General features: G+C 48.0%; 1 long non-coding RNA gene across 1 annotated transcript; it reads left to right on the top strand.

Annotated features, from left to right (window-relative positions):
- Positions 1–40,656: 40,656 nt before the first annotated feature.
- Positions 40,657–97,155, top strand: LOC141171128 (uncharacterized). The gene is made up of 4 exons (XR_012252323.1): positions 40,657–40,800; positions 80,785–80,935; positions 84,586–84,804; positions 97,047–97,155. It is a non-coding gene; the product is annotated as an uncharacterized lncRNA (long non-coding RNA).
- Positions 97,156–144,179: the final 47,024 nt, after the last annotated feature.

A 144,179-nucleotide genomic window follows, 5' to 3' on the forward strand; every position in this document is an offset into this window, starting at 1 on the left:
GGGCTCTATGAGCCCTTTCTATAGTTATCTCATCCTGGTATTCTCCTCCCAAAATCTGAATAAAGAGGGTTTTAATCGCAGAAGGGATGGATTCAGGTAGGACGGTTTCAGGTAGGCCTCTAACACGGAGGTTGTTGCGGTGACCGCGGTTCTCTTGGTCCTCAAGAGCCTCAAAAGCTGAGTTTAGATTGTTGGCATTTCCTAAGGTTGTCTGATGTGTCTACAGAAAATCTACATAATGACTCTTGTGTTGTTTCCAGTGAATCGACTCTAGATCCAACTTGTGTAATTTCTTTTTTTAAGTCTTTTATTTCTTTAATAAGCGGGTCAAGTGCTGATTGAAGTGCTTTTTGGATGAATGAGCGAGACACCGGTCTAGTGTCCTGTAGAGTGTCTTCTGAATCACTGTTTTGCTCTTCATTTAAAGGGGTTTTTGAGGTTGTATTAGAGGCTCTTGAGGATGATGGAGTTTTATTTGAGGATATGGAAGGGGGGATATTATTCTTGCTGATAAATTTTTCCATTTCCCCTTTCAGGTTTTTTGGGTACGAGCTTGTATCTCTAGAGGGACCGCCTCCTATTTTGACCATTTTGCCTAAGTTCCTTAGGTATGAATTTAAATTTAGAGTTCAATGTTGAGTGATTTTTGGAGTTTACATACTTTTTGCTGAGATAATGATATTAAAATGAGTGGATGATTTAGTGCTTCAAGTCTTACACCTCTGGAGTCAGTCCACAGCAGAGAGGTTGTTATAGAAGTATTGTGGGATGTTGTTCCATTTTACAGTCACTAGGTGTCGCTGTTGCTTAACTGCTGGTTGGTATGAAGTGCTTTCCCCGATCCAAGGAGGAGTAGGTGAGTATATATCTTTACTGGTGTGCTGTGTAAACAAGATGGCGGTGGCTTCGGCGGGAAAACCTGCACAGTCAGGTCAGAGCCGACAGGCAGATCCGAGGGGCTCCCAGATCCAGCAGCAGAAGCAGGGGAGCTTTTTGTGCCAGACCGACGGAGTCTGTTAGCTCAGGCGACGGGGCAGGGGCTTCTTTAGCAGATGGATCCAGGGCAGTGTGCTCTGCAAACCCCCCCTTCCCGATCCGGAGACCTTGGTGGGTGCTGTGAACGGGAGGCTGCTGTACATTTTATCTGAAGCCGCAGTTCTCTCCGCGGTCCCTCTGTCTCACCAGACCCGGCGTTATAGCTTCCGCTGCAGTCCAGAGAGCGCCGCGGGCTTCCGCGTGGCACCCGTCGGGTCCTCTCTTCTGGTGCTGCTCTCCGCGTTATCGGCTTCGCATGGAGGTCGGGTCTCTCCACAGCCACGGTTCTCTGCTGGCCTGCGTCTGGGCACCAAGGGAAGAGCTGGACAGCGCGCGAGCCTGCCATTCCAGAGCAAGCTCCCAGGTCTGCCGATCACACGTGGGGAGGGTCGCGGCCCCGGCCCTCCAGCAGGCCCCGATCCTCTGAGCAGGAGCTGTCCGGGTCAGAGTCTCCGCTCCGGGTCAGACAGATCAGCAGGCACTTCAGGAGATTATAGGTGGGTTAGGGGGAGAGAAGAGACCCCCAAGGGTAAGGGGATTAAAGGGGGATTTATGATCTGGTGCAGGAGCTCCCTGAGATTCGACCGTCTGCTTCAGTAGTTGGACACCAGACCCTCTCCTTTCTAATGGGAACATGTCGTACCTTGTTACTGTGGCCCTGCTCCCTGTGTCTTAAATTCTTAATGGGGTTTTTCCTAAAATTGGTCAGCCGTTGGACTCACTGCATACCTTATAACTTTATAGCAGACCCTCTCCTTTCTAATGGGAACATGTAATACCTTGTTACTGTAGCCCTGCTCTATGTGTCTTTAAATTCTTAGTGGTGTTTTTCCTAAAATTGGTCAGCCGTTGGACTCACTGCATACCCTATTACTGTATAGCAGACCCTCTCCTTTCTAATGCGAACATATCGTACCTTGTTACTGTGGCCCTGCTCCATGTGTCTTTAAATTCTTAGTGGGGTTTTTCCTAAAATTGGTCAGCTGTTGGACTCACTGCATGCCCTATAACTGTATAGCAGACCCTCTCCTTTCTAATGGGAACATGTCGTACCTTGTTACTGGTCCTACTCTATGTGTATTTAAATTCTTAGTGGGGTGTTTCCCAAATTTTGGCAGCCCTTGCAGTCACAGCATGGGCATTAGCACTATAGGAGACACGCTCCTTTATAATGGGAACATTTTTTTTACTGAGACCCTCCTCTATATCTCTTCAAAGGGGTATTGGGTTGCGTCCAAATTTTTTGCAGCCCTTGCAGTCACTGGATACGCAATAACAGTATAGGAGACCCACTTGTTAATAATGGGAACAACAAAGTATAGCCGGCTGATGGCTCTCTAACAATAGCTAGGGCCGACTGCTGGCCTTTTAAGAATAGTAAGGGCCGTCTGATGTCCCTGTAAAAATAGGCTTTATGACTTTCAGAGTCCCTCCATCATAAATAAAAAAGGATGTGTCTGATGACACCACATTGCCAGATAAGGTTGTAAAATGTTAAAATGACATTTCCCGGTGAATTCATTTGTCTTAAAAAATAACGTAAAAAACCAAAACAATAGGATCTTTCTTTAGTATAAAAAAACAGCGTCACCAATTTAACCTCAATGTAATCACATTGTTCAGCTCATGCACCTCCTCATCCATCTCTGAAATGACTACATCAGTCACAAGCTGACAGCACTGCAGCACTGCCTTGGCCAAGCGGCAACAGGCTGTGCTGAAGATAACATGCTTAATTGACAAACTGCCCAGCGCTGCAGAGTTGTTGAAAGCTGTAACACAGCAGCCTGATCTGTGGCTCTCACCGCTGAACATACAGCCAGGCATGGTCGTGTGTGACAATGGGCGGAACCTGGTGACGGAGAAATGACAGCCGGGGTAGATACGGTTTCCCTCTATGCCAGTCTGTAACGGGTCTGGGAGGTGGAACCGCAGAGCAACTATACAAAGGGGCAGTCCTTGTAAGGAAGCGGGTGACACCCAGGGAAGGCGGGCAGGCAGTCACGACTAGTGACGGGGACAGTCTCTGGGTAAGAGGGCAGGAGGTCACGGCAAGTGACGGGGACAGTCTCTGGGTAAGAGGGCAGGAGGTCACGGCAAGTGACGGGGACAGTCTCTTGACAGGCGGGTGGTTACGGCAAGTGATGGCTAAGCCTCCAGGTAGGCTAGCAGGCAGGTAGCGGGTGGACACTCCCAGGTGAGCGGGCGAGAGTCTCTGGACAAGCGGGTGGTCACAGCAAGTGACGGCTGAGCCTCCAGGTAGGCAAGCAGGCAGGTAGCGGGTGGACGCTCCCAGGTGAGCGGGCGAGAGTCTCTTGACAAGCGGGTGGTCACAGCAAGTGACGGCAGAGCCTCCAGGTAGGCTAACAGGCAGGTAACCGGTGGACGCTCCCAGGTGAGCGGGCCAGAGTCTCTGGATGGGCAGGTGGTCACAGCACGTGATGGCAGAGTCTCCAGGTAAGCTAGCGAGCAGGTAGCAGGTGAGCGCTCCCAGGTGAGCGGGTAAGATTCTCTGGACGGGCAGGTGGTCACAGCACGTGACGGCAGAGCCTCCAGGTAGGCTAGCAGGCAGGTAGCAGGTGAGCGCTCCCAGGTGAGCGGGCAGACGGATCCATAGACAGACTGGCAGGGCTGGTAGGCAGACTGTCGGACCGCAGGAATAACAGCAGATAGACAGGAATCAGGCAGGTATCAGACAGGAAACTGGCAGGTAACAGGCAGGTAACAGGTAACGGGACCTGAGGGCTGAAGCAGAGTGATGAACTATGCTACAACATTGCTCGGCCACCTTCATTTTGGAGGAGGTGCCTTATATATGGAGAGATCCTCCGGCCATTGGCCGGGGACTCCTTAGGACGGCGCGCGCGGCCCCTTTAAGAGAGGGGGAGCCGGGCACGGAGCGGAGAGGTGAGGGGAACAGCGTCCCTGCCTAGCAGGAGGCAGGGACACCGACGCTACTCAGTCCTTTCACTGAGCTAAAGAATATGGTTGTGGTGAAATACAACTCCCACTGAGAAGCTGTTTCAGATTGAAAAACATTGTGCCCACCAGAGGATTTGATTCTGAGGGCTAACCTTTCTCACCCACTCAAGAGCCCCATAGCAGCTGCAAAGTTAGCGCTATCATGAACTCTCCTGAGGTAGAAGCCAAGGCACACCAGAGGATTCTCAGGTGGGACCGTTCAACCCTGCTGAGAAGCAGTCCTGGATAAGAAAAGTGTGTGGGAAGGTTCCCAGACACTCTATGGCTGCTTTTTTACTGAGGAGGAAACACACGCAAACAAGGGGAGAACATACAAAGTCCTTGCAGATGTTGGCCTTGCTGGGATTTGAACCCAGGATCCCAGCGCTGCAAGGCTTCAGTGCTAACCACTGATCCAATGTGCTGCCGTTCACTCTCTAATATCTAACAGGCTGGAGAAACTTGCACCTACTGCTACTCTATCTTTAGCTCCTTTGTGAGAAAATGTATTTGGGCAGCCACTCAATCTACCAAATAAAATTCCTGAGAAGGAAATTGGGGATGGCTTCACTACTGGTACTGGGGGCAGTGCTAATACCATGGCGTTGTACCATAGTTTGCTGGAAATATTCCAGGCTGGTAGGAGGCAAGAAAATTCCCACAGAAAAGTACCAGCAGTAATGTTCAGGCCACATTTCAAGTGCAAGCAGCTTTAAAGGACTTCCTGGGAGAAATGACACGCAGGGTAGATACGGTTTCCCTCTATGCCAGTCCTTTCACCGAGCTAAATACAACTCTTAGCAAAAAAAGTTGTGGACTGGCTCCGTACTGTCCCTGGCCACATTCACCTGTCCATGTGTTTGTGGTTAGGCGGTCCTTCCCAGTAAGTACACTGGGGAAGGCACAGGTAATGTTGTGGGACCCGTGCTTGTGGAAGGCGGAGGCGATACCGGGAAATATAGTGGCGGCTGGGGACTGAGTATGGACACCCGGCCGCCGCCGGCATGAGGTTGTGAAAAGCTTCCGCCTCCACGAGCCTAAAAGGTCACATTTCAGGTGCAAGCAGCTGTCAAAAATTTGGCAGTTTAGTATTGCAGCCTGTGGGTGGGTGGGTGGCTGCCTGCATACTTGCGCTTGCATTCCAAGAAATGGAGTAGGGACAACTGAACGCGCCAAGGATCACTTATGATGGGCACACTTTTAGGCAGTGACCTGGGAGTCAGAAATGCTTCCAGAGGTCTTCCCCATGCTGTTTCCATGTCTTTTCAGCACTATATGCATGTGTCTGATGACGTGTCACACACCACATGGCCAGATAAGGTTGTAAAATGTTAAAATGACATTTCCTGGTGAATGCATTTGTCTTGGTTGAAAGCAATTGAAAAGTGCAAAAACGCATCAAAAACGCTACGTGTGAACATAGCCCAAGTTGTGGAGGAGTATTTTTGTTTTTGGTTATTTATTTTGCCTTATATACAAGTCATTACCCTGGAAAGGATGTTCCTTAACATATTTCCCAGGAAAATCCATTTTGGTTTCGTTTTTGTATGTTTTATTGTGAGTCCGTAAAAGTGGCGTAATACTTTGACCACGTTGCTGACAGCAGTGATCTGGGAGTCAGAGATGCTTCCAGGGGTCTTCCCCATGCTGCTCATTTGAGCACTGTTCCCATCGATTTGGGCAATTTTTAGGCCCGCTGCAGACCGCCGGGGGGAGCCGCCTGAAAAATACTCGAGTTTCCCATAGACTTACATTGGGCTTGTTGCTCGGGTCGAGCACCCGAGTATTCCAATTTGCTCGACGAGTACCCGAGCATTTTTGTGCTCGCTCATCACAAGTGGCAAACTGACTGGAAGCATTATCTGCTATCCAACCAACAACCTTTTGACACTGCTCTAGGTTCAATAGTGGTGTTCTGCGGTCCCCTAATAATTTGTACAGGAAGGTCGAGCGACAAGATGTGGGTGTTTGTTGTGGCACAATTTCACCTTTTTACGGCCTCGGCCTCAACCTCTGCATGCCGAGGTCGCTGTGAAGAATAGTATTAGTAAACTACAGGTCCGCTTTTTAAAACTATGGTTCTCCATCAGACGTTTCACATATAACTGCATTCCAAAATCAATCATTTCTAGCTTCCATTTCCATTTTGTTGCAGTGTGACAGTGAAGCTATTCACAAGATATCGCAGTGAAGAATAGTATTAGTAAACTACAGGCCCGCTTTTTAAAACCGTGTTTCTACATCAGACGTATCACATATAACTGCATTCCAAAATCAACCATTTCTAGCTTCCATTTCCATTTTGTTGCAGTGTGTCTGTGAAGCTATTCACACAAGGTCGCTGTGAAGAATAGTATTAGTAAACTACAGGTCCGCTATTTAAAGCCATGGTTCTCCGTCAGACATATCACATATAACTGCGTTCCAAAATCAGCTATTTCTGGCTTCCATTTCCATTTTGTTGCAGTGTGTCGGTGAAGCTATTCACACGAGGTCGCTGTGAAGAAAAGTATTAGTAATCTACAGGCCCGCTTTTTAAAACCATGGTTTTCTGTCACATGTATCACATATCACTGTGGTTCAAATCCAGCCATTTGTAGTGAACGTGAAAAATATTGTCCTCCATTTAAAATGGGCAAGGCTTGTGGCAAGGGACGGGGAAGTGGACATGATGCTGATGGTGCATGCATAGGTCTAGGTCGAGGCCGTGGGCAAGCTGAAATTGTGCCACAACAAATACCCACATCTTGTCGTTCGACCTTCCTGTCCAAATTACTAGGGGACAGCAGAACAGCACTATTGAACACAGAGCAGTGTCAAGAGGTTGTTGGTTGGATAGCAGATAATGCTTCCAGTCACTTTGCCTCCATCACCACCACCACCCTGTCTTTCACACTGTCAAGTCTCAATAGCCGTGAGTCTGGACTGCATATTCCTCTCCCTGATCCTCCTTCCTCCCACCATGCTGAGTGCCCGGAGATAAATGATCCCACACTTGGACACTCTGAAGAGCTGTTCACTTTTCCATTTATAAATTCGGCCTCTCGCCCGGTCCACTTGAAGTGGGGGAAGATGAAGTAGCGATGCCCAAATATTTGAGCAGCCACGGTTACATGAAGGCAACGTTGGGAAAGTGAAATTACTGTCACAATAGGTGGATGATGATGAGACACAATTGCCAGAAAGTGAGGAGAAGGACCAGGGTGCAGAAGTGGAATACGAGACGGTGGATGATATAGTAACTGACCCAACCTGACAGGGGGACATGCAGAGCGAGGACAGTAGAACAAAGGGAGGGGGAGGCGTAGCACCACAACAGGCAGGAAGAAGCAGTGTGCTGGCCGCAGACACAAGACAGGAAAGGCCGTAACGCCAACACGACGGGAAGTTGCCAGTACAACTGTTAGGTTTTCCCGAGTCTGGTTGTTTTTTAAAGACTCTGCAGATAACCCCAAAAAGGCCATTTGCACCACCTGCCAGGCAAGCATCAGCAGGGGTAGCAAAACTAGCAGCCCGACCACAACCAGCATGATCAGGTACATGACAGCAAAGCACCCAACTAAGTAGGCCGAACCCCAGGGTCCAGAAACAGTGTCTGCAGGTGACATCACTGCTTCTTCCGCTGTTGTGCGTGCACGCCAATCCCCTGTCCATAGCGCATGTGAAGATGTCTCCCACCCTGCACCTGTTGCTTCAGACTCTCAACTAGCACCATCAGCAAGCAAGTCCATGTCCTTGTCCCAGCGCAGCGTTCAATTGTCTCTATCCCAGTCCTTGGAATGAGAACACAAATACGCAGCCAATGCCCCACAGGCCACACTACAAAATTCACACATTTCGCGAATGCTTTCCCTCGAATTGTTGCCTTTTAGGCTTGTGAAGACGGAAGCTTTCCGCAACCTGATGGCTGCGGCCGTCCCTCAGTACTCGGTCCCCAGCCGCCACTATTTCTCCCGCTTTGCCATCCCCACATTTCACGAGCACATGTCCCACAACATTAGCCGTGCTCTCAACAACGCAGTTACTGGAAAAGTCCACCTAACCACGGACATGTGGACAAGTGCTTGTGGGCAGGGACGGTACATCTCGCTGATGGCACACTGGATTAATGTAGTGGAAGCCGGGACCCAGACGGACCTTGGGACGAAACACGTCTTCCCGACTCCGAGGATTGCAGGCCCTGGGTCAGTCAGGTTTGCCCCCACATTCTACAGCTCCTGCACCTCCTCCTCCTCTTCAACCTCCATCTCCAAAATGACCAAATCAGTCACAAGCTGGAAGCACTGCAGCACTGCCTCGACAAAGCGGCAACAGGCTATTTTGAAGCTAATATGCTTAGGTGACAAACCGCACAATGCTGAAGAGTTGTGGATAGATCTGAAAGAGCAGGCAGATCTGTGGCTGACACCACTGACCCTACAGCCAGGCATGGTCATGTGTGACAATGTTCGGAATCTGGTGGCGGCTCTGAAGCGAGGTGAGCTCAGACAGATACCATGCCTGGCGCATGTGCTTAACCTCGTGGTTCAGCGGTTTCTCAAAACCTACCCAGATCTGCTGTATCTTCTTGTCAAAGTACGCCGCCTGTGTGCCCATTCTAGAAAGTCAGCTACAGCTTCCGCCGCCCTTGCCATGGTTCAGCAGCGTTTGCAGCTTCCAGCTCACGAACTAGTATGTGATGTCTCCACGCATTGGAACTCTACATTGCAGATGTTGGGAAGGATTTGTGAGCAGGAGAAGGCAGTTGTTGACTACCAGCATCAACAAGGCCATCGGTATTCAGGCCAGACTCCACACATAAGACCTCAGGAGTGGACATAGATGTCAGACATCTGTACTATCCTCCAAAACTTTGAGGACTCCACCAAGATGGTGAGCGGCAATGACGCCATAATTAGCGTTACCATCTTGCTTCTCTGTCTTCTGAAACGCTCTCTGCTCTCAATTAAAGAGGATTCATTGCAGGCGGAGCACGATGAGATGGAGCAAGGAACCATACAGGGTGATTCCACACAGCCCAACCTCATCTCATCCCAATGTGGATTGAGTGACAATGAGGAAGAGGAGGAGCAGGAGGAAGAAAAAGAGCTAGTTTCCTGCTCTATAGATGGTACTACCTGCACAACTGTCATACCGTCTGTTCAGCATGGATGGCCTGAGTACAGGGAGGAGGAGGAAGCAGATGAGGAGGAGAGCATGGTCAGTCATCCTCTTGGTGAGGACACGGAAGTCTTGCCTGTTAGCAGTCTGGCACACATGGCTGAGTTTATGTTATGCTGCCTTTCCCATCACCCTCGCGTTGTCCAAATTTTAGGTGACAGTCATTACTGGTTGGTGACTCTTCTAGACCCATGCTACAAGGAGAACTTTCTGTCTCTTATTCCCACGCCAGAAAGACCAAAAAAATGGGGCAGTACCAGAAGGCCCTTGTTGCGGAATTTAAAAAAAAAATCTCAGCTGTAAACGCTGGCGGCAGAGTTCACAGTTTGTTGGATAACCAAGGAGTACAGATGAGAGAAACACAAATCCAATCTAGCAGAGGCAGTTTTGGGACAGTTTTCTCAGATCTACTGATTGCACAGGCCCAGAGGCGCGGGGTACTCTAACAAAGAGGGAAACGTTTCGGAAGATACTGAGGGAGTACCTTGCCAATCATACCAACATCCTCTTTGATTCCTTTGTGCCTTTTAATTATTGGGTATCCAAGCTGGACACGTGTCATGAACTGGCTCTCTACACCTTAGAGGTCCTAACTTGCCCTGCCGCTAGCTGTAGCATCGGTGTCTCTGCCTCCTGCCGGGCAGAGACGCCGTTCCACTCACCGCCGCGGTCCCGGTCCGGCGTCTTCCTGCTCCCCTCCTGCTGCTGCTGTAGTGGCGCGCACCGCGCACAGCTTCCCAGACACTGTGCTTATGGCGCGCGCGTGCTCCCTCCCTCTTAAAGGGGCCACGCGCGCCGTCCTAAAGAGTCCCCGTCAAATGGCAGGAAGACTTCCCCTTTATAATGCACCTCCTCCAAAATGAAGATGCCTGTGCAAGGTTGTTATTTTGTGAGCTAACACTTCCTTCAGCCCTCAGGTCCCTCTGCCTGTCAGTCTTGCCTGCCAGTCTGTCTAACAATCCTGTCAGCCAGCCTGCTTACCTGGAGCACCTGCCAGTTACCTGCCGTGCCCGCCAGCCTGCTTACCTGGAGCACCAGCCAGTCACCAGCCGTGCCCGCCAGCCTGCCTACCCGGAGCACCTGCCAGTTACCTGCCATGCCTGCCAGCCTGCCCACCCGGAGCATCTGTCAATTACCTCCCATGCCCGCCAGCTTGCCTACCCGGAGCACCTGTCTGGCTATCCACTGTACCCGCCTGCTTGCCTACCCGGGGCACCTGTCTGGCTAACAGCCGTACCTGCCTGCTTATCTACCCGGATCACCCGCCAGCCTTCCTACCGTGATCATCCGCTGTACCGGTCAGCTCCTGTCATCTGACCCGTGGGAGTCACCTGCTCTCACACATGTTCACCTGCCCGGTCCCTCCCTGGTTCACGGAGTCGACTAAGCCGCTGTGTGACCTGGGTTGGTTTGAGTAGGCACTTAGTTGCACCCCTCTGGTCCCTCCTTGCACCGAAGCACAGAGGTTCCACCACCCGAACCTGTAACAGTTTGCACAGGCCATGGAACCCGGTGGCCCCCAGGCTCCTTCGCTCTCTGACCTGTACCAAGAGGTCTCTCGCCAGAGATCCCAACAGGATACTATCCTGTCCTATCTGTGGACAGTTAACTCCCGCCTGGATGCGCTGTCCACCCCGACTGTGTCCGTCTCTATCTGAGCAGCACCCCCTCCGGCGGCACCTCAACCCACCCGGCACCCGGCTTTGGACCCCAGCTCTCTGCGCCTCCACGTTTTGGTGGTGACCCCGTCCCATGTCGGGGCTTTATAAATCAGTGCACGCTGCACTTAGAACTGCTGGCACACCAGTTCACCTCCGACCGGGCCAAGGTGGCATTCATCATGTCTCACCTCACCGGAGAGCCGTTGGCATGGCTTAACCCTCTGTGGGAAAGAGGGGACCCCCTGGTGTCCAATCTTTTGGCTTTCCTCGCTGCCTTCCAAAAGGTCTTTGATGAGCTGGAACAAAAATCTTCAACTGCCTCCTCACTTCTCTGTCTCCGTCAAGAGAGTCTCACTGTGGACCACTATGCCGTACGTTTCCGAACCCTCGCATCTGAACTTGCCTGGAACAATGAGGCCCTGGTGTCCACCTTTTGGGAGGGCCTTTCCGGATGGATCAAGGGTGAGCTTGCCAGTCATGACATCCCTTCCACCCTGGACGTCCTGGTGTCATTAGCTACCCTGATAGACATCCGTTTTCTGGAACGTGCTAAGGAGACGAACCGGGAGAGATTTCCACGTCTCGCTCCACCATTCCAAAAGCCAGCCTTGCAACCAGCTACCCCCCTGGGCATGTTCGCCTGAGCCTATGCAAATTGACCAAACCAAGATGGTCAAGTGTCGCCTGGAGACACGCCGAGCCGTGGGGAGTTGCTTCTACTGTGGCAGTATCTAGCAATTGATCCATTCCTGTCTGGTGAGGCCGGGAAACTCCAGTGTCTAGGACTGCTCGGAGAGGTCGCCCTAGGCAATAGTATATTTTCTCCGTCGCTTCTATGAGACTGCCCACCTGGATTCCGGAGCCACTGGGAACCTCATTCAACGGGCCGTTGTGGAGCGTTATCAGATTCCTACCGTACGTCTGGCTGAACCATTGGTGGTTGACTCTGTGGATGGGAAGCTTCTCCTGGAAACCATCTTGCTTGTCACTGAGCCTGTAACCCTTCAGGTGGGAATGCTGCACTCGGAGAAGATCTCTTTTCATGTGCTGTCCGGTCTCTCTCACTCCCTCTTACTTGGTCTACCCTGGTTACAAAGACATGAGCCCGTCCTGAATTGGAGATCTGGTGAAGTGCTCCATTGGGGTCAGGAAAGCCATGAGTCCTGTCTGGTTCCGGTTCGTCCTGCTCTACCTCCACCTACTCCAGCTAATCTACCTGGTCTGCCGGCACCCTACTGGTCCTATGCGGATGTCTTTGACAAAAAGGAAGCGGAGAGACTACTACCTCATAGGCCGTATGATGGCCCCATCGACCTGGTATCCGGTTCTTCTCCTCCCCGCGGGTGAATCTACCCTTTGTCGCTGGCCGAGACCCGTGCCATGTCTGAGTATATAGAGAAGAATCTTGCTAGGGGATTTATTCGGAAATTTACCTCCCCAGTTGGAGCAGGATTCTTCTTTGTCAAGAAGAAAGACGGCTTTCTACGTCCCTGTATCGATTACAGGGGCCTAAACCAGATTACCATCAAAAATAAATACCCCCTGCCTCTCATCTCAGAGCTGTTTGACCACCTTAAAGGTGTGAAGATCTTCACCAAGCTCGATCTTCATGGGGCGTACAATTTGGTCCGGATCCTATAGGGCAGGGTTCCCCAACTCCAGTCCTCAAGGCCCACCAACAGGTCATGTTTTCAGGATTTCCTTAGTATTACACAGGTGATAATTGCATCACCTGCACAGGAAAAAATTCCATCACCTGTGCAATACTAAGGAAATCCTGAAAACATGACCTGTTGGTGGGCCTTGAGGACTGGAGTTGGGGAACCCTGCTCTAGGGAGACGAGTCGAAGATGGCATTCAACACCCGAATATCGCATGATGCCCTTTTGTCTCTGTAATGCTCCAGCTGTCTTCCAGGAGCTAGTAAACAACATCTTCCGAGACCTCCTGTATTCCTGCGTGGTGGTGTACCTGGACGATATCTTGGTTTTCTATCCGGATCAGCCCTCACACTGGAGGGATGTTCATCAGGTTCTACTGAGGCTCTGGAAGAATCGCCTGTATGCTAAATACGAGAAATGCCTCTTTGAGCAGACCTGTCTGCTGTTCCTGGGTTATATTATCTCCGAGATTGGTCTGCGGATGGATCCCGAGAAGGTGTCTGCCGTCTTAAAGTGGCCCTGACCGGAGGGGTTGAAGGCGATTCAACGATTCCTGGGTTTCGCAAACTATTATCGCCTCTTCATTCCTCATTTCTCCTCCCGGACTGCTTCCATCTCTGCGCTCACCTGTAAAGGAGCAAATACCAGGGAATGGACTTCCGAAGCGGAGAGGGCCTTTGTCTCCCTTAAACAAGCCTTCTCCTCCACTCCTGTGCAACACGGTCCAGATTACAACAAGCAGTTCTTCTTGGAGGTTGATGCCTCCTCCTCCGGGGTCGGAGCAGTTCTCACCCAGAAATCCTCATCCAGGCGAATGGTGACCTGTGGATTCTTCTCCAAGCTCTTCTCCTCGTCCGAACGCAACTACTCTATAGGAGATCGAGAACTGCTGGCCATCAAGTTAGCGCTGGAGGAGTGGCGCTATTTGCTTGAGGGGGCTCTGCACCCGGTGGTCATCGACACTGACCATAAGAACCTCTCTTATTTGCAGAACGGCCAAAGACTAAATCTGCGTCAGGCCAGGTGGTCTCTATTCTTTGCCCGATTCTGCTTCACTCTGCACTAGCGCCTGGTGGACAAGAATATTAAAGCTGACGCTCTATCACGCTCATTCCTGTCTTCCGACCAAGAGGAGGAGCCTCTACATGTCATTGACCCCTCCAAAGTGATGTCTGTTGCTCCGTTTGACCTATCTCATCTTCCACCCGGTAAGACCTTTGTAGAGATTCCGGATCGGAAGAAGGTTCTACTCTGGGGTCATTCATCCAAACTTGCCGGTCATGCTGGCCAGAAGAAGGCCTTTCTGCTCATTGCCCGACATTACTGGTGGCCTTCCCTGTGCAAGGATGTTTCAGACTTTGTCGCGGCGTGTTCCTCTTGTGCCCGTAACAAGGTTCCCAGGCACTTTCCAGCCGGCCATCTCCTTCCTTTTCCCGTGCCTTCGGCTCTGTGGCAACACTTTGCAATGGACTTCATTACGAATGTCCCTGTTTCTGCCGGTTGTACTGTCATTTGGGTGGTCGCCGACCTCTTTTCTAAGATGGCCCACTTCAGCCTTCTGCCTGGTCTTCCATCTGCATCTGTGCTGGCTAAGGATTTCATCCATCACGTCTTCCGTCTTCACGACCTACCCCTCCACATTGTCTCTGATCGCGGAGTTCAATTCACTTTGCGCTTCTGGAGAGCCACGTGCAAACTGCTGGATGTCTCCTTGGATTTTTATTCGGCCTATCATCGTCAGTCCAATGGCCAAGTGGAACGCATCAATCAACTCCTCACCAGTTTTCTTCGACACTTTGTGAACGCTCACCATAGCGATTGGGTTGAGCTCTTGCCCTGGGCCGAGTTTTCCTATAACAACCATGAGAGCAAGTCTTCTGCTAAAACTCCATTTTTTGTGGTCTACGGTCAACACCCCCGGATTCTGTTTCCCGCCTCCTCTTCTGTGGACAATCCTGACACAGAGTCTCTCGTCAGCGAATTTACTGCAATTTGGGAAGACACCAGATCTGCTCTTCTTCAGTCCTCTGAGCGGATGAAGAAGCATGCTGATAAGAGACGTCTGGATCCGTCTCCAATAGGGTAAGAGGAAAGACTTTCTTTCTTGTGGATTGGAAGGGGTTTGGCCCAGAGGAGAGGTCTTGGGAACTCAGAGAGAACATTCATGCCCCTCATCTTCTTAAAAAAATTCTCGCGGGCCTAAAGAAGAGGGGGCGTAAAGGGGGGGTACTGTAGCATCGGCATCTCTGCCTCCTGCCAGGCAAAGATGCTGTTCCCCTCACCGCCGCTGTCCCAGTCTGGCGTCTTCCTGCTCCGCTCCTGCTGTGGCGCACATTGCACGCAGATTCCCAGCACTGTGCTTAGGGCGCACGCACGCTCCCTCCCTCTTAAAGGGGCTGCACGCGCCGTCCTAAAGAGTCCCTGGCCAATGGCCGGAGGACTTCCCCTTTATAAGGCACCTCTTCCAAACTGGAGGTACCTGTGCAAGGTTGTTGTTTTGTGTGCTAACACTCCCTTCAGCCCTCAGGTCCCACTGACTGTCAGTCTTGCCCTCCAGTCTGTCTAACAGTCCTGTCCGCCAGCCAGCTTACTTGGAGCACCTGCCAGTTACCTGCCATGCCCGCCAGCCTGCTTACCTGGAGCACCTGCCAGTCACCAGCCGTGCCCGCCAGCCTGCCTACCCGGAGAACCTGCCAGTTGCTTGCCGTGCCCGCCAGCTTGCCTACCCGGAGCACCTGTCTGGCTATCAGCCGTACCTGCCTGCTTATCTACCCGGATCACCCACCAGCCTTCCTGCCGTTCTCATCCGCTGTACCGGTCAGCTCCTGTCATCTGACCCGTGGGAGTCACCTGCTCTCACACAAGTTCGGTCTCAGAGTGGCACCTGGTTCACCTGCCCGGTTCCTCCCTGGTTCACGAAGTCGACTAAACTGCCGTGTGACCTGGGTCGGTTCGAGTAGGCACTTAGTTACGCCCCTCTGGTCCCTCCTTGCACCGAAGCACAGAAGTTCCACCACCTGGACCCATAACACTAGCATTTTGTCAGAGCGGGTTTTTAGTGCCACTGGTGGAATTATAACCGATAGGCGCATCCACCTGTCAACTGAAAATGCTGACAGGCTGAATCTTATAAAATTGAAGAAGGGCTGAATTGGGCCAGACTTCTCAACACCACCGAATGATAGCAGCGTAACATAAAATCACCTACAGTGTCGTTTTTTTGGGAGGTCTAACTCCATTCCCATGCACCTCTATCTTCACATCCAGACATGGGTATACGCTTCCTGATTTTGTCTATTTGCTCTTGTCCTCCTCCTTCTCCTCATCCTCCACCACCATATCTACCATATCGCCATATTATTATTTTTTTTTATTATTATTTATTTATATAGCGCCATTGATTCCATGGTGCTGTACATAAGAAGGGGTTACATACAAAATACAGATATCACTTACAGTAAATGAACTAACAATGATAGATTGATACAGAGGGAAGAGGACCCTGCCCTTGCGGGCTTACATTCTACTGGACCATATCTACCATATCTATGTCTCTTACAATGGTCCATTGGAGTACCTCCAAATTTTTGGCAGCCATTGCATTTACTGCATAGGCAAACAGTATGGGAGACCCACTTCCTAATAATGGGAACATTTTTTTCAAGAGGCCCTCCTCTACGTCTCTTGCAAGGGGCATTGGAGCGCCTCCAAATTTTTGGCAGCTGTTGCAGTCACTACATACGCAAGAACAGTATGGGAGACCCACTCATTTCCAATGGGAACATGTCGTTACTATGGCCCACCTCTATGTGACTTTAAATTGTTATCAGGGTTTTTCCTAAATTTTTGCAGCCATTGTATTCACTGCATACCCTATAACTGGATAGCAGACCCGCTTCTTTCTAGGAACATGTAGTTACTGGGCCCACCTCTATGTGTCTTTAAAATGTTATTGGGGTTTTTCCTAAATTTTGGCAGCCATTGTAGTCACTGCATACCTTATAACTGGATAGCAGACCCGCTCCTTTCTAATGGGAACATGTCATTACTGTGGCCCACCTCTATGTGTCTTTAAATTGTTATTGGGGATTTTGCCAAATTTTGGCAGCCGTTGTACTCACTGCATACCCTATTTCTGGATAGCAGACCTGCTCCTTTCTAATTGGAACATGTCGTTACTGTGGCCCACATCTATGTGTCTTTAAATTGTTATTGGTTTTTTTTCTACATTTTGGCAGCCATTGTACTCACTGCATACCCTATAAATGGATAACAAACTCTCTCCTTTCTAATGGGAACATGTTGTATTCGTTACTGTGGCCCTCCTCTATGTGTCTTTAAATTGTTATTGGGGTTTTTCCCAAATTTTGGCAGCCGTTTTACTCACTGGATAACCTATTTCTGGATAGCAGACCCGCTCCTTTCTAATGGGAACATGTCGTTACTGTGGCCCACCTCTAGGTGTATTTAAATTGTTATTGGAGTTTTCCCAAATTTTGGGAGCCCTTGCAGTCACTGCATAGGCATTACCACTATATGAGACCCACTCCTTTATAATGGGAACATTTTTTTTACTGAGGCCCTCCTCTATGTCTTTTCAAATTATTGGGTATTGGGGTGCATCCGAATTTTTGGCAGCCCTTGCAGTCACTGCATACGCAATAACAGTATAGGAGACCCACTTGTTAATAATGGGAGCAACAAAGCATAGCCGGCTGATGGCTCTCTAACAATAGTGAGGGCCGACAGCTGACCCTTTAAGAATTGTAAGGGTCACCTGATGGCCCTATAAAAATAGTCTTTGTGACTTTCAAAGTCCCTCCTTCATAAATAAAACAGGATGTGTCTGATGATGTCTCACACACCACATGGCAAGATAAGGTAGTAAAATGTTAAAATGACATTTACGGGTGAATGTATTTTTCACCGTTGAAAGCAATGCGAAAGTGCAAAGTTGCATCAAAAACGCTACGTGTGAACATAGCCTAAGGTGTGGAGGAGCATTTTTGCTTTTGTATATTTATTTTACCTTATATACAAGTCATTACCCTGGAAAGGATGTTCCTTAACATTTTTCTCAGGAAAATCCATTTTGGTTTCGCTTTTGTATTGAGCACTCGACAGGGGCGTACATAGAAATCATGGGGCCCCATAGCAAAAGTCCAAATTGCCCCCCCACATAAAAAATAATAATAAATTCTGCAGTGTAAGTAGAATTGCAGTATATAGGCGCTTTCACAAAGGGCATAGCTCAACTTTTGAAAACATGGAAATGAACATGTCTTGTGGCGTGTACATAGTGAATGTTCCCATACTGAAGTCATTCAGTGTTCTCATCCCTTTTTATCGCCCTATTGATTTAAATACAACAAAACATGCATCCAACGCACAGTATTATACCCCCCTACAGTAAATTTCCCTACTGTAACCCCCACACACACAGTATGATGACTCCATAGTCCCCCTAGTAAGGTATGATGCCCTCACAAACACCCACACAGCATGATGGCCCCCGCATATACCCGCACTGTATGATGGCTCCCCTCCCTCACACAGTATTATGGTTCCCAATAAGTATGATGATCCCCACAGACCCACATTGTATGATGGCCCTCACAGCTGCCCACACAGTATAATGGCCCACAGGTCCTCCACTGTATCATGGTCTCCACAGGACCTCCATACAATATGATGAAAATACCCACAGTATAATGACCTGCACAGGTACCCCACACACAGTAATGTTGACCCTCACAGTAGTCCTCACCACAATATGATGGTCACCACAAGCCCTCCACACAGTATGATGACCCCACAGTAGGCGCCTCCACAGTATAAGGCTCCACAACCCCCTACAAGTCCTGACTGATAAAAAAATATATAAAAATTAATCACCTACCCGTTTCCCCAATGAGCTGCTCTATGCACCGTGTGAACAGAGGCGATGCACAGCAGACATGACATAGTGACATCATGCTTGGTGCGCTGAGACACAGACTCATGGCTGAATGGTACAGCAGGGAGCCTTTAAGCATCTGGTCTCCTAACGAGCTCAAAAGTGGCCATATGATCTGCCGCTATTAGTGGTATGCCACTGGTACTATAGTAAGAGCTATTTTACACAGTGACATTCTTATGTATATACATATATAGTGAAGTCCATATTACGTATAGAGCTTCACTTATAAAGACAACTGACGCGGCCCCTGGGCCTAGTGTGGACGTGTGTGGGATACCCGGAGCCGGGTCTCTGGGGGTTGTAGTCTCCGTGGCGGCGACCCGGTCCCGTTGCTCAGGGTGGTCAAACCAGTGGCAGTCTTTTATGGGTTTTAGGTTAACTGTCCGACTACGCCACCCGTGGATTGCGGTCAGGGTGTACCGCCGCTGCGAGGCAGACCGCTGAGGCTGGTGTGGTGTGCGCAGCAAAGGATGGGATAACTCCCCACGGGAGGAGTATAGCCTCAGGGCAGAGAATGTGGATGATGGGAGTGATGGTGCACGGGAGTCCCAGTACTAGTAGTGCTGTATGCGGTGAGAAAGCAGGAAAGACTCAGAGTCTTTGCAATGCAGTTCAGGGTCTTTACTGATGATATTAAGGCAGACCCTCCCGGGAGTACTGGCTAGCATAAGGGGCCTGGTCGGTCTGTGAGCAAGCAGGAACTCCCCTGGCCAGGTGGAGTTGTAGGCCTCCCCGTCTGTCTGCACTCTTCCTGGCTACCTTGCTGTAAGCGAGTGGAAGTAGCCCACATCCCTGAGTGTACCGTGTGGTGCTCACCCGTATGGCTGGTGACTTGGGGCCTCCTGATAGTGTCCGCTCCTCGATGGCGGTGCTGGTCCCTTACTCGTGACTGAGCCTCCGGGCTTCTATGGCCAGAGGACCTGGAGTCCCCTGCCGGCTGGTTTCTGCTGCTGGGTGAATATACGTCCCCAAAGCCTCGGACTCCGGTGTCCGGTTCTTAGCGACTTCTGCCTGGGCGAGCTCTGCTTAGCTCCAGCCCCTGGTCTTCAGCTCCCGCTCCTACAGAGCTCCTAGCTGTAACTCTCCCTGTGTCTGGAACTGTCTCCAGGCTCTGACTCTGTCTGACTAACCCCGCCCCAGACCCAGTTTATAAGGGCAGATTCCTCCCCTCCCAGGACTGGGCAGGAGGTTTTGCATGTTTTAGGGCTCCTGACCAGGAAACCTCCCACTTGCTCCCAGATGTAATATTTCTATTACTGTGGTAACCAGACGCCTGGGGTGCCACATTCCCCCCTAGTAAATTTTAGTACTCCGGGATTAAACACATTTTTAAGAAAACACAAATACAGGGTATAAACAATAATACAACAACATATATACAAGAAGCTTTAGTCTTTAGAGGTCACGGCGTGTCCGTGACCGGGTGTCCATGTCACCCAACAAGGTGAAGTTTTGGCACAGAGTAGGGGACCTGTCCAAAGCAAACGTTGGCCCTGGGCGTGGCTGCAAGGCTGAGGCTAGCTACTTTGGGCCACAAGGAGGCCATGCCAGACAGGTTTTCTCTTCCGCGGCCATCTTCGCAAGAGGCACCAAGGTGCAACTATCTACATTGTAGTTCCGGTTATTCAGCGTCCATAACCTGTCAGTCCAAATAAACCTGCAGGGTAACTAGAGAAACATAATCAATGAACAGGTAACAAAAACATAAATAATTTTCAGCATTGGCAATTTACAAGCAAATTCACATTACATTTTAGACTCTCCAGCGAGCGGGCATCTGCCCTCTAGTGCTCCTGGTGGACCTACGTAACCCACTATCTGGTTCTGCACTACAGGGTGTAGGAGGTGTTGCGGGTAGGCCTGGCAGCTTTCTGCGCACTCTTTGGCTTACTAGGGGCATGGCAGGCTCACTACTAGCAGAGGGTTGATTCTCCTGGGCTGCTGGTATGGGTTCTTCTGCCTCCTGGGCCGGCTGCTCTCCCGACACTTCCTGTTCTTCTGTAGGCCCTTGAGGGGCTGGCAGGAGAAAGGTGAGGACGGGTACCACGATAGCGTTGTTGATTTGTGTCCAGGACCGGGGAAAGTCTCCGAGTACTGTACTGATCATTTCTTCCCTTTCCTCTGCGGGTTGAGGGTTCTCTTGATCTTCGTCAGTGCTTTGCAGCTGCTCGGGACACTTTTTCAGGTGGTCTCTGGAGACAATGGCTGTGGTCTCTCCTCCATCCTTACTGATGACACACACTTTTGGGTTCTCATGGCTTGAGGGCAGTACGGTGTACGGGTCCTTCTCCCACTGGTCGTCCAACTTGTGGAGCCGTCTCTTTCTCTTCAAGACCTGCTCTCCAGGTACCAGGGGAACAGCGGGAGCATGCTGGTTATAAGCCTTCTCTTGCCTTTCTCTTGCTTGAGACAGACTTCGCTCGACGCTCTCCTGTACTTTCCGATACTGCTGCTGCCGTTCTGTATCCCAGTCTGCCTCTGGCGAGGTGTCCTCAGGCGTCAGGACTCCCATATCCAGGTCAATAGGCAGCTTACCAGGTCTTGCTCTCATTAGGTAAGCCGGGGTACAGTTGGTGGAACCTACGGGGATGTGATTATACAAGTCCACCAGATCAGGCAGTTTTTCAGGCCACAGACTGCGTTCTTCCAGGGGCAACGTTTTTAGCAAGTCTATCACCACCTGGTTCATTTTCTCACATAGTCCGTTGGTCTGAGGGTGATAGGGCGTTGTTCTTATTTTCCTGCAGCCATACAGGTTGCTGAACTCCTGGAAGACCTCCACTTCGAAGGCTGGTCCTTGGTCCGTCAACACTTGCTCCGGATACCCGTGTGGATGGCAGAAGTGCAGCTGGAAGGCTCTGGCTGCTGTTTGAGCCGTTAAGTCTTTGACAGGGACCACCACCAGGAACCGGGAGTAGTGATCTACTATGGTGAGGGCGTAGACGTACCCAGATTTGCTTGGAGCCAGTTTCACATGGTCCAGGGCTACCAGTTCCAGTGGCTGCCTGGTGATGATGGGCTGCAGGGGAGTCTTCTGGCTGGCACGGTCCTTTCTTCTTAGGTTGCACGGGCCACAGTCTCTGCACCATCTCTCGATGGCTCCTCTCATCATGCCTACCCAGTAGAACCGTTCACGCAACAAGAACTCCAGCTTCTTCCATCCGAAGTGTCCTGCTCCGTCGTGGTATGCCTCCAGAACCATAGCCGCATCTCGTCTTGGGACCACTACCTGCCAGGTCAGCTCATGTGTTCGGGAGTTGACCATTCTCCGGCACAGCTTCTCCTTGTAGAGAAACAGCTTACTTTTCTCCTTCCACAGTTGCTTGGTCTCCTCCGGAGCATCTGGGTCAAGACGGGCATCAGCCTGTGTCAGCATTTCCTTCACCAGACGGACTGCGGGATCACTGTCTTGTGTCTCCACCCAGCTGTAGTGGGGTAAGGGATTGAACGTAGCAGAACGCCTGTCCCTTACACGGTGGGAATACAGGGTAATCCCATGACGGTGGAAAGCAGGGAGTTCGACTTCTTCCAGTTCTTCTGGATCTTCCCCTACGTCCGGTAAGTTTGGCATTCTGGACAGGGCTTCCGCATTGGCATTTGAGCGTCCCACCCTGTATTTGATGGTGAATTCATAGTTGGACAGGCGGGCCATCCATCTCCGCTCCAGGGCACCAAGTTTTGCAGTGTCCAGGTGTGTCAACGGGTTGTTATCCGTGTACACGGTGAACTTGGAAGAGGCAAGGTAATGCTTGAAACGTTCGGTCACTGCCCACACCACTGCCAGGAACTCTAGCTTAAATAAGCTATAATTCTCAGGGTTTCTCTCTGTGGGCCGTAGTTTTCGGCTGGCGTAAGCAATTACCCGTTCTTTCCCCTGCTGGATCTGGGACAGTACAGCTCCTAGCCCGATGTTGCTCGCGTCCGTGTGGAGGATAAAGGGCTGACTGTAGTCAGGGTACGCCAGGATTTCATCCCCCGTGAGGGCCATCTTCAGCTGGCGGAAGGACTCCTCTTCCAGCTTTTCCCACCTGAAGGGTGGCTTCTGGTTTTTGGCCTTCCTGGATTGACCTGTCAGGAGGTCCAGCATAGGGGCTGCCATTTTGGTGAAACCGGGAATGAATCATCGGTAGTAGCCTACCAACCGAGGAACTGACGCACTTCCTTTATGCTGGAGGGTCTTGGCCAGTCTTTAATCACGGTGATCTTATCGGGGTCGGGAGCCACTCCGTCAGCACTCACCACGTGTCCCAGGTACTGCACCTTTGGTTTCAGGAGGTGACACTTGGAGGGTTTCACCTTTAGGCCGTAGCTTGCCAGGGCATCAAACACTTCTGCCAGGTGTTTCAGATGGTCCTCGTAGGTTTTGGAATAAACGATGATATCGTCCAGGTATAACAGGACCGTCTCGAAATTCCGGTGTCCCAGACAGCATTCCATCAACCGCTGGAAGTTTCCTGGTGCGTTGCAGAGCCAGAACGGCATACAGTTGAATTCGCTGAGACCCATCGGGGTGGTGAATGCAGTCTTCTCCTTGTCTGCCTCTGCTACAGGAACCTGCCAGTACCCGCTAGTAAGATCCAAAGTGGAAAAGAAGTTAGCAGATTTTAATGCAGCTAAAGATTCTTCTATCCTAGGTAACGGGTACGCATCTTTGTGTGTGATACGGTTGACCTTTCTGTAGTCTACACACATTCTCATTGTGTTGTCCTTCTTTTTCACTAGAACTAGTGGAGCTGCCCAGGGGCTACAGCTGTCCCTGATTACCCCAGCCTCCATCATGTCCCGCAACATCCCTTTTGCATGCTGATAGTGTGCAGGGGGTACAGATCGGTATCTTTCCTTTATGGGTGGATGGTCTCCTGTGGGGATGTGATGTTCTACCCCCTTTACTTGCCCGAAGTCTAGCGGGTGTTTACTAAAGACTCTTTCGTACTCCTGAACCACCCGGTAGACTCCCTGTTTTTGGTGTGAGGGAGTGGAGTCAGTACCCAAATGCAGTTGCTGACACCAGTCCTCCATTTGTTTCTTAGAGCCGTTACCTTCCTCTGGTTGAGATGGAGGCAAGGGTTCCACGGCCCTTACAGAATTTTGGTTTATGGTGAACAATTTGGCTAGCGTGGCATACCGGGGCAGGTATACTTCTCTCTCCCCGATATTTATGATGCGGACAAGCACCCTCCCAGGGCGTTCATCGACCACCCCCCGTGCTGTCAAAATGGTGGGCCTACTGTCTGAGCAGACGGGTTCTACCTTGCTTGGTAGTCTCTACCTCTTAGACCAATAGCTGCCCGGCACCAGATCATCATCTCACTTTTTCGGGGGCATGGCAATAGGGAACGGGTCACACATTCTCACGCTACCAATCTCACCACCAGATAGTTTCACTTGTTGCCGTTTCATCAGCGCCCGGATCTCTTTTTGGAGAACACGCTGCTGGCTGGAACTGGCGTTCTTGGCAACCTGCTGCAAAATGAGAATTACCTCTGCAAGACAATTTTCAATTACGTTAGTTCCCAAGGTTATTTTAGGGTGACTCTCATGACGGTCAATGTCCACAATAATCAGTCCTTGTGCCGCCAGTTCGACTTTACCGATCTTAATGGTCACCTCTTTGAACCCCACCTGCGGCACGGGCTGACCATTGCTGGCGATGATACTCAGGTCGTCATCTGGGTAGCGGGTTATGTCCGAGTCATTCCAGTACCGCTTAAAGAGCACGTACGGGATGGTAGTCACCTGTGACCCAGTGTCTAGTAGGGCACTCATAGGAATGCCATCCAGTACCACAGGCAAGACCGGACGTCCCCCTACGTATTTATCACGCCAGTTCGATGGGCCTGATGATCTTATACCTGGGGGTTGGCCCTGTACCCCAGGTTGTGCCCGTTTAAATGACAGTACCTTGCCATATGTCCGGGTTGATTGCAGCGGCGGCAGATGGGTTGTCCGTCCTCGTTGTATCTGTCGCTGGGTCTTCCTCTGGACGTTGGGATCCTCCTCTGTCCGTGCCATGGGACGTCCTCTGGTCCGGATGCCAGCTGGATCTTTCCTGGAGGAGAGACCTGTAAAGACTGCACAGTTCTGGTTAGCGCGGCTACGCTTTTGGTCAGTTCTTGGACCTGATAGTGCAAGTCTGTAGCCGGGTTGTTATCCAAAGCCTGCGCACCAGCTCCTACAGACTCTGTAGACAAGGGTGCTGCCTCCTGGTGATAGGTAATAGCAGGGCGCCGGTGGGTTACAGCGCTACCTGGTGCCGGTTCTCGGAGCACCCGGATGGCCCTGTCTTTGAACTTTGCAAAGTCTAGTCCAGGGTTCTGCAAGGCCATTGCCCGTAACTGGGTTCGGTGGGCGTTGGACAGCAGACGCTCAATGAATTGCTCAGTCAACAGTTCATCTGCATTCCGCACACTGTCAGGGTCTGCCTGTTTAATGGCTCCCAGGGCCTCTTGCAAATTCAAAGCATAGTCTCTTATACTGTCTTGGGCCCGCTGCTTGCACCCATAGAATTTCATTTTGATCTCTGCTGAGGTGCGGGTATCAAAGGTGTCCCTCAGACGGGCTAAGATCTCCTTCACGGTCTCCTTGTCCCTGACTGACCAGGACTTTACTTCACGTTGGGCTGCGCCGGTTAGCTGGCCTACCAATATGCTCACTTTTTATCCCTCCGTCAGGGGGTATACTTTAAACAGGCTGTACAGTCTCTCTTTAAAGTCGCTTAGGGTATGCGACTTCCCTGAGTATTGGGGCAGCCAGGCCGCTCCGGGGATGTAAGGCATGGTGAAAGGCATTACTGCGGCAGCAGCCACGCTGGTGGTAGAGGGTCCCTCCGTGTCCGTCATCTTCCTCCCCCCTAGTTAAGTGTGGCCTACCTTCTGTTGCTTCTTCTCCTTAGGCCGCGGCTCCGCAGACTATCGTCAGGATGGAGAACCTTGCGTCGTGCTTTGGTGACGTCAGCGTCGCTCTCTCTCCTTCCAGGACCTTGCGCAGCGTCGGTGCGTAGGGCGGAGCTTCAGGTCTTCTTCCCGCGCGGCGTCCTGAAGATGGCGCCCGATGGCGGGAAAATGAATGCGGATGGCGGGAAAACAGCTGCGGATGGCGGGAACCGACTGAAGATGGTGGGAAACGGCTCCGGATGGCGGGAACCGACTGAAGATGGCGGGAAACGGCTCCGGATGGCGGGAACCTTCACCACGGCAGGTATGACAGTCTTTTGAAGGCGTGCAGTACCCGGTGGTTGCGGGCATGAAATCCTGCCGACTACGCCAAAGTTGATGCGCCCCCTGGGCCTAGTGTGGACGTGTGTGGGATACCCGGAGCCGGGTCTCTGGTGGTTGTAGTCTCCGTGGCGGCGACCCGGTCCCGTGGCTCAGGGTAGTTAAACCAGTGGCAGTCTTTTATGGGTTTTAGGTTAACTGTCCGACTACGCCACCCGTGGATTGCGGTCAGGGTGTACTGCCGCTGCGAGGCAGACCGCTGAGGCTGGTGTGGTGTGCGCAACAAAGGATGGGATAACTCCCCACGGGAGGAGTATAGCCTCAGGGCAGAGAATGTGGATGATGGGAGTGATGGTGCACGGGAGTCCCAGTACTAGTAGTGCTGTATGCGGTGAGAAAGCAGGAACGACTCAGAGTCTTTGCAGTGCAGTTCAGGAATGGGCAGGAGGTGTTGCATGTTTTAGGGCTCCTGACCAGGAAACCTCCCACTTGCTCCCAGACGTAATATTTCTATTACTGTGGTAACCAGACCCCTGGGGTGCCACACAACCTTTGTCCATTTGCCGAAAAATCAACATCGTGGATGAAATCCCCTGATCAGAAACTGGGCTAAATTTAGGCTATGTTCACACGTTGCATTTTTGTAGCGTTTTTTATGATCATTTTCTGCTGCGTTTTACAGTACCAGCAAAGTCTGAGATTTCAGAAATCTCATGCACACACTTTGGTTTTTTTTCCTGACTGTTTTTGTCAAAGAGCTGCGTTTTTGCAAACAGCAGCATGTCACTTCTTTCAGCGTTTTTCACCCATAGAACGCAATGGGCAGTGCAAAATTGCAGCAGGTATCAAGTTGGGAGAAAAATATATGTGAAGTGAAAACTCAGAAGTTCCAGCGGGACTTTAACCCCTTTAAAGCCCATGACGTACTAATACGCGTCAGTGCCCTGGGCTTTAAGAGCCTGACCCGTATTAGTACGTCATCGCGATCGCGCGCGCACACAGGCTGTGCGGGCGCGATCGCCGCCGGGTGTCAGCTGATTGTCACAGCTGACACACAGTACTATGTGCAGGGTCCCGCACCGCTCCCGGCACATTAACCCCCGCAATGCTGCGATCGAAGTCGATCGCAGCATTGTGGAGGCAAGGGGAGGTGATCGCAATACTCACCTCCTTTTCCGGCCTCCAGCGCTGTCTGCCAGGGCTTCCCGGGTGTTGCCATGGCGACCCGATGTCGTCATGACAACATCCGGGTCACCAGACAGCAGGAAGATTTTTTGGACATGCGCAGTGCATCTCCAAACTATCTTCTCCCTGTCCAGCGCTGACTGCCTGCATGGCACAGGGATGGTGCTCAATCCCTATGCTATGCAGGCAATCAGAAAAAAAAAGTGAAAGTCCCATAGTGGGACAAAATAAAAAAGTTAAAAAACTCACAGAAAGTGAAAAAAAAATAAATTGTAAAAATATAAAAAAAAAAATAAAAAAAATAATCCACTAAAAATAAAAATATAATGCACCCATCAATAAATATTATTATGAAAAAAAGCAAAAAAACAATATAAGTACACATATTTGGTATCGTCGCGTCCGTAACGACCTGACCTATAAAACTTTTCCACTAGTTAACCCCTTCAGTGAACACGGTAAAAAAACTAAATAAAAAACGAAGCAAAAAACAATGCTTTATCACCATACCGCCAAACAAAAAATGGAATAACATGCGATCAAAAAGACGAATATAAATAAAAATGGTACCGCAGAAAACGTCATCTCGTCCCGCAAAAAACAAGCTGCCATACAGCTCCATCATCCGAAAAATCTAAAAGTTATAGCTCTCAGAAAAAAGCAATGCAAAAAAATAATTTTTTCTATAAAATAGCTTTTATCGTGTAAAAGCGCCAAAACATAAAAAAAACTATATAAATGTGGTACCGCTGTAAACATACTGACCCGAAGAATAAAGCTACCTTATCAATTTTACCACACGCGGAGTAGAATAAAAAAATTTAAAAAAACACAATTCCTGAATTGTTGGTTTTTGTTTATTCTGCCTCCCAAAAGCTGGAATAGAAAGCAATCAAAAAATGTCACATGCCTGAAAATGGCACCAATAAAAACGTCAACTCATCCCGCAAAAAACAAGCCATCACATGACTCTGTAGGCCAAAATATGGCGATGCAAAAACTAGATTTTACAAAATATGTGTCTTTTAGTGTGTGACAGCTGAGCTGTCAATCATAAAAACCCGATATGATTCTGGTATCGCTGTAATCGCACTGACCCGAAGAATAAAGTAATCTCATCACTTATACCGCACGAGGAACGGCGTAAAAAATAAACGCTAGGGCTGGGGTTGGGCTTGTGCTAATGTTAGGGTTGTTTTTTTTTTCAAAAGTTAAAAGAAAAAAAAAAAAAGATGACGATAATAGTGTTGAATGCAAGTGCTCGCTACTTGAGTTTGCATCGGGTGCTCGGGTATTTTTGAGCTGATTTTCCATTCAATTTGTTAGCGGACACCATGTTGCGTTTGGAGAGCCCCTGTGTGCCTAAACATTGGAGCTCCCCCACAAGTGACCCCATTTTGGAAACTAGACCCCCCAAGGCACCAATATAGATGCATAGTGAGCACTTGGAACCCTCAGGTGCTTCACAAATTGATTCGTAAAGATGAAAAAGTGGGAAAAAAAATACTTTTTCATTTTTACGAATCAATTTGTGAAGCACCTAGGGGTTCCAAGTTCTCACTATGCATCTAGATAGGTGCCTTGGGGCGTCTAGTTTCCAAAATAGGGTCACTTGTGGGGGGTTTCCACTGTTTAGGCACATCAGGGGCTCTCCAAACGCAACATGGCGTCCGCTAATTATTCAAGCAACTTTTACAATCAAAAAGTCAAATGGCGCTCCTTCCCTTCCGAGCCCTGCCATGCGCCCAAACAGTGGTTTTTCCCCACATATGGGGTATCTGCGTGCCCAGGAGCAATTGCACAACAAATTTTGAGGTCCATTTTTTCTTGTTACCCCTGCGAAAATAAAAAAAAATGGGTCTTAAGTAGTGTTGAGCGAGCACTAAAATGCTCGGGTGCTCGAAGCTCGGGCCGAGCTCGCCGTGATACTCAGGTGCTCGACCCGAGCAATGAGCCCAATGTTAGTCTATGGGAGACTCGAGCATTTTTGCGGTGGCACCCCCGGCAGTCGTTTAAAAGCCTAACAAGTGCCCAAAACGATAGTGACAGTGCTCAAATGACATGGGGACAGCATGGGGATCGCCCCAGGAAGCATTTCTGACCGCCAGGTCACTGCTGTCAACAACGTGGTCAGAGGTATTAAGCCACTTTTACAGGCTCACAATAAAACGATCAAAAACGAAAGTGAAACTTTTTTCCTGTGAAATATGTTAAGGAACATCCTTTCCAGGGTAAAGACTTGTGTATAAGTTAAAATAAATGACCAAAAACAAAAATACTCCTCCACACCTTCGGCTATGTTCACAAGTAGCATTTTTTATGCGTTTTTGCACTTTTGTATTGCTTTCAACTATGACAAATGCATTCACCGTGAAATGTCATTTTAACATTTTACAACCTTATCTGGCCATGTGCTGTGTGACACATGCATAAAGTGCTGAAAAGACAAGGGAACAGCATGGGGAAGACCCCTGGAAGCATCTCTGACTCCCAGGTCACTGTCTAAAAGTGTGCCCATCATAAGTGATCCTTACCGCATCAGAAGATGCAGACTTGCAACTATCCCCATGCAAGTTCTAGTCCCAGGGCAGTGTTCAATTGTACCTCCCTCATTCCTTGCAATACAAGCTCAAGTATGCAGCCTGCCACCCACCCACCCCCAGGCTGCAATACCATACTGCTTGCTTGCTTGAACTTGAAATTGGGCCTTTTAGGCATGTGGAGGTGGAATCTGGCCACCACGTCATGGCTGTGTTGGCAGCCTGGAATCCATACTCAGTCCCCAGCCGCCCGGCGGCCGGGTGTCCATACTCGGTCCCCAGCCGCCCCACGGCCGGGTGTCCACACACGGTCCCCAGCCGCCTGGGGGCAGCCGGGTGTCCATAAACGGTCCCCAGCCGCCCCTATTTCTCCTTGGAACATCCCCCCAGACACTTTTCTTAGCCCAGCCTGCTTTAGGCAGCATTGGACGAGCCCACCAGAGAACCAGACTCCTCCGGTGGGCCCTGACTTCTCCATCGGTGGAGTTGAGAGTGCCAAGGTGAGGAGCATGATGATGATGACAGAAGTTAGCATCTGCTATGTTTTCTATTAATGCAAGTGTAAGTGTGCAGCCTGCCACCCACCCACCCCCAGACTGCAATTCCATACTGCTAGTTTGCACTTGAAATGGGGCCTTTTAGTTTGGAGGAGGCCGAAGCTGGCCACTACCTCATGGCTGCTTCGGCAGCGAGGTATCCATACTCAGTCTCCAGCCGCCCATATTTGTCCTGGTGTGCCTTATAGATAAGATTAAGCGCGTATACCAAAACATTACCTGTGCCCTCCCCAGTGCATTTAGTGGGAAGGAGAGCCTATTCCGCTGTAGTGTGTGCATGCCAAACCCCTGTTCATGGTACATGTGAAGATGCCTCCCACCTTGCACCTGTCGTTGCAGACTTGCAACTATCCCCATTCAAGTCCTTGTCCCAGGGCAGTGTTCAATTGTACCTCTCCCATTCCTTGCAATGCAAGCGCAAGTATGCAGCCTGCCACCCACCCACCCCCAGGCTGCAATACCATACTGCTTGCTTGCTTGCACTTTAAATTGGGCCTTTTAGGCATGTGGAGGCGGAATCTGGCCACCACGCCATGGCTGTGTCGGCGGCCTGGTATCCATACTCAGTCCCCAGCCGCCTGGTGGCCGGGTGTCCCCGCTTGCTCCCCAGCCTCCAGGGGGTGGCCGGGTGTCCATACTCGGTCCCCAGCCACCCCTATTTGTCCCGGTAACCTTTCCCACACTTTTCTTAGCCTGGCCTGCTTTAGGGCAGCATTGGCCGAGCCCACCGGACTATCAGACTCCTCCGGTGGGCCCTGGCTTCTCCATCAGGGGAGTTGAGAGTGCCAAGGTGAGGAGCATGATGAGGATGATAGAAGTTAGCATCTGCTTTGTTTTGTTGTAATGCAAGCGCATGTATGTAGTAGCGGCTAGGCCTGAGGTGGTCAGCGTTTTGGCGCATATCCTACCTCCTCCGAGGATTGCTGTATGTTTTCCTGCTACTATCCAAGTTCTATGACTCCCGATAAAACAAAGCTTCAGGTGATAAATGATGGATGAGGTAGTGACAAAGGAGAAAGAGCAGGAGGAACAGGGACCATTCACATCAATATCAGGCCAGACAACCAGATATGTCTTGTAGGATATGTTTCTGTAACAAAAGGAGCGGTTCGGCTACACAGTTATAGGGCATACAGTGAGTGCAATGCCTACCAAAAATTTCGAGCCACTCCAATGCCCCTTGGAAATGACATGGAGGTCAGAGGGCGTTAACTAAACCTTTTTTTCCATTTATAGCAACTGGGTCTCCCATGCACTGTTGGCCTAAGCAGTGAATGGAAGGCTTTCCAAAGATTATGAGGAACTGCAATGCCCCTTACAAGAGCCATGTGTGGCACCCCAGGGGTCTGGTCACCACAGTAATAGAGATATTAAGTCGGAGAGCAAGTGGGAGGTTTCCTGGTCAGGATCCCTTAAACATGCAACATCCTCCTGCCCCAATCCTGGGAGGGGAGAATTCTGCCCTTATAAACTGGATCTGGGGCGGGGTTGAGTGAGTCAGAGAACAGTCAGAGTCAGAGTGAGAGCAAGAGAAAGTAACAGCAAGGACCTCTGTAGGAGCTAGGAGCTAAAGACCAGGGGCTGGAAGCTGAGCAGAGCTCGCCCTGGCAGAAGACAATAGGAACCGGACACAGGAGTCCGAAGCTGTGAGGACTTATATATCCAGCAGCAGAAACCAGCCGGCAGGGGATTTCAGGTCCTCTGGCCATAGAAGCCCGGAGGCTCAGTCACAAGCAAGGGACCAGCACCGCCGTCGTGGAGCGGAGGCTAACAGAAGGCCCCAAGTCACCAGCCATACGGGTGAGCACTACACGGTACACTCAGGGACGTGGGCTACTTCTACTCGCTTACAGCAAGGTAGCCAGGAAGAGTGCAGACAGACGGGGAGGCCTACAACTCCACCTGGCCAGGGGAACTCCTGCTTGCTCACAGACTGACCAGGCCTCTTATGCTAGCCAGTACTCCCGGGAGGGTCTACCTTATAATCATCAGTAAAGACCCTGAACTGCACTGCAAAAACTCTGAGTCATTCCTGCTGCGCTCGTGCACCATCACCCCCATCATCCACACTCACTGCCCTGAGGCTATACTCCTCCTGAGGGGAGTTATCCCATTCTATGCTGCGCACACAACACCAGCCTCAGCAGCCTGCCTCGCAGCAGTGGTACTCCCTGACCGCAATCCACGGGTCCCATAGTATTTGCTTATGCTTTCCCAGCAAAAGCTGCCAAAAATTAGGATGGAGCAACTTGCAATGCCCCTTACAAGAGCCATGCAGTACAGCATATTACAAACATAAGTCCCATTATTGGGGAGTGGGTGTCCCATAGTATTTGCTTATGCCTTGCAAGCAAAAGCTGCCAAAAATAAGGACGGAGGAACTTTCAACGCTGGCACCCTGGTGGTATAGTGGTGGTGGAGGCTGAGGATAAGGAGAAGAAGATTAAACAGCCGAAAGGAGGAAGCGTATACCCATGTGTGGGTGTGAAGCGGTGCATGTGAATACACCTCCCGAAATAACACAGTGGATTTGACTTTATGTTACTCTGCTGTCATTTGGTGGTGATGAGAAGTCTGGCCCAATCCAGCCCTTGTTCATTTTGATAAGGGTCAGCTTGTCAGCATTGTCAGTTGACAGGCGAGTGCGCTTATCAGTTATAATTCCCCCAGCGGCACTAAAAACACACTCCGATAACACGCTAGCGGCAGGGCAGGCCAGGACCTCCAAGGCGTACAGAGCGAGTTCATTCCAAGTGTCCAGCTTGGATACCCAATAATTAAAAGGCACAGAGGAATCACAGAGGACGCTGGTACGATCGGCAAGGTACTCCCTCACCATCTTTTGAAACTTTCCACTCCTTGTGAGAGTACCCCGCGCCTCAGGACCTGTAAGCTGGGCGGGTGTCAGAAAACTGTCCCAGAACATTAACAGTGTTCCCCTGCCTCTGCTGGATTGGAGTTGCATCTCTCTCGCCTGTACGCCTTGGTTGGGCAACGAACTGTGACCTCTGCCGCTAGCGTGTTCAGATGGGAATTTTTTTAAGAGTTCTGCAGCAAGGGCCTTCTGGTATTGCCCCATTTTTGTAGACCTCTCCACCTTAGGAATAAGAGAGTGAAAGTTCTCCTTGTAGCGGGGATCTACAAGTGTCACCAACCAGTAATGACTGTCACCCAACATTTTGACAACGCGAGGGTCACGGTTAAGGCAGCGTAACATAAAGTCAGCCATGCGTGCCAGACTGGTAACGGGCAAGATTTCCGTGTCCTCACCAAGATGACGACTGACCATGCTCTCCTCCTCTTCCTCCTCCCCCCTGTCCTCAGGCCACCCACGCTGAACCGACGGTATGACACTTGTACAGGTACTACCGTCTACAACGCATGATAGCAGCTCCTGTTCTTCCTCCTCCTCCTCTCCCTCATTGTTCCCCAATGCACATTGGGATGAGATGAGGCTGGGCTGTGTGTAATCGCCCGCTACGGCTTCTTGATCCATCTCATCATACTCTGGCTGCAATGCCTCCTCTTTAATTCTCTGCAGAGAGCGTTGCAAAAGACAGACAAGTGGGATGCTGACACTAATGATGGCGTCATCGCCACTCACCATCTTGGTGGCCTCCTCAAAGTTTGTCAGGATGGTACATATGTCAGACATCCAGGTCCACTCCTGAGGTCTTATGTGTGGAGTCTGACCTGAATATCGACGACCTTGTTGCAGCTGGTACTCCACAACTGCTCTCTTCAGCTCACAAATCCTTTGCAACATGTGGAGGGTAGAGTTCCAACGTGTGGGGACATCACACACCAGTCGGTGTGCCGGAAGCTGCAAACGCTGCTGCAACACAGCAAGGGCGGCGGAAGCTGTAGCCGATTTGCGAAAATGAGCTGACAGGCGGCGTACTTTCACGAGCAGATCTGGCAACTCGGGGTACGATTTAAGAAACCCCTGAATCACGAGGTTAAGCACATGAGCCAGGCATGGTACGTGTGTGATCTCACCTCGCCTCAGAGCCGCCACCAGGTTACGGCCATTGTCACACACAACCATGCCGGGATGTAGGTTCAGCGGTCTCAGCCACAGATCTGCCTGCTCTTTCACAGCTGTCCACAACTCACAAGCAGTGTGAGGTTTATCACCTAAGCTTATGAGTTTCAGCACAGCCTGTTGCCGCTTGGCGGAGGCAGTACTGCAATGCTTCCAGCTTGTAACTGATGTGGTGATATCTGAGATGGAGGCTGAACATGAGGAGAAGGAGGAGGAGGAGGATGCGCAGGAGCTGTACACTGTGGGGGCAACTCTGACTGACATAGGGCCCGCAATCCTCGGTGTGGGGAGGATGTGTTCCGTCCCAAGGTCCGACTGGGTCCCGGCTTCCACTATGTTTACCCAGTGTGCCGTCAGAGAGATGTACCGTCCCTGGCCACAAGCACTTATCCACGTGTCCGTTGTCAGTTGGACTCTCCCAGTAACTGTGTTGTTGAGGGCACGGCAGATGCTTTGGGACACGTGCTTGTGTAGTGCGGGGATGGCACACCGGGCAAAATAGTGTCGGCTGGGGACCGAGTACCGAGGGACGGCCACCGCCATAAGATTGCGGAAGGATTCCATTTCCATCAGCCTAAAAGGCAGCATTTCCAATGCAAGCAGTCGTGAAATGTGCGAATTTAGGACTGTGGCCTGTGGGGCGTTAGCTGCGAATTTCCGCTTTCGTTCAAAGGTCTGGTTATGGACAATTGAACGCTGCGGTGGGACGTGGACATGGACGTTGATGCTGTTTCTTGAGAAACTGCCATAACAAGTGAAGACTGAGAGGAGGGGGCATCTTTACATGCAGTATGGACAGGGGATTGCCTTGCACACACAACAGGGGGTTCTATTGCACACACAACAGTGGAAGAAGCAGTGGTGACACCCGCTGACACTGGTCGTGGACCCTGGGTTTTGCCCCACAAAGTCGGGTGCTTTGCTGCCATGTGCCTGATCATGCTGGTGGTGGTCAGGCTGGTAGTTTTGTCACCCCTGCTGATGCTGGCATGGCAGGTGGAACATATGGCCTTTTTGGGGTTATCAGCAGAGTCTTTAAAAAAATTCCAGACTCTGGAAGACCTACCGCTTGTAATGGCAACGTCCCTCGTGTTGGTGTTACGGGGAACGGTTGCCTGCCTTCTGTCTGCGGCCACCACACTGCTTCTTCCTGCCTGTTGGGGTACTCTGCCTCCCTCCCCCTGTGTGCTGCTGGCCTCACTCTGCATGTCCTCCTTCCACGTTGGGTCAGTTACTAGATCATCCACCACCTCCTCCTCTTCCACTTGCGCACCACGATCCTCCTCCTCACTTCCTGGCAATTGTGTCTCGTCATCGTCCACCTCTTGTGACAGATTGCCAACGTCGACTTCCTGTGGCCGTGGCTGTTCAAATATTTGGGCATCGCAACATGGGATCTCCTCTTCCACCACTTCAAGCGTATCAGGCGAGGGGCCCAAATATGGAAATGGACCAGTGAACAGCTCTTCAGAGTGTCCAAGTGTGGGATCACTTGCTGTCTGACGACACTCGGCATGGTGGGAGGAAGGAGCATCACGGTGAGGAGGAGTATGCGGTCGAGACTAACGGCTACTAAGAGTTGACCGTGTGGAAGAAAGACCGGAGGTGGTGGTGCCCAGGTAACTGGAAGTATTGTCTGCTATCCAATTAATAACCTGTTCACACTGATCAGTTCTCAATACTGGTGTTGTTCTGTGCTTCTCTAGTAATTCGGTCAAGAAGTGGGAGCGAGAAGATGTGGCTGTTGGTTGTGGCACATTTTCACCTTGGCCACGGCCCCGTCCTCTGCACGAACCATCACCAGAACGTCCACTTCCACGTCCCTTGCCACGCGCCTTGCCCATTGTAAATGAAGTAAAATAGCTTACACTTTCACTATCAATGGAAAAAGGGTAATAAAGAGTAGATTAGAACCGTGGAAGAGGAAAACCACAGTTATTGTTTACTGGGGTATACCACACTTTTTTAAATAGAGATATTTGCAGCTGAACAGTGAGCGACACACTCAAACTGCTTTTTTTTTAGATACCAAAGGCCCAAAACTGGATAGTACAGCGATTTGACCCGTGGAACTGCGAAACCACACTGGGATGTCAGGCCTACACAAGACTATTTTCAACAGATATATTTTTGTGTCACAACAGTCAGGAGACACTACTGTTTTTCTTTACGGAAAAAAATACCAAAACCTGAATAATAGAGATTTTTTACCGTGGGATGGCAAAACCACAGTTATTGTTTACTGGGGTATACCACACTTTTTTAAATAGAGATATTTGCGGCTGAACAGTGAGCGACACACTCAAACTGCTTTTTTTTTAGATACCAAAGGCCCAAAACTGGATAGTACAGCGATTTGACCCGTGGAACTGCGAAACCACACTGGGATGTCGGGCCTACACAAGACTATTTTCAACAGATATATTTTTGTGTCACAACAGTCAGGAGACACTACTGTTTTTCTTTACGGAAAAAACTACCAAAACCTGAATAATAGAGATTTTTTACCGTGGGATGGCAAAACCACAGTTATTGTTTACTGGGGTATACCACACTTTTTTAAATAGAGATATTTGCGGCTGAACAGTGAGAGACACACTCAAACTGTTTTTTTTTTTTAGATACAAATGGCCCAAAATGGATAATACAGAGGTTTGAACCGTGGAAGTGCAAAACAACACTTCTGTTTCTCTTGCCTACACCAGACTATTTTCAACAGTTATATTTGTGCCTGAAAAATCAGAGACACGCTTTTTTTTTGGGGGGGGGGAGGGGGGCCACACCAAAAGGTTAATAAGACGGGTATTTGTACAGTGTGAAGGAGGAAAAAAAAAGGAGGATTTAGGTGGAAAAAAAAGGATTTTTCCTGGCCCCCGACACCTGGTGCTAAGTCCAGCAATTTCAGCAACAGGAGCACACAGGACTGTAATGCAGCGTTTGCTGGTATAACCACTGTGTCTCCTATACAGCCTGCCTGCCTGGTATCTGGGATGGATATTAGTCCTGAAAAGGACTGTTTGTTTGTTCTGGCAGCCTTTACAGACCCTACACTAACTATTTCGCAGTTTATATCTCTCCCTAAATCAGCAGCGCTGTCCCTACACTGTCTAATCCAGAGCGACTGTGTCCAAGATGGCGGCGCCCCGTTTTAAATACTCGAGGTGACGCTGTGCGGCCAGCCAATCACTGTAATGCCCACAACCAACATGGCTGCAGCATTACAGTGACTGGCTGGCAATCCCTGCATGTTCATTGGCTCTGTAAAGAGCGCCAAACATGCAGGGCGGAGACCCGAGCTCCCGCCCGAGTAACCCTGAAATGTTCGGTGCTCGCCGAACATCCCGAGTAGCGTGATGCTCGGGCGAGTACCGAGCAGTGTCGAGCATGTTCGCTCAACACTAGTCTTAAGTAACATTTTTGTGAAAAAAGTTAAATGTTCATTTTTTTCTTCCACATTCCAAAAATTCTTGTGAAGCACCTGAAGGGTTAATAAAGTTCTTGAATGTGGTTTTGAGCACCTTGAGGGGTGCAGTTTTTAGAATGGTGTCACTTTTGGGTATTTTCTGTCATAAAGACCTCTCAAAGTGACTTCAAATGTGATGTGGTCCCTAAAAAAATGGTTTTGTAAATTTTGTTGGAAAAATGAGAAATCGCTGGTCAACTTTTAACCCTTATAGCTCCCTAACAAAAAAAAAATTTGGTTCCAAAATTGTGCTGATGTAAAGTAGACATGTGGTAAATGTTATTTATTAACTATTTTGTGTGACATATCTCTCTGATTTAAGGGCATAAAAATTCAAATTTTGAAAATTGCTAAATTTTCTAAATTTTCGCCAAATTTCCGTTTTTTTCACAAATAAACGCAAGTGATATCGAAGAAATTTTACCACAATCATGAAGTACAATATATCACGAAAAAACAGTCTCAGAATCAGTGGGATCCGTTGAAGCATTCCAGAGTAATTACCTCATAAAGAGACAGTGGTCAGAATTGTAAAAATTGGCCTGGCCATTAACGTGCAAACCACCCTTTGGGGGTAAAGGGGTTAACGATCAACAAACTAATACTATGTATAAATGGAATCAGAGACGGGCTCGTACAAGGACATACTTACGCCCCAGAACGACCTCATTCTCATCCTATGCATCCAGTGAGGGGGTCAGTGTCGGGCACCTCTAGGTGGCATACCAACAAAAATTTGGGACCGAGTAAGGATAAACAGTCTACAAAACGTAAAATACTGCCACCAACCAACCAAGAAAAATGGAAAAAGGTTGGATTAGAGGTGATTAATTTATCCTCCTACACTCTGACTACTACTCAGAAGGAAATACTATCCAAGGGTCTGTCATTTGCACCTACTAATAACTTTAATTTGTTTCTAGCAATAAAAGACCTTTACTTATTTGCGAGGCAACTCATCTTGAAAAAGCTGCATACTAGAGGGACAGAAGAACAACTTCCAAGTAGTTCCCTTGAAAGAGAAGCTCTACAAGCTCTTGAGGACCTGCTGATGGAACAGGCCCCTGAGTGCATAGGTATGTTCCCCAAGTCCAGTCTTGTGCGGTCGACAAGGTTCCCCCCTCTATCATTATGCCCTGCGGTCGAGATTTTTGTCAGACTCGTCATTGATGGGTTTCGCAGGATCCCAAACTATCGCACTTTTGATAATTTAACCTCCTGTCAGCGGAGGGCCTTATATACCCTCCAAAACATGGATGATGTGGTCATCAAACCCGCAGATAAAGGGTGGAACATTGTTCTATGGCCCAAGACTATGTATGAGAAGGAGGCGTTTAGGCATTTGAGAGATAAGACTACCTACCACAGGTTGGAACGAAGCCCAATGTCGACCTACTCTGTCGAACTAGAGGACATATTATTCCGTGCTCTTGATAGAGGCATTATCCCGAAGAAGGTCTATGATGGCCTTATCACAAAATCACCTAGAATCCCTACTATCTACTTCTTGCCCAAAATCCACAAGAACCCATCGGAACCACCTGGGCGTCCGATCGTGTCCGGTATTGTGGGGCTCTGTGAACCTATTTGTAAATTTATTGACATCTACCTTAAACCGTTGGTGGAAACATTGCCCTCCTATGCACGTGACACGACGGACGTCCTAGCCCGTATTGATGGGATGACCTTGGACAATAACATGATGATGGCCACAGCGGATATAGAGTCTCTCTATACCAGCATATGACATTGTGATGGCCTTGAGGCCTGTAAATTTTTCTTGCGTATTAGCAATTGGGATGATCAGATGTGTGACTTAATCCTAGAGCTATTGGCCTACATCTTGACACATAATTTCTTCGTGTTCAAAGACTTCTTTTACCTGCAGAGGTGGGCACTGCGATGGGGGCGGCCTGTGCCCCCTCTTACGCTAATCTCTTCCTGGGCTTTTGGGAGAGGGAGATTTTTGGCGGGGGGGTGTGTGCGGGCTGCCGACCATGCCCAATGCTGGATACGCTATATTGACGACGTATTCATCATCTGGCAGGGTACTGATAGCCAACTCCAGGATTTTATGTCACAACTTAATGTGAATAGATTCAATATCAGACTGACGTATTCTAGTAGTAGAACACAGGTTGACTTTTTAGATATTAGGATTTTTGTGGATTCTCTATCCCAACTTCAAATTGATGTACACCGCAAGTCCACTTCGGTGAACTCACTACTACATGCGAGCTCTGGGCACCCATATTCTACCATCAAGGGTATCCCCGTGGGGCAATTCATGAGAGTTAGGCGGATCTGTTCATCGGATGCGTGCTTTGAGACACAATCCGATGATATGCGGGAAAGGTTTAAAGTTCGTGGATATAGCAACAGGTGCATTAAGCGAGGTTACATTAAAGCAAAGAATAGGGGAAGGGATACCTTACTGCACCCCCACCCAAAGAATCGAGAGGCCCAAGATGCCGTTCGATTTATTTCAACCTATAATGGGGAATGGAATACCATGAGAGAGTGTTTGGCGAAACACTGGAACATCCTGAAAACTGAACCCACACTATCTCAATTTCTTTCAGATCGCCCACTCTCCTCTCTCCCCCCTGATGTAACCGTCGCCCACACAGTTGGAGGACAGTACTTTTCTAGGACCAGTGATTATAGGACTGCATAACTTAAAGGACTCAGCCCATTAAGTTCAATTTGGACTTTTCTTCATTCTCAACATCTATGTGTATGAACCAGACAGGACCTGGGGATCTATATGTTTATTACATTTATTGTGTGGAATTTTTTATACTCTGTACGTACTATGGACATCTATCCACCCAAATGTCTTCATTACACTTATTTATTGCATTTTGCACTTTATATTGTAATATATATTTTTTTATGTCATCTGTATATGGATTAGTCCATTTTGTGCACAGGTATTACATCTTGAATGGGACCCCCCCCCCGCCCCCATTATAGCATACAGCTATTGTTACAGCACATAGCTATCGTTATACAGATGCACCTGTTATGCATGGTGCGCATGTGCTCTGTCATGCGGTATACCTCTCTCTATCTCTATCCACTCATGCGCTCCATGGTTCCTGCCAGGTGCCGGCAAGACCACGTGACTGCCCCAGTAATTGACGGGGGAAGTGGCTGCCGAGGATGTGACCACAGTGAGTTCAAATGCGCCGCCCACTCTACCATCATTGGTCGAGTAGGAGCACATGGGGCAAGGTCCTTCCAGCTTAAAACCCAGGAAGGAATATGCTGATAACCACGCCCCCTGAGGAAGCTACACTGCGAAAGCGCGCGTTTGGGGCTGGGCTGAGGACCTGGCACGGATCCCACTAACATGGGTATGCATTACCCAGGGGAGGACACAGACTGTAGTGGGCCCCTGTGCAAGAAATTTTTGGGGGCCCCCCCACTGCGCTTCATAAGGCAACAAAGTTATGTAAACATAACCCCCCCATGTGCAGCTCTCATCCCCCCCATGTGCAGCTCACCCCCCGATGCATCTCTCATCCCCCCCGTGCAGCTCTCATCCCCCCCCATGTGCATCTCTCACCCCCCATGTGCATCTCTCACCCCCCCATGTGCATCTCTCACCCCCCCATGTGCATCTCTCACCCCCCCATGTGCATCTCTCACCCCCCCATGTGCATCTCTCATCCCCCCCATGTGCATCTCTCATCCCCCCCATGTGCATCTCTCATCCCCCCCATGTGCATCTCTCATCCCCCCCCATGTGCATCTCTCATCCCCCCCATGTGCATCTCTCATCCCCCCATGTGCATCTCTCATCCCCCCCACATGTGCACATCTCTCATCCCCCTCCCCCACATGTGCACCTCTCTCATCCCCCCATGTGCATCTCTTATCTCCCCCCCATGTGCATCTCTTATCCCCCTCCCACATGTGCATCTCTTATCTCCCCCCCATGTGCATCTCTTATCCCCCCCCCATGTGCATCTCTTATCCCCCCCCACATGTGCACCTCTCTCATCCCCCCCACCCCATGTGCATCTTTTATCATCTCCCCCCCCCACGTGCACCTCTCTCATCCCCCTCCCCCCACGTGCACCTCTCTCATCCCCCTCCCCCCACATGTGCACCTCTCTCATCCCCCCCACCCCATGTGCATCTTTTATCATCTCCCCCCCCCCCATGTGCATCTCTTATAACACACACACACACACACACACACACACACACCTCCCATTCCTCCCACTCCTAGTAAACTGTATTTTGAAAAAAACAAAACTTGTTATACTTACCCCCATGCGATCCCTGCAGAATCCTGGCGCTCGTCCAAATCGCTGACACCAGGTTCTCCTGACTTCCGACCATGTGACGGCGCCGTCACATGACCGGAAATCAGGGGAATCATGAAGGCGCTGCCGCAGGAGCGCAGCGCAGCGCTGAGATGTCCCGGACCCGGCGCTTAGCATGGGGCCGGGGGCCCCATGAGGAGAGAGACTCACAAGAGTGGGCCCCCAACGGGGCTCCAAGGAGGCCCCTACCGGCTGGGCCCCACACTGGAGTCAGGGCAGACATGCCCTGATGGCGGCCCTGCTGGAGGCTGGAGGGGCCCCCTCTCCCTCGGGGCCCCCGTTCAATGAACCGGCTGCACGGGCGGTAGTTCCGCCCTTGGCATTACCTCTGATTCTTTATTTGACCTCTTAGTCTGGATGGAGCTCTCTTCATATTCATGCCTTCTTGACATACTTCATTAATATACTTGCTGCTAGCGCTCCCTTATACAGGTCCTCTACTTTTTATGAGTGTTCAATACTGCAGGGACTGTAAAGATACAATCTACTGGGTAATCTGCTGCACGGAAGTTCATGCACAAGATATTGTATGTATTATCAATCTTATTATTCACTCTCTTCTATGTGCAAGACACCTGTGCTGCATGATTCATCAGGTAGATTATTGCATGGACCACTACATGTAACATTGTATGGACTACCAATGTATCTCTACCTCTCCCCGTGTAGTGTGCTTGCTATAAATTCTACCTGAGCCCTTTATCTATGTTCAATGAATGCAGTTGATTTTTGCAACCCATGTACGTGTTTTGAGCCTGGGCACTTCAGCACCTACTGGGTACCCATCTCTACATCTAAAACTGTATACTATAATATACATGCAATTTTTTAAGAAATTGAATTAATAAAAATTATGTTTTTTAACCGCTAAACTCAATGTTCTCCTCTTTGTTGCTATAATGAGTTGTTTGGCTTGAATTTAGGGCACTTGCCTGACACTAAACTAGTAATGTTTGCTGTGGAACGTAAATATATGTGTAGGTATCAAGTTTTGCTGTGTTTTTGGTGCAAAAACCTGAGGAAGTTGAATCAGGTTTCTTTTTATGCACTAAACTTTATCTGCATGTGTGGCACCCCAGGGGTCTGGTTACTAGTGTTGAGCCACCCCCGTAGTGTTCGAGTTCGGTTCGGTTCGTCGAACACCCGTGTGTTCGCCGAACTGTTCGTCGAACTGTTCGTCGAACACCTTCGAACACCGTTAAAACCAATGGCAGGCAAACAAAAACACATAGAAACACATAGAAAACACCTTCAAAGGTGTCCAAAAGCTGACAAACTGCTCAGAAGACACAACTAACACATGGAAAAGTGACAAGTACATATAGTCATGCGAAAAGAAAAGAGGTGGAGGAGTAAAAGGAGGGGGAGACACAGATATAGGCATGTCATGCCCTTCTAAAATCCAAAAAGTGAGAAGCTGACACGTTCAGTCCGCTCCTGCCCGTGCCACCTCCGTGTCGCCGGGTTTGTGCCAGAGCCGCGGTGAACCCTGACGGCCAGCCCCCCTCTCCCAATACTGGTGCCTGTCCGCTGGTGGGTCGAGCGAGCCCCCCTGTGGTGGAGGCAGCTCTAAGCTTTTTAATTTAAATTGTCTCTCTAATTTGAATGAATACACTTTAAATCCATTTACAAGGATCTATTGGAGGGCAAGTCTCATGCCAGCAGCCGCGTAATTCCAGCTCCAGTAGCGTCCACTAAAGCTGCTGCAGTTAAAAATCTTTTATAAGGATCGAGCTCGGCTGTCCACCGCAAGGCATCCTACTGCCAGTCCCAGGCCCTATGCCTTGGGGTGCCTCCTATGCTCTTCACTGAGTATCCCGTGGTCCCGAAGCATTTCCTTTGAAAAAATTAAGTGTCCAAACTACAGGTGGTGTAGCTTGCTTAACAGCCGGGATAATCCGCTGACTAGCAGACACTGCTACTAGGCACAAAGTATTTCCTGGGCTAGATGCAGTTAAAAATTTGTAATTAGATACTCTCGTTGGATGCTGAGAAAGCATTCCATAGAGTCTCCTGGCACGCCATATATGATTCTCTTAAAAAGCTTGGGGTAGGGGTCTAGGGGACCATTTTATAGCCAAAATCACGACCCTGTATCACAATACGTCACCTAGGCTGAAGATAAATGGAACTGTAGCACCCTGAGGGCTCGGTTGCTACAGAGGTATTGCACCTAACCCAGAGGTGTGATATCTCACTCTCAGGTAAGGATGGAGTGTGGATCAGGACCCGACACCTGCATGCATTACACCACATTGCCGTGGGGCAGGGCGACCAATATGCCTCTGAGATGGGCACGACAGTCCCTGTCCCTGGCTGGAGTGGGGGGAGGGAACACTGAGGAAGGGGAACCCTGTAGTGCAGGAGCAGGGAGGAAGCAGTTCCTGGGTGCATTGAGAAGGGAGTATAAAAGGTGGGCACCATCTTAGTTCAGTGCAGAGAAGTCTGAGCAGAAGTGGCAGGGAGCAGGGGCTCTGCATGAGCTCTGCTCTGGAGGCGGGCCTAGTAACAGAGGCCCAGGCCTGGAAGAGGGAGAAGGAAGGAAGAGGAGCGGAGAAGGCTCCAGGACCGAGGAATGAAGGGATCCCAGGGGTGCGGACCGGCGAGTCGCCACCGCACGCCCGAATCCACCTGCGTGGAGGGGTCAGGCCAAAGGGGGAGACCGATCCCCGAAACTAGTGGAGGCAGGAAACGACCCTCAGCTAGAAACCGGAGGCTGTGACATTTTATGTGGCGCAGCCCCTCGCTACACCCGCTAGGAAGGCACCACATAGGGTCAGGGAAACTGGCGCCAAGTTTACCAAGAGGAGGCCCGAGGCAGCCGGACAGAAGGGTTGGTAAGAAAGGCCAGACAAAGGACACACAAAGGGGGTCCTGTGAAGCGCTCCAAAGTTATCTGGGAGTTGTCTGAGCCCCTCACCTGGTGAGCACAGTACGACGTGGGCAGCCGTTACCTGCAGACGTGGTCTGGATAATAAGAACTGTGAGTAAAGGCCCTGGACTGCATCACTGACTCCGTGTCGTTACTGCTGCTGCCCTGCACCATCACCCCCATCCTCCGCATACACTGCCCTGAGGCTATACTCCTCCCGTGGGGAGTTATGCTACGCTCTGCTGCACCCACAACACCAGCCTCAGCGGTCTTCCCTGCAGCGGCGGTTCACTCTGACCGCAATCCACGGGTGGTGTAGTCGGACATTTAAACATCAAAACCACATAAATAGTTCCGCCACTGGTTTGACCACCCTGAGCCACGGAACCGGGTCGCCGCCACGAAGACTACAACCACCAGCATCCACCAAAAAGGGCCCGGCTCCGGGTGTCCCAAGGCCCAGGGGGTGCATCAGAACATTTTCATCACCTTTCACAATCACCAATGGGACAAGGCAGGGATGTCCTCTGTCCCCTCTCTTATACATCCTAGTGACGGAGCACCTGCTCTCATCAATTCGCCATAACCCCAATATTAGGTGGATTGAGGTGGGAGGCACCGAGTACAAGTGCTCTCTATTTGCTGATGATGTCCTAGTATATATCACTCAATCACATATATCCATCCATGCTGTTATGGCTGAAATAGATCACTTTGTTACATGGTCAAATTTTAAAATCAATGCAGCGAAGTCTGAGGCCCTCGATGTCTCCCTCCCCAAATCCATATAGGATTCCATCCAGTCCAACTTTCCCTTTGCCTGGCCCTCACAGGGTATCAAATACTTAGGAATTCCTATTCATAGAGACCTCTCCCATCTATGTTATCTTAATTTTAGGCCCTTTATTGAACAACTCCATACAGACCACGGTTGGCAAGTTAGAACTGTAAGATTCACTACGTGAACCACTGGTGTTTTGTGGAAAAGCACATGTACACTGTGTTCCAAATTATTATGCAAAAAGTGTTTAGGAGTGATAAGGGAAGAATTTGTTTGTTTGTCAGTTAAACTCATTGATGGTGATGTGTGTCAGGGCTCTTTATATCACTGTAAGCAATTGCAGACACCTGTGCTAATTAGTTTGGCAGGTGTGTCCAATGAAAGGCAAGACTACTTAAGAAGGCTGTCTCACATTATTAAGCAGCCTACATTTTCTGCCAAAATGGGAAAGAAAAAGGATGTGTCGGCTGCTGAGAAGCAACAAATTGTGGAGTGTTTAGGTCAAGGCATGACTACAATCAACATTGTGCGATGATCAGGATGAAGTGTCTTGGCAATCAAGAAGTATGTAGCTGATTCACAGTACACACGTGTACGTGCTGATAAGGGCAAATTGAGGACTCTTTCCTACAGGCAATTACGTCAGGTTAAAAGAGCAGCGGCAAAAAAGCCTTGTCATAGCAGCAGACAAGTTTTTGAAGCTGCTGGTGCCTCCAACGTCCCCTGAACAACAAGATGCAGGGTCCTTCAGAGGTTTGCAGCTGTGCATACGCCATCCTGTCGACCTCCTCTATCCACTTCACACAAGCAGAAACGGCTCCAGTGGGCCAAACATTACATGAAGACTGATTTCAAAACTGTTTTGTTCACGGATGAGTGCCGTGCAGCGCTCGATGGTCCAGATGGATGGAGTGGAGGATGGCTGGTTGATGGACACCCCACGCAAACACGGCTACAGCGCCAACAAGGAGGAGGTGGAGTAATGTTTTGGGCTGGAATCATGGGGAGAGAGATTGTCGGCCCCTTTAGGATCCCTGAAGGCGCTAAAGATGAACTCCATAATGTATGTGGATTTTCTCAAACAGCACTTCCTGCCGTGGTTCAAGAAGAAGAACCGTGTATTTCACAGCAAGATCATTTTTTTGCATGATAATGCACCATCTCATGCTGCACATAAAACATCTGCATCTCTGGCTGATATGGGCATAAAAGGGGACAAACTTATGGTGTGACCCCCATGCTCCCCTGACCTCTACCCCATTCAGAACCTCTGGAGCATCATCAAAAGGAGTGTCTATGATGGCGGGAGGCAGTTCACATCTAAGCAACAGCTCTGGGAGGGTATTCTGTCCTCATGCAAAACAATTGAAGCAGAAACCATCCAAAACCTGACAAATTCAATGGATGAGAGAGTTCAGAAGCTCCTTTCGAACAAGGGGTCCTATGTGAAAATGTAACATCACCTAGAATAAAGTTTTGAGTTGAAAACTGTTTGATTTCAGTTTCTAATAACCTGCTAATGCTTATAATTTCAAAAATGACCATTTTTTTGGTCTTTATTAAAATGAAAAGGTTGATCGAAAAGTTTGGGGGATCTAAGAGTGTGGCAACCCAGTAGTCATGATTACTTCGAATTCTGACAATATGAGGGTCATGTTGCAGGTAGTGCAGCAAGAAGGCACTTATGTGTCTTGCGCATCTCGGAGCCCCAAAATTATTTTCCGGGCTAGATGCAGCTAAAAATTATTATTAATTTTAAATCTGGTGGAGCTTAGTATAGATGGCCTAATAGGATCAGTGCTGCACACTGCTACAAAGTCCAAATTATTTTCCAGTCAAGATACAGATAAACATGATTAGTAATTTTAAATCTGGTGGAGCTTATTATAGATGGCCTAATAGAATCAGTGCTGCACACTGCTACAAAGTAGAGATGAGCGTTGTTCTACTCGAACTGTTCGCCAATCTCAAATTCGAGCTGTTTTTGGCGGTGTTCGAGCCGTTCGGCGAACACGAACAATTTGATAAAAATTCGGCTGTTCGAGGTTATGTTCGATAACTGTTCGTGCACCAAAATCATAACTGGATTTTTTCTCAGTAATGATGAAAATTAATGTTAATACGCAGTTTGAGTGTAAAGCGGGGTGGGGGGAGGGGCAGGGGATGGATCTCTGCAGGAACAATGAAGATCTCCATTTTTTTTCTCTTTCCCGCATTTGCAGTGGGGAGGTGCAATCTGTCAGCCTATCAGCAGCGCACACACGGAGCGAAGTGCTTTTTTTCACACAAGCAAGGGCATGTGTCATTGGCAGTGTATGTCACATGTCCTTGCCCTATAAGACCAAGCCATTTTCCCCGTCGCCACCATTTTCTCACTGCTGCAGCTGCGTGTTAGACGGCACCGCTGTTGCTGTGTGCGCTATACCTTGTTAATTTCAAGCCAATTTTCGCACAAATATACAGATAGCTTGGGAGTAGGGAATAGTTGTGATTGCAGTCCTTTTAAGGACTAGGTTACAGCATTTCCTACGACTTTTATCAGGGAGGTCTGTGCTCTTAAATAGATAGGTTGCGGGAGTAAAGACTAATTGTAATTGGAGTCCTTTTCAGGACTAGGTTACATCAGTTCCTATCAGTTTTTGCCAGGCAGGTCTGTGCCAGTGCTGTGCAAGTTTTTTCACAGCATTTGGCTGAATCTAGCAAAGCTAATCCTTTTTGGCCTATTGCAGAGTGTGTTAGTCAGTGGAGTAGCCTATCTGTGTTGCAAGATATACCACCTGTGTATAGAATACCAATTTTTTTACTGCACCTAGTGAAGTAAAATCTTTTGGGCATAGCATCATTCTATTAGTCCATCTATACTGACCTCCATCAGGTTGCAAACTGAATATATTTTTTTCTGCATCTACCTCTGAAAAAATATTGGGCTTCTAGCTGTGTGTGGGTCTTGTTCTATTAATCCATCTATACTGACCTCCATCAGGTTGCAAACTGAATATATTTTTTTCTGCATCTACCTCTGAAAAAATATTGGGCTTCTAGCTGTGTGTGGGTCTTGTTCTATTAATCCATCTATACTGACCTCCATCAGGTTGCAAACTGAATATATTTTTTTCTGCATCTACCTCTGAAAAAATATTGGGCTTCTAGCTGTGTGTGGGACTTGTTGTATTAGTCCATCTATACTGACCTACATCAGGTTGCAAACTGAATATATTTTTTTCTGCATCTACCTCTGAAAAAATATTGGGCTTCTAGCTGTGTGTGGGTCTTGTTCTATTAATCCATCTATACTGACCTCCATCAGGTTGCAAACTGAATATATTTTTTTCTGCATCTACCTCTGAAAAAATATTGGGCTTCTAGCTGTGTGTGGGTCTTGTTCTATTAATCCATCTATACTGACCTCCATCAGGTTGCAAACTGAATATATTTTTTTCTGCATCTACCTCTGAAAAAATATTGGGCTTCTAGCTGTGTGTGGGTCTTGTTCTATTAATCCATCTATACTGACCTCCATCAGGTTGCAAACTGAATATAATTTTTTCTGCATCTACCTCTGAAAAAATATTGGGCTTCTAGTAGTGTGTCGGACTTTCTCTATTAGTCCATCTATACTGACCTCCATCAGGTTGCAAATTAAAACTAATTTTTATCTGCATCTACAGTACCTCTGAAAAAATATTTGGGCTTCTAGCTGTGTGTGGGTCTTGTTCTATTAATCCATCTATACTGACCTCCATCAGGTTGCAAACTGAATATATTTTTTTCTGCATCTACCTCTGAAAAAATATTGGGCTTCTAGCTGTGTGTGGGACTTGTTGTATTAGTCCATCTATACTGACCTCCATCCGGTTGCAAACTGAATATAATTTTTTCTGCATCTACCTCTGAAAAAATATTGGGCTTCTAGCTGTGTGTGGGACTTGTTGTATTAATCCATCTATACTGACCTCCATCAGGTTGCAAACTGAATATAATTTTTTTTCTGCATCTAGCTCTGAAAAAATATTTGGCCTTCTAGTAGTGTGTCGGACTTTCTCTATTAGTCCATCTATACTGACCTCCATCAGGTTGCAAACTGAATATATTTTTTTCTGCATCTACCTCTGAAAAAATATTGGGCTTCTAGCTGTGTGTGGGACTTGTTGTATTAGTCCATCTATACTGACCTCCATCAGGTTCCAAACTGAATATATTTTTTTCTGCATCTACCTCTGAAAAAATATTGGGCTTCTAGCTGTGTGTGGGTCTTGTTCTATTAATCCATCTATACTGACCTCCATCAGGTTGCAAACTGAATATAATTTTTTTCTGCATCTAGCTCTGAAAAAATATTTGGCCTTCTAGTAGTGTGTCGGACTTTCTCTATTAGTCCATTTATACTGACCTCCATCAGGTTGCAAATTAAAACTAATTTTTATCTGCATCTACAGTACCTCTGAAAAAATATTGGGCTTCTAGCTGTGTGTGGGTCTTGTTCTATTAATCCATCTATACTGACCTCCATCAGGTTGCAAACTGAATATAATTTTTTTCTGCATCTAGCTCTGAAAAAATATTTGGCCTTCTAGTAGTGTGTCGGACTTTCTCTATTAGTCCATTTATACTGACCTCCATCAGGTTGCAAATTAAAACTAATTTTTATCTGCATCTACAGTACCTCTGAAAAAATATTTGGGCTTCTAGCTGTGTGTGGGACTTGTTGTATTAGTCCATCTATACTGACCTCCATCCGGTTGCAAACTGAATATATTTTTTTCTGCATCTACCTCTGAAAAAATATTGGGCTTCTAGCTGTGTGTGGGTCTTGTTCTATTAATCCATCTATACTGACCTCCATCAGGTTGCAAATTAAAACTAATTTTTATCTGCATCTACAGTACCTCTGAAAAAATATTTGGGCTTCTAGCTGTGTGTGGGACTTGTTGTATTAGTCCATCTATACTGACCTCCATCAGGTTGCAAATTCAAAATAATTTTTTTCTGCATCTAACCCAGCCAATAGTTTTGGCCTAATACCACAGTTTGGCCACTCAGCTCTGCTCGGTTACCATCCATTGTTTTTTTGTGCAAACAACTCCAGAGTTGTGAATTAGTTAACCACCAAAATGAGTGGAAAAAGGCCTGCTGCTGGTGGAAAGGGGAATAGGCATGTTGGGAAGGGGAAAAAAGGTTGTGTCCGTGGGGTAGGTGTTAAAGCAACAGTAACATCTGCAGAAGAAAGACCATCTTCCAACCAAACTAAATGTCTACTTCTTTTAGCGGACAATGTGATAAGATCCCTTTCTTACGGCCACGCCAATCGCTACAAATTCCAGATGAGGCACAAAAACAGCAGGTGCTTCAACGGATATCAAGTGCTCCTTTAAGTGGGCTCTCCTCCACATCAACTTCAACATCACAAATACTCCAGTCCTCAAAGGTGTCACCCAAATCGCACTTGCTTCCTCACAGCTCCCAAATCTCCAGCTGCCCGTCTGAGTATGAGGTAGAACAGATGGTTGAGTCTGCAGAGCTGTTTACTCATACTATAGCCTGGGAATCAGAGGTCGACTCCAGCGCTTCTGTGAATCCAGACGAGGAAATGATCTGCACTGATGCCCAGAATCTTTATGAGTCGGATCCAGGACCAGACGCAGAAGGTTCTGACCATAATGTAGACCCTCATTCCCAAACTGTAACTCCTGTTGGTGGAGACAATGAGGAAGACGATGATAAGACTCAAATACCTGATTGGAGCGACAACTTTAGTTTTTTGTCAGGGCAGGAACAGGTTGGCTCTGAGGACGACGGGTGTGATAACGCACAGGGTGATGATGATGAGGTCGGAGATCCCACTTACTGTCAACCCACAGTCAGCCAAGAGATGAGGTCAGCAGAGGAGGTGGAGGAAGATGCTAGTGACGACGAGGTCAGGTTGCGCCTTCCTGGACAGAGACGTAGTACTGGAAGCACGTCAACAACTGCATCCTCAAACACAACTCTGCCTCTCACCACAAGTCGTGGTGGCTCTTCAGGTCGCATGGGTGCTAAGCCTTGCATAGCCTGGGCATTTTTTCAGATCGATAAAGATGACCCAACTCGTGTTATCTGTAACATTTGTCAGCAAAAGCTAAGTAGAGGCCAAAAAATACATAGTTTGAGTACTTCATGCATGAACCGGCACATGGACATGAAGCATAAGTTGCAGTGGGAAGCTCAGTGTGCTACAATGCGGCCTAGCCGGCCGGGCCAACCACAGTCTGCCATATCTTGTGCATCCGCGGCCTCTTCATCCTCTGTGACTGGGGGGACAGCAGTCACACCTGTTTTGGGGCGCAGACCTGCCACCTCTTTACCCGCAACAGCCAGCGTGATTGGCAGGTCATCATTTTCTTTGGAGGTGGTAACACCAGCTGGTGTTGAGCGCTGTCCGACATCGATAGCACCACCTTTGGATCAAGGCAACCTAACATGTCCGCCTGCATCTTCCTCACAGACCGGCAGTTTGCCGGGGACACCCTTATCAACCCCGTCTAAGCACAATAGCCAGCCCTCGGTCCCTCAGATGTGGACAAGTAAAAGACCATTTCCTCCTAGCCATGAGAAAGCTAAGAGGTTGAATTTCACCATCTGCAAGCTCTTGGCTACAGAAATGCTGCCTTTCCGCCTGGTGGACACAGAGGATTTTCGAGACCTTATGTCCGTCGCAGTGCCCCAGTACCAGATGCCCAGTCGGCACTACTTCTCAAAGAAAGGTGTGCCTGCGCTCCACCAGCATGTCGCACACAACATCACCGCTTCTTTGAGAAACTCTGTGTGTGACAGGGTGCATTTCACCACAGACACTTGGACGAGTAGGCATGGACAGGGGCGTTACATGTCGCTGACTGGGCACTGGGTAACTATGGTGACAGCAGGACAAGGGGCTGCTGTCCAAGTCTTGCCGTCCCCACGAGTTGTGCGTCAATCCTCTTTATGTCAAAGTTCCTCCACTGCTTCTGCCTCCTCAATCTCCTCTCGGTCTTCCACCTGCACCCAAAGCCTGTCTGGTCATGCCACAAGCTTTCTAACTGCGCAGAAGGGATCCTGCACACCTCCTTACTATGCTGGCAGTACGGCTCAACGTCATCAGGCGGTTTTTACATTGAAATGTCTGGAAATGTGAGTCACACAGCTGAGGAGTTGTGGTCAGCTCTGGAGAACCAATTTCATGAATGGTTGTCTCCACTGGACCTGAAACCAGGGAAGGCCGTGTGCGACAATGCTGCAAACCTGGGTGCGGCCCTTCGCCGGGGCAATGTCACACACGTGCCTTGTATGGCTCACGTGTTGAACCTGGTTGTCCAGCAATTTTTAGCCCACTATCCCAGACTAGATGGCCTTCTGCAGAGGGCACGGTCGCTGTGTGCTCACTTCCGCCGTTCGCATCCCGCAGCTCAGCGACTTACATCTCTACAGAAGTCGTTGGGCCTGCCACTTCACCGGCTAAAATGCGATGTGCCTACCCGGTGGAATTCAACTCTGCACATGTTGCAGCGACTGTGGCAGCACCGACAAGCCCTGGTGCAATACGTTCTGACGTATAGCCTGGGCCAACGAGATTCAGAGGTGGGGCAAATCACGCTGGAGGAGTGGTCTCAGATCAGGGACCTATGCACCCTTCTGCACAGTTTTGAAATGGCGACGAAGATGTTTAGTGCTGACGATGCCATTATCAGCATGACTATTCCGGTGATTTACATGCTGGAGCACATGTTAAACAGAATTCGGAGTCAGGTGGTGGCACAAGAGGAGGTGGAGGAAGTAGAGGAGGAGGAGTTGTATGCGGAAGGGCTAACATCTGCAAGGTCCAGAAGGTCGGCAGCACCAAGGCGGCAGGCATGTGAGGGTGGGGGAGATGGTTTTACCAGGGCGCATGGTAGCAGTCAAACTAGTGAGGAAGGTGCAGGAGCCCAGGAAGAAGTGAAGGACGAACTGATGGAAGACTCATCAGATGAGGGAGACCTTGATCACATTTCTGTTGTGCGAGGTTGGGGGGAGAGGACATAGGAAGGAAGCATGATTGTTACCTCGCCACCAACACAACAGGGACTTGGTGCTCCTGGATGCGCAACACACATGAGTGCCTTCTTGCTGCACTACCTGCAACATGACCCTCGAATTGTGAGAATTAGAAATAATCCTGACTACTGGGTTGCCACACTGTTAGATCCCCGGTACAAAAGTAAATTTGCAGAAATTATTCCTGCCATAGAAAGGGATGCACGCATGCAGGAGTATCAGCAGAGACTGTTGCAGAATCTTACATGTGCTTCTCCACAAAACACCAGTGGTGCACGTAGTGAATCTCACAGTTCCAACTTGCCAACCGTGGGACCGTCAAGTGTTCAGCACTCAAACCGTAACAGAACCACAGTATCTGGTGGTAACATCAATTTTGCGGAATCATTTCACCACTTTTTTAGCCCATCCTTTGCAAGGCCACAGGAGACAAGAAGTCTGACACATAGTCAACGCCTAGAGACGATGGTACAGGAGTATCTCCAAGTAAACATTGAAGCCATGACTGTGTCACTGGACCCTTGCTCTTTTTGGGCTTCCAATCTGGATAAATGGCCGGAGCTAGCCACTTACGCCTTGGAGATCTTGTCATGCCCCGTAGCCAGCGTTCTGTCTGAACGTGTGTTCAGCGCTGCTGGTGGTGTGCTGACAGATAAGCGCACGCGGCTCTCCACTGATAATGTAGACAGACTCACGTTCATAAAGATGAACAAATCATGGATCCGAAACGACTTTTCTACCCCTGTGTCATCCTGGGGAGAGTAAAAGCTTGATGATTGGTTAAAATCACCCTACCAAACGTTTTAAGCTTTCAAATTACTAATCATGTTTATCTGTATCTTGACTGGAAAATAATTTGGGCTTTGTAGCAGTGTGCAGCACTGATCCTATTAGGCCATCTATAATAAGCTCCACCAGATTTAAAATTAAAAATAATTTTTAGCTGCATCTAGCCCGGAAAATAATTTTGGGGCTCCGAGATGCGCAAGACACATAAGTGCCTTCTTGCTGCACTACCTGCAGCATGACCCTCATATTGTCAGAATTCGAAGTAATCATGACTACTGGGTTGCCACACTCTTAGATCCCCCAAACTTTTCGATCAACCTTTTAATTTTAATAAAGACCAAAAAAATGGTCATTTTTGAAATTATAAGCATTAGCAGGTTGTTAGAAACTGAAATCAAACATTTTTCAACTCAAAACTTTATTCTAGGTGATGTTACATTTTCACATAGGACCCCTTGTTCGAAAGGAGCTTCTGAACTCTCTCGTCCATTGAATTTGTCAGGTTTTGGATGGTTTCTGCTTCAATTGTTTTGCATGAGGACAGAATACCCTCCCAGAGCTGTTGCTTAGATGTGAACTGCCTCCCGCCATCATAGACACTCCTTTTAATGATGCTCCAAAGGTTCTGAATGGGGTAGAGGTCAGGGGAGCATGGGGGTCACACCATAAGTTTGTCCCCTTTTATGCCCATATCAGCCAGAGATGCAGATGTTTTATGTGCAGCATGAGATGGTGCATTATCATGCAGAAAAATGATCTTGCTGTGAAATACACGGTTCTTCTTCTTGAACCATGGCAGGAAGTGCTGTTTGAGAAAATCCACATACATTATGGAGTTCATCTTTAGCGCCTTCAGGGATCCTAAAGGGGCCGACAATCTCTCTCCCCATGATTCCAGCCCAAAACATTACTCCACCTCCTCCTTGTTGGCGCTGTAGCCGTGTTTGCGTGGGGTGTCCATCAACCAGCCATCCTCCACTCCATCCATCTGGACCATCGAGCGCTGCACGGCACTCATCCGTGAACAAAACAGTTTTGAAATCAGTCTTCATGTAATGTTTGGCCCACTGGAGCCGTTTCTGCTTGTGTGAAGTGGATAGAGGAGGTCGACAGGATGGCGTATGCACAGCTGCAAACCTCTGAAGGACCCTGCATCTTGTTGTTCGGGGGACGTTGGAGGCACAAGCAGCTTCAAAAACTTGTCTGCTGCTATGACAAGGCTTTTTGGCCGCTGCTCTTTCAACCTGACGTAATTGCCTGTAGGAAAGAGTCCTCAATTTGCCCTTATCAGCACGCACACGTGTGTACTGTGAATCAGCTACATACTTCTTGATTGCCAAGACACTTCAACCTGATCATCGCACAATGTTGATTGTAGTCATGCCTTGACCTAAACACTCCACAATTTGTTGCTTCTCAGCAGCCGACACATCCTTTTTCTTTCCCATTTTGGCAGAAAATGTAGGCTGCTTAATAATGTGAGAGAGCCTTCTTAAGTAGTCTTGCCTTTCATTGGACACACCTGCCAAACTAATTAGCACAGGTGTCTGCAATTGCTTACAGTGATATAAAGAGCCCTGACACACATCACCATCAATGAGTTTAACTGACAAACAAACAAATTCTTCCCTTATCACTCCTAAACACTTTTTGCATAATAATTTGGAACGCGGTGTACATGTGCTTTTCCACAAAACACCAGCGGTTCACGTAGTGAATCTTACAGTTCTAACTTGCCAACCGTGGTCTGTATGGAATTGTTCAATAAAGGGCCCAAAATTAAGATAACATAGATGGGAGAGGTCTCTATGAATAGGAATTCCTAAGTATTTGATACCCTGTGAGGGCCAGGCAAAGGGAAAGTTGGACTGGATGGAATCCTATATGGATTTGGGGAGGGAGACATCGAGGGCCTCAGACTTCGCTGCATTGATTTTAAAATTTTACCATGTAACAAAGTGATCTATTTCAGCCATAACAGCAGGGATGGATATATGTGATTGAGTGATATATACTAGGACATCATCAGCAAATAGAGAGCACTTGTACTCGGTGCCTCCCACCTCAATCCACCTAATATTGGGGTTATGGCGAATTGATGAGAGCAGGTGCTCCGTCACTAGGATGTATAAGAGAGGGGACAGAGGACATCCCTGCCTTGTCCCATTGGTGATTGTGAAAGGTGATGAAAATGTTCTGACGCACCCCCTGGGCCTTGGGACACCCGGAGCCGGACCCTTTTTGGTGGATGCTGGTGGTTGTAGTCTTCGTGGCGGCGACCCGGTTCCGTGGCTCAGGGCGGTCAAACCAGTGGCGGAACTATTTATGTGGTTTTGATGTTTAAATGTCCGACTACGCCACCCGTGGATTGCGGTCAGAGTGAACCGCCGCTACAGGGCAGACCGCTGAGGCTGGTGTTGTGGGTGCAGCAGAGCGTAGCATAACTCCCCACGGGAGGAGTATAGCCTCAGGGCAGTGTATGCGGAGGATGGGGGTGATGGTGCAGGGCAGCAGCAGTAACGACACGGAGTCAGTGATGCAGTCCAGGGCCTTTACTCACAGTTCTTATTATCCAGACCACGTCTGCAGGTAACGGCTGCCCACGTCGTACTGTGCTCACCAGGTGAGGGGCTCAGACAACTCCCAGATAACTTTGGAGCACTTCACAGGACCCCCTTTGTGTGTCCTTTGTCTGGCCTTTCTTACCAACACTTCTGTCCGGCTGCCTCGGGCCTCCTCTGGGGTAAACTTGGCGCCAGTTTCCCTGACCCTATGTGGTGCCTTCCTAGCGGGTGTAGCGAGGGGCTGCGCCACATAAAATGTCAGAGCCTCCGGTTTCTAGCTGAGGGTCGTTTCCTGCCTCCACTAGTTCGGGGACCGGTCTCCCCCTTTGGCCTGACCCCTCCACGCAGGTGGATTCGGGCGTGCGGTGGCGACTCGCCCGTCCGCACCCCTGGGATCCCTTCATTCCTCGTTCCTGGAGCCTTCTCCGCTCCTCTTCCTTCCTTCTCCCTCTTCCAGGCCTGGGCCTCTGTTACTAGGCCCGCCTCCGGAGCAGAGCTCATGCAGAGCCCCTGCTCCCTGCCACTTCTGCTCAGACTTCTCTGCACTGAACTAAGATGGTGCCCACCTTTTATACTCCCTTCTCAATGCACCCAGGAACTGCTTCCTCCCTGCTCCTGCACTACAGGGTTCCCCTTCCTCAGTGTTCCCTCCCCCCACTCCAGCCAGGGACAGGGACTGTCGTGCCCATCTCAGGGGCATATTGGTCGCCCTGCCCCACGGCAATGTGGTGTAATGCATGCAGGTGTCGGGTCCTGATCCACACTCCATCCTTACCTGAGAGTGAGATATCACACCTCTGGGTGAGGTGCAATACGTCTGTAGCAACCGAGCCCTCAGGGTGCTACAGTTCCATTTATCTTCAGCCTAGGTGACGTATTGCGATACAGGGCCGTGATTTTGGCTATAAAAGGGTCCCCTAGACCCCTACCCCAAGCTTTTTAAGAGAATCATATATGGCGTGCCAGGAGACTCTATGGAATGCTTTCTCAGCATCCAACGAGAGTATCTAATTACAAATTTTTAACTGCATCTAGCCCAGGAAATACTTTGTGCCTAGTAGCAGTGTCTGCTAGTCAGCGGATTATCCCGGCTGTTAAGCAAGCTACACCACCTGTAGTTTAGACACTTAATTTTTTCAAAGGAAATGCTTCGGGACCATGGGATACTTAGTGAAGAGCATCAGGAGGCACCCCAAGGCATAGGGGCTGGGACTGGCAGTAGGATGCCTTGCGGTGGACAGCCGAGCTCGATCCTTATAAAAGCTTTTTAACTGCAGCAGCTTTAGTGGACGCTACTGGAGCTGGAATTACGTGGCTGCTGGCATGAGACTTGCCCTCCAATAGATCCTTGTAAATGGATTTAAAGTGTATTCATTCAAATTAGAGAGACAATTTAAATTAAAAAGCTTAGAGCTGCCTCCACCACAGGGGGGCTCGCTCGACCCACCAGCGGACAGGCACCAGTATTGGGAGAGGGGGGCTGGCCGTCAGGGTTCACCGCGGCTCTGGCACAAACCCGGCGACACGGAGGTGGCACGGGCAGGAGCGGACTGGCCGTGTCGGCTTCTCACTTTTTGGATTTTAGAAGGGCATGACATGCCTATATCTGTGTCTCCCCCTCCTTTTACTCCTCCACCTCTTTTATTTTCGCATGACTATATGTACTTGTCACTTTTCCATGTGTTAGTTATGTCTTCTGAGCAGTTTGTCAGCTTTTGGACACCTTTGAAGGTGTTTTCTATGTGTTTCTATGTGTTTTTGTTTGCCTGCCATTGGTTTTAACGGTGTTCGAAGGTGTTCGACGAACAGTTCGACGAACAGTTCGGCGAACACACGGGTGTTCGACGAACCGAACCGAACTCGAACACTACGGGGGTGGCTCAACACTACTACAAAGCCCAAATTATTTTCCAGCCAAGATACAGATAAACATGATTAGTAATTTGAAAGCTTAAAACAGTTGGTAGGGTGATTTTAACCAATCATCAAGCTTTTACTCTCCCCAGGATGACACAGGGGTAGAAAAGTCGTTTCGGATCCATGATTTGTTCATCTTTATGAACGTGAGTCTGTCTACATTATCAGTGGAGAGCCGCGTGCGCTTATCTGTCAGCACACCACCAGCAGCGCTGAACACACGTTCAGACAGAACGCTGGCTGCGGGGCATGACAAGATCTCCAAGGCGTAAGTGGCTAGCTCCGGCCATTTATCCAGATTGGAAGCCCAAAAAGAGCAAGGGTCCAGTGACACAGTCATGGCTTCAATGTTTACTTGGAGATACTCCTGTACCATCGTCTCTAGGCGTTGACTATGTGTCAGACTTCTTGTCTCCTGTGGCCTTGCAAAGGATGGGCCAAAAAAGTGGTGAAATGATTCCGCAAAATTGATGTTACCAGCAGATACTGTGGTTCTGTTACGGTTTGAGTGCTGAACACTTGACGGTCCCACGGTTGGCAAGTTGGAACTGTGAGATTCACTACGTGCACCACTGGTGTTTTGTGGAAAAGCACATGTAAGATTCTGCAACAGTCTCTGCTGATACTCCTGCATGCGTGCATCCCTTTCTATGGCAGGAATAATTTCTGCAAATTTACTTTTGTACCGGGGATCTAACAGTGTGGCAACCCAGTAGTCAGGATTATTTCTAATTCTCACAATTCGAGGGTCATGTTGCAGGTAGTGCAGCAAGAAGGCACTCATGTGTGTTGCGCATCCAGGAGCACCAAGTCCCTGTTGTGTTGGTGGCGAGGTAACAATCATGCTTCCTTCCTCTGTCCTCTCCCCCCAACCTCGCACAACAGAAATGTGATCAAGGTCTCCCTCATCTGATGAGTCTTCCATCAGTTCGTCCTCCACTTCTTCCTGGGCTCCTGCACCTTCCTCACTAGTTTGGCTGCTACCATGCGCCCTGGTAAAACCATCTCCCCCACCCTCACATGCCTGCCGCCTTGGTGCTGCCGACCGTCTGGACCTTGCAGATGTTAGCCCTTCCGCATACAACTCCTCCTCCTCTACTTCCTCCACCTCCTCTTGTGCCACCACCTGACTCCGAATTCTGTTTAACATGTGCTCCAGCATGTAAATCACCGGAATAGTCATGCTGATAATGGCATTGTCAGCACTAAACATCTTCGTCGCCATTTCAAAACTGTGCAGAAGGGTGCATAGGTCCCTGATCTGAGACCACTCCTCCAGCGTGATTTGCCCCACCTCTGGATCTCGTTGGCCCAGGCTATACGTCAGAACGTATTGCACCAGGGCTTGTCGGTGCTGCCACAGTCGCTGCAACATGTGCAGAGTTGAATTCCACCGGGTAGGCACATCGCATTTTAGCCGGTGAAGTGGCAGGCCCAACGACTTCTGTAGAGATGTAAGTCGCTGAGCTGCGGGATGCGAACGGCGGAAGTGAGCACACAGCGACCGTGTCCTCTGCAGAAGGCCATCTAGTCTGGGATAGTGGGCTAAAAATTGCTGGACAACCAGGTTCAACACGTGAGCCATACAAGGCACGTGTGTGACATTGCCCCGGCGAAGGGCCGCACCCAGGTTTGCAGCATTGTCGCACACGGCCTTCCCTGGTTTCAGGTCCAGTGGAGACAACCATTCATGAAATTGGTTCTCCAGAGCTGACCACAACTCCTCAGCTGTGTGACTCACATTTCCCAGACATTTCAAAGTAAAAACCGCCTGATGACGTTGAGCCCTACTGCCAGCATAGTAAGGAGGTGTGCAGGATCCCTTCTGCGCAGTTAGAAAGCTTGTGGCATGACCAGACAGGCTTTGAGTGCAGGTGGAAGACCGAGAGGAGGTTGAGGAGGCAGAAGCAGTGGAGGAACTTTGACATAAAGAGGATTGACGCACAACTCGTGGGGACAGCAAGACTTGGACAGCAGCCCCTTGTCCTGCTGTCACCATAGTTACCCAGTGCCCAGTCAGCGACATGTAACGCCCCTGTCCATGCCTACTCGTCCAAGTGTCTGTGGTGAAATGCACCCTGTCACACACAGAGTTTCTCAAAGAAGCGGTGATGTTGTGTGCGACATGCTGGTGGAGCGCAGGCACACCTTTCTTTGAGAAGTAGTGCCGACTGGGCATCTGGTACTGGGGCACTGCGACGGACATAAGGTCTCGAAAATCCTCTGTGTCCACCAGGCGGAAAGGCAGCATTTCTGTAGCCAAGAGCTTGCAGATGGTGAAATTCAACCTCTTAGCTTTCTCATGGCTAGGAGGAAATGGTCTTTTACTTGTCCACATCTGAGGGACCGAGGGCTGGCTATTGTGCTTAGACGGGGTTGATAAGGGTGTCCCCGGCAAACTGCTGGTCTGTGAGGAAGATGCAGGCGGACATGTTAGGTTGCCTTGATCCAAAGGTGGTGCTATTGATGTCGGACAGCGCTCAACACCAGCTGGTGTTACCACCTCCAAAGAAAATGATGACCTGCCAATCACGCTGGCTGTTGCGGGTAAAGAGGTGGCAGATCTGCGCCCCAAAACAGGTGTGACTGCTGTCCCCCCAGTCACAGAGGATGAAGAGGCCGCGGATGCACAAGATATGGCAGACGGTGGTTGGCCCGGCCGGCTAGGCCGCATTGTAGCACACTGAGCTTCCCACTGCAACTTATGCTTCATGTCCATGTGCCGGTTCATGCATGAAGTACTCAAACTATGTATTTTTTGGCCTCTACTTAGCTTTTGCTGACAAATGTTACAGATAACACGAGTTGGGTCATCTTTATCGATCTGAAAAAATGCCCAGGCTATGCAAGGCTTAGCACCCATGCGACCTGAAGAGCCACCACGACTTGTGGTGAGAGGCAGAGTTGTGTTTGAGGATGCAGTTGTTGATGTGCTTCCAGTACTACGTCTCTGTCCAGGAAGGCGCAACCTGACCTCGTCGTCACTAGCATCTTCCTCCACCTCCTCTGCTGACCTCATCTCTTGGCTGACTGTGGGTTGACAGTAAGTGGGATCTCCAACCTCATCATCATCACCCTGTGCATTATCACACCCGTCGTCCTCAGAGCCAACCTGTTCCTGCCCTGACAAAAAACTAAAGTTGTCGCTCCAATCAGGTATTTGAGTCTCATCATCGTCTTTCTCATTGTCTCCACCAACAGGAGTTACAGTTTGGGAATGAGGGTCTACATTATGGTCAGAACCTTCTGCGTCTGGTCCTGGATCCGACTCATAAAGATTCTGGGCATCAGTGCAGATCATTTCCTCGTCTGGATTCACAGAAGCGCTGGAGTCGACCTCTGATTCCCAGGCTATAGTATGAGTAAACAGCTCTGCAGACTCAACCATCTGTTCTACCTCATACTCAGACGGGCAGCTGGAGATTTGGGAGCTGTGAGGAAGCAAGTGCGATTGGGGTGACACCTTTGAGGACTGGAGTATTTGTGATGTTGAAGTTGATGTGGAGGAGAGCCCACTTAAAGGAGCACTTGATATCCGTTGAAGCACCTGCTGTTTTTGTGCCTCATCTGGAATTTGTAGCGATTGGCGTGGCCGTAAGAAAGGGATCTTATCACATTGTCCGCTAAAAGAAGTAGACATTTTAGTTTGGCTGGAAGATGGTCTTTCTTCTGCAGATGTTACTGTTGCTTTAACACCTACCCCACGGACACAACCTTTTTTCCCCTTCCCAACACGCCTATTCCCCTTTCCACCAGCAGCAGGCCTTTTTCCACTCATTTTGGTGGTTAACTAATTCACAACTCTGGAGTTGTTTGCACAAAAAAACAATGGATGGGAACCGAGCAGAGCTGAGTGGCCAAACTGTGGTATTAGGCCAAAACTATTGGCTGGGTTAAATGCAGAAAAAAATTATATTCAATTTGCAACCTGATGGAGGTCAGTATAGATGGACTAATAGAACAAGTCCCACACACAGCTAGAAGCCCAAATATTTTTTCAGAGGTAGATGCAGAAAAAAATTGTATTCAGTTTGCAACCTGATGGAGGTCAGTATAGATGGACTAATAGAACAAGTCCTACACACAGCTAGAAGCCCAAATTTTTTTTCAGAGGTAGATGCAGAAAAAAAATATATTCAGTTCAGAGCTAGATGCAGACAAAAAATTATTTTTAATTTGCAACCTGATGGAGGTCAGTATAGATGGACTAATAGAGAAAGTCCCACACACTGCTAGAAGGCCAAATATTTTTTCAGAGCTAGATGCAGATATAAATTATTTTTAATTTGCAACCTGATGGAGGTCAGTATAGATGGACTAATAGAGAAAGTCCCACACACTGCTAGAAGGCCAAATATTTTTTCAGAGCTAGATGCAGAAAAAAATTATATTCACTTTGCAACCTGATGGAGGTCAGTATAGATGGACTAATAGAACAAGTCCCACACACAGCTAGAAGCCCAAATATTTTTTCAGAGGTAGATGCAGAAAAAAATTATATTCAGTTTGCAACCTGATGGAGGTCTGTATAGATGGATTAATAGAACAAGTCCCACACACAGCTAGAAGCCCAATATTTTTTCAGAGGTAGATGCAGAAAAAAAATATATTCAGTTTGCAACCTGATGGAGGTCAGTATAGATGGACTAATAGAGAAAGTCCCACACACTGCTAGAAGGCCAAATATTTTTTCAGAGCTAGATGCAGACAAAAAATTATTTTTAATTTGCAACCTGATGGAGGTCAGTATAGATGGACTAATAGAGAAAGTCCCACACACTGCTAGAAGGCCAAATATTTTTTCAGAGCTAGATGCAGAAAAAAATTATATTCAGTTTGCAACCTGATGGAGGTCAGTATAGATGGACTAATAGAACAAGTCCCACACACAGCTAGAAGGCCAAATATTTTTTCAGAGGTAGATGCAGATAAAAATTATTTTTAATTTGCAGCCTGATGGAGGTCAGTATAGATGGACTAATAGAGAAAGTCCCACACACTGCTAGAAGGCCAAATATTTTTTCAGAGCTAGATGCAGACAAAAAATTATTTTGAAATTGCAACCTAATGGAGGTCAGTATAGATGGACTAATAGAGAAAGTCCCACACACTGCTAGAAGGCCAAATATTTTTTCAGAGCTAGATGCAGACAAAAAATTATTTTTAATTTGCAACCTGATGGAGGTCAGTATAGATGGACTAATAGAGAAAGTCCCACACACTGCTAGAAGGCCAAATATTTTTTCAGAGCTAGATGCAGATAAAAATTATTTTGAATTTGCAGCGTGATGGAGGTCAGTGTAGATGGACTAATAGAACAAGTCCCACACACTGCTAGAAGGCCAAATATTTTTTCAGAGCTAGATGCAGAAAAAAATTATATTCAGTTTGCAACCTGATGGAGGTCAGTATAGATGGACTAATAGAACAAGTCCCACACACTGCTAGAAGCCCAAATATTTTTTCAGAGCTAGATGCAGGAAAAAATTATATTCAATTTGCAACCTGATGGAGGTCAGTATAGATGGACTAATAGAATGATGCTATGCCCAAAAGATTTTACTTCACTAGGTGCAGTAAAAAAATTGGTATTCTATACACAGGTGGTATATCTTGCAACACAGATAGGCTACTCCACTGACTAACACACTCTGCAATAGGCCAAAAGGATTAGCTTTGCTGGATTCAGCCAAATGCTGTGAAAAAAACTTGCACAGCTCTGGCACAGACCTGCCTGGCAAAAACTGATAGGAACTGATGTAACCTAGTCCTGAAAAGGACTGCAATTACAATTAGTCTTTACTCCCACAATCTATCTATTTAAGAGCACAGACCTGCCTGATAAAAGTCGTAGGAAATGCTGTAACCTAGTCCTTAAAAGGACTGCAATCACAACTATTGCCTACTCCCAAGCTATCTGTAGATTTGTGCGAAAATTGGCTTGAAATTAACAAGGTATAGCGCACACAGCAACAGCAGTGCCGTCTAACACGCAGCTGCAGCAGTGAGAAAATGGTGGCGACGGGGAAAATGGCTTGGTCTTATAGGGCAAGGACATGTGACATACACTGCCAATGACACATGCCCTTGCTTGTGTGAAAAAAAGCACTTCGCTCCGTGTGTGCGCTGCTGATAGGCTGACAGATTGCACCTCCCCACTGTAAATGCGGGAAAGAGAAAAAAAAATGGAGATCTTCATTATTCCTGCAGAGATCCATCCCCTGCCCCTCCCCCCACCCCGCTGTACACTCAAACTGCGTATTAACATTAATTTTCATCATTACTGAGAAAAAATCCAGTTATGATTTTGGTGCACGAACAGTTATCGAACATAACCTCGAACAGAAGAAATTTTTCTCAAATCGTTCGTGTTCGCCGAACGGCTCGAACACCACCCAAAACAGCTCGAATTTGAGATTGGCGAACAGTTCGAGTCGAACAACGCTCATCTCTACTGGTTACCACAGTAATAGAGATATTATATCTGAGAGCAAGTGGGAGGTTTCTCTAGTCAGGAACCCTAAGCATGCAACACGCCCCCCCCCAGGCCTGGGAGGGGAGGAATCTGCCCTTATAAACTGGGTCTGGGGCGGGATTAGACAGGGAAAGTTACAACAGGAGCTCTGTAGGAGCAGGAGCGAGTGCCAGAGGCTGGAAGCTAGAAAGCTCGCCTTGGCTGAAGACACTAACCCGGACACGGAGTCCGAGGCTGTGGGGACATCCAGGTCCAGCAGCAGAATCCAACCGGCAGGGGATTCCATGTCCTCTGGCCTTAGAAACCCGAAGGCACGGTCACAAGCAAGGGACCAGCACCGCCATCGTGAAGCGAAGGCTGACGGAAGGCCCCAAGTCACCGGCCATACGGGTGAGCACCACACGGTATACTCAGGGACGTGGGCTACTTCTACCCGCATAGAGCAAGGTAGCCAGGAAAGAGTGCAGATAGTCGGGGAGGCCTACAACTCCACCTGGCCAGGGGAGATCCTGCTTGCTCACAGACTGACCAGGCCCCTACTGCTAACCAGTACTCCCGGGAGGGTCTGCTTTATACCATCAGTAAAGACCCTGAACTGCACCACACGTCTCTGTGATTCCTTGCCGCACCAGCACCATTACTACTGGGACGCTCACACCATCACTCCCATCATCCACATTAGCTGCCCTGAGGCAATACTTCTCCCGTGGGGAGTTATCCCATACTCGGCTGCGCAAACAACATCAGCCTCAGCGGTCGGCAGCGCAGCGGCGGTCCCCACTGACCGCAATCCACGGGTGGCGTAGTCGGACATTGTTATTACTTAAGACCGCCACTGGTTTGACAGCCCTGGGCACGGACCGGGTCACCGCCACGGAGAACTACAACCCCCAGCATCCCAGCGATCCGGCTCCGGGTATCCCCCTGCACAGCACAGGCCCAGGGGGCGCGTCAACTTTGGCGTAGTCGGCAGGATTTCGTGCCCGCAACCACCGGGTACTGCGTGCCTGAAAAAGACTTTTGAACTTACCTGTGGTGAAGTTTCCCGCCGTCCGGAGTTGTTTCCCGCCATCCGGAGCCGATTCCCGCCATCCGGAGCCGATTCCCGCCATCAGACGCCATCTTGGACCGTTTCCTGCCGTCTTCTGCCTTCTTCCCGCCATCCGCAGCTGCTTCCCGCCTTCGGACGCCATCTTCAGGACGCCGCGCGGGAAGAAGAGGGGCGTGGACGCCGAAAGAGCGCGAGATCCGAAGCTCCGCCCCACGCACCGACGCTGCGTAAGGTCCTGGAAGGAAGGAAGAGCGACGCTGACGTCATCGGAGCGCGATGCCAGGTCCTCAACGAAGAGCATCGCAAGGTAGGCCACGGTCCACTAGGGGGGAAGGAGGATGTCGGACACCGAGGGGAGCTCCACCGCCACACCGGCCGCCAGCACAACCGCTGCTGCGGTCATGCTCTTCACCATGCCCTATATCCCGGGGGCAACCTGGCTACCCCAGTACTCAGGGGAGTCACATACTCTAAGTGACTTTAGGGAAAGACTGGATAGCCTCTTCCAGGTATACCCCCTCACAGAAGAGCAAAAAGTGAGCATCCTGGTGGCCCAGTTAATCAGGGCAGCCCAAAGGGAGGTAAAGTCCTGGTCACCTGGGAAGAAGAGGACTGTCAGAGAGATACTAGCCCGGCTGAAAGACACATTTGACAGCCGCACCTCAGCCGAGATAAAACTAAGATTTTACGGGTGCAAACAACGGGCACATGAAAATATAAGAGACTATGCTCTAAACCTACAAGAGGCCCTGAGAGCCATTAAGCAGGCAGACCCTGACAGCGTGGGAAATGAAGACAAGCTGTTGACCGAACAATTTATTGAGGGTCTACTGTGCAATGCCCACCGAACCCAGTTGCGGGCAATGGCCTTACAGGACCCTGATCTGGACTTTGCACAGTTCAAGGACAGAGCCATCCGGGTGCTCCGAGAACCGGCACCAGGTGGCGCTGTGACCCACAGGCGCCCTGCTATCACTTATCACCAGGACACGGCGCCCTTGTCTGCAGGGCCTGTGGGAGCTGATGCGCAGGCTTTGAACAATAGCCCGGCAACAGACCTGCACCATCAGGTCCAAGAGCTGACAAAGAGCGTTGCCGCGCTAACCAGAACTGTGCAGTCTTTACAGGTCTCTTCTCCAGGAAAGATCCAGCTGGCATCCGGACCGGAGGACGTCCCGTGGCGCTGACTGAGGAGGACCCCACCGGCCAGAGGAAGACCCAGCGACAGATACAATGAGGACGGACGACCCATCTGCCGCCGCTGCAATCAACCCGGACATATGGCAAGGTACTGTCATTTAAACGGGCACAACCTGGGGTAGAGGGCCAACCCCCAGGCTTAAGATCATCAGGCCCATCAAACTGGCGTGACAAATACGTAGGGGGACGTCCGGTCTTGCCTGTGGTACTGGATGGCATTCCTATGAGTGCCCTACTAGACACCGGGTCACAAGTCACTACCATCCCGTACGTGCTCTTCAAGCGGTACTGGAATGACTCGGACATAACCAGCTACCCAGATGACGACCTGAGCATTATCGCCAGCAATGGTCAGCCCGTGCCACAGATAGGGTTTAAGGAAGTGACCATCAAGGTCGGTAAAGTTGAACTGCCGGCACAAGGACTTATCATTGTGGACATTGACCGTCGCGAGAGTCACCCAAAAATAACCCTAGGTACTAACGTAATTGAAAACTGTCTTGCAGAGGTGATTCTTATTTTGCAGCAGGTTGCCAAGAACGCCAGTTCCAGCCAGCAGCGTGTGCTCCAAAAAGAGATCCGGGCACTGATAAAACGGCAACATGTGGAACTATCTGGTGGTGAGATAGTTAGCGTGAGAATGTGTGACCCGTTCCCTATTGCCATGCCCCCAAAAAGTGAGATGATGATTTGGTGCCGGGCAGCTATTGGTCTAAGAGGTAGAGACTACCAAGCAATGGTAGAACCCATCTACTCAGACAGTAGGCCCACCATTTTGACAGCACGGGGGGTGGTCGATGTACGCCACGGGAGGGTACCAGTCCGCATCATAAATATCGGGGAGAGAGAAGTATACCTGCCCCAGTATGCCACGCTAGCCAAATTGTTCACCATCAACCAGAACTCTGTACAGGCCGTGGAACCCTTGCCAAGACCATCCAGCATAAAGGAAGTGCGCAGTTCCTCGGGTTGGTAGGCTACTACCGAAGATTCATTCCCGGTTTTACCAAGAAGGCAGCTCCTATGCAGGACCTCCTGATAGGCCAGTCCAGGAAGGCCAAAAACCAGAAGCCACCCTTCAAATGGGAAAAGCTGGAAGAGGAGTCCTTCCGCCAGCTGAAGATGGCCCTCACGGGGGATGAAATCCTGGCGTACCCTGATTACAGCCAGCTCTTTATCCTCTACGCGGATGCAAGCAACATCGGGCTAGGAGCCGTACTGTCCCAGATCCAGCAAGGGAGAGAACGGGTAATTGCTTATGCCAGCCGAAAACTGCGACCCACGGAAAGAAACCCTGAGAATTACAGCTCGTTCAAGCTACAGTTCCTGGCAGTGGTGTGGGCAGTAACCGAAGGTTTCAAGCATTACCTTGCCTCTTCCAGGTTCACCGTGTACACGGACAACAACCCGTTGACACACCTCGACACTGCAAGACTGGGTGCCCTGGAGCAGAGATGGATGGCCCGCCTGTCCAATTTTGAGTTCACGATCAAATACCGGGCAGGACGCTCCAATACCAACGCGGACGCCCTGTCCAGGATGCCAAACCTAGCGGACGAAGGGGAGGATCCAGAAGAATTGGAAGAGATCAAACTCCCTGCTTTTCACCGTCATGGGATTACCCAGTATTCCCACCGTGTGAGGAGCCAGCGAACCGCTACGTTCAACCCCTTACCCCACTACAACTGGGCGGAGACGCAAGACAGTGACCCTGCAGTCTGTCTGGTGAAGGAGATGCTGACCCAGGCTGACGCCCGCCTGGACCCAGACGCTCCGGAAGAGACCAAGCAACTGTGGACGGAGAAGAGCAGACTGTTTCTCTACAAGGAGAAGTTGTGCCGCAGAATGGTCAATTCCCGGACACACGAACTGATCTGGCAGGTGGTGGTGCCGAGACGGGATGCAGCTATGGTGCTGGAGGCCTACCACAATGGGGCAGGGCACTTCGGATGGAAGAAGCTGGAGTTCCTGCTGCGTGAACGGTTCTACTGGATAGGCATGAGAGGAGCCATTGAGAGATGGTGTAGAGACTGTGGCCCGTGCAATCTAAGAAGAAGGGATCGTGCCAGCCAGAAGACTCCCCTGCAGCCCATCATCACCAGGCAGCCGCTGGAACTGGTCGCTCTGGACCATGTTAAACTGGCTCCAAGCAGAAGTGGGTATGTCTACGCCCTAACCATCGTGGATCACTACTCCCGGTTCCTGGTGGTGGTCCCTGTCAAAGACCTGATGGCTCAGACAGCAGCCAGAGCCTTCCAGCTGCACTTCTGCCGCCAACACGGGTACCCGGACCAAGTTCTGAAGGACCAAGGACCAGCCTTCGAAGCGGAGGTCTTCCAGGAGTTCTGCAACCTGTATGGCTGCAAGAAGATAAGAACAACGCCCTATCACCCCAAAACCAATGGACTCTGCGAGAAGATGAACCAGGTGGTGATAGATCTGCTAAAAACATTGCCCCTGGAAGAACGCAGTCTGTGGCCTGAGAAACTGCCCGATCTGGTGGTCCTGTACAACCACATCCCGGTAGGTTCCACCAACTGTACCCCGGCTTACCTAATGCGAGCAAGACCTGGTAAGCTGCCTGTTGACCTGGATATGGGAGTCCTGATACCCGAGGACACCTCGCCAGAGATAGACTGGGATACAGAACGGCAGCAGCAGTACCGGAAAGTACAGGAGAGCGTCGAGCGAAGTCTCTGTCAATCAAGAGAAAGGCAGGAGAGGACATATAACCAACATGCTCCCGCTGTTCCCCTGGTACCTGGAGAGCAGGTCTTGAAAAGAAAAAGGCGGCTCCATAAGTTGGACGACCAGTGGGAAAAGGACCCGTACACCGTACTGCCCTCAAGCCACAATAATCCAAAGGTGTACGTCATCAGCAAGGATGGAGGAGAGACCACAGCCACTGTCTCCAGAGACCACCTGAAAAAGTGCCCCGAGAAGTTGCAAAGCACGGATGAAGATCAGGAAGACCCTCAACCCGTAGAGGAAAAGGAGGAAATGATCACTACCGTACTCGGAGACTTTCCCCGGTCCTGGACACAAGTAAACAACGCTATCGTGGTGCCTGTCCTCACCTTTCTCCAGCCAGCACCTCAAGTGCCTACAGAAAACCAGGTAGAGCTGGAAGAGCAGCCGGCCCAGGAGGCAGAAGAGTCCACACCAGCAGCACCCTCTGCTAGTAGTGAGCCTGCCGTGCCCCTAGTGAGCCAAAGAGTACGCAGACAGCTGCCCAGCTTGCCCATAACACCTCCTACACCCAGTAGTGCAGGACCAGTTAGTGAGCTCTGTAGGTCCACTAGAGTCACTAGAGGTCAGATGCCCGCTCGCTGGAGAATCTAAACTAATGCACTGTGAATTTACCTGTTTCTTGAAAAATGTTGGTTTATGTTTGTTGCCTGTTATTAATTATGTTTCTCAGTTACCCTGCAGATTTCTATGGACTAACAGGTTATGGACACTGGATAACCGGAACAATCTTGTAGATAGTTGCACCTTGGTGCCTCTTGCGAAGACGGCCGCGGAAGAGAAAACCTGTCTGGCGTGGCCTACTTGCGGCCCAAAGTAGCTAGCTTCAGCCTTGCAGCCACGCCCAGGGCCAACGCAAGGGCTTTGCTTTGGACAGGTCCCCTACTTCGCTTAAAACTTCACCTTGGGTGATATGGACACCCGGTTGCGGACACGCCGTGACCTCTACAAACTAAAGCTACTTGTAAATATGTTATTGTATTATTGTTATACCCTGCATTTATGTTTCTTTAAAAAATGTGTTTAGTCCCGGAGCACTAAAATTTACTAGGGGGGAAAAAGTTGACGCGCCCCCTGGGCCTGTGCTGTGCAGGGGGATACCCGGAGCCGGATCGCTGGGATGCTGGGGGTTGTAGTTCTCCGTGGCGGTGACCCGGTCCATGCCCAGGGCAGTCAAACCAGTGGCGGTCTTAAGTAATAACAATGTCCGACTATGCCACCCGTGGATTGCGGTCAGTGGGGACCGCCGCTGCGCTGCCGACCGCTGAGGCTGATGTTGTTTGCGCAGCCGAGTATGGGATAACTCCCCACAGGAGAAGTATTGCCTCAGGGCAGCTAATGTGGATGATGGGAGTGATGGTGTGAGCGTCCCAGTAGTAATGGTGCTGGTGCGGCAAGGAATCACAGAGACGTGTGGTGCAGTTCAGGGTCTTTACTGATGGTATAAAGCAGACCCTCCCGGGAGTACTGGTTAGCAGTAGGGGCCTGGTCAGTCTGTGAGCAAGCAGGATCTCCCCTGGCCAGGTGGAGTTGTAGGCCTCCCCGACTATCTGCACTCTTTCCTGGCTACCTTGCTCTATGCGGGTAGAAGTAGCCCACGTCCCTGAGTATACCGTGTGGTGCTCACCCGTATGGCCGGTGACTTGGGGCCTTCCGTCAGCCTTCGCTTCACGATGGCGGTGCTGGTCCCTTGCTTGTGACCGTGCCTTCGGGTTTCTAAGGCCAGAGGACATGGAATCCCCTGCCGGTTGGATTCTGCTGCTGGACCTGGATGTCCCCACAGCCTCGGACTCCGTGTCCGGGTTAGTGTCTTCAGCCAAAGCGAGCTTTCTAGCTTCCAGCCTCAGGTACTCGCACCTGCTCCTCCCTGTTGCAACTTTCCCTGTGTCTGGAACTGTCCTGTCTAATCCCACCCCAGACCCAGTTTATAAGGGCAGATTCCTCCCCTCCCAGGCCTGGGGGGGGCCGTGTTGCATGCTTAGGGTTCCTGACCAGAGAAACCTCCCACTTGCTCTCAGACATAATATCTCTATTACTGTGGTAACCAGACCCCTGGGGTGCCACACATGCACAAGAAACAAATGTACCCTGACAAACATGCAGAAAAAAACTCAGCAAAACCTGCTTTTTTGACGCTGCTTCTCTACTGCCAAGAGAGCAGGTTTTGCCTGCGGAAAATTTTTTAGCAAAAACACAATGTGTGAATATAGCCTTATGGGTTTGTAACCTGTGAAGATTGTGCAAAGCAAGCACATCTCTCTACACTCCACTGTGTTAGCACTCAGAACGTCAGCTGGCTGTGAAGAACAGACTGGCCTGTCGAGAATCTGATCAAAAATATGGATGTGTGAATCAGGTCTTAGGCTGATGGGAGGGGATCAGTCAGATATGGAGATTGTCACCACCTCCAATAGTATATGATCTCCCATCAGCCTAAGGTCTCAATAACACGTGCAATATTCGCATACGAGTGCTATCCATCATCTTCAAGGATAGCACTCGTACCTGTGATAGTCTATGGGGCCATTCACATGTCCGTGATTTTAGAGTCATGCCCGATTTTGATCCAAGGGTCAGATTACACTTGGCCATGCAAGGTCAATGAGTTTGATAAAAAAAAAAACGGACTGCACTCTGATGACATCTCAGTGCAGTCGATTTTCATGGTCTGTAAGAATGAAGAAGGTGGAGAATTGTTTTATTTTTTTATTTGTCCAGATACGAGAACAACGGATGACACTCAGGTCACACTCTGATTAAAGTCTGATCAGAATAATCGGTCCATTTTTCTTGTATGTGGAAAAATCAGAAGTGTGAATGAGTCCCAAGGTTGTTTTTAATTAGTAGTGGATCCTACCTCCCTTTTAAATTTGGTTAGTCCTATGAAAGAATGGTACATCTTGTCGTTCTTGATGGGCTCCCATGAATTGGCCAATTTATGCACCAAGTACCTTCATTTTCCATATCTCTACGCTTACAGAGGCGACTGTATTCTTTATTATGCAGTGATAGCAGCAGCGCCTGTTCACACTTATTTTATTCTGTCTGGAGGCGATATACATACATAAACACAGAGGGGTTGTCCAAGTTTGGGATGAAAGTCTACAATCGCTCTATATGACTACGGTCATCTGAATCCTCACATCATACGCTGTCATGATTCTTCGATGACAGTGGCAAGAACAGCCGGTCAACTACAAGTACGTGTTTTGCATATCTGTGGTCACGTGTCGATTAAACGTGCTCGGCCGCATTCAGTTCCCTTGTATTGATCGAGGACGAACACGTCTAGTCAGAATGTGACTGGAAGCATGCAAATTGTTAGAACCCTCCTGTTTGTTTGTTTTTCCTTCCTGTGTTTTGCGGTCACGTGACCATTTGCCTTTATATTCCAGCTCCGCCCTTTTGGCTGTGCTGGACTTCAGTTTTTGACTGCTTCTCTAGCCAGGTGCTTCTGTACCTATCTGGCAGCTCGCTTGGTCCTTCTGGGACCTTTAGTACCTTTTTGTCAGTTTGTATTTTTGTGTTCTGCAACTACTTCTCTGTTTAGGAGGTGTCCCATTTTTGTCCCAGTCCTTAGTTCTTTTAGGGACCCCCTTCCCTAATGCTATAGGTCTCTGTTCAGACTAGCTGAAGACTAAGGCAGGTCTGTTCGCTAGGAACAGGCAGCCCGCTACATCGTAGGGATTCAGCTTAGTCTTATTGTAGGGACAGCTTTCCCCTATCTTTCCTTAGTTCATGTTGCAGATCACAACACAAATCACATACTTGTGGTCGCATGACCGCCTGCACGCGATGTGTGTGCTGTGAGGATTCAGAAGTCTGCAGTCATAAAGTGATTGCAGACTTTCATCTCAAGCCTGGACAACCCTTTAAAGGGGTTGTCCACTACTTTGACATTGATGCCCTGTCCTTAGGATAGGGCCTCAATGTATGATCGGCCGGGGTCCCACACGTGGCATCCCTGCCAATCAGCTGTTATCGTGTCGGTGGCCGCCGGCCGGAAGTTCTTGCCTGTGGTGCCTGGCCGTCAAGTTGTAGTGGTGGCCGCTTGTAACGGTATATACGCCTCCTATTCAATTGAATGGGAGGCGGATGTGCAGTTACGAGCAGCGGCCACTACAGATGGACGGCCAAGCACCGCAGATAAGGACTTGTGGCCGCTGCCGCCGACACGATAACAGCTGATCGATGGGGGTGGGGCGTCCGGGACCCCGGCCGATCATACATTGATGCCCTATCCTATGGATAGGGCATCAATGTCAAAGTAGTGGATAACTTATTTAAGAGTACATTCCCACTTTCAGTATTTGTTGCGGTTTTCACACTGCAGAATTTTTGTACTTATTATGTAAATTATTGGACACGCATTTTTACACATGTGGATCTTCCTCATCTAAGCAAGTCTATGAGGAAAGTCTACATGCAGACCCACAAGAGAAATCGACATGCTGGGGGTCTGAAGGACACGCCGCATCTCAGTTTCCGCTGGTGATCCGCAGGTGCACAGAGATGCATAGTGGACAGAAAAGAACATCCACTATGCTGTAACATCTGGCTGTTGCGGGTTTGACACTGCATAAATATGCAGCGTCAAAACCGCAGCAAATCTTGAACATGGGAACGTACCCTTAGGCTATGTGCCCACGATCCGGAGCCGCTGCGGGTTTGACGCTGCGTGTTTATGCAGCGTCAAAGGAAAGTCTGCAGGTGAAAAAAAAAAATGGCGCCGCTCATTTGCAAATTGATAGCCGGCAGCTATTCCGCAGCATTGGGGGCGCAGGCTGGTACGCATTGTGCGCACATACAGGGTGGCTAGCTGCAGCAATACTAGTGATTAGTGATGGTCTGGGGTCAGATGTACTCTCTCTGACAGCCGTGTCCTTTTCTCTGCTGTGCACTCTGCAGCCTGTCCATTCCTCCTTCCTCCTTAATCCTCCACTAGGACTGCATGATCTGCAGTGCAGAGAAATGTGTGTAAAGAAGTAACTTAACCCCTTTACCCCCGAGGGTGGTTTGCACGTTAAAGACCAGGCCAATTTTTACAATTCTGACCACTGTCACTTTATGAGGCAATTACTCTGGAACGCTTCAACGGATCCCCCTGATTCTGAGATTGTTTTTTCGTGACATATTGTACTTCATGATTGTGGTAAAATTTCTTCGATATCACTTGCGTTTTATTTGTGAAAAAAATGGAAATTTGGCGAAAATTTGGAAAATTTAGCAATTTTCAAAATTTGAATTTTTATGCCCTTAAATCAGAGAGATATGTCACACAAAATAGTTAATAAATAACATTCCCCACATGTTTACTTTACATCAGCACAATTTTGAACCAAAATTTCTTTTTGTTAGGGAGCAATAAGGGTTAAAAGTTGACCAGCGATTTTTCATTTTTCCAACAAAATTTACAAAACCATTTTTTTAGGGACCACATCACATTTGAAGTCACTTTGAGAGGTCTTTATGACAGAAAATACCCCAAAGTGACACCATTCTAAAAACTGCACCCCTCAAGGTGCTCAAAACCACATTCAAGAACTTTATTAACCCTTCAAGTGCTTCACCGGAATTTTTGGAATGTGGAAGAAAAAAATGAACATTTAATTTTTTGCACAAAAATGCTACTTTAGACCCATTTTTTTTTTATTTTCGCAGGGGTAACAAGAAAAAATGGACCCCAAAATTTGTTGTGCAATTTCCCCTGGGCAAGCAGATACTCCATAGGTGGGGAAAAAACACTGTTTGGGGCACGGTAGGGCTCGGAAGTGAAGGAGCGCCATTTGACTTTTTGATTGTAAAATTTGCTTGAATAATTAGCGAACGCCATGTTGCGTTTGGAGAGCCCCTGTGTGCCTAAACATTGGAGCTCCCCCACAAGTGACCCCATTTTGGAAACTAGACCCCCCAAGGCACCTATCTAGATGCATAGTGAGCACTTGGAACCCCCAGGTGCTTCACAAATTAATCCATAAAAATAAAAAAGTGTTTTTTTTTCCACTTTTTCATTTTTACGAATCAATTTGTGAAGCACCTGGGGGTTCCAAGTGCTCACTATGCCTCTACATATGTGCCTTGGGGGGTCTAGTTTCCAAAATGGGGTCACTTGTGGGGGAGCTCCAATGTTTAGGCACACAGGGGCTCTCCAAACGCAACATGGTGTCCGCTAACAATTTGAGCCGATTTTCCATTCAATTTGTTAGCGTTTTTATTGGTGCCATTTTCAGGCACGTGACATTTTTTGATCGCTTTCTATTCCGATTAATGGGAGGCAGAATAAACAAAAAACAACAATTCAGGAATTGTTTTTTTTGTTTTTTTTAATTCTGTTCCGCTTGTGGTAAAATTGATAAGATAGCTTTATTCTTCGGGTCAGTACGTTTACAGCGGTACCACATTTATATCGTTTTTCTATGTTTTGCACTTTTACATGATAAAAGCAATTTTATAGAAAAAAATATTTTTTAGCATTGCTTTATTCTGAGAGCTATAACTTTTTTATTTTTCGACTGATGGAGCTGTATGGCGGCTTGTTTTTGCGGGATGAGATGACGTTTTCAGCGGTACCATTTTTATTTATATTCGTCTCTTTGATCGCATGTTATTCCGTTTTTAGTTTGGCATTATGGTGATAAAGCATTGTTTTTTGCTTAGTTTTTTATTTTTTTTTACCGTGTTCACTGAAGGGGTTAACTAGTGGGACAGTTTTATAGGTCAGGTCGTTCCAGACGCAGCGATACCAAATATGTGTACTTTTATTGTGTTTTTTTTTTTCATAATATTTATTGATGGGTACATTATATTTTTATTTTTGGTGGATTTTTTTTTTGATTTTTTTTTTTAATATTTTTAAAAACAATTTTTTTTTTCTTTTTTTTTTTTCACTTTCTGACAGTTTTTTTTACTTTGTCCCACTATGGGACTTTCACTTTTTTTACTCTGATCACCTGCATGGCACAGGAATGGAGCACCATCCCTGTGCCATGCAGGCTGTCAGCGCTGGACAGGGAGAAGATAGTTTGGAAATGCTCTGCACATGTTCAAAAAATCTTCCTGCTGTCTGGTGACCCGGATGTTGTCATGACGACATCGGGTCGTCATGGCAACATCCTGGAAGCCGCGGCAGACAGCGCTGGAGGCCGGAAGAGGAGGTGAGTATACGATCACCTTCCGTTAGCCACCGCAATGCTGCGATCGACTTCGATCGCAGCATTGCAGGGGTTAATGTGCCGAGAGCAGAGTGGTACCACTCCCTGCACATAGCACCGGGTGTCAGCTGTGACAAGCAGCTGACACCCGGCGGGGATCGCGCCCGCACCGCTTGTGTGCGGGCAAAATCGCCAGGGCGTATTAATGCGTATCTGGTCCATAAAGCCCAGGGCACAGATAAGTATTAATACACCCTATGTCGTAAAGGGGTTAAACAATTTATTAATAGGCTTCCATTGTCACAGGTGTCCTAATGTTTAGCTCAACCCTCTGGTCCCAGGTTCAGGATCTCTGTGGTGACTGACAGACACAAGACAGTGGCTCTGTGTGAGGGGCTTCCTGACTTTTTATTTGTTCGCAGCCCTCCTCCCCAGTTACCCTAGATAGTTGGCAGAATTACAAACATGACCCCTCCCCCCTGCCTTAACACCCGCACATCCAAAACAGGACACAAGGTAAAAGAAACTTGTTTACATTTCACACTTACGGTGCACAGTGCTGCACTGAGCCAGTCAGAGACTTACCCTGCAGCCCTGCCGGCTCCCTCTGCAGCCAGTCAGAGACTTACCCTGCAGCCAGGCCGGCTCCCTCTGCAGCCAGTCAGAGACTTACCCTGCAGCCAGGCCGGCTCCCTCTGAAGCCAGTCAGAGACTTACCCTGCAGCCAGGCCGGCTCCCTCTGCAGCCAGTCAGAGACTTACCCTGCAGCCAGGCCGGCTCCCTCTGCAGCCAGTCAGAGACTTACCCTGCAGCCAGGCCGGCTCCCTCTGCAGCCAGTCAGAGACTTACCCTGCAGCCAGGCCGGCTCCCTCTGCAGCCAGTCAGAGACTTACCCTGCAGCCAGGCCGGCTCCCTCTGAAGCCAGTCAGAGACTTACCCTGCAGCCAGGCCGGCTCCTTCTGCAGCCAGTCAGAGACTTACCCTGCAGCCAGGCCGGCTCCCTCTGCAGCCAGTCAGAGACTTACCCTGCAGCCAGGCCGGCTCCCTCTGCAGCCAGTCAGAGACTTACCCTGCAGCCAGGCCGGCTCCCTCTGAAGCCAGTCAGAGACTTACCCTGCAGCCAGGCCGGCTCCCTCTGCAGCCAGTCAGAGACTTACCCTGCAGCCAGGCCGGCTCCCTCTGCAGCCAGTCAGAGACTTACCCTGCAGCCAGGCCGGCTCCCTCTGCAGCCAGTCAGAGACTTACCCTGCAGCCAGGCCGGCTCCCTCTGCAGCCAGTCAGAGACTTACCCTGCAGCCAGGCCGGCTCCCTCTGAAGCCAGTCAGAGACTTACCCTGCAGCCAGGCCGGCTCCTTCTGCAGCCAGTCAGAGACTTACCCTGCAGCCAGGCCGGCTCCCTCTGCAGCCAGTCAGAGACTTACCCTGCAGCCAGGCCGGCTCCCTCTGCAGCCAGTCAGACTTACCCTGCAGCCAGGCCGGCTCCCTCTGCAGCCAGTCAGAGACTTACCCTGCAGCCAGGCCGGCTCCCTCTGCAGCCAGTCAGAGACTTACCCTGCAGCCAGGCCGGCTCCCTCTGCAGCCAGTCAGAGACTTACCCTGCAGCCAGGCCGGCTCCCTTTGCAGCCAGTCAGAGACTTACCCTGCAGCCAGGCCGGCTCCCTCTGCAGCCAGTCAGAGACTTACCCTGCAGCCAGGCCGGCTCCCTCTGCAGCCAGTCAGAGACTTACCCTTCAGCCAGGCCGGCTCCCTCTGCAGCCAGTCAGAGACTTACCCTGCAGCCAGGCCGGCTCCCTCTGCAGCCAGTCAGAGACTTACCCTGCAGCCAGGCCGGCTCCCTCTGCAGCCAGTCAGAGACTTACCCTGCAGCCAGGCCGGCTCCCTCTGCAGCCAGTCAGAGACTTACCCTGCAGCCAGGCCGGCTCCCTCTGCAGCCAGTCAGAGACTTACCCTGCAGCCAGGCCGGCTCCCTCTGCAGCCAGTCAGAGACTTACCCTGCAGCCAGGCCGGCTCCTCTGCGTCCACTAGGCAGCTCTAATGATGATCGCTCAGGCTGCTCAGCCTCAGCTCCTCTCTGCTGTGCACGCAGCGTAGCGATCTAGAGGGGCGTGTCTATGGACAGGACATCCGACGCTGGGTCCCCTGAACACTCGGGCCCCATAGCAGTCGCGTGGTCTGCCTCTATGGACGGTACGCCACTGCCCTGAAGAATTAAAAAGGTTGTCTGAAACCTAATAGCCAACTTATACTTAATGTCTACTTATCTAATTTTAAAAACATAGCACTTTTTTGCAATTTACATAAAATAAACATTTCTTATCATTCCATCTCTACACCTACTTCCTGTTTTTACATTTCAAATGATGTTTTGTTTGAGTCTCCCCGCATGCACTGTGGAGCCCCAAACAGAATGTCATCAAGGGGAGACAATGTTGTAGTGAGCATGCGTGGGTTGTCAATTCCAACACATGCTCAGTATGCACTCCCTGATCACTCCCTCCCTTTCAATGCGCACTAGCAGCGTGCTCTCTTGCTGGTTCGTCACTTTTGTTTAGAGCCAGTGAGGGACCACACTACCAGTGTGCATTGATAGGGACAGAGTGCAACGACCAGAGGGAGCATACTGAGCATGCGTCAGAATTGACAGCCTGCGCAACAGAGGCCATATCTTCCCTAGAAGTGGACATCACTGATGACATCTAATTTCCGGGGCAGAAAAAGTAGTTGTGGGGAATGACAACAGCGCCATCCCCCTGATGACGTCCTGGTTAAGGGCGCGGTAAGAATCTGGTGAGTGACCACGGCCCCAGCACCTTGATGACATTCTGTTTGAGGTTCCACAGTGCATACTAGGAGACTAAAAATGAAACATCATGGTAAGTGTAAAAACAGGAGGTAGATGTAGAGAGAATGGTAGGAAATTTTTGATTCATGTAAATCACAAAAGTGCTTAGTTTTTCAAATTAGACAGTAAGAATTGGGTTGGTTGCTGGAAAACCCTTGTAACATCTCTTTAGGTTCTCTGTGTGTCTGTTTGCATTCAGTACATATAAAGGGGTGGCCTGCCTTTTTTTTAGCTGGACATTACAGTGGCATGTAAAAGTTTGGGCATTCCTGGTCAAAATTTTCATGCACTATTGCTGTTTATAAATTTTACAGCAGGGTATTTGCTTATTATGTTTTTATCTTGGGTTTTTGTCTGTTTAGTGGCCAGTGTGAACATGCGCCTACATGCAGCATGCACACCAACTTATATTCTTTAGGAACCCTTGTAACATGTTGCTTCTTTTTACATGTTTCAAATAATATGGAAAAAATACAGCACTGTAGGAGAATTTTCCCTTTGCAACCAATAAGAGATCTATTTAAAGAGTATTTTAAGCAAATTATTTTTAATGTGTTTTTTTTGGAGCAGAATCTGCTGAAATATTCATGCAAGCAAAAAAAATCCAGAAATCCACACACGTTCTGCAGAAACATCTCCATTCAGATCTATGGAAAAGATTTTCAGTAACAGAACTTTTTGCAACAAATCTCCCAGGTTATTGATGTCACATAATGCATCAGTAAGTATTCAATTCCATTGTTGTTCTGCACATGTTTGATATACTGTATAACGCATCATCAAACATTCCTGGCCATTGTAGTCCTACCACCTCTGTGATGTCACATCATGCATCATCAAACATTCCAATCCATCATTATCTGGAACTGTATACACTTCATATTGCCAGAGCACCTCAAGGAGAAAGGTAACAGAGGTTTTTAGGTTTTCAGAGGGGCTGGAAATCAGTAACATCTGATAGTCAGCAGGTAGGCATCCTCTGGAAAGTAAGCATTTAATTTGTAGTTTGTAAATTTAAATAATTTGAAGTTAGTCCTCCTAAATATAATACTAGCTTTAGAAAGCTAAAACCAACAATGACCATGTTCAGGGCCGGACTCTGAAATTCAGTCCTGGCATTTTAAAGCACACAGGCCCATGCTGTCCCTGCCCCCTTCCCAGATGGGAGTCTCCATTACTAATATTACCCTACCTGGAGGAAATTACGATTTACTACAACTACCTATATTTCTAATAATACCGCTATATAAGATTTAATAATAATGATACCCCAATAATTATATTGCCATATAACAGACAAATAACACCAGACAATAACAACATATTACCAGCAAATATGGTTAATGATAATACCACGATACTAGGACTGATATTACCTCCATAGAATTGTAATATCAGTTTTACACCAGTGCTCTGCAGACTATATATGTGTATACTGTACAGGTCCTCACCAGTGACGTTCTTGATGATTGTAGTCATTCATTTTCCCTTTTGATCATCACCTGATGAAGACGGCTTGCATGCCGTCGAAACGCTTTGTGTTTTTACAAGGACTTTAATAAAGGTAGTAATTGTTGAATTTTATATGCCTTAGCGCTTTTTATCACCAGCTTTTACCTTTTGCATTTTCCACATAGAGATCTTTGGCTTACGGCTTTCCAAACCCCTCCTCACGTTCTCTACCTCTACACAAACATGATAGTGCAATAACTAGTGCCCTAGACCATAATAAAGCCCCCACTGTGTCCTGTATAGTAACAGTGCCCCCTCTGTGCCCCTACAAGGTAATAATATTCCCTCTGTTCTTTCACATAGAATTAGTATCTGCTTGTGCCTCTTTATAATAATAATAATCCCCATGTGCCTCCTTTAAGAATACTCCCCCTTGGTGCCTTATAATAATGAACAATTACCTCCCTATAATAATAAAAACACCCCCTTTGCATTCTTATAATAGTGTTGCCTCCTGTGCTTGCCCTATAATGATAACAATCCCCTATTGTGCCTCCTTTTAATAATCACCATCAGTGCATCTGACTCGCCCCCTGGGCCGTGGGGCACGCGGATCCGGGCAGTAGGGAAACGAAGGGGGAAGTAGTGGCGGCCCGGTCCCACGGCTCAGGGTGGTCAGACCAATGGTAGTCTGCTAAGTGCTGTTGATAATGTCCGACTACGCCACCCGTGGATTTGCGATCATTAGGAACCGCCGCTGCAGGGCAGACCGCTGGGGCTGATGATGGGTGCAGCTGAGGTGGTGTGACTCCCCACGGGAAGAGTGCAGCCCCAGGGCAGTGTAGTGGATGGTGGGAGTGATGGTGGTGAGAGTCCTAGTACCGGTAGTGCTGGAGGCGCGAAGGAGCACACAGACAACAAGTTACAGTCCAGGGTCTTTACTCACAGTTAGTTTCCAAGTCACTTCAGCTGATAATGACTGCCCGAGCCGTGCTGCGTCCACCAGGTGTGGGGCTCGGTCAACTCCCAGGCAGTTCAGGAGTATGGCTCAGGACCCCCTTCTTTCCTTTCTCTGGCCTGCCTCACCAGTGACCCACTTTTGTCCAGCTGCCGCGGACCTGCGCAGGTAAACGTGGGCCCCGTTCCCCGCTGTCCTTTATGGTGCCTTCCTAGCAGGTTTGATGAGGTGCTGCACCAATAAATGGTCACAGCCTCCGGTCTTTGGCTGAGGGTTGTTTCTCCTCCACCAACTTGGGATCCGGTACCCTTAATCTGCCTGACCCTTCACCCTGGATTCTCGTGGGTTCTTAGGGTCCCTTCCACCTTCTTGTTCCTGAGCCCTTCTGTTTCTTTCTCTCTTTCTCTGCTGTTCCTTTCTGTTTCTGTTCCTTGCTGTTCTTGTTCCTTTCCGTTCCCGGCCTTTTCTCTAGGCCTGCCTCTGAGCAGAGCTCCTACAAAGCCCCTGCTCCCTGTCCTCTCTCACTGGACAGAACTGAACTGACTACTGTTCTAAGATGGTGCCCACCTTATATACCTCCCTCTAGCCATGAGCCCAGGTGACCAGCAACCAATGGGCTCCTATCTACGCTCAGGAACCAACCCCTATCTGCTCCTACATCACTGGGTATTCCTCCCCCCTCCCCACTCCAGACAGGGACATGGTCTGTCGTGCCTGCATTACTGTACTAATGGGAGTACCGTTGAGCTGTCCCTCGGAAATGGGGTGAGTGTGCTGTATGCTGCTAACTGAGCCCTGGTCCATACTCCATCCTTACCCCGGAGTGGAATACCACACCTCTGGCAGAGGTGCAATACCCCTGTAGCGGCCGAACCCTCGGGGCGCTACACATCTTTATTGTAATAATGCCCCTGGGTGTACATAGAAATCATGGGACCCCATAGCAAAAGTTCTGTAATAACATGTAGGTCCAGTCACAGAAGGACATACATTCCAACTTTTCAAGACACGAAGAGGGATATGGCACTTAGACATTTTGCCCCTCTTGAAGGCCCTTAGTGTCCTCACGCCCTTCCATGACCCCCATAGAGTATGGTGTACATATAAATGCTCCTACAACTATGATTGTACCACAAATTCCAATGCCCCACAGCACCCCACACAGTAAGATGGTCACCACAGCTCCCCATACCCCCACAGTATGATTTCCATCACAACTCCCAAATTAGTGCGATACCCACCACAGTGCCCCATAGATTAATCTGGTCATCACACAGCACCCATAGGGTATGCTGCTCCCCACACAGACCCCATACAGTATGCTGGTCTCCACATAGCCCCCATAGAGTATACTGGTCCCGACACAGGCTCCATAACATATAAACGTTCCCACACAGCTCCCCATAATGTATGACTGTCCCCACAGAGCCCCCCAAAAAGTAAAAAAATAATCTTATACTCACCTAATTCAGGCTTCTGGACCTTTGCAACCTCCATCCCCTCTTCTACCTCTAGAAGCAAAGCAGTAACGTCATAGCGCCGCCCGATGTCCTCTGTGTCACATTGGCCTCCAGCAGGCCATAAGTAGCTTGCATCCTGCTGGAAAAAGTGACTGAGCACGCAGTGGCTCTTTGCACCGCCACAGGTGTTAACAGTACTGCCATCCTGCGGATGTGAGGACGCTGGTATTGATAACAGTGTCACAGTCAGTGCGGCCCATGGCATTTGCCAAATTTGCCCGATGGCCAGTTCGGCCATAATCACGTTACATAGGATACTGGAGGTTGTATGTGCCCCTCAGTTTGCAAACATAATATACTACATGAGAAACTTTACTATCATTCATGATACATGGCACTCATCTTTTATTATATACCTATATCTCATTTTATAGACAAATGTTCCATATTTTTAACGCTGGCATTTAAAGACTAACTTTACACCCATATATGAACTCACAGTAAGAAGAGCAAAATCATCTACTTACCATCTGCCAGAAAAATGTCTTCATTGCCTAAATCACATGTTACGGAGGAGACGGAAACAGAAGAGACTGAGAAAAAGAATAAAATACTGAAATACAAACAAGTAAAATATAAAAAGCTAAAAGAAGAACAAGAAGGAGCAAATGTTGAAACCAAGTGGTGGCATCGTCTGCCCTTTTTCAAACCTAGAAAACAGTAAGTATTTTAACTATCTCTTATACAGTAGTTCTTAGTCCTATTTTACATAGATTTTGAAATGCTTTTTTTGTTGCAAATAATACAAATATCTCTTAACTAGTGATGGGCGAGCACTAAAATGCTCGGGTGCTCGACCCGAGCAACGAGCCCAATGTAAGTCTATGGGAAACTTGAGCATTTTTCAGATGGCTCCCCCCGGAGGTCTGCAGAGGGCCTAAAAATTGCCCAAATCAATGGAAACAGTGGTCAAATGACATGGGAACAGCATGGGGAAGACCCCTGGAAGCATTTCTGACTCCCAGGTCACTTTTGTCAACAACGTTGTCAGAGGTATTACGCCACTTTTACAGACTCACAATAAAACATACAAAAATGAAAGCAAAATGGATTTTTCTGGGAAATATGTTAAGGAACATCCTTTCCAGGGTAATGACTTTTGTATATAAAGCAAATTAATAACCAAAAACAAAAATCCTGCTCCATACCTTGGGCTATGTTCACATGTAGCGTTTGATGCGTTTTTTTCACTTTTGCATTGCTTTCAACTGTGAAAAATGCATTCACTAGGAAATGTCATTTTAACATTTTACAACCTTATCTGGCCATGTGGTGTGTGAGATATCATTATTATTATTATTTATTATTATTCCATGGCGCTTTACATGTGATAGGGATATACATAGCAAAAACATTTACATAATCTTAACTAAACGAGTCAGCGACTGGTACAGGAGGAGCGAGGACCCTGCCCGCGAGGGTTCACAGTCTACAAGGGATGGTTGAGGATACAGTAGGTGAGGGTAGAGGAGGTCATGCAGTAATGTGGTGGAGCGGTGGTTACTGCAGGTTGAAGGCTTGTCAGAAGGGGTAGGTCTTCAGGTTTCTTTTGAAGGCTTCCATGGTAGGCGAGAGTCTGATGTGTTGGGGTACAGAGTTCCAGAGTAGGGGGGATGCACGGGAGAAATCTTGTATGCGATTGTGGGAAGAGGAGATAAGAGGGGAGTAGAGAAGGAGATCTTGTGAGGATCGGAGGTTGCATGCAGGTAGGTACTGGGAGACTAGGTCACAGATGTATGGAGGAGACAGGTTGTGGATGGCTTTGTATGCCGTGGTTAGGGTTTTGAACTGGATTCTCTGGGCAATGGGGAGCCAGTGAAGGGATTGACAGAGGGGGGAGGCCGGGGAATAGCGGGGGGACAGATGGATTAGTCGAGCAGCAGAGTTTAGGATAGATTGGAGGGGCACAAGAGTGTTGGAAGGGAGGCCACATAGCAGGAGGTTGCAGTAGTCGAGGCGGGAGATGATGAGGGCATGCACTAGTGTTTTTGCAGAGTCTTTGTTGAGGAATGCACGGATCCGGGAGATATTTTTGAGTTGGAGTCGGCAGGAAGTGGAAAGGGCTTGGATATGTGGTTTGAAGGAGAGATCAGAGTCCAGGGTTACCCCAAGGCAGCGAGCTTGTGGGACTGGGGAGAGTGAACAGCCATTGATGTTGATGAATAGGTCAGATGGGGGATATGATTGAGAGGGTGCAAAGATGATGAACTCTGTTTTATCCATGTTGAGTTTTAGAAATCTGGCAGAGAAGAAGGATGAGATGGTGGATTTTGGTTAGTAGGGAGGAGATATCGGGTCCAGAGAGGTAGATCTGTGTGTCATCAGCATAGAGGTGATACTGAAAGCCGTGAGACTCTATGAACTGTCCCAGGCCAAAGGTGTAGATGGAGAAGAGCAGAGGTCCTAGAACTGAACCTTGGGGGACACCGACAGATAGGAGGCGAGATGAGGAGGTGGTGCGTGAGTGGGAGACGCTGAATGTCCTGTCTGTTAAGTATGAGGAGATCCAAGATAGGGCCAAGTCCGTGATGCCAAGAGATGAGAGAATCTGTAGTAAGAGGGAATGGTCCACTGTGTCGAAGGCAGATGACAGGTCCAGAAGGAGGAGGATGGAGTAGTGTCACTTGGATTTGGTAGATAGTAGGTCGTTGGTGACTTTGGTCAGGGCAGTTTCAGTCGAGTGATGCGGTCGGAAGCCAGATTGCAGGCGGTCGAAGAGGGAACAGGAGGAGAGGTGGGAGGACAGTTCAAGGTGGACATGTTGTTCTAGTAGTTTTGAGGCAAAGGGGAGAAGTGATATGGGGCGGTAGCTAGTCAGAGAGGATGGGTCAAGGGAGGGCTTTTTGAGGATGGGTGTGATTGCGGCATGTTTGAAACATGAGGGGAAGACACCGGTTGTTATTGACAGGTTAAAGAGGTGGGTTAGGGTTGGGATGAAGACTGTGGTAAGGTTAGGGATGAGGTGGGATGGGATTGGGTCAAGTTCACAGGTGGTGTGGTGTGATATGGAGAGTAAAGAGTAGACTTGACCTTCTGTAATGGTGGAGAAGTGGGGTTTGGAGGAGGAAGGTTGAGTAGATATGAGGCGGGGTTGTGCGGGCTTTAGGCAAAAGCTATGTCTGATGGTGTCAATCTTCTGCTTGAAGAATGAGGCAAAGTCTTCGGCTGAGATGAGAGAAGAGGGAGGAGGTGCTGGGGGACGAAGGAGAGAATTGAAAGTGTTAAATAGCTGTTTAGGGTTGTGAGACAGGGAGGATATGAGAGATGGTAAGTAGGTTTGTTTTGCTGTAGTGAGTGCGGACTTGAAAATAGTGAGGGATTATTTGAATGCGATGAAGTGCTCGATGGAGTGAGACCTTTTCCATCTCCTCTCCGCAACCCTGGAGGTCCGTCGCAGTTCTTTAGTAACTTTGGTGTGCCAGGGTTGCCTGTTGATTGTGCGAGATTTGGCATGTGTGAGAGGGGCGATCGAGTCGAGAGCTGCAGCTATTGTGGTGTTATATGAAGCGGCAGCAACATCTGCATTGTGTAAGGAATTTATGTCTGTAAGAGGGAGGAGGGATTCAGAGAGTTAGTGTAGGTCAAGGTGTTTGAGGTTTCTGCGAGCGTGTGCAAGTTTGTGGAGTGGGGATTGTGCACTTAGAGATGAGAGGGTAGAGAATGTGAGGAGGTTATGGTCAGAGAGAGGGAGGGGTGAGTTAGAGAGGTTAGATAGGGAACAGAGGCAGGTGAAGATGAGGTCCAGTGTGTGGCCATCTTTATGAGTAGCTGCGAAGACCATTGAGCAAGGCCGAAGGAGGAAGTGAGGGATAGGAGCTTAGAGACAGACGAGTGGGAAGTGTCAATGGGGATGTTGAAGTCACCCATTATGATAGTGGGGATGTCAGTGGAAAGGAAGTGAAGCAGCCAGGTGATGAAGTGGTCTAAGAAAGTGGTGGCTAGCCCTAGGGGTCGGTAAATGACGGCCAGTTGGAGGTCAGAGGGAGAATAGATGCGCACACAGTGCACCTCAAAAGAGGGGAGTGTAACAGAGGGTGGCAGTGATATTTGGGTGAAAGCGCAGGTATCTGACAGGAGAAAACCTACGCCTCCGACATGTTTTCCGTTGGGGCGGGGGGTGTGGGAAAGGTGGAATCCGCCATATGAAAGTGCAGCTGGGGAGGCTGTGTCAGAGGGGGTGATGGCGAGGAAGGAAAGTTTGTTAGTAATGTAAAAGTCGAGGATGTAGGAAAGTTTGTTGCAGACGGAGTGAGCGTTCCATAGAGCTCCTGTTAGTGCAACTGAGGAAGTGGGGATTAGTTGGATGGGTATGAGGTTAGAAGGGTTGCAACAGTTTGTGGAAGGTCGTGGATAGGAGGTAGAAGTAACTGTGGGGATATGGCGAGAAGGACCAGGATTTGGAGAGATGTCTCCAGCAGTGAGGAGGAGCAGAGAAAGTGTTAGCAGGTGGGAGCAAGAGAGAGCATGAGGTGGCTGTCTGTGTTTGGAGATCCAGGATTGAATGTTGAGGAATAATTCGGAGGAGGAGGTGAGATGAATGGGGAGGGTGGAGGGAGAGATGAAGAGTTTCTTACTAGGTGTAGGGATTTGAGGGGATACTAGAAAGTGGAGGACTATAGAGGAAAAAGTGAGAGCTAACAGAAACATAGTTAAAAGAGTAAGAGGTCAAAGTGTTGGTTACCTGACTCCTGCCCTGACTAAGTGCCTCTGAAATAACTGCCACTTATCTCCGAAGCCACTTGGCACAAGAAGACGCGTGCACAACCCAGCACATGTGCTTCTAAATATATAGGGCACACTAAACCATCAGGTGAGGGGCATTGTGGGAGCTGCTTGTGGCTAAATTAGCAGCTGGTCATCTCACCAGGAGATGGCTGGGTGATCAAAGACAGGGCTAGGACTCTGTAGGCTCTGCAGTTTAGCACCTCTAAACATCAGATAAAGTCAACAGTGGGGAAAGGACAGACATATGTGAGTATTGAGTGGAATGGGACAGATAAAGCAGAAATATCAAGCAGAGAATTCTACAAGTGAGTTGAATCAGGAGAGCAGAGCATTAGATGGCGGCATATACAGCAAGCAGATTAATTATGCAGGAGAAGAGCATGTACCAGTGAGTTGAATCAGGAGAGCAGAGCATTAGATGGCGGCATATACAGCAAGCAGAGGAATTATGCAGGAGAAGAGCATGTACCAGTGAGTTGAATCAGGAGAGCAGAGCATTAGATGGCGGCATATACAGCAAGCAGAGGAATTATGCAGGAGAAGAGCATGTACCAGTGAGTTGAATCGGGAGAGCAGAGCATTAGATGGCAGCATATACAGCAAGCAGAGGAATTATGCAGGAGAAGAGCATGTACCAGTGAGCTGAATCAGGAGAGCAGAGCATTAGATGGCGGCATATACAGCAAGCAGAGGAATTATGCAGGAGAAGAGCATGTACCAGTGAGTTGAATCAGGGGAGCAGAGCATTAGATGGCGGCCTATACAGCAAGCAGAGAAATTGTGCAGGAGAAGAGCATGTACCAGTGAGTTGAATCAGGAGAGCAGAGCATTAGATGGCGGCATATACAGCAAACAGAGGAATTATGCGGGAGAAGAGCATGTACCAGTGAGTTGAATCAGGAGAGCAGAGCATTAGATGGCGGCATATACAGCAAGCAGAGCAATTATGCAGGAGAAGAGCATGTACCAGTGAGTTGAATCAGGAGAGCAGAGCATTAGATGGCGGCATATACAGCAAGCAGAGCAATTATGCAGGAGAAGAGCATGTACCAGTGAGTTGAATCAGGAGAGCAGAGCATTAGATGGCGGCATATACAGCAAGCAGAGGAATTATGCAGGAGAAGAGCATGTACCAGTGAGTTGAATCAGGAGAGCAGAGCATTAGATGGCGACATATACAGCAAGCAGAGGAATTATGCAGGAGAAAAGCATGTACCAGTGAGTTGAATCAGGAGAGCAGAGCATTAGATGGCGGCATATACAGCAAGCAGAGGAATTATGCAGGAGAAGAGTATGTACCAGTGAGTTGAATCAGGAGAGCAGAGCATTAGATGGCGGCATGTACAGCAAGCAGAGGAATTATGCTGGAGAATAGCATGTACCAGTGAGTTGAATCAGGAGAGCAGAGCATTAGATGGCGGCATATACAGCAAGCAGAGGAATTATGCAGGAGAAGAGCATGTACCAGTGAGTTGAATCAGGAGAGCAGAGCATTAGATGGCGGCATATACAGCAAGCAGAGGAATTATGCAGGAGAAGAGCATGTACCTGTGTGAAAAGAGAAGAAGAACACGAATGTTAGTCCATGGCCACTGAAATAGCTGCCACTTATCTCCAAAGCCACTTTGCACAAGAAGACGCGTGCACAACCCAGCATCAGACACATCGTTTATGAAGTCCATCATTTATGAAGGAGGGACTCTGAAAGTCACAAAGCCTATTTTTATAGGGCCATCAGGCGGCCTTTACTATTCTTAAAGGGCCAGCAGTCGGCCCTCACTATTCTTAGAGAGCCATCAGCCGGCTATGTCCCTTGGAAGAGATGTGGAGGTCAGAGGGCCTCCTGAAAACAATGTTCCCGTTATTAGGAAGTGGGTCTCCCATTGTATTTACCTATGCAGTGAATGCAATGGCTGCCAAAAATTGGGAGGCACTCCAATGCCCCTTGGAAGAGACATGGAGGAGGGCCTGATAAAAAAAAATGTTCCCATTAGAAAGGAGCGGGTCTCCTATACTTGTAATGCCCATGCACTAAGTGTATGGGCTGACAAACATTTACCCCTGGGGGGTATACATGAACATACTGTATAAAAATTCTTTATACAGGCATCATAAACACCCTTTAAAAAAATTATGTGGGTGTTGCATCACGGACCACGGTCACCCTGGTGATATGGTGGTGGAGGATGAAGAGAAGGAGGAGGACAAGAGCAAATAGACAAAATCAAGAACCATATACCCATGAGTGGGTGTGAAGAGGTGCATGGGAATACACCTCCCAAAAAAAGACAGTGGATTTGAGTTTATGTTACGCTGCTATCATTCGGGGGTGTTGAGAAGTCTGGCCCAATCCAGCCCTCGTTCATATTTATAAGAGTCAGCCTGTCAACATTTTCAGTTGACAGGCGGATGCGCTTATCAGTTATAATTCCACCAGCGGCACTAAAAACCCGCTCTGATAAAACGCTGGGCAGGATAGGACCTCCAAGGCATAGAGAGCCAGTTCATTCCACGTGTCCAGCTTGGATACCTAATAATTATAAGGCACAGAGGAATCACGGAGGACGTTGGTACAGTCAGCAAGGTACTCCCTCAGCTGTAGGTGACTTTCTAAAATGGGCACAGAGGCGGCGTACTTTAACAAGCAGATCCGGCAGCTCCGGGAAGGATTTGAGAAACTGCTGAACCATGAGGTTAAGTACATGGGCCAGGCATGGTACGTGTGTGAGCTCGCCTCACCTCAGAGCCGCCACCAGGTTCCAGCCATTGTCACACACGACCATGCCTGGCTGTAGGTTCAGCGGTGTGAGCCACAGATCTGCCTGCTCTTTCAGAGCTGTCCACAACTCTTGAGCATTGTGCGGTTTGTCAACTAAGCATATTAGCTTCAGCACACCCTGTTGCTGCTTGGCCGAGGCAGTGCTGCAGTGCTTCCAGCTTGTGACTGATGTGGTCATTTCGGAGATGGAGGCTGAAGAGGAGGATGAGGTGCAGGAGCTGTAGACTGTGAGGGCAACCTGGTTGACCTAGGGCCCGCAATCCTTGACGTCGGGAGGACGTGTCCCGTCCCAAGGTCCGACTGGGTCCCGGCTTCCACTATGTTAATCCAGTGTGCCGTCAGCAAGATGTACCGTCCCTGCCCACAAGCACTTGTCCATGTGTCCGTAGTTAAGTGGACTTTTCCGGTAACTGCGTTGTTGAGGGCACGGCTAATGTTTAGGGACATGTGCTTGTGTAATGCAGAGACGGCACACTGGGAGAAATAGTGGCGGCTAGGGACCGAGTACCGAGGGATGGCCACCGCCATCAGGTTGGGGAATGCTTCTGTCTCCACGAGCCTAAAAGGCAACATTTTGAGTGCAAGCAGTCGTGAAATGTGGGGATTTAGTAGTGGGGCGTTGGCTGCGTATTTGCGCTTGCGTTCCAAGGACTGGGGTATGGAGAATTGAACGCTGCACTGGGACAAGGACGTGGAAGTGCTTTCTGATGCTGCTACTTGAGAGTGTGCAACGACAGGTGCAGGGCAGGAGGCATCTTTGCATGCACCATGGACAGGGGATTGGCTTGCATGCACAACAGTGGAAGAAGCAAAGGTGCCACCCGCAGACACTGTTCCTGGATCCTGGGGTTCGGCCCACAGTCAGGTGCTTTGCTGCCATGTGCCTAATCATGCTGGTGGTGGTCAGGCTGCTAGTTTTGCCACCCCTGCTGATGCTGGCCTGGCAGGTGGTGCAAATGGCCTTTTTGGAGTTATCGGCAGGGTCTTTAAAAAATCAACCAGACTCGGGAAGACCTAACAGTTGTACTGGCAACTTCCTGTGTGTTGGTGTTACGGGGAACGGTTGCCTGTCTTCTGTCTGCGGCCACCACACTGCTTCTTCCTGCCTGTTGGGGTGCTCAGCCTCCCTCCCCCTGTGTGCTGCTGTCTTTCTGCCAGGTTGGGTCAGTTACTATATTATCCACCACGTCGTCTTCCACTTCCGCACCCTGGTCCTCCTCCTGACTTTCTGGCAATTGTGTCTCATCATTGTCCACCTCTTGTGACACCTTTCCACCGTCGCCTTCGTGTGACCGTGGCTGCTCAAATATTTGGGCATCGCTACATGCGATCTCCTCTTGCTGCGCTTCAAGTGGACCGGGCGAGAGGCCCGAATCTATAAATGGTAAAGTGAACAGCTCTTCAGAGTGTCCAAGTGTGGGATCAGTTGTCTCTGGGCACTCGGCATGGTAGGAGGAAGGAGGATCAGGTTGAGGAATATGTGGTCCAGACTCACGGCTACTGAGACTTGACCGTGTGGAAGACAGGGTGGTGGTGGTGGTGGTGGCTAAGTGACTAGAAGCATTATCCGCTATCCAACCAACAACCTTTTGACACTGCTCTGGGTTCAATAGTCGTGTGCTGTGGTCCCCTAGGTATTGGGACAGGAAGGTCGGGCGAGAAGATGTGAGTGTTTGTTGTGGCACAATTTCAGCTTGCCCACGGCCTCGGCCTCCGCCTCTCAATGCACCATCACCATCACGTCCAGTTCCCCATCCCTTGCCACGCTCCTTGCCCATTTTAAATGGAGAACAATATCTTCCATGCTCACTACAAATGGCTTAATTTGGAGCGAAGTTATATGTAATCTGTGTGTTGGAGAAACCACAGTTTTAAATACCTGGCCTGTAGGTAACTATTTTGAACAGCAAACCGGTGCCAAAAACTTTGCTGACACACTGAAAAAAAATTAGAATGGAGGCCAGAAATGGCAGAATTTTCTGAAAACGTATATGTGATCCGTGTGACGGACAAACCACAGTTTTAAATACCTGGCCTGTAGGTAACTATTTTGACCAGCAAACCGGTGCCAAAAACTTTGGTAACACAGTGAAAAAAAATTTGAATGGAGGCCAAAAATGGCAGCATTTTCAGCACAATTATATGTGAATGTGATCCGTGTGACGGAGAAACCACAGTTTTAAATAGCTGGATTTTTAGCGCTGTAATATGGAAAGGACCTGGCTGTATTCTGCAGTGCTACAAGCAAATGGCACAGAAAAATGGTGTTCTCTGGATTGCTTATTAAGAAAATAATGGGGATTAAGATCCAAAAAAATTATTCCTGGCCCCTGAGACCTGGGCCTTTGTCTAGAAATATCTAACAGCAGCAGAAGGCAGAACTAGAATGGAGTCTCTTGTGCTATATGCACTGGAGTCTGCTATATACCCTGCCCACAAGCACTTGTCCGTGGTTAGGTGGACTTTCCCAGTAACTGCGTTGATGAGGGCACTTCTAATGTTGAGGGACACGTGCTCGTGTAATGCGGGGACGGCACACCGGGAGAAATAGTGGTGGCTGGGGACTGAATACCGAGGGACGGCTGCCGCCATCAGGTTGCGGAAAGCTTCCGTGTCCACAAGCCTACAAGGCAACATTTAGAACACAAGCATTTGCGAAATATGTGACTTTAGAAGTGTTGCCTGTGGGGCGATGGCTACGTATTTGCGCTTGCGTTCCAAGGACTGGGGTAGAGACAACTCAACGCTGCGCTGGGACAAGGACGTGGACATGCTTGCTGATGGTGCTAGTTGAGAGTAGGAAACGACAGGTGTAGGGCGGGAGGCAGCTTGGCATGCGCCATGCACAGGAGTTTGGTTTGCACGCACAACAGCGGAGCAAGCAGTGGTGTCACCCGCAAACACTATTTCTGGACCCTGGGTTTTGGCCCACTTAGTCAGGTGCTTTGCTGCCATGTGCCTGATCATGCTGGTGGTGGTCAGGCTACTAGTTTTGCTACCTGTTATCTGCAGAGTCTGTAAAAAAGAACCAGACTCAGGAAGACCTAACAGTTGTACTGGCAACTTCCGTCGTGTTGACGTTACAAGGAACGCTTTCCCGCCTTGTGTCTGCAGCCACCATGCTGCTTCTTCCTGCCTGTTGTAGTGCTACACCTCCCTCCCCCTGTGTACTGCTGTCCTCGCTCTGTATGTCCCCCTGCCAGGTTAGGTAAGTTACTATATCATCCACCACCTCGTCTTCCACTTCTGCACCCTGGTCCTCCTTCTGACTTTCTGGCAATTGTGTCTCATCATCATCATCCACCTCTTGCAAATGAAATTGCACTTTCCCACCGTCACCTTCGTTTGACCATGGCTGCTCCAATATTTGGGCATCGCTACACGCGTTCTCCTCTTGACTCAATTGAAGCTGTCTGGGTGAGAGGCCCGAATCTACAAAATGGAAAAGTGAACAGCTCTTCTGAGTGTCCATGTGTGGGATCAGTTGTCTCTGGGCTCTCGGCATGGTGGGAGGAAGGAGGATCAGGGTGAGGAATATGCAGTCCAGACTCACGGCTACTGAGACTTGAACGTGTGGAAGACAGGGTGGTGTTGGTGGTGGCTAAGTGACTGAAAGCATTGTCTGCTATCCAACCAATAACCTTTTGACACTGCTTTGTGTTCAATAGTGGTGTTCTGCGGTTCCCTAGTAATTGGGACAGGAAGGTCGAGCAACAAGATGTGGGTGTTTGTCGTGCCACAATTTCAGCTTGCCCACGGCCACGTCCTCGGCCTCTGCATGCACCATAACCATTGTGTCCACTTCCCCGTCCGTTGCCACGCACCTTACCCATTTTTAACGGAAGACAATATTTTCCACGTTCACGAGAAATGGCTGATTTTGGAACGCAGTTATATGTGATATGTCTGACAGAGAACCACAATTTTAAATAGCAGGCCTGTAATTTGCTAATACTATCCTTCACAGACACCTAGTGTGAATAGCTTGACCGACACACTGCAACGGAATGAAAATGGAAGAAATGTCTGATTTTGGAACACTCTTTTAGGTGTTATGTCTGACAGAGAACCACGGTTTTAAATAGTAGGCCTTTTATTTGCTAATGCTATCCTTCACAAACACCTAGTGTGAATTGCTTCACCGACACACTGCAACGGAATGAAAATGGAAGAAATGTCTGATTTTGAAACACTCTTATAGGTGTTATGTCTGACAGAGAACCACGGTTTTAAATAGTCGGCCTTTTATTTGCTAATACTATACTTCACAGACATATAGTGTGAATAGCTTGACCGACGCACTGCAACGGAGTAAAAATGGAAGAAATGTCTAATTTTGGAACACTTTTATAGGTGTTATGTCTGACAGAGAACCACGATTTTAAATAGCAGGCCTGTTATTTGCTAATACTATCCTTCACAGATACCTATTGTGAATAGGTTGACCGACACACAGCAACAGAATAGAAAAGGAGGCCAATATTGTCCACGTTCAGTTTAAATTTCTGGATTTTTATCGCTGAAATATGGAACAGATCTGGCTTTATTCTGCAGTGAGATCAAGCAAATGGTGCCGAAAAATGGTGTACTCTGGATTGCTTTTTAACCAAATAACCAAGATTAAGATCAAATTTTTTTTCCCTGGGCCCTGATATCTGGGGCTATGTCTACAAATATCTGTAAGAACAGCAGAAGCAGGAACGTTCAATAGACCCTCTTGTACTATATGCACTGCAGTCTCCCACATACACTGCCTGCCTGCCTAATTCCTGCTATCACCACTCAATATATGCATCTGGATTACTCCTCAGAAGAACTGTTAGTTCAGATGGATATATATATATATATATTTTGTGGAATACCTATACTAACTGTGAAGAAGCAAATCTCTCCGTGATGCAGCAGCAGCTCTCCCTACTCTGCCTGGTTTCGGAGTAGACTGTGACGAGCATGGCGGCGCCTGGTCTTATATACACCTGATGATGCTATGCGGCCAGCCAATCACTGTAATGCCCACAACCAACATGGCTACGGAATTACAGTGCATGGCTAAAGAGCGCCAAACATGCAGGGAGGGGACCGGAGTTCCCGCCCGAGCAACCCCTAAATACTCACCGAGCTCGTCGAGCACAGTGATGCTTGGGCGAGTACTGAGCAGTAACGAGCACGTTCGCTCTTCACTAGAGGTGACACCCCTGATGTAAATTTTCAGAAAATTGTTATTTCTTATAAAATTTTGGGGTGTATGAGCTTTAATTTAGGATTTATTGTAAATTTTGTTTACTCGACAGACATAGGGGTCTAATTCTGATACATTGATTAAGGCTGATTACATTTAATGAAAATATAGAGTTGCAAAAAAAAATACTAATAATGTCTCGCTGTATGTTTATTACAGAGTAAAATCCTGCTAAAGTAAGAATGGTAATAAGACCTTGAAGTACAGAAGCCAAGCAGAGGAACTTGAAGCAACAGTGGGCAAAATAAAAAAAATATTGCACTGAAAATGTTGATTCCTGATAAAATTATTTTGTTGTGAATTGAGTTTTTGAGAAAGATTTTAAACTGTATAACTGTGAACTGATGATTTATTAGAAGTGTCAGCATTGAGTTTCTACAAGATTTCTCAAAGCAGCCACATTATATTCAATTTTCTAAGCATTGAATTGAAGCTTTAACTTTTGCTGTCATTAACTTTGAAACTAACAACTGAATTTTGAAACATGATTGCTACAACCCAAAGTCCATTATCCATAATAGCATTAAAAAAGCTGTCCAAGATTAAAAAAAAAAAATTTTTTTTATTCCAAAAACAGTACTACACATGACCACTGGTTGTGTATGGTATTGCGACTAAATCCTAACAATGGAGCAAAGCTGCAATACTATGATCCATTAGAACAATTCCTGGAATTCACGTGTAATGTACGTCCATACAATACATACCTCATATTATAACCGTATGATGCATTGTGTGACATACATATGTGCCGGACTATGAAATGACCATTCGGAAGACTAATCGTAACCCAAGTAAAACAAACCGAACATCCCGGTCATAATGAAAAAATAATAATAAAGAATTAGCCAAACATTGTGTCAGACTAAAAAATCTTTATTCCAAAAATAGGTTCTTGGTGGCACTAAAGAAAAAGTGCATACATGGATTTATAAGAAAGGAGAAAGGGGGAAGAAAGAGAAGGAAAGGAACAGAGAAAGAGGAGGAAAAGGGAAAGAGGGAAGGGGAAGGATAGAAGAGGGTGTAGTGGGGGGTGTGAGGGATGGAAAGGGAGGAGAGGGGGGATGAAAAAGAAAGGAAAGAGAAAACAGGGGGTAAAAAACATGTAATACTACAATGTGCAAAAATAAAATAATACATATACAGTACAGACCAAAAGTTTGGACACACCTTCTCATTTAAAGATTTTTCTGTATTTTCATGACTATGAAAATTGTACATTCGCACTGAAGGCATCAAAAGTATGAATTAACACATGTGGAATTATATACTTAACAAAAAAGTGTGAAACAACTGAAAATATGTCTTATATTCTAGGTTCTTCAAAGTAGCCACCTTTTGCTTTGATGACTGCTTTGCACACTCTTGGCATTTTCTTGATGAGCTTCAAGAGGTAGTCACCGTAAATGGTTTTCACTTCACAGGTGTGCCCTGTCAGGTTTAATAAGTGGGATTTCTTGCCTTATAAATGAGGTTGGGACCATCAGTTGTGCTGTGCAGAAGTCAGGTGGATACACAGCTGATAATCCTAATGAATAGACTGTTAGAATTTGTATTATGGCAAGAAAAAAGCAGCTAAGTAAAGAAAAATGAGTGGCCATCATTACTTTAAGAAATGAAGGTCAGTCAGTCCGAAAAATTGGGCAAACTTTGAAAGTGTCCCCAAGTGCAGTTGCAAAAACCATCAAGCGCTACAAAGAAACTGGCTCACATGAGGACCCTCACAGGAAAGGAAGACCAAGAGTCACCTCTGCTTCTGAGGATAAGTTTATCTGAGTCACCAGCCTCAGAAATCACAGGTTAACAGCAGCTCAGATTAGAGACCAGGTCAATGCCATACAGAGTTTTAGCAGCAGACACATCTCTTCAACAACTGATAAGAGGAGACTTTGTGCAGCAGGCCTTCATGGTAAAATAGCTGCTAGGAAACCACTGCTAAGGACAACAAGCAGAAGAGACTTGTTTGGGCTAAAGAACACAAGGAATGGACATTATACCAGTGGAAATCTGTGCTTTGGTCTGATCAGTCCAAATTTGAGATCTTTGGTTCCAACCACCGTGTCTTTGTGCTACGCAGAAAAGGTGAACGGATGGACTCTACATGCCTGGTTCCCACCGTGAAGCATGGAGGAGGAGGTGTGATGGTGTGGGGGTGCTTTGCTGGTGACACTGTTGGGGATTTATTCAAAAGGCATACTGAACCAGCATGGCTACCACAGCATCTTGCAGCGGAAATACTATTCCATCCGGTTTGCATTTAGTTGGACCATCATTTATTTTTCAACAGGACAATGACCCCAAACACACCTCCAGGCTGTGTAAGGGCTATTTGACCAAGAGGGAGAGTGATGGGGTGCTACGCCAGATGACCTGGCCTCCACAGTCGCCAGATTTTTTTAGCTGTATACAGTACAGACCAAAAGTTTGGACACACCTCATTTAAAGATTTTTCTGTATTTTCATCACTTTGAAAATTGTACATTCACACTGAAGGCATCAAAACTATTAATTAACCACTTCGCGCCAGAGCCTGTTTTTGCCTTCGTGACCGGGTCAATTTTTTCAATTCTGACCACTGTCACTTTATGAAGTAATTATTCTGGAACGCTTCAACGTATTTCCCTGATTCTGAGACTGCTTTTTCGTGACATATTGTACTTCATGATAGTGGTAAAATTTCTTCGATATCACTTGTGTTTATTTGTGAAAAAATTGGAAATTTGGCGAAAATTCTGAAAATTTAGCAATTTTCAAACTTTGAATTTTCATGCCCTTAAATCAGAGAGATATGTCACATAAAATAGTTAATAAATAACATTTCCCACATGTCTACTTTACATCAGCTCAATTTTGGAACCAAAATTTTTTTTTGTTAGGGAGCTATAAGGGTTAAAAGTTGACCAGCGATTTCTCATTTTTACAACAAAATTTACAAAAACATTTTTTTAGGGACCACATCATATTTGAAGTCACTTTGAGGGGTCTTTATGACAAAAAATACCCAAAAGTGACACCATTCTAAAAACTGCACCCCTCAAGGTGCTCAAAACCACATTCAAGAACTTTATTAACCCTTCAGGTGCTTCACAGGAATTTTTGGAATGTGGAAGAAAAAAATGAACATTTAACTATTTTCACAAAAATGTTATTTTAGACCCAATTTTTTTTATTTTTGCAGGGGTAACAGGAAAAAATGGACCCCAAATTTTTTTTTGCAATTTCTCTTGAGCGCGCTGATACCCCATATGTGAGGGAAGACCACTGTTTGGGCGCACTGCAGGGTTCGGAAGGGAAGGAGCGCCATTAGACTTTTTGAATGTAAAATTTGTTTGAATAATTAGCAGACGTCATGTTGCGTTTGGAGAGCCCCTGATGTGCGTAAACAGTGGAAATCCCCCACAAGTGACACCATTTTGGAAACTAGACCCCTTAGGGAACTTATCTAGATGTGTGGTGAGCACTTTGCACTCCCAGGTGCTTCACAGAATTTTATAATATTGAGCCGTAAAAATAAAATCTTCCCATTTTTCCCACAAAAAATGTTTTTCATCCCCTAATTTTGCATTATCATAAGGGTAACAGGAGAAATTACACCATTTAATTTGCTGTGCAATTTCTCCTGAGTATGCCGATACCCCATATGTGGGGGAAAACCACTGTTTGGGCGCACTGCAGGGCTCGGAAGGGAAGGAGCGCCATTTGACTTTTTGAATGTAAAATTTGTTTGAATAATTAGCGGACACCATGTTGCATTTGGGGAGCCCCTAATGTGCCTAAACAGTGGAAACCCCCCACAAGTGCCACCATTTTGTAAACTAGACCCCTTAGGGAACTTATCTAGAAGTGTGGTGAGCACATTGGGAGACATAATAAACAATCAGTAGCAGGTGAAGAATTGGTTTTATTTATTTTTTACGCCGTTCCTCTTGCGGTATAAGTGATGAGATTACTTTATTCTTTGGGTTGGTGCGATTACAGCGATACCAGATTTATATTGGGTTTTTATGATTGACAGCTGAAACACACTAAAAGACGCTTTTTTTTGCAAAATCTAGTTTTTGCATCGCCATATTTTGAGAGCTATAATTTTTCCATATTTCAGCCGACAGAGTCATGTGACAGCTTGTTTTTTGCGGGACGAGTTGACATTTTTATTGGTACCATTTTTGGGTATGTGACATTTTTTGATTGCGTTCTATTCCGTTTTTTGGGAGGTAAAATTAACAAAAACCAACAATTCACGAATTGTTTTTTGAGGTTTTTTTTATGCCGTTCTGCGTGTGGTAAAAGTGATAAGGCAGCATTATTCTCCGGGTCAGTACGTTTACAGCGATACTACACTTACTGTATATTTTTTTATGTTTTGGCGCTTTTACACAATAAAACAATTTTATAGAAAAAATATTTTTTTTGCATTGCTTTATTCTGAGAGGTATAACTTTTTTATTTTTCGGCTGATGGAGCTGTATGGTGGCTTGTTTTTTGCGGAACAAGATGACGTTTTCAGCCGTACCATTTTTATTTCCATTTTGCTTTTTGATCGCATTTTTTTCCAATTTTTGTTTGGCGATATGAGGAAAAAGCATAGTTTTTTGCTCCGTTTTTTATTTATTTTTATTACGGTGTGCACAGAAGGAGTTAATTAGTGTGACAGTTCTATAGCTCTGGTTGTTTCGGACGCGGCGATACCAAATATGCGTACTTTTTTTGTTTTTGCATAAATATACGGATTTATCGGTTTAATATTTTATTTATTTATTTTTATTTATTTTTTTTAACAGTTTCAAAACATTTTTTTTACTTTTTTTTTTACATTTTTACTTAGTCCCTGTATGGGACATTAATTTTTATTTTTCTGATCACTGATCTCATGTAATGTAATAGACATGTATTACATTACATGAGATCTTTGCTGTTTCACAGTCAGTGTGTCCTGCCAGGCTTCAGCTGCAGGCTGAGCCAGGCAGGACACCATATATGGCAGATCTGGAGGCGGTCATGTGACCTCCAGCTGCCATAGCAACGTCAGGTCCTGGAAGGTATCAGGTATCTTCGGAGAGGTAAGTATACCACCCCCTCTCCTCCTGCTGTCTTCTATATGCCGTAATCACTATAGATCGCGGCATATAGAAGACAGCAAAGGGTTAACATCACTGGGACCTGATCCAATCAGGTCCCGATGATGTTCCCTGTCAGAGCTATCGCTCTGCACCGCACCTGCAGCGCTTGCAGGACCCTGGGGGTCCTGAGCGCTGCGGGACCACCCACCGTTTTTAAACGTCCGCGCTGCACAGGTCCCAGGCAGCGCGGACGTTTATCTACAGTGGGCTGTCGGGAAGCGGGAACCTGATTGACTTCTACGAGGAGGTTAGCTCTCGAGTAGATCAGGGGGAACCAGTGGATGTCGTGTATCTCGACTTCTCAAAAGCGTTCGATAGCGTGCCACATAATAGGTTGGTATACAAAATGAGAATGATGGGGCTGGGGGAAAATGTTTGCAAGTGGGTAGCAAACTGGCTAAGGGATAGAAGGCAGAGGTTGGTTATAAATGGAATATTCTCAGATTGGGTAAGTGTCACTAGTGGGGTACCACAGGGGTCTGTACTAGGCCCAATGTTATTTAATATCTTTATTAACGACATAGTCAACGGGTTAAATAGTAAAATATCAATGTTTGCAGATGACACAAAGTTATGTAAAACAATTAATACAAAAGAGGATAGTGCAGACCTACAGAGGGACTTGGATAAGCTGGGTAGGTGGAGCATTAAATGGCAAATGAGGTTTAACGAGGAGAAATGTAAGGTCATACATATGGGAAGGAAAAATGGAAGTCACCAGTACTCACTGAATGGGAAATCATTGGGGAATTCAGAGATGGAGAAGGACTTGGGCGTCTTGATTGATAGCAAACTAAATTGGAGTGCCCAAAGTCAGGCCGCTGCTGTAAGGGCAAACAGGGTAATGGGATGTATCAGAAGAGGTATAGCTGCAAAGGATGAGAACATTGTTCTTCCACTGTACAAAGCACTGGTCAGACCACACTTGGAATACAGTGCTCAGTTATGGGCCCCAATATATAGAAAGGATATAAATGAGCTTGAAAAGGTACAAAGAAGGGCAACAAAATTAGTAAAGGGAATGGAGGGACTGCAATACCCAGAGAGGTTGACAAAACTAGGACTATTCAGCCTGGAAAAGAGAAGGTTGAGGGGGGACATAATAAATGTGTACAAATATGTTAGGGGACAGTATAGAGATCTTGCCCGGGATTTGTTCCAAAGGAGGGATATTACGGTAACAAGAGGGCATTCACTAAGACTGGAAGAGAAAAGGTTTCAGCACCAGCATAGGAAGGGGTTCTTTATGGTAAGAGCAGTGAAAATATGGAATTCACTGAGTGAGGAGACGGTAATGTCGGATTCACTACACCAGTTCAAGCGGGGACTGGATGCATTTCTAGATACCAGGCAGATTTCAGCGTATACTTAAAAATAAAATAAAATAGTAGGTTGATACAGGGATTTATTCTGACTGCTGGTTTCAGAGTCAGGTGGGAATTTTTCCTCAGGTGAAGATTGGCTAAATCATTTGGGGTTTTTGCCCTCCTCTGGATCAACTTTAGCAATTACAGAACTAACAGGTCGAACTTGATGGACACAAGTCTTTATTCGGCTTTACAAACTATGTTACTATGTGGAATTATGTACTTAACAAAAAAGTGTGAAAAAACTGAAAATATGTCTTATATTCTAGGTTCTTCAAAGTAGCCACCTTTTGCTTTGATGAATGCTTTGCACACTCTTGGCATTCTCTTGATGAGCTTCAAGAGGTAGTCACCAGAAATGGTCTTCCAACAATCTTGAAGGAGTTCCCAGAGATGATTAGCACTTGTTGGCCCTTTTGCCTTCATTCTGCGGTCCAGCTTATCCCAAACCATCTCGATTGGGTTCAGGTCTGGTGACTGTGGAGGCCAGGTCATCTGGCGTAGCACCCCATCACTCTCTTTCTTGGTCAAATAGCTCTTGCACAGCCTGGAGGTGTGTTTGGGGTCATTGTCCTGCTGAAAAATAAATGATGGTCCAACTAAACGCAAACCGGATGGAATAGCATGCCGCTGCAAGATGCTGTGGTAGCCATGCTGGTTCAGTATGCCTTCAATTTTGAATAAATCCCCAACAGTGTCACCAGCAAAGCACCCCCACACCATCACACCTCCTCCTCCATGCTTCACAGTGGGAACCAGGCATGTAGATTCCATCCGTTCACCTTTTCTGCATAGCACAAAGACACGGTGGTTGGAACCAAAGATCTCAAATTTGGACTCATCAGACCAAAGCACAGATTTCCACTGGTCTAATGTCCATTCCTTGTGTTCTTTAGCCCAAACAAGTCTCTCCTGCTTGTTGCCTGTCCTTAGCAATGGTTTCCTAGCAGCTACTTTACCATGAAGGCCTGCTGCACAAAGTCTCCTCTTAACAGATGTTGTAGAGATGTGTCTGCTGCTAGAACTCTGTGTGGCATTGACCTGGTCTCTAATCTGAGCTGCTGTTAACCTGCGATTTCTCAGGCTAGTGACTCAGATAAACTTATCCTCAGAAGTAGAGGTGACTCTTGGTCTTCCTTTCCTGTGGCGGTCCTCATGTGAGCCAGTTTCTTTGTAGCGCTTGATGGTTTTTGCAACTGCTCTTGGGGACACTTTCAAAGTTTTCCCAATTTTTCGGACTGACTGACCTTCATTTCTTAAAGTAATGATGGCCACTCGTTTTTCTTTACTTAGCTGCTTTTTTCTTGCCATAATACAAATTCTAACAGTCTATTCATTAGGATTATCAACTGTTTATCCACCAGACTTCTGCACAACGCAACTGATGGTCCCAACCCCATTTATAAGGCAAGAAATCCCACTTATTAAACCTTATAGGGTACACCTGTGTTATGCACACGCCCGGGCTAAGCGGCGTGTGCGTGGGATTGGTAGTGATTCCACTGGACCGTGCCGGAGAGTGAATGCCTGGAGGGGCGTGACTAAGTATTCACCCGATCCGACCAGGGTCGCACGACGGCATACGACGCCAGTGCACCAAGGAGGAACCGAGCAGAGGGACCAGGTGCTACTCCAGGACAGACCCCGGACACGGCTGTTGACCCACACAGGGGAATACAGGAACAGGCTGGTAGGCTGGCACACAGACTGGTGGGTATAGGCAGGCACGACTGGTATGCAGGCAGGCGGGTATGCAGGCAGGGGGGTAAAGGCAAGCACAGCTAGAGTGCAGACAGGAAGGCACTAGCAGGTAGGAACACAGGCGGGATAGGACCCAGTACACACCGGGACTCAGGAACAATACAGGCAGAGGGTTACAGGCAAGCACTGCTAGAGTGCAGACAAGGCTGAGCAGGGAGGACAGGGCTCTGTTCACACGGAACAGACAGGAAGGGAAAGACAGAGCCAGATACTCACACAGTACTTGCAGAGAAAACAAGCAGGAGTTAGGTACGAGTTCAGATTCTGCAGAAAAAGGAAGGGAACGGACATAGAGGCAAAACAGGTAAAGGACAGGAGAGTGTTCAGACTGGAACTGAGTGTACGGCGGAGACCGACACTGCAGCGGGATACAGGAGCGGGTCTGGGAATACGGCCCCCAGAGAGGCGGAACGAACAGGCAAGGAGCGTGTTCAGACAGGACAGACAAAAGAACACAGAAAGGACTCAGTTCAGACACGGGAACTAATACCGCAAAGCAGGAGACATACAGGACTCAGTTCAGACACGGGAACTGATACAAAAAGCAGGAGACATACAGGACTTAGTTCAGACACGGGAACTAATACCGCAAAGCAGGAGAAATACAGGACTCAGTTCAGACACGGAAACTGATACAAAAAGCAGGAGACATACAGGACTCAGTTCAGACACGGGAACTAATACCGAAAAGCAGGAGACATACAGGACTTAGTTCAGACACGGGAACTAATACCGCAAAGCAGGAGACAAACAGGACTAAGTTCAGACAGGCCTGGAAATACAGCCTCCAGGAAAGGCAGACAAGGAAACAAAGACGGGACCTGGCACCTTCAGAGTGCAAGCACACACTGAAGGAAAACACTATGCTCAGGCAGGGATAGAAGGGAGCTGCTGAGCTATATACCAAGTGTCAGACAGCAATAGGCTGAGGACGCACAAGGGGTGTGACCCACAGCAGGTACAAAAAGCAGGAAGTGATCGGGCGCCGCCCTTAAGCAGCAGAGACAGACACAAACAGACAGCATGGAGGGAAGCCAGAGAGACATTCCGGACAGGAGATCAAGTGCGCGCTCCTGCACAGTGGGAAATGGACCACTATGCAAGGACGCCGCCAGGTATGTTACAGTACCTCCCCCCTTACGCCCCCTCTTCTTCAGACCTGCCAGAATCTTCCGCAGGGAATTCGAGGACCAGTCGTTCACTGGGTTGGAGGGGGACAGAGACTTGAGGGTAATCTCTGCTTCGAGGTACATCTTGTCAAGCTCACAGGAAAAAATAGACGGGTTATCAGGTACATAATGAGGAAAAGTCACTGTCTCTTTGTTATCTGGTGGTACCCCGGAGGATTCAGGAAACAACTGGAGGTCCTCCGCCGGGTCAGAGGAGTGCAGAGGCTCAGAGAAAACAACTGCTTCAGAGTACACTAGGTCGGACTCACTGGAGGAAGCAGGCGAGGTATCGGGTACCGAATATAGGAAAAAGTCTCTGTCCATTCACCACCAGGTGGCACCCCGAAGGGTTCTGAACACAACTGGAGGTCCTCCGCCTGGTCGGAGGGGTGTAGAGACTCGGGAGTAACTTCTGCTTCGGAGTACACTAGGTTGGACTCACTGGACGAAGCGAGCGAGGTATCAGGTACAGAGTATAGGAGAGTCTCTGTCCTTTCGTTACCAGGTAGCACCCCGAAGGGTTCAGGAGACAACTGGAGATCCTCCGCCTGGTCGGAGGGGTGTAGAGACTCGGAGGTAACTACCACTTTGGGGTACCCATTGTCAGGCTCACAGGACGAAGCGGACAAAGTATTGAGTACCGGGTGTAGAGAAGTCTCTCTCCATTTGTCATCGAGTGGTATCCCGGAGGATTCAGGAGGCAACAGGGGATCCTCCGCCAGGTAGTAGAGGTGCACAGACTCAGAGGTAACCACAGCTTTGGAGCATCCTTGGACATGCACACCGGTTAAAGAGAGAGAAGCATCTGATGCCGGGTGCAGGAAGTTCTCCTGTGTGGAGTCTGGATGGGCAGAAGTCTCTTCGGGCAGGAGAACTGGTGCACTACCCACGCACATTACCCATTGGGGTTTCTCCGGGATACAGGGAGATGAAGCTTCAGTAGGGACTTCAAGGTTGGGGTCAGGAGGTCTCAGGGAGGACAGACCCTGGCGTGACGGCTTGCCTCTACGTCTAGCACGTCTGGACTGCCTCTTGAGGTTGAGAGAAGTATTCCGGAAAGCGTAGTCACCCTGTGAGGATTCTGGGTGGGCAGTAGTCTCATTGGGCTGGAGGACTATTGCGCTACCCACACACATTACCCATCGGGGCTGCTCCGGGATATTGGGAGGTGAAGCTTCAGCAGGAGCCTCCGGGTTAGGATCATCGAAGACCATTAGAAAGGCCACCAGGAAGGCCATTAGGTCCCGGAGGATCGGATCCTGTGTTTCATATAGGGGGTTGATCCATTCCAAGGCATCACCCGCCAGGTAAGACATCATAAAGGCCACTTTAGCCCAATCGGATGGAAAGTAGAGAGGGTAGGTCTTAAAGTGTAGCATGCATTGCTCCACAAATGCACGACACTGTCTTGGATCCCCATAGTAACGTGGCGGATCCGCAGGAACGAGGGCTGATAGATCCATCTGGACGGGTGCGTAACTCGCCTGGAACTCAGCTAAAGGGGGAAAAAAATTTATTTATTTTATTTTAATGCATGTATTCGCTGGAAAAACTTCTCAAAGAGCGAAGGCCGTGGGGCTCAACGGGAACCATGGCCTGAGCATGCTGTTATGCACACGCCCGGGCTAAGCGGCGTGTGCGTGGGATTGGTAGTGATTCCACTGGACCGTGCCGGAGAGTGAATGCCTGGAGGGGCGTGACTAAGTATTCACCCGATCCGACCAGGGTCGCACGACGGCATACGACGCCAGTGCACCAAGGAGGAACCGAGCAGAGGGACCAGGTGCTACTCCAGGACAGACCCCGGACACGGCTGTTGACCCACACAGGGGAATACAGGAACAGGCTGGTAGGCTGGCACACAGACTGGTGGGTATAGGCAGGCACGACTGGTATGCAGGCAGGCGGGTATGCAGGCAGGGGGGTAAAGGCAAGCACAGCTAGAGTGCAGACAGGAAGGCACTAGCAGGTAGGAACACAGGCGGGATAGGACCCAGTACACACCGGGACTCAGGAACAATACAGGCAGAGGGTTACAGGCAAGCACTGCTAGAGTGCAGACAAGGCTGAGCAGGGAGGACAGGGCTCTGTTCACACGGAACAGACAGGAAGGGAAAGACAGAGCCAGATACTCACACAGTACTTGCAGAGAAAACAAGCAGGAGTTAGGTACGAGTTCAGATTCTGCAGAAAAAGGAAGGGAACGGACATAGAGGCAAAACAGGTAAAGGACAGGAGAGTGTTCAGACTGGAACTGAGTGTACGGCGGAGACCGACACTGCAGCGGGATACAGGAGCGGGTCTGGGAATACGGCCCCCAGAGAGGCGGAACGAACAGGCAAGGAGCGTGTTCAGACAGGACAGACAAAAGAACACAGAAAGGACTCAGTTCAGACACGGGAACTAATACCGCAAAGCAGGAGACATACAGGACTCAGTTCAGACACGGGAACTGATACAAAAAGCAGGAGACATACAGGACTTAGTTCAGACACGGGAACTAATACCGCAAAGCAGGAGAAATACAGGACTCAGTTCAGACACGGAAACTGATACAAAAAGCAGGAGACATACAGGACTCAGTTCAGACACGGGAACTAATACCGAAAAGCAGGAGACATACAGGACTTAGTTCAGACACGGGAACTAATACCGCAAAGCAGGAGACAAACAGGACTAAGTTCAGACAGGCCTGGAAATACAGCCTCCAGGAAAGGCAGACAAGGAAACAAAGACGGGACCTGGCACCTTCAGAGTGCAAGCACACACTGAAGGAAAACACTATGCTCAGGCAGGGATAGAAGGGAGCTGCTGAGCTATATACCAAGTGTCAGACAGCAATAGGCTGAGGACGCACAAGGGGTGTGACCCACAGCAGGTACAAAAAGCAGGAAGTGATCGGGCGCCGCCCTTAAGCAGCAGAGACAGACACAAACAGACAGCATGGAGGGAAGCCAGAGAGACATTCCGGACAGGAGATCAAGTGCGCGCTCCTGCACAGTGGGAAATGGACCACTATGCAAGGACGCCGCCAGGTATGTTACAACCTGTGAAGTGAAAACCATTTCCGGTGACTATCTCTTGAAGCTCGGCAAGAGAATGCCAAGAGTGTGCAAAGCAGTCATCAAAGCAAAAGGTGGCTACTTTGAAGAACCTAGAATATAAGACATATTTTCAGATGTTTCACACTTTTTTGTTAAGTATATAATTCCACATGTGTTAATTCATACTTTTGATACCTTCAGTGTGAATGTACAATTTTCATAGTCATGAAAATACAGAAAAATCATTAAATGAGAAGGTGCGTCCTAACTTTTGGTCTGTACTGTATCTTAGGTTGCATCAACAAGCCGATGAGCTGTGATGACATCATGCTGCCAGATCAGGTATTTGGTGTTCCTGATTGTTCTCCACTACCCCTAATCTGCTGTTCAGATCTGTTACATCCAAGTGTCACTACTCTCCCACACTCAAGTCTCCAATATACCTAGGTTTACTACTCCAGCTCTGTTACATTAAAGTCTTCAATACTAAATCTCCACAACTCAATTAATTAAGTCTGTAATGCTACAATTCTGTTGCTTAACTACTACTACTACGACTACTTCTTAGTCTCCAATGCAACAGCTCCAGCGCTACATCCTAGTCTCCTCTACTGCAGTTTTCTGTTCAGCTTTACATCAATGGTTCAGCTTCACTACAGCTCCGACTATTATGTCGCTATGTAACCGACTCATCCATCCTGCTGCACCAGCACCACCTGTCCTTGCTGTTTGAGACCTACTTATCCTGACCAGAGGCTCCATTAAGCCATCTCATCATATGACACATGAAATTTTCCCTCAGATTTTACTTTTCTTTTTTTACCAGAGTGAGCTCAAAATCTGGTGAGATTCTTATGTGAGCAAGGGGAAAGTGGTCTTATTCTATACAGTATCTAAATTGCAAATGGAGCCTTGTGCTCAGGTCTTTCAGGATTTGGCCTATTTCTCTGTTTTCTCAACATACTGGTCCTTAAAATAAAATGGAAGGATAGATTCACTCATTTTTCTCATAAATTTTCCAAGAGAATCATAAACATGGTGAATGAATTCACAAATGCATCCCAATGAGCAGCGAATCAGCAAAATGTTTCCTCAACTCCAGCCAGGAGCCTGAAATCAAATTACTTTATTCAGAATATTATTTATCAGCTATTTAATAAAATGTCACTTGGTATTATGCGGTCCAAATAATAGAGGGCGAAACAGATGCTTTTAAGTGGTTAATCTGCAAGAAAAGTTGCTTGTAAAGGGTTCATTTTCTAGCAGATTTAGCTGCTTGTAAAGGGTTAATCTGCTGGAGAAGGACATATGTTGCCCATATACATGAGATGGCTGCCTGCTGGCAGCTATTTCTGACAGGCAGCTACAGCTGTAAATCTCCCGACTCCCCCATACTCCCCCATTCTTGTGTTTTAATCAAGAAAAAAAGATAAAACTACTGCCAGACATGATCTGCAAAAATAGATTGTTTTTAAAAAAATTACATTTTTTTGTGTGAATGTACTTTAGTGTCCCATTGGAGTTATTTTAAATTCGCTTGGAATTTTTTTAGCAAATTTATGACATTTTAGTGGAACATGTGACCTTTTTGCACTAAATAGGTACAAATAGGTTTGAAGAGAAAACTAAAGACTCTTTAATTTTCTGCGAAATTCATGAACTACGTGGGTCTATTTTGAAGAATTTAATACCACAAGACAAAAAATACAATATTGATGAAGGAGTCCTCAGGCCTACTCCTGCTCAGCAGCCATCTTAGAGACTCCATTTTGTGTTTGAATTTCTTACTGCGTAATGAAGAAGAAATTTAGTAGTGTTACCGTACCCTGCTTGTCTGCAAGCTACACCCTGCCAATTCTTAGAAATGGCCGACTACAAGTTGATACCATCAGAACTGTATATGTCATAATCTGTAGGTGTCTATGGTAAGAATAAGCTCATAAAAATTTACTGAATTTATGTGTGTGAATTGGCAAGTTTCCATTCCATTTCCATTTGTCTCTCCATTTCAGTGCCATCTACCTGCACAACGTAGCTCATTCCTAATCATAGCAGACAATCGGTTTGGCGGGACAGTATAAATGAGATCATAATATTAATAGAGGCGTTCTAAGAAACTAAATCAATTTGCTTTTGACTGATTGACTGGACCTAAATGCCTATATCCTGGAAGTAGTCAAAAGGATATTATTATTATTATTATCCTTTATACAAAGTATAAATATTTTATATAATTTATATTCAAATATACAGTATCCATAGAAATGAATGATTGTGTTTGTATAATTTCTGTTCCAGATACACTTATTGAAAGAAGAAGTTATTTGTTCAATGATTATAGAGCTACTGTGCAGTTGTTTTTGGGGGTGTGAAAATTCACATTTTGCTAGTTATAGCAACATATTTGATGCCCAAAAAACATTTCTAGTATAACCACAAGCTGGTGCTGCAACATTAGGGAAAACCTTGACTGTTGTTCTGGAATTTATAGTGAATGCCTAATGGGCTCATACATCTCTGCCGAAGCAGAGTTTCTCCTGTTGTGTCATAATTTCCTAACAATAGCGTTTCTTGGAAAAGAAGGCCTTGCTGATAAAAGAGGCTTGCAGAGATTATTGCAATCCGAAAACCTCTTCTTGAGCTTCTTAGATGACCTTATTAATAGTTACTCAGCAAGATGATTTGATATGAACCTCATTAATTCTTCTTTTTATCTTAAATATGTTTGAGCATAGAGTCGTATGGATATTATACAGTTAGGTCCATATATATTTGGACAGAGACAACATTTTTCTAATTTTGGTTCTAGACATTACCACAATGAATTTTAAACAAAACAATTCAGATGCAGTTGAAGTTCAGACTTTCAGCTTTCATTTGAGGGTATCCACATTAAAATTGGATGAAGGGTTTAGGAGTTTCAGCTCCTTAACATGTGCCACCCTTTTTTTAAAGGGACCAAAAGTAATTGGACAGATTAAATAATTGTAAATAAAATGTTCATTTCTAGTACTTGGTTGAAAACCCATTGTTGGCAATGACTGCCTGAAGTCTTGAACTCATGGACATCACCAGACGCTGTGTTTCCTCCTTTTTGATGCTCTGCCAGGCCTTCACTGCGGTGGTTTTCAGTTGCTGTTTGTTTGTTGGCCTTTCTGTCTGAAGTTTTATCATAATGCCCAATAATGCCACTTCCAACTCAAAAATATTTCCAGAAACCATTCTTTCCTCTACACTGAATCTACTAAAATGTTAGTGTGTGTCCTCATCATCTCCCACCTCAACTACTGCAATATCCTCCTTTGTAGCCTCCTTGTATATCCAGTTCAAACTACTAATACTGACCTGCAAAGCCACCCATAATCTGTTTCCTTCGTGTATCTCCGAACTAATCTCCTGATACCTTCCAACACTCAATCTCTGGTCCTCCCAAGACTTACTGCTATTCTCCACACTCATACATTTCTCACCCAATCACCTCCAAGACTTCTCCCGAGTGTCTCCCATACTCTGGAATTCTGTGCCTCAACACATCCAATTATCCATCACACTCAGAATTTTCAGATGGAACTTAAAAAACCCGCCTCTACAAGAAACACAGCCTGCCGTGACCCCGCTGCCACCTCACCACCACCGGAGCTGCCACAAAACCCCCTACTCAACTGTCTCCTTCCCCATTATTTGGTAGACTGTAAGCCCGCAAGGGCAGAGCCCTCTCTTAAAACACTGAACTCAAAGATGTGTCACATGTCAGACTATGTAGGTTTGTTTACTTAGAATGACATGCTTCCAAGTCCAACTCCACCCCCTTCTGTGATAGGGACCTCACTGTCTATAGATTATGTACATACAGAGGCTGGTGTGGGCAGGGTTAACTTTCTCAGCTCTGCTGCATTGCTAACTCTAAAAACTATCATCGTGCAAGAACGACTGCACCCAGTAAACTAAATGATACATTGTTGCATTTAGGGTCTCTTTGCCTACATCATGCTGCTCTCAGATGAGGTAGCAAAAATCTGCTGACAGATTAGCTTTAATTCCGGGATAAAGAGTCAAAGGTTATGGAGCATGCGCAGCTTGTCTCATGAAGAAGCAGTTAGGTGAAACCCAGGGTCGGACAAATGTGTGTCGTGTTTTTAGACATTTTAATGTGATTTTATCAAATTGGGTTTTGTGAGTATTATAATAACCTTTAATTCTGCATAAATGTATCTGGCTAGGCTGCACTGTGTTTTGTTATTTTCTGTGGGTTACCCTGGCCAAAGAAATTGTGTGATTAAAAAATGCCAACTAACAGCGCCAATATTGGCTTACATCTGTACACCAACACTGCAAGTGTGGTGAGAAAGGACAACCAAGGAAGAGATATTTAGACATGCTAAAAAGGCTGTGGATGTGGTAAAGTGCATTTAATTTAATTTGTATTTAATGATTCTGTTTATGAAAAGACAATATAATCAACAAAACAATAATAAATTCTGCAATGATACCTTCCTCCTCATTGGAGTCAAATATGATGGAGTTTAGTGTTTACATTCCAGTGGGTTCTATCAGATAATATATTTAGCAGCTAAATTCCAGGAGATCTACTTGTTCTTAGAAATACTGTATGTGCATAAAATGAGCATGATTCTTACAAAAAAGGATTAATAATAGTAACCAAATTTCATCACTATCATTTAATCTGCATATGTAATCAAAAGAGAAAAGGTGTAAGGAGGAAAGAGTTAAAAGACTGGAATAGAGGATGTGATGTTAATCTAAGTTCTAACTTTTAATTAGAGATGAGCGAACATTTCAATCTTCGGTTTGGAAATGTTCGCCGAATATTTAGACATTCGCCTAATTTATTCGTTGAACATTTCCGAACGCCATAGGATTCAATGGGGGGGGGGGGAAGCATATACAACACCTTCCAACGGGCCCAAAAGCTGCCAAAAAACATCAAATTAGGGGTAGACACCAGGAAAGTGCCATCGATTACAAGTACTATAATTATTATTAGTGACTTTTATTCCATGGCGCACTACATGTGAAAAGGGGTCATTGACTGGTACAAGAGGAGAGAGGATCCTACCCGCACAAACAATATACCAGAGATGGGTGAGGATACAGTAGGTCAGGGTACAGCTAGTTGTGCAGCAGTATGCTGGAGCGAGGCTTACCGCAGATTGTACACTTGCCACAAAAAGTGGTCTTCAGCTTCCTTTTCAAAATTTGCACTGTAGGCAAGAGTCTGATGTGTTGGGGTACAGCAATACACAGTAGTAGAGATTCACGGGACAAATCTTGTATGCAATCGTGACAAGAAGAGATAAGAGGGAAGTAGAGAAGGAGATCTTGGAAGGATGGTAAATTGCGTGCAGGTAACTATAGTAGTACAGGGAGAGTAGGTCACACATGTATGGAGTAGACAGGTTTTTGATGGCTTGGTATGCCAAAGTTAGGCTTTTCAACTGCAGTCTATGGGCAACAGGGATTGACAGAGGGGAGAAGTCTGGAAATAGCGGGGTGACAGGTGGGTTAATCGGCCAGCACAGTTTAGGATAGATTGGAGGGGTGCGAGAGTGGTAGAAGGGAGGCCACAGAGCAGGAGCTTGTAGTAGTCGAGGCGAAAGATGATGAGGGCGTTCACTGGTGTTTTTCTACATTCATGGTTGAGGAATGTGCAGATCCCCGAGATACTTTGGAGTTGGAGTCAGCAGCAAGTGAAAAGGGCTTGGATCTGACGTTTGAAGGACAGATCAGAGTCAAGCTTGCTGGACTGGGGAGATTGGGTAGCCATTCACTTTGATGGATAGGTCAGTTGGGGGGGGGGATGAATGAGATGGTGGAAAGATGATGCATTCTGTTTTATCCATGTTAATTTTTACAAATCTAGCAGAGAAGATAGATTAAATGCAGGACACACATTGTGGGATTCTGGTTAGTAAGGAGGTGACATCAGGTCCAGAGAGGTAGATCTGTGTGTCATCAACATAGAGGTGATACTTAAATCCGTGAGACTATGAGCTGTCTCATGCTGAAGGTGTAGATGGAGAAGAGCCTGGGTCCTAGAACTGAACCTTGGGAGACACCGACACATAAGGGGCGTGATGAAAAGGTGATGTGTGAGTGGGAGACACTGAATGTCCTGTCGGTTAAGTATGAAAAGATCCATGACAGGGCCAAGTCTGTGATGCCGAGAGATGAGAGTCTATAGTAAGAGGGTATGGTCTACTGTGTCGAAGGCAGATTACAGGTCTAGGAGGAGGAGGACAGAGTAGTCTTGATTGGATTTAGCAGTTAGTAGGAAGTTGGTGACTTTAGTCAGGGCATTTTCAGTGGAATGGTGAGGTTAGAAGCTACTTTGTAAATGCTCAAAGAGGGAGCAGGAGGAGAGGTGGGAGGACAGTTCAAAATAGATGTGTTGATTCAGTAGTTTGGAGGCATAGGGGAGAAGTGAGATGGGGCGATAGCTAAACATAGGATGGGTCAAGGGAGGGCTTTTGGAGGATGGGTGTGATCGAGGTATGTTTGAATCATGAGGGGAAGACGCCAGTTGTTTGTAACAGGTTGAAGAGGAGGGTTAGAATTGGGATGAAGACTGTGGTGCGGTTTAAAATGATGTGGGATGGTATTGGGTCAAGTTCACAGGTGGTGAGATGTGATTTGGAGAGTAAAGATGATCTTCCGTGATGGCGGAGAAGCTGACTTTGGAGGAGGAGAGTTGAGTCATTATGAGAGAGAAGGGGCTGTTGGGATTTTAAGCAAAAGCTTTGCCCTATGTTGTCAATCTTCTGCTTGAAGAATGAGGCTAAGTCTTCAGCTAAGATGAGAGGAGAGGGAGAGGGAGCTGGTGGACAGAGGAGGGACTTGAAAGTACTGAATAGCTGTTTAGGGTTGTGAGACATATGATATGAGAGATGAGAAGCTGGTTTGTTTTGCAGCAGTGAGAAATTGTGCAGCACTTTGAAAACTTCTGTTACTGGACTCCACTCCCTTTCTTTGGCAGTCGCACAGCGGTATGCCTTGTAGATGAGGGGCAGGAAGAACATGTGCTCCAGTAAATGACAAGCGCTGCATCAAGTGGCCTCTGCTCCTCTTCTTAACATCACACACAGTACAGTCCTCAGAGGTGGCACCCCAATTACCCTTGTTTTCACCCATGTGACAACTCTCCAACAGGCCAACTGACTGTGGAGAAGCACAGATGGGCGAGTCTGCAGAGCTGTTCACACATTCTATTCCGGGGCATCAGAGGTCTGATCCAAAGCTTCACAGACTCAAGAGGGGGAAAGCATATGTAGCGATGCCCAAAATTTTTTTCACTTGATGCAAGAATCCAAACCCTCGTCACCGGACGTTAACCCCTGGGGGTGGGCATGGATGGGTTGGAGAAAGAAATAAATACACACCAGAACATGGAGAACTAAACTAATATACAACATGGGTTGGAAAATTAAACTACTAAACACCTAAGGTTGGAGAATGAAACAAATACACACTAGAACATGGAGAACTAAACTAATAGAAAACAGGGGTTGGAGAACTAAACTAATAAGACAACAGGGGTTGGAGAACTAAACTACTAAACAGCTAAGGTTGGAGAATGAAGCAAATATACACCAGAACATGGAGAACATGGAGAACTAAAACTAATAGAAAACAGTGGTTGGAGAACTAAACTAATAAGACAAAAGGGGTTGGAAAACTAACCTACTAAACAGCTATGGTTGGAGAACTAAACCACTACACACCAGGGGATGGAGAACTAAACCACTAGACACCAAGGTGTCACTAGACAGCAAGTGTTGGAATCCCCAAGGCTTGCGTGACAAACCTCTGTATGTAATGTAACACTTCCTCCAGTGCTTCTGCATCCTCCACCTTCTCTAGGTCCTCCACCTGCGCCCTCAACCTCTGCCTTAATGAGATACATGTTCCAACAGTGCAGAGAGAATCCCCCCACCTCTGTACTGCGCAGCCAGGGCTCACCACAATCAGGCAGTGTTAAAATTAATACGCCTTGCAGATCGCAGTCATACAGCTGAAGAGTTGTGGACAGCTCTCCAGGCCAAGTTTGAGCAATGGCTGTCTCCACTGAACCTGGAGCAAGGGAAAGCTGTGCAAACCCAGTGGCGGCCCTATGCCGGGGCAACCTCAGACACGTGCCTTGCATGGCTCGCATCCTCAACCTGATGGTACAGCAATTTCTCTGCCACTATCCCGGCCTGGATGCTCTACTGCAGAATGTCTTTGTGTGCTCACTTAAAACTATAAAAGTGAGCAGGATCTTTAGTATAAAAACCAGACTACTAGACAACGAGCAAACTCCTTCATGATGATAGAGGCCACCATCTCCTTAGCTTGCTGGTACTTTTCTGTGGGAATGAGCTTGTCTTCAATCAGCCAGTGAATGGCATGCCACGGTTTGGTATTAGCACCCAGTACGAGAAGCAAAGCCATCCAGAATTTCCGTACCTCAGGAATTTTATTTGGAAGACTGGCTGAGCAAACATTAGTTTCTCACAAAGGAGCTGAAGACACTGAGTGGCAGTAGGTGCAAGTTTCTCCAGCATGACCTGTTTGTTATTGTTAGAGGGAGAACATAACTGGGCTTTGCCAAGGTGCCAATATGCATCTTAAGTCTTATAGACGCTGCCCTTGCGGCCTTAAATTCTACAGGATGGTGGGGAAGGAGACAGTAGGTTGTGGAGTTGCATTAGCTTCGGTGGTGTTGAGGTGGCAGCGAGGCAATGGCAGGCTGTCGGCTGTCTTGAAGAGATGGGTTTTCAGGTTGTATCTGAAGGATCCGAATGTGGTGGCTAATTGTACGTGTTGAGGCACAGAATTCCATTGTTAGTAGTTTGAACTGGATACACTGGGCAATTGGGAGCAAACCCTGCAGGTTGTGATGATCATGGGGCCATCCATCTCCTAGTTTTCTGTTACTTGGAATACAAGCACAAGTGTGATGATGCAGAGTAAAATCTTAATTATGCCAGATATACTTTCTGATGGCAAGAGCAGCATTCCTTTATTTTAATATTGACTCTTTAATCTGGGTTCTTGTTTAGCTGATTAACACATACTATTATTTGTATAACCCTGAATGTTATCTGCTCTTGGATTCTGAAACAATGATGTGTATTTACAAGAGCCCCTGTGATACCAGCTATATAAATAGATTATCTCAAACAATGATAGGTGAGCCCTGCACCTTTAACTCTGACATGTGATATACACACTAAGCTTTTGGGGAGGAGGGTGAGAGCAGTTCTGCCATTCAGGGGGCTGAGCCCAGAGAAGCAGAAGGAACATGTGTTTTTTGTAAGAGTCAGACTTGAGCCCAGAGAAGCAGAAATGAGATGAGTTTCTGAGACAGAGGGAGCCTTGGGACAGAGATTCAGAAGGACTTTGGAAGGAGAATGAGATACATCCTCCAGGGCAGCAGATGGATTGCATGGAATTACCAAAAGACACAGATTTGAATTCTATATTATTCTAGCCTAAGGGTACCGGCCCTGACTGGAAAGATTCGGATCTGCTCCATTAACCATCAGAGAGACATGGATACATTTTGGGGAGTCCAGGAGAGGACAAATAAGTCACCTGGACCCATGAATATGTTGTTTTGGGGTTGTTAGGAGGGACCCACCAGTCGCCTAGAACCCATGGAGTCATTTGGAGTTGCCAGGAGGGTCCCACCGGTCGCCTGGCCCCATGGAAACTCTCGGAGAGGTCAGATTTGGACCCTCGGGTCTCCTGGTCTTGTACCTTGATGGACTGCTAGCTTCCTAAGCTTGCTGCTACCTCCTCTCTGTGGGGGCCCGTCAGAAACAGGGGGCCACTGGTTGCGGTAGTCGGCCCTGGGAGTCTCAAAAGTCGTGTCTGCTCTATCCCAGGCGGGCGGAGCGGAAGGGTGAGACTGTTGTACCATTTTGGACATTTGCTGGGACTGTTCTATGTGTTTATTGTCTGCTTTGTGGTTCAATAAAATATTGCCAAGCTGTTTTACCCTCACCCTGTGTTGTCTGAGTAGCGTTACGCCCACAGAAGAACCCGGGTCTTCCAAGCAAGTATGCAGCCAGCCACCCACCCACAGGCCACAATACTAAACTGGCACATTTCTGGATACCTGTATGCACTTAAAATTTTGCCTTTTAGGCTCGTGGAGGCGGAAGCTTTTCACAACCTCATGGCAGCGGCGGCTGGGACTCCATACACGGTCCCCAGCCGCCACTATTTCTCCCGGTGTCGTCCCCGCCTTCCACAAGCACGGGTCCCAGAACATTACTGCTGGTACTTTTCTGTGGAAATCTGCTTGGCTCCTACCAGTCTAGAATATTTCCAGTGAACTATGGCACAACGCCATGGTATTAGCAGTGCCCCCAGTACCAGTAGCGAAGCCATCCACAATTTCCTTCTCAGGAATTTTATTTGGTATACTGAATGGCTGCTCAAATACATTAGTTTCTCACAAAGGAGCTGAAGATACTGAGTGGCAGTAGGTGCAAGTTTCTCCAGCATGTTAGATATCAGAGGGAGAATGGCAGCACAGTGGCTCAGTGGTTAGCATCGAAGCCTTGCAGCGCTGGGATCCTGGGTTCAAACCGCAGCAAGGACAACATCTGCAAGGATTTTGTATGTTCTCCCCGTGTTTGTGTGGGTTTCCCCCTCAGTAAAAAAGCAGCCATAGAGTGTCCAGGAACCTTCACACAGACTTTTCTTAGCCAGGGCTGCTTCTCAGCAGGGTTGGACGGGCCCACCAGAGAACTGGAGAATCCTCCGTTGGGCCCTGGCTTTTCCATCAGAAGAGATCATATTGCAAACCTTGCAGATGCTATGGGGCTCTTTAGCGGGGAAGAAAGGTGGTCCCTAAGAATCAAATCTTCTGGTGGGCCCAATGTTCTTCAGTCTGACACTGCTTCTGGGTAGGAGTTGTATTTCACCACAGCCATATTCTTTAGCTCGGTGAAAGGACTTGCATAGAGGGAAACCGTATCTACTCTGCCTGTAATTTCTCCCAGGAAGTCCTCTAATGCAGCTTGTTGCATAAACAATGGCAGCCCGTCCAACATCAGCTCACAATTCTTGGTGTTGCTTAGTCACAGACAAAGATCTTTCTTTACGCCTTGAATTTAATCACTACAGAGTTGGACAATGACCTGATCTGCAATGCATTTTGAGAAATAACGTGCATAAGCAAAGCCACGGTTTAGTCCACTGAAGGTCATTAAGCAAAACTCATACAGCTTTCCCACTGACTGAAAGAGGGGTATTAAGACTTCCAAGACAGCCAAGACTTCACTGTCCTCACCAAGAGGAGATTGTCCATGTTCTCCTCCTCATCCTCCTCCTCCTCCTCATTATCACCCAATCCGCGTTGAGATGAGATGAGGCTGGGCTGTATAGTTCCTTGCTCTAAATGCAATGCCTTCTCTTTAACTGTGAGCACCAAGAATTTCAGTAAATGGAGAAGCGTGATTATGGCGTCATTGCCGCTCACCATCTTGGTGGAGTCCTCAAAGTTTTGGAGGATGGCACAGATGTCAGACATCCATGCCCACTCATCAGCTCTTATGTTCGGAGGCTTACCTGAATGCCAATGGATGTGTTGAAGCTGGTACTCAACAACTGCCCTCTGCTGCTCACAAATACTTCCCAACATCTGCAACGTTTATTGCCAACATGTGGTGACATCGCACAACAGTCGGTGAGCTGGAATCTGCAAACGCTGCTGAAGCATGGTCAGGGTGACGGAAGCTATAGCTGACGTTCTGAAATGGGCACACATGCTTTTTACTTTCACAAGCAGCTCTGGCAGATCTGGGTAGGTTTTGAGAAACCGCTGAACCACCAAGTTGAACACATTTTGTGCTCTTTCATTACTAATGTGTACCTCTGTATGGAGAACAATATTAGCAACAAAGAATTAAAAGATGAAATATAACCTGCTTTATATACCACGGTACTAAGGAAAACAATTTCGATTATATCTTGTGTTCCCCTGTGACAAAAATATCTGCACCAAAGAATTAATTTGACTAGAGTAGAACGAGTATAATGATGACCGACAACTCTTCCACTACAGCCAACCCAGCAGATGGAGACCCAATCAGGATTCTCCACATTTCCAAATATTAGTGGCAGACACCAGCAAAGTGGCATCAATTTTAGTACAGTAGAAATTGTACAATTAAGAACGACAACTCTTCCCCTAGAGTCAACCCAGTAGATGGAGACCCAATCAGGAGTGTTCACATTTGAAAACATTTGGGCTTAAAACCACCAAAGTGACATCAATTTCACTACAGTAGAAATAGTATAATTAGGATCGAAACCTCTTCCACTAGAGCCAAACCCAATAAATGGAGACCCAATCAGGATTCTCCACATTTCCAAAAATTTGAGGCAGATACCAGCAAAGTGGCATCAATTTCACTACAGTAGAAATAGTGTAATTAGGACCGACACCTCTTTCAGTACAGCCAACCCAGTAGATGGAGACACAATCAGTACTGTTCGCATTTTAAAAAATTAGGGCCTAAAACCACCATTTCCGTGGCCTACAGATTGGAGATGGTAGAATTCAACCTTTTAGCTTTTGCCATGTGTAGGAGCAAATAATCTTTTATGTGACCACAACTGCAGGACTGAGGGCTGGCTGCAGTGCTGAGAGAGGGCGGAGTACAGTGAAATGGACAAACTGCTAGACCGTGAGTGAGGTACAGGCGGAGATGTTACGGTGGATTGAGAAACATGTGGTGTGCTCAGTGAAACAAACACAGCAGGCATGTCTGCTTCTATTACAGCTAACAGGCTCTCACTCAGCCTGACTGGAGCAGGTATGCAACAGTAGGTTCTGCGGTCTAAGACCTGCGTGATAATACTTGGCACGGTAACAGGAGGAGAAAGAAGCAGCAGATGTATTTTATGGGGCAGCTGATAGTTGTTTATTCAAAACCAATTTTGAGATTATCATGTTTGTATTTATGGAGAACAATATCTGCACTAAATAATTAATTTCACTATGTAGCGCCGGCGTCCCTGCCCTCTGCTAGGCAGGGACGCTGTTCCCCTCACCTCTCTGCTCCGTGCCCGGCGTCCTCCTCCCGCTCTGCTGGCAGCGCGCGCTCCTTCCCGGCCACTGTGCTTAGGGCGCGCGCGCTCTCCCTCCCTCTTAAAGGGGCCGCGCGCGCCGTCCTAAGGAGTCCCAGGCCAATGGCCGGAGGACTTCACCATATATAAGGCACCTCCTCCAAAATGGAGGTGCCCGAGCAATGTTGTTGCACTGTTCACTACTTTGCTTCAGCCCTCAGGTCCCGTTGCCAGTTACCTGCCAGATACCTGCCAGATTCCTGCCAGCTTGCTGTCTTATTCCTGCCTGAAATTCTGCTACCTCCCTGCTAGCCTGAGGTCCCACGGTCTGCCTTACAACTCCTGTCAGTCTGTCTAAGGACCAGCTTGCTCGCTCACCTGGGAGCGCACATCAGCTACCTGCCTGCTTGCCTGAGGTCCGACGATCTGCCTTCCAACTCCTGTCAGTCTGTCTATGGACCAGCTTGCCCGCTCACCTGGGAGCGCACATCTGCTACCTGCCTGCTAGCCTACCTGGAGGCTCCGCCGTCACGTGCTGTGACCACCTGCCTGTCCAGTGACTCCGGCCCGCTCACCTGGGAGCGCTCATCTGCTGCCTGTCTGCTAGCCTACCTGGAGGCTCTGCCGTCACGTGCTGTGACCACCCGCCTGTCCAGAGACTTCTGCCCGCTCACCTGGGAGTGCTCATCTGCCACCTGTCTGTTGGTCTTCCTGGAGGCTCCGCCGTCACATGCTGTGACCACCCGTTTATCCAGAGATTCTCGCCTGCTCACCTGGGAGCTCACGTCTACCATCAGCCGCCACAGGTCGTACCAACCCTTTACCCAGAGACTGCCCCGGTCACTTGCCGTGTCCATCTGCCCGTTCATCCAGAGACTGCCCCGGTCACTTGCCGTGACCTCCTGCCCGTTCTTCCAGAGACTGTCCCGGTCACCTGCTGTGACTGCCTGCCTGGTCGCCACCCGCTCCCTCACAAGGACCGCCCCCTTGTATAGTAGCTCAGAGGTTCCGCCTCCCAGACCCGTTACAGTTTGCTCGGGCCATGGAACCCGGTGGCACCCAAGCTCCCTCGCTTTCGGACCTGTGTCATGAACTGTCTCGTCAGAGGTCCCAACAGGAGTCCATCCTGGGTCACCTGCGGAATGTCAATTCTCGCCTGGACACTCTGACTGCTCCCCCAGCAACCTCCGCCAGTGCCATGACTCGCAATCCGGCAGCTCCGCTGCCCACTAATACCATGGTATCCTACCCCGGACCCCGGCTTTCTGCACCTCCTCGCTTCGGAGGCGACTCCGCCCAGGCTCGGGGCTTCATAAATCAGTGCACCCTGCACTTTGAATTCTTGTCCCACCAGTTTAACTCCGACCGGGCCAAAATTGCCTTCATCATGTCCCATCTCACCGGGGAGGCCCTGGCCTGGCTAAATCCTCTATGGGAGAGAGGAGACCCCCTGGTGTCCGACTTGCCTGCCTTTCTCACGGCTTTCCGGAAAGTCTTCGACGAACCCGGACGGAAGACCTCATCCGCATCATCACTGCTACGCCTCCGTCAGGGAAGTCTCACCGTGGGCCAATATGCCATACGGTTCCGTACCCTTGCCTCGGAGCTGGCCTGGGATAACGACGCTCTGGTATCCGTCTTCTGGGAGGGTCTGTCCGGCCGTATTAAAGATGAACTTACCGGTCGGGACATTCCTACCACTCTCGATGACCTAATAACTCTTGCCACCCGGATTGACCTACGGTTCCAGGAGCATGCCAAAGAGGTCACCCGTGAGAGGGGGTTTCCACGTCTAGCTCCTACTTTTCAGAAACCCGTCACTCCCTCCGTCTCTCCCCAGGTACACTCTCCTGAGCCTATGCAGGTCGACCAGACCAAGATGGTCAAAACCCGTCAGGACTTACGCCATGCCGAGGGGAGCTGCTTCTACTGTGGCAGTAAGGAGCACCGGATCCGTGCCTGCCCGGAGAGGTCGGGAAACGCCTGTGTCTAGGTTCGCTCAGAGAGGTCAACCTAGACAAGAATAAATCCTCTCCATCTCTGCTGCTGTCAGTCTCAATCGTCTGCGGGGAGAACCGTTATTTCGAACTAGCCCAACTTGACTCTGGAGCAGCCGGGAATCTTATTTCACAGTCCCTGGTAGAGAAATACCGCATCCCCACCAAACCTCTGGCTGTACCCTTGTCTGTTGCTGCCGTGGATGGGGGTCTCTTACCACGCCCCATCCAACTCATCACCGAATCCATTACTCTGCAGGTGGGAATGCTGCATTCTGAGAGTATCTCCTTTCATGTTCTGCCTGGACTCTCTCACGCCCTCTTGCTAGGTCTACCTTGGCTCCAGAGACATGCACCCGTGCTTGACTGGCAGACCGGAGAAGTCCTTCGCTGGGGACAGGACTGCCATAAGACCTGTCTGGTTCCCGTCCATCCCGTCCGTCCTTCTCCTACCCCAGCTAATCTACCTGGACTTCCGATTCCTTATTGGTCTTATGCTGATGTCTTTAATAAAAAGGAGGCAGAGACACTACCCCCTCATAGACCATACGACTGCCCTATCGACCTGTTACCCGGTACTACTCCTCCCCGTGGGCGTATTTATCCATTATCCGCTGCTGAGACCCGGTCGATGTCCGAATATATTGAGGAGAATCTGGCCAGCGGATTCATCCGGAAATCTACCTCCCCGGCGGGAGCAGGCTTCTTTTTCGTCAAAAAGAAGGACGGCTCTCTCCGTCCCTGTATAGACTATAGAGGCCTTAACCAGATCACGGTGAAGAATAAGTACCCCCTTCCGCTCATTCCGGAGTTATTTGATCGTCTGAGGGGGGCTAGAATCTTCACCAAACTGGACCTCCGTGGGGCGTACAACCTGGTTCGTATCCGTCAGGGGGATGAATGGAAGACGGCATTCAACACCCGGGACGGTCACTATGAATATCTGGTAATGCCCTTTGGTCTCTGTAACGCTCCTGCCGTCTTTCAAGAGTTGGTCAATGACATCTTCCGGGACCTTCTCTACTCCTGCGTAGTGGTGTACCTGGACGACATCTTGGTCTTCTCTCCGGATTTCCAGACTCACCGGAGGGACGTTCGTCAGGTCCTGCTCAGGCTCAGGCAGAATCACCTCTTCGCTAAATATGAGAAGTGCCTCTTTGAGCAGACCTCGCTTCCGTTTTTGGGCTACATTATTTCTCAGACCGGCCTACGAATGGATCCAGAGAAACTGTCTGCCATCGAGAAATGGCCTCGACCGGAGGGGTTGAAGGCCATTCAGCGGTTCCTGGGCTTCGCCAACTACTACCGCCTCTTCATACCACACTTCTCTTCCCGGACTGCCCCAATTTCCGCGCTCACCCGTAAGGGTACTAATCCCAAAGAGTGGCCGCCCGAAGCAGAGGAGGCCTTTCTTTCCTTAAAACAGGCCTTCTCTTCCGCCCCGGTGCTGCATCGCCCGGACGGCAACAAGCAGTTCTTCCTGGAAGTTGACGCCTCCTCCTCTGGAGCCGGAGCGGTACTTACTCAAAAATCATCTTCCGGGAGGATGGTAACTTGCGGCTTCTTCTCTAAACTCTTCTCCTCCTCAGAGCGCAATTATTCCATAGGAGACCGAGAGTTATTGGCCATCAAACTGGCATTGGAGGAGTGGCGTTACCTGCTCGAGGGGGCTCTTCACCCGGTAATAATTTACACTGACCACAAGAACTTGGCTTACCTCCAGCATGCCCAGAGACTTAACCCGCGCCAAGCCCGGTGGTCCTTGTTTTTTGCTCGCTTTGATTTTGTTCTTCATTTTCGCCCGGCTGACAAAAACGTCAAGGCGGACGCCTTGTCTCGATCCTTTCTGGTGTCTGATCTCGAGGAAGATCCGAAACACATCATCGATCCCGCCAGAGTAATGCAGGTGGCTCCCGTGAGTCTAAATCGTCTCCCTCCCGGAAAGACGTTCGTATCAGTACCTGATCGGGAGAAGATCCTTCACTGGGGTCACTCGTCTAAACTGGCTGGCCACGCCGGTCAGAAAAAGACCCTCCAGCTTATTACCCGGCACTACTGGTGGCCTACCCTGCACAAGGACGTAATAGACTTTGTTTCTGCCTGTGTGTCCTGCGCCCGCAACAAGGTTCCGAGACATCTGCCAGCCGGTCGCCTCCTTCCGCTTTCTGTACCTGCTGCCCCCTGGCAGCATATAGCAATGGACTTTATAACTGACCTCCCAGTCTCTGCCGGTTGTACGGTCATTTGGGTGGTCGCTGACTGCTTCTCCAAGATGGCTCATTTCGTTCCCCTGCCAGGCCTCCCGTCTGCACCCGAGCTAGCTAAAGACTTTATTCGTCACATCTTTCGTCTTCATGGCCTGCCCCTCCACATCGTGTCGGATCGTGGGGTACAGTTCACCTCACGCTTCTGGAGAGCCACTTGTAAACTGCTAGACGTCACCCTGGACTTCTCTTCCGCTTACCACCCACAGACCAATGGTCAAGTGGAGCAGATCAATCAGAACCTGACCAGTTACCTCCGGCACTTCGTTAATGCCCATCATTCAGACTGGGTGGATCTCCTACCATGGGCCGAGTTCTCTTATAACAATCACGAGAGCGAATCCTCCTCCAAATCCCCGTTTTTTGTAGTCTTCGGTCAGCATCCTCGGATTCCTTTTCCTGTCTCCACCTCTGTGGACAACCCGGCTGCGGAATCTCTCGTTAGCAAATTTTCCTCCATTTGGGAGAGTACCCGATCCGCACTCCTTCAGTCGTCCGAACGGATGAAAAGACACGCTGACAAAAAACGCCTGGATCCTCCACAATTTCGTCCTGGAGATAAAGTCTGGCTCTCATCTAAATATGTCCGACTCAAGATACCTTCTTACAAGTTAGGGCCTCGGTTCATCGGTCCTCTGGAGGTCATCAGTCAGATCAACCCGGTGGCCTATAAATTGAAACTCCCGGCCAACTTACGGATCCCTAACTCCTTCCATGTATCTCTCCTCAAACCTGTGGTACTTAACTCTTTTTCCAAGTCTACAGGTGCGCCTCCTGCTCCGGTTTCTGCTGAGGACGAGTTTGAGGTAGAGAACATTCTTGCCACCAAAAGGGTAAGAGGAAAGACCTTTTTTCTAGTATATTGGAAGGGGTTTGGTCCTGAGGAGAGAACGTGGGAGCCCCGGGAGAACATCCATGCCCCTCTTATCCTTGCTAAATTTCTGTCTGGCCTAAAAAAGGTGGGGCCTAAAGGGGGGGGTACTGTAGCGCCGGCGTCCCTGCCCTCTGCTAGGCAGGGACGCTGTTCCCCTCACCTCTCTGCTCCGTGCCTGGCGTCCTCCTCCCGCTCTGCTGGCAGCGCGCGCTCCTTCCTGGCCACTGTGCTTAGGGCGCGCGCGCTCTCCCTCCCTCTTAAAGGGGCCGCGCGCGCCGTCCTAAGGAGTCCCCGGCCAATGGCCGGAGGACTTCACCATATATAAGGCACCTCCTCCAAAATGGAGGTGCCCGAGCAATGTTGTTGCACTGTTCACTACTCTGCTTCAGCCCTCAGGTCCCGTTGCCAGTTACCTGCCAGATACCTGCCAGATTCCTGCCAGCTTGCTGTCTTATTCCTGCCTGAAATTCTGCTACCTGCCTGCTAGCCTGAGGTCCGACGGTCTGCCTTACAACTCCTGTCAGTCTGTCTAAGGACCAGCTTGCCCGCTCACCTGGGAGCGCACATCAGCTACCTGCCTGCTTGCCTGAGGTCCGACGGTCTGCCTTCCAACTCCTGTCAGTCTGTCTAAGGACCAGCTTGCCCGCTCACCTGGGAGCGCACATCTGCTACCTGCCTGCTAGCCTACCTGGAGGCTCCGCCGTCACGTGCTGTGACCACCTGCCTGTCCAGTGACTCTGGCCCGCTCACCTGGGAGCGCTCATCTGCTGCCTGTCTGCTAGCCTACCTGGAGGCTCTGCCGTCACGTGCTGTGACCACCCGCCTGTCCAGAGACTTCTGCCCGCTCACCTGGGAGTGCTCATCTGCCGCCTGTCTGTTGGTCTTCCTGGAGGCTCCGCCGTCACATGCTGTGACCACCCATTTATCCAGAGACTCTCGCCTGCTCACCTGGGAGCTCACGTCTACCATCAGCCGCCACAGGTCGTACCAACCCTTTACCCAGAGACTGCCCCGGTCACTTGCCGTGTCCATCTGCCCGTTCATCCAGAGACTGCCCCGGTCACTTGCCGTGACCTCCTGCCCGTTCTTCCAGAGACTGTCCCAGTCACCTGCTGTGACTGCCTGCCTGGTCGCCACCCGCTCCCTCACAAGGACCGCCCCCTTGTATAGTAGCTCAGAGGTTCCGCCTCCCAGACCCGTTACACACTAGAGTATAACTATACTAATGGATGGAGACCAAAACCTCTTCCACTACAGCCAACCCAGGAGATAGAGACCTAACCAGGAGTGTTCACATTTCCCTAAATTAGGGCCCAACACCAACAAAGTGGCATCAATTTCACTAGTGTATAAGTAGTATAATGGGGACTGACACCTCTTCCACTACAGCCAACCCAATAGATGGAGACCCAATCAGGATTCTCCACATTTTCAAAATTTATTGGCAGACACCAGCAAAGTGGCATTCATTTCACTACAATATAAATAGTGTAATTAGGACTGACACCTCTTCCACTACAGCCAATCCTGGAGATGGAGACCTAACCAGGAGTGTTCACATTTTCCTAAATTAGGGCCTAACACCAACAAAGTGGCATCAATTTCACTACAGTAGAAATAGTGTAAGTAGGACCGACACAGCCAACCCAGTAGATGGAGACTCAATCAGAAGTGTTTACATTTTCCTAACTTAGGGCCTAACACTACCGATGTGGCATAAATTTCACTAGAGTAGAAGTAGTATAATGGAGACCAACACCTCTTCTACTACAGCCAGCCCAATAGATGCAAACCCAATCAGGATTCTTCACATTTCCAAAAATTAGTGGCACACACCAGCAAAGTCGCATTCATTTCTACTACAGTAGAAATAGTGTTATTAGGACTGACACCTCTTCCAGTACAGCCAGCCCAGTTGATGGAGACTCAATGAGAAGTGTTTACATTTCCCTAAATTAGGGCCTAACAACACCAAAGTGGCATATATTTCACCAGAGTAGAAGTAGTTTAATGGAGACTGAAACCTCTTCCAATCAGGGTTCTCCATATTTCCAAAAATTAGCGGCAGACACCAGCAAAGTGGCATTAAATTTCACTACAGTAGAAATTGTAGAATTATGAACCAAAGCCTCTTCCACTACAGCCAACACAATAGATGGAGACTCAACCAGAAGTGTTTACATTTCCAAAAATTAGTGGCAGACACCAGCAAAGTGGCATCAGTTTCACTACAGTAAAAATAGTGTAATTAGGACCGACACCTCTTCCAGTACCACCAACCCAGTAGATGGAGACACAATCAGGAGTGTTCACATTTGAAAACATTTGGGCCTAAAATCACTAAAGTGGCATCAATTTCACTACAACACAAATAGTATAATTAGGACTGAAACCTCTCCCACTACAGCCAAACCCAATATATGGAGACCCAATCAGGATTGTCCACATTTCCAAGAATTAGGGGCACACACCAGCAAAGTGGCATCAATTTCACTACAGTAGAAATAGTGTAATTAGGACTGACACCTCTTCCAGTACAGCCAGCCCAGTAGATGGAGACACAATCAGGACTGTTCACATTTAAAAAAATTAGGACCTAAGACCACCATTTCCATGGCCCACAGATTGGAAATGGTGGAGTTCAACCTCTTAGCTTTGTCATGTGTAGGAGTAAAAAATCTTTTACATAAACACAACAGCGGGACTGAGAGATGGCGGAGTACAGTCAAACGGACAAACTGCTAGACCGTGAGTGAGGTATAGGCGGAGATGTTACATGAAACATGTGGTGTGCTCAGTGAAACAAACACAGCAGTAGTGTTGAGCCACCCCCGTAGTGTTCGAGTTCGGTTCGGTTCGTCGAACACCCGTGTGTTCGCCGAACTGTTCGTCGAACTGTTCGTCGAACACCTTCGAACACCGTTAAAACCAATGGCAGGCAAACAAAAACACATAGAAACACATAGAAAACACATTCAAAGGTGTCCAAAAGCTGACAAACTGCTCAGAAGACATAACTAACACATGGAAAAGTGACAAGTACATATAGTCATGCGAAAAGAAAAGAGGTGGAGGAGTAAAAGGAGGGGGAGACACAGATATAGGCATGTCATGCCCTTCTAAAATCCAAAAAGTGAGAAGCCGACACGGCCAGTCCGCTCCTGCCCGTGCCACCTCCGTGTCGCCGGGTTTGTGCCAGAGCCGCGGTGAACCCTGATGGCCAGCCCCCCTCTCCCAATACTGGTGCCTGTCCGCTGGTGGGTCGAGCGAGCCCCCCTGTGGTGGAGGCAGCTCTAAGCTTTTTAATTTAAATTGTCTCTCTAATTTGAATGAATACACTTTAAATCCATTTACAAGGATCTATTGGAGGGCAAGTCTCATGCCAGCAGCCGCGTAATTCCAGCTCCAGTAGCGTCCACTAAAGCTGCTGCAGTTAAAAAGCTTTTATAAGGATCGAGCTCGGCTGTCCACCGCAAGGCATCCTACTGCCAGTCCCAGCCCCTATGCCTTGGGGTGCCTCCTGATGCTCTTCACTAAGTATCCCATGGTCCCGAAGCATTTCCTTTGAAAAAATTAAGTGTCTAAACTACAGGTGGTGTAGCTTGCTTAACAGCCGGGATAATCCGCTGACTAGCAGACACTGCTACTAGGCACAAAGTATTTCCTGGGCTAGATGCAGTTAAAAATTTGTAATTAGATACTCTCGTTGGATGCTGAGAAAGCATTCCATAGAGTCTCCTGGCACGCCATATATGATTCTCTTAAAAAGCTTGGGGTAGGGGTCTAGGGGACCCTTTTATAGCCAAAATCACGGCCCTGTATCACAATACGTCACCTAGGCTGAAGATAAATGGAACTGTAGCACCCTGAGGGCTCGGTTGCTACAGACATATTGCACCTCACCCAGAGGTGTGATATCTCACTCTCAGGTAAGGATGGAGTGTGGATCAGGACCCGACACCTGCATGCATTACACCACATTTCCGTGGGGCAGGGCGACCAATATGCCCCTGAGATGGGCACGACAGTCCCTGTCCCTGGCTGGAGTGGGGGGAGGGAACACTGAGGAAGGGGAACCCTGTAGTGCAGGAGCAGGGAGGAAGCAGTTCCTGGGTGCATTGAGAAGGGAGTATAAAAGGTGGGCACCATCTTAGTTCAGTGCAGAGAAGTCTGAGCAGAAGTGGCAGGGAGCAGGGGCTCTGCATGAGCTCTGCTCCGGAGGCGGGCCTAGTAACAGAGGCCCAGGCCTGGAAGAGGGAGAAGGAAGAGGAGCGGAGAAGGCTTCAGGAACGAGGAATGAAGGGATCCCAGGGGTGCGGACGGGCGAGTCGCCACCGCACGCCCGAATCCACCTGCGTGGAGGGGTCAGGCCAAAGGGGGAGACCGGTCCCCGAACTAGTGGAGGCAGGAAACGACCCTCAGCTAGAAACCGGAGGCTCTGACATTTTATGTGGCGCAGCCCCTCGCTACACCCGCTAGGAAGGCACCACATAGGGTCAGGGAAACTGGCGCCAAGTTTACCAAGAGGAGGCCCGAGGCAGCCGGACAGAAGTGTTGGTAAGAAAGGCCAGACAAAGGACACACAAAGGGGGTCCTGTGAAGTGCTCCAAAGTTATCTGGGAGTTGTCTGAGCCCCTCACCTGGTGAGCACAGTACGACGTGGGCAGCCGTTACCTGCAGAAGTGGTCTGGATAATTAGAACTGTGAGTAAAGGCCCTGGACTGCATCACTGACTCCGTGTCGTTACTGCTGCTGCCCTGCACCATCACCCCCATCCTCCGCATACACTGCCCTGAGGCTATATTCCTCCCGTGGGGAGTTATGCTACGCTCTGCTGCACCCACAACACCAGCCTCAGTGGTCTGCCCTGTAGCGGCGGTTCACTCTGACCGCAATCCACGGGTGGCGTAGTCGGACATTTAAACATCAAAACCACATAAATAGTTCCGCCACTGGTTTGACCGCCCTGAGCCACGGAACCGGGTCGCCGCCACGAAGACTACAACCACCAGCATCCACCAAAAAGGGTCCGGCTCCGGGTGTCCCAAGGCCCAGGGGGTGCGTCAGAACATTTTCATCACCTTTCACAATCACCAATGGGACAAAGCAGGGATGTCCTCTGTCCCCTCTCTTATACATCCTAGTGACGGAGCACCTGCTCTCATCAATTTGCCATAACCCCAATATTAGGTGGATTGAGGTGGGAGGCACCGAGTACAAGTGCTCTCTATTTGCTGATGATGTCCTAGTATATATCACTCAATCACATATATCCATCCATGCTGTTATGGCTGAAATAGATCACTTTGTTACATGGTAAAATTTTAAAATCAATGCAGCGAAGTCTGAGGCCCTCGATGTCTCCCTCAACAAATCCATATAGGATTCCATCCAGTCCAACTTTCCCTTTGCCTGGCCCTCACAGGGTATCAAATACTTAGGAATTCCTATTCATAGAGACCTCTCCCATCTATGTTATCTTAATTTTGGGCCCTTTATTGAACAATTCCATACAGACCACGGTTGGCAAGTTAGAACTGTAAGATTCACTACGTGAACCACTGGTGTTTTGTGGAAAAGCACATGTACACTGCGTTCCAAATTATTATGCAAAAAGTGGTTAGGAGTGATAAGGGAAGAATTTGTTTGTTTGTCAGTTAAACTCATTGATGGTGATGTGTGTCAGGGCTCTTTATATCACTGTAAGCAATTGCAGACACCTGTGCTAATTAGTTTGGCAGGTGTGTCCAATGAAAGGCAAGACTACTTAAGAAGGCTCTCTCACATTATTAAGCAGCCTACATTTTCTGCCAAAATGGGAAAGAAAAAGGATGTGTCGGCTGCTGAGAAGCAACAAATTGTGGAGTGTTTAGGTCAAGGCATGACTACAATCAACATTGTGCAATGATCAGGATGAAGTGTCTTGGCAATCAAGAAGTATGTAGCTGATTCACAGTACACACGTGTGCGTGCTGATAAGGGCAAATTGAGGACTCTTTCCTACAGGCAATTACGTCAGGTTGAAAGAGCAGCGGCAAAAAAGCCTTGTCATAGCAGCAGACAAGTTTTTGAAGCTGCTTGTGCCTCCAACGTCCCCCGAACAACAAGATGCAGGGTCCTTCAGAGGTTTGCAGCTGTGCATACGCCATCCTGTCGACCTCCTCTATCCACTTCACACAAGCAGAAACGGCTCCAGTGGGCCAAACATTACATGAAGACTGATTTCAAAACTGTTTTGTTCACGGATGAGTGCCGTGCAGCGCTCGATGGTCCAGATGGATGGAGTGGAGGATGGCTGGTTGATGGACACCCCACGCAAACACGGCTACAGCGCCAACAAGGAGGAGGTGGAGTAATGTTTTGGGCTGGAATCATGGGGAGAGAGATTGTCGGCCCCTTTAGGATCCCTGAAGGCGCTAAAGATGAACTCCATAATGTATGTGGATTTTCTCAAACAGCACTTCCTGCCATGGTTCAAGAAGAAGAACCGTGTATTTCACAGCAAGATCATTTTTCTGCATGATAATGCACCATCTCATGCTGCACATAAAACATCTGCATCTCTGGCTGATATGGGCATAAAAGGGGACAAACTTATGGTGTGACCCCCATGCTCCCCTGACCTGTACCCCATTCAGAACCTTTGGAGCATCATTAAAAGGAGTGTCTATGATGGCGGGAGGCAGTTCACATCTAAGCAACAGCTCTGGGAGGGTATTCTGTCCTCATGCAAAACAATTGAAGCAGAAACCATCCAAAACCTGACAAATTCAATGGACGAGAGAGTTCAGAAGCTCCTTTCGAACAAGGGGTCCTATGTGAAAATGTAACATCACCTAGAATAAAGTTTTGAGTTGAAAACTGTTTGATTTCAGTTTCTAACAACCTGCTAATGCTTATAATTTCAAAAATGACCATTTTTTTGGTCTTTATTAAAATGAAAAGGTTGATCGAAAAGTTTGGGGGATCTAAGAGTGTGGCAACCCAGTAGTCATGATTACTTCGAATTCTGACAATATGAGGGTCATGCTGCAGGTAGTGCAGCAAGAAGGCACTTATGTGTCTTGCGCATCTCGGAGCCCCAAAATTATTTTCCGGGCTAGATGCAGCTAAAAATTATTTTTAATTTTAAATCTGGTGAAGCTTTAGTATAGATGGCCTAATAGGATCAGTGCTGCACACTGCTACAAAGCCCAAATTATTTTCCAGTCAAGATACAGATAAACATGATTAGTAATTTGAAAGCTTAAAACGGTTGGTAGGGTGGTTTTACCCAATCATCAAGCTTTTACTCTCCCCAGGATGACACAGGGGTAGAAAAGTCGTTTCGGATCCATGATTTGTTCATCTTTATGAACGTGAGTCTGTCTACATTATCAGTGGAGAGCCGCGTGCGCTTATCTGTCAGCACACCACCAGCAGCGCTGAACACACGTTCAGACAGAACGCTGGCTGCGGGGCATGACAAGATCTCCAAGGCGTAAGTGGCTAGCTCCGGCCATTTATCCAGATTGGAAGCCCAAAAAGAGCAAGGGTCCAGTGACACAGTCGTGGCTTCAATGTTTACTTGGAGATACTCCTGTACCATCATCTCTAGGCGTTGACTATGTGTCAGACTTCTTGTCTCCTGTGGCCTTGCAAAGGATGGGCTAAAAAAGTGTTGAAATGATTCCGCAAAATTGATGTTACCAGCAGATACTGTGGTTCTGTTACGGTTTGAGTGCTGAACACTTGACGGTCCCACGGTTGGCAAGTTGGAACTGTGAGATTCACTACGTGCACCACTGGTATTTTGTGGAAAAGCACATGTAAGATTCTGCAACAGTCTCTGCTGATACTCTTGCATGCGTGCATCCCTTTCTATGGCAGGAATAATTTCTGCAAATTTACTTTTGTACCGGGGATCTAACAGTGTGGCAACCCAGTAGTCAGGATTATTTCTAATTCTCACAATTCGAGGGTCATGTTGCAGGTAGTGCAGCAAGAAGGCACTCATGTGTGTTGCGCATCCAGGAGCACCAAGTCCCTGTTGTGTTGGTGGCGAGGTAACAATCATGCTTCCTTCCTCTGTCCTCTCCCCCCAACCTCGCACAACAGAAATGTGATCAAGGTCTCCCTCATCTGATGAGTCTTCCATCAGTTCGTCCTCCACTTCTTCCTGGGCTCCTGCACCTTCCTCACTAGTTTGGCTGCTACCATGCGCCCTGGTAAAACCATCTCCCCCACCCTCACATGCCTGCCGCCTTGGTGCTGCCGACCGTCTGGACCTTGCAGATGTTAGCCCTTCCGCATACAACTCCTCCTCCTCTACTTCCTCCACCTCCTCTTGTGCCACCACCTGACTCCGAATTCTGTTTAACATGTGCTCCAGCATGTATATCACCGGAATAGTCATGCTGATAATGGCATCGTCAGCACTAAACATCTTCGTCGCCATTTCAAAACTGTGCAGAAGGGTGCATAGGTCCCTGATCTGAGACCACTCCTCCAGCGTGATTTGCCCCACCTCTGAATCTCGTTGGCCCAGGCTATACGTCAGAACGTATTGCACCAGGGCTTGTCGGTGCTGCCACAGTCGCTGCAACATGTGCAGAGTTGAATTCCACCGGGTAGGCACATCGCATTTTAGCCGGTGAAGTGGCAGGCCCAACGACTTCTGTAGAGATGTAAGTCGCTGAGCTGCGGGATGCGAACGGCGGAAGTGAGCACACAGCGACCGTGCCCTCTGCAGAAGGCCATGTAGTCTGGGATAGTGGGCTAAAAATTGCTGGACAACCAGGTTCAACACGTGAGCCATACAAGGCACGTGTGTGACATTGCCTCGGCGAAGGGCCGCACCCAGGTTTGCAGCATTGTCGCACACGGCCTTCCCTGGTTTCAGGTCCAGTGGAGACAACCATTCATGAAATTGGTTCTCCAGAGCTGACCACAACTCCTCAGCTGTGTGACTCACATTTCCCAGACATTTCAATGTAAAAACCGCCTGATGACGTTGAGCCCTACTGCCAGCATAGTAAGGAGGTGTGCAGGATCCCTTCTGCGCAGTTAGAAAGCTTGTGGCATGACCAGACAGGCTTTGGGTGCAGGTGGAAGACCGAGAGGAGGTTGAGGAGGCAGAAGCAGTGGAGGAACTTTGACATAAAGAGGATTGACGCACAACTCGTGGGGACGGCAAGACTTGGACAGCAGCCCCTTGTCCTGCTGTCACCATAGTTACCCAGTGCCCAGTCAGCGACATGTAACGCCCCTGTCCATGCCTACTCGTCCAAGTGTCTGTGGTGAAATGCACCCTGTCACACACAGAGTTTCTCAAAGAAGCGGTGATGTTGTGTGCGACATGCTGGTGGAGCGCAGGCACACCTTTCTTTGAGAAGTAGTGCCGACTGGGCATCTGGTACTGGGGCACTGCGACGGACATAAGGTCTCGAAAATCCTCTGTGTCCACCAGGCGGAAAGGCAGCATTTCTGTAGCCAAGAGCTTGCAGATGGTGAAATTCAACCTCTTAGCTTTCTCATGGCTAGGAGGAAATGGTCTTTTACTTGTCCACATCTGAGGGACCGAGGGCTGGCTATTGTGCTTAGACGGGGTTGATAAGGGTGTCCCCGGCAAACTGCCGGTCTGTGAGGAAGATGCAGGCGGACATGTTAGGTTGCCTTGATCCAAAGGTGGTGCTATCGATGTCGGACAGCGCTCAACACCAGCTGGTGTTACCACCTCCAAAGAAAATGATGACCTGCCAATCACGCTGGCTGTTGCGGGTAAAGAGGTGGCAGGTCTGCGCCCCAAAAACAGGTGTGACTGCTGTCCCCCCAGTCACAGAGGATGAAGAGGCCGCGGATGCACAAGATATGGCAGACGGTGGTTGGCCCGGCCGGCTAGGCCGCATTGTAGCACACTGAGCTTCCCACTGCAACTTATGCTTCATGTCCATGTGCCGGTTCATGCATGAAGTACTCAAACTATGTATTTTTTGGCCTCTACTTAGCTTTTGCTGACAAATGTTACAGATAACACGAGTTGGGTCATCTTTATCGATCTGAAAAAATGCCCATGCTATGCAAGGCTTAGCACCCATGCGACCTGAAGAGCCACCACGACTTGTGGTGAGAGGCAGAGTTGTGTTTGAGGATGCAGTTGTTGACGTGCTTCCAGTACTACGTCTCTGTCCAGGAAGGCGCAACCTGACCTCGTCGTCACTAGCATCTTCCTCCACCTCCTCTGATGACCTCATCTCTTGGCTGACTGTGGGTTGACAGTAAGTGGGATCTCCAACCTCATCATCATCACCCTGTGCGTTATCACACCCGTCGTCCTCAGAGCCAACCTGTTCCTGCCCTGACAAAAAACTAAAGTTGTCGCTCCAATCAGGTATTTGAGTCTTATCATCGTCTTCCTCATTGTCTCCACCAACAGGAGTTACAGTTTGGGAATGAGGGTCTACATTATGGTCAGAACCTTCTGCGTCTGGTCCTGGATCCGACTCATAAAGATTCTGGGCATCAGTGCAGATCATTTCCTCGTCTGGATTCACAGAAGCGCTGGAGTCGACCTCTGATTCCCAGGCTATAGTATGAGTAAACAGCTCTGCAGACTCAACCATCTGTTCTACCTCATACTCAGATGGGCAGCTGGAGATTTGGGAGCTGTGAGAAAGCAAGTGCGATTGGGGTGACACCTTTGAGGACTGGAGTATTTGTGATGTTGAAGTTGATGTGGAGGAGAGCCCACTTAAAGGAGCACTTGATATCCGTTGAAGCACCTGCTGTTTTTGTGCCTCATCTGGAATTTGTAGCGATTGGCGTGGCCGTAAGAAAGGGATCTTATCACAGTGTCCGCTAAAAGAAGTAGACATTTTAGTTTGGCTGGAAGATGGTCTTTCTTCTGCAGATGTTACTGTTGCTTTAACACCTACCCCACGGACACAACCTTTTTTCCCCTTCCCAACACGCCTATTCCCCTTTCCACCAGCAGCAGGCCGTTTTCCACTCATTTTGGTGGTTAACTAATTCACAACTCTGGAGTTGTTTTCACAAAAAAACAATGGATGGTAACCGAGCAGAGCTGAATGGCCAAACTGTGGTATTAGGCCAAAACTATTGGCTGGGTTAGATGCAAAAAAAAATTATATTCAATTTGCAACCTGATGGAGGTCAGTATAGATGGACTAATACAACAAGTCCCACACACAGCTAGAAGCCCAAATATTTTTTCAGAGGTACTGTAGATGCAGATAAAAATTATTTTTAATTTGCACCCTGATGGAGGTCAGTATAGATGGACTAATAGAGAAAGTCCGACACACTGCTAGAAGGCCAAATATTTTTTCAGAGCTAGATGCAGAAAAAAATTATATTCAGTTTGCAACCTGATGGAGGTCTGTATAGATGGATTAATAGAACAAGACCCACACACAGCTAGAAGCCCAATATTTTTTCAGAGGTAGATGCAGAAAAAAATATATTCAGTTTGCAACCTGATGGAGGTCAGTATAGATGGACTAATACAACAAGTCCCACACACAGCTAGAAGCCCAATATTTTTTCAGAGGTAGATGCAGAAAAAAATATATTCAGTTTGCAACCTGATGGAGGTCAGTATAGATGGACTAATACAACAAGTCCCACACACAGCTAGAAGCCCAAATATTTTTTCAGAGGTACTGTAGATGCAGATAAAAATTAGTTTTAATTTGCAACCTGATGGAGGTCAGTATAGATGGACTAATAGAGAAAGTCCGACACACTGCTAGAAGGCCAAATATTTTTTCAGAGCTAGATGCAGAAAAAAATTATATTCAGTTTGCAACCTGATGGAGGTCTGTATAGATGGATTAATAGAACAAGACCCACACACAGCTAGAAGCCAAATATTTTTTCAGAGGTAGATGCAGAAAAAAATATATTCAGTTTGCAACCTGATGGAGGTCAGTATAGATGGACTAATACAACAAGTCCCACACACAGCTAGAAGCCCAATATTTTTTCAGAGGTAGATGCAGAAAAAAATATATTCAGTTTGCAACCTGATGGAGGTCAGTATAGATGGACTAATACAACAAGTCCCACACACAGCTAGAAGCCCAAATATTTTTTCAGAGGTACTGTAGATGCAGATAAAAATTATTTTTAATTTGCAACCTGATGGAGGTCAGTATAGATGGACTAATAGAGAAAGTCCGACACACTGCTAGAAGGCCAAATATTTTTTCAGAGCTAGATGCAGAAAAAAATTATATTCAGTTTGCAACCTGATGGAGGTCTGTATAGATGGATTAATAGAACAAGACCCACACACAGCTAGAAGCCCAATATTTTTTCAGAGGTAGATGCAGAAAAAAATATATTCAGTTTGCAACCTGATGGAGGTCAGTATAGATGGACTAATACAACAAGTCCCACACACAGCTAGAAGCCCAATATTTTTTCAGAGGTAGATGCAGAAAAAAATATATTCAGTTTGCAACCTGATGGAGGTCAGTATAGATGGACTAATACAACAAGTCCCACACACAGCTAGAAGCCCAAATGTTTTTTCAGAAGTACTGTAGATGCAGATAAAAATTATTTTTAATTTGCAACCTGATGGAGGTCAGTATAGATGGACTAATAGAGAAAGTCCGACACACTGCTAGAAGGCCAAATATTTTTTCAGAGCTAGATGCAGAAAAAAAGTATATTCAGTTTGCAACCTGATGGAGGTCTGTATAGATGGATTAATAGAACAAGACCCACACACAGCTAGAAGCCCAATATTTTTTCAGAGGTAGATGCAGAAAAAAATATATTCAGTTTGCAACCTGATGGAGGTCAGTATAGATGGACTAATACAACAAGTCCCACACACAGCTAGAAGCCCAAATATTTTTTCAGAGGTACTATAGATGCAGATAAAAATTATTTTTAATTTGCAACCTGATGGAGGTCAGTATAGATGGACTAATAGAGAAAGTCCGACACACTGCTAGAAGGCCAAATATTTTTTCAGAGCTAGATGCAGAAAAAAATTATATTCAGTTTGCAACCTGATGGAGGTCTGTATAGATGGATTAATAGAACAAGACCCACACACAGCTAGAAGCCAAATATTTTTTCAGAGGTAGATGCAGAAAAAAATATATTCAGTTTGCAACCTGATGGAGGTCAGTATAGATGGACTAATACAACAAGTCCCACACACAGCTAGAAGCCCAATATTTTTTCAGAGGTAGATGCAGAAAAAAATATATTCAGTTTGCAACCTGATGGAGGTCAGTATAGATGGACTAATACAACAAGTCCCACACACAGCTAGAAGCCCAAATATTTTTTCAGAGGTACTGTAGATGCAGATAAAAATTAGTTTTAATTTGCAACCTGATGGAGGTCAGTATAGATGGACTAATAGAGAAAGTCCGACACACTGCTAGAAGGCCAAATATTTTTTCAGAGCTAGATGCAGAAAAAAATTATATTCAGTTTGCAACCTGATGGAGGTCTGTATAGATGGATTAATAGAACAAGACCCACACACAGCTAGAAGCCAAATATTTTTTTCAGAGGTAGATGCAGAAAAAAATATATTCAGTTTGCAACCTGATGGAGGTCAGTATAGATGGACTAATACAACAAGTCCCACACACAGCTAGAAGCCCAATATTTTTTCAGAGGTAGATGCAGAAAAAAATATATTCAGTTTGCAACCTGATGGAGGTCAGTATAGATGGACTAATACAACAAGTCCCACACACAGCTAGAAGCCCAAATATTTTTTCAGAGGTACTGTAGATGCAGATAAAAATTATTTTTAATTTGCAACCTGATGGAGGTCAGTATAGATGGACTAATAGAGAAAGTCCGACACACTGCTAGAAGGCCAAATATTTTTTCAGAGCTAGATGCAGAAAAAAATTATATTCAGTTTGCAACCTGATGGAGGTCTGTATAGATGGATTAATAGAACAAGACCCACACACAGCTAGAAGCCCAATATTTTTTCAGAGGTAGATGCAGAAAAAAATATATTCAGTTTGCAACCTGATGGAGGTCAGTATAGATGGACTAATACAACAAGTCCCACACACAGCTAGAAGCCCAATATTTTTTCAGAGGTAGATGCAGAAAAAAATATATTCAGTTTGCAACCTGATGGAGGTCAGTATAGATGGACTAATACAACAAGTCCCACACACAGCTAGAAGCCCAAATGTTTTTTCAGAAGTACTGTAGATGCAGATAAAAATTATTTTTAATTTGCAACCTGATGGAGGTCAGTATAGATGGACTAATAGAGAAAGTCCGACACACTGCTAGAAGGCCAAATATTTTTTCAGAGCTAGATGCAGAAAAAAAGTATATTCAGTTTGCAACCTGATGGAGGTCTGTATAGATGGATTAATAGAACAAGACCGACACACAGCTAGAAGCCCAATATTTTTTCAGAGGTAGATGCAGAAAAAAATATATTCAGTTTGCAACCTGATGGAGGTCAGTATAGATGGACTAATACAACAAGTCCCACACACAGCTAGAAGCCCAAATATTTTTTCAGAGGTACTATAGATGCAGATAAAAATTATTTTTAATTTGCAACCTGATGGAGGTCAGTATAGATGGACTAATAGAGAAAGTCCGACACACTGCTAGAAGGCCAAATATTTTTTCAGAGCTAGATGCAGAAAAAAAGTATATTCAGTTTGCAACCTGATGGAGGTCTGTATAGATGGATTAATAGAACAAGACCCACACACAGCTAGAAGCCCAATATTTTTTCAGAGGTAGATGCAGAAAAAAATATATTCAGTTTGCAACCTGATGGAGGTCAGTATAGATGGACTAATAGAATGATGCTATGCCCAAAAGATTTTACTTCACTAGGTGCAGTAAAAAAATTGGTATTCTATACACAGGTGGTATATCTTGCAACACAGATAGGCTACTCCACTGACTAACACACTCTGCAATAGGCCAAAAAGGATTAGCTTTGCTAGATTCAGCCAAATGCTGTGAAAAAAACTTGCACAGCACTGGCACAGACCTGCCTGGCAAAAACTGATAGGAACTGATGTAACCTAGTCCTGAAAAGGACTCCAATTACAATTAGTCTTTACTCCCACAATCTATCTATTTAAGAGCACAGACCTCCCTGATAAAAGTCGTAGGAAATGCTGTAACCTAGTCCTTAAAAGGACTGCAATCACAACTATTCCCTACTCCCAAGCTATCTGTATATTTGTGCGAAAATTGGCTTGAAATTAACAAGGTATAGCGCACACAGCAACAGCGGTGCCGTCTAACACGCAGCTGCAGCAGTGAGAAAATGGTGGCGACAGGGAAAATGGCTTGGTCTTATAGGGCAAGGACATGTGACATACACTGCCAATGACACATGCCCTTGCTTGTGTGAAAAAAAGCACTTCGCTCCGTGTGTGCGCTGCTGATAGGCTGACAGATTGCACCTCCCCACTGCAAATGCGGGAAAGAGAAAAAAAAATGGAGATCTTCATTGTTCCTGCAGAGATCCATCCCCTGCCCCTCCCCCCACCCCGCTGTACACTCAAACTGCGTATTAACATTAATTTTCATCATTACTGAGAAAAAATCCAGTTATGATTTTGGTGCACGAACAGTTATCGAACATAACCTCGAACAGCCGAATTTTTCTCAAATTGTTCGTGTTCGCCGAACGGCTCGAACACCGCCCAAAACAGCTCGAATTTGAGATTGGCGAACAGTTCGAGTAGAACAACGCTCATCTCTACACAGCAGGCATGTCTACTTCTGTTACATCTGACGGGCTCTCACTCAGCCTGACTGGAGCGTGTATACAACCGTAGGTTCTGTGGTCAGAGACCTGCGTGACAATACTTGGAACAGTAACAGAGGAGGAGAAAGAAGCAGCAGATGCGTTTGATGGGGCGGCTGATGGTTGCTTATTGAAAACCAATTTTGAGTTTACCATGTTTGTGTACCCCTTTGTGGAGAACAATATCTGCACCAAATAATTAATTTCACCAGTGTATAACTATACTAATGGATGGAGACCAAAACCTCTTCCACTACAGCCAACCCAGGAGATGGGGATCTAACCAGGAGTGTTCATATTTCCCTAAATTGTGGCCTAACACCAACAAAGTATCATCAATTTCACTAGAGTAGAAGTAGTATAATGGAGACCAAAACCTGTTCCATTACAGCCAACCCAATAGATGAAGACCCAATCATGATTCTCCACATTTTCAAAAGTTAGTGGCAAACACCGCAAAGTGGCATTAATTCACTTCAGTAGAAATTGTAGAATTAGGAACCAAAGCCTCTTCCACTACAGCCAACACAATATATGGAGACCCAAACAGGATTCTCCACATTTCCAAAAATTAGTGGCAGACAACAGCAAAGTGGCATCAATTTCACTACAGTAGAAATTGTAGAATTAGGAACCAAAACCTCTTCCACTACAGCCAACCCAATAGATAGAGACTCAATCAGGAGTGCACCATCCTCCCCAGTCGTTCACCACGTGTCAGACTTGTACTCTGTTGTGCAGGTGCATGAGCTGGTTTAAAAAATGTGTGAAAGGACTCACAGAAATTGCTTCTACCACTTACACTACTGCTGCTGCTAATATTTTGGCGCTG

Source organism: Phyllobates terribilis, unplaced genomic scaffold, assembly GCF_046119375.1.
Source record: "Phyllobates terribilis strain yellow unplaced genomic scaffold, ASM4611937v1 Scaffold_1__5_contigs__length_1240528914, whole genome shotgun sequence".
Classification (NCBI taxonomy): Eukaryota; Metazoa; Chordata; class Amphibia; order Anura; family Dendrobatidae; genus Phyllobates; species Phyllobates terribilis.